At 35.0% G+C, this 106,322-nt stretch overlaps 1 protein-coding gene and 1 pseudogene across 1 annotated transcript; one reads left to right on the top strand and one right to left on the bottom strand.

Moving 5' to 3' along the window:
* The first annotated feature begins 12,700 nt into the window (after positions 1-12,700).
* LOC129903605 (uncharacterized) lies at positions 12,701-15,140 on the top strand (annotated as a pseudogene).
* A 5,387-nt stretch (positions 15,141-20,527) lies between these two features.
* LOC129902790 (protein PIR) lies at positions 20,528-81,029 on the bottom strand. Its single transcript, XM_055978196.1, has 30 exons — positions 80,840-81,029; positions 80,657-80,729; positions 80,221-80,285; positions 80,061-80,138; positions 61,119-61,238; positions 60,955-61,025; positions 59,918-60,010; positions 58,758-58,827; positions 58,599-58,663; positions 55,667-55,862; positions 55,362-55,513; positions 54,462-54,555; positions 51,666-51,881; positions 51,303-51,514; positions 49,925-50,072; positions 48,736-48,904; positions 48,425-48,501; positions 47,936-48,106; positions 47,494-47,570; positions 47,311-47,413; positions 42,787-42,906; positions 42,528-42,671; positions 40,388-40,537; positions 38,150-38,293; positions 37,827-37,914; positions 37,016-37,146; positions 32,303-32,510; positions 27,730-27,902; positions 27,092-27,298; positions 20,528-20,937 (listed from the first exon to the last, which is right to left on the bottom strand). The coding sequence occupies exons 1-30, from the start codon at positions 80,891-80,893 to the stop codon at positions 20,743-20,745; spliced, it is 3,864 nt and encodes a 1,287-aa protein (XP_055834171.1). The 5' UTR covers positions 80,894-81,029; the 3' UTR covers positions 20,528-20,742.
* Positions 81,030-106,322: the final 25,293 nt, after the last annotated feature.

Below are 106,322 nucleotides of genomic sequence, written 5' to 3'. Positions count from 1 at the left end.
CATGGAAGTGAGATTGGATACTCAAGTTATCCCTAAGAGAGATGGATTTAAATATTTGACATCTCTGATCCAAGCACTACTAAAAAATTGGTAAAAAACGACGAAAATAATAGTGATGGACTGCATCGCTCAAAAAAGCAACGGAATTTGAGATGCAGTCCGTCGCTTTTTTTTGTAAAAAATAATATTTTTTTTATAAATAGTGACGGACAGGGACTATATGTCCGTCGCTATTTTTGGCGGATTTTTTAAATATATTAAAAAATTAATTATAAAATAAAAATAATGACGGAGTCCATCGCTTTTAATTGAAAATAATTAAATATAATTTAAATATTGAATCTCCGTCCGTCGTATTTTATTATATTTTATTTATCATTTTTTTAAAAATAAGCGACGAATAGCGTCTCTTAGTCCGTCGCTTATTTGGTCAAAAGGCGGTCAACTATTTTAAAAAAACGACGGACAGGGCGACACTATCCGTCGCCCCATCTGCAATATTTCAAAATAGCTAGCCCGACTTTTTTCTCATTCTGCTCCCTCTCTCTCTCTCTCTCTCTCTCTCTAAACCCTCCCCCTTCTCTCTGAAAATCCCACCCCAACCCCCTCGTCGCCGGTCGTCGCTGCCGCCGCCACGCCCTCCCCCATCGCCGTTGTTGTCGCCGCCCCTCCCCTCCGTCAACCTCTCTCTCTCCGTATTGTTAATAAGGTTAGTTAGTTTTAGGGTTTTAATTTTGAAAAAAATATTAATTTATTGATTCGTTAGTTAATTTATTTTATTTAATTTGTTTAATGTATGTTATTAACATAGTTAATTTGTATATGTGATTTTGAATTGGTGAATGTCAAAAATTAGATTTTAGGTCTTTTCTTTGAGTTGGGATTTTTTTTTGAATTAAATTATGAATTACATATTTTTTGGACTTGGAATTTAAGTGTTGTTGATATTCAAATGTTATGTTAAGTTGGTTAGTTCTTGAAGTGAGAATGTGAATAAAAATTTTAGGGCCTTAGTTTGAATTATGGTTTTTTTTAATTAGATTGTGAATTGGGTATTGTGCTAGTTGGACTTGAAGTGTTTTTGAAGATAAAATTACGGTTAGAACATGAACTAATTAGAAATTAGAATTTAGGATTTTTTATGTTTGGAAGATATTCAAGTTAGAAAAAATTTGGGTTGAATGTTTTTTGATGTTTGGAAGATATTCAAGTTATGAACTTACTTTAGGATTTTTGAACTTAGAATATTTTTTTGGTTTGTATAAATTGTGAACTTTAGACTTTGAAACTAATTAGGACTTAGATACTTGAATTTTAGGATACTTGAATATAATATAGAACTTGACCTTAGAACTTGAATTTTGAAACTTGAACTTAGAACTTTGAACTTGAATTTTTTGTTGACTTTAGAAATCTTGTTGAATTGTAGTACTTATGAACAAATTAAGCTAATTAGAGTTAGACCATATTCATAGTCATGAACTTAAACTTTAGGAATTTTGGAAGTGGAACTTTAAAATTTTTAGGTTTGTATATGTTTGAATTCTTTAAGCTTTAGAAGTAACTAGAACTTAGACTTTAAAACTAATTAATTAGAACTTTATGTTGTCATGAACTTGAACTTTAGTTAGATACTTGAATACTCCTATTTTAGAACTTTAATTTGTATATACTTGAAACATGTAATTTTGTTCTTATTTAACTTAGAACATCTGACTTGAATTAATTAGAACTTGAATTATTTATAATTTGAACTTAATTATAAGTTGAATTAATTATAAGTTGAACTTAATTATTATATGAATTAATTAATTATAAGTTGATCTTAATTATTATATGAATTAATTAATTATAACTTGAATTAATCATAACTTGAATTTAACTAAAATATGAATTAATTAATTATAACTTGAATTAATCATAACTTGAATTTAACTAAAATATGAATTAATTAATTATAACTTGAATTAATCATAACTTGAATTTAACTAAAATATGAATTAATTAATTATAACTTGAATTAATCATAACTTGAATTTAACTAAAATATGAATTAATTAATTATAACTTGAATTAATCATAACTTGAACTTAACTAATATATGAATTAATTAATTATAACTTGAATTAATCATAACTTGAACTTAATTATTATATGAATTAATTAATTATAACTTGAATTAACTAGAATTTCAACTTAATTATAAATTGAAATAATCATAACTTGAATTTAATTATTATATGAATTAATTAATTATAACTTGAATTGATTAGAATTTGTAGTCTCGATGAATTGTAGTCATTATGAACTAATTAATTAAGCTTGAATATATGTAATTTTGTAGATGGATCATCGTTTGTGGATGTATAACATGCATTATGAAGTTGGTGGTGGTTTGAAACTTGAATTTATTGACGGTGTAAGAAGTTTTATCGATGGATGTATAACATGCATTCAGGAGATTATTGAAGTAACATATTCAGGTTGGCCTAAAAAAGATAGTATTGTTTTGGTGTAAGTGGTTTGACTCATCACACAGAGGCACAAGGGTGGACCAACAACATAATATAATTGAAGTTAAGCACACCAGACAATACATAAGTTATGATCCTTTCATCATTGCCCAAAATGCTAAGCAAGTCTATTACGCTCCATATCCATTGCGTAGAGATAAGGCTGATTGGTGGGTTGGTATTAAGACAAAGCCTGTGGGAAGAATTGAAATTGAGAATGTATTAGATATGGCGTACCAAAATGATGTTGCACTTATTCAACGACAAGTTGATGTTGAGTTGAAAACCACACTAAAACATCCTCAACACATAGTAGAAGAGGTTTCCGATGATGAACTTATAATGTCAAATGTTGAGGAAGAAGTAAACGAGGAATATGAATCATTTGAGGAGGAGGAATGGATTGACAATGAATATGAAATATCTGAGGAGGATGAATGGAAAGATGACGAAAATGAAACAAGTGAGGAGGAATAGAGTGGTAGATTATCACTAGTATGTAAGTTATTTATTTCTCTAACCCTAAATTTAATCAACTATGTGGTTTTTATATATTGTATTGTTACTTTACATGCAGATGTCATCTGGTGATGGTGATAGATCCTGGGATCATCTTGGTGTTAGCCATTCTGGTAGAAGTAAAAAGAAGTCTAGGAGACTTGTTGATCCTGAGGATATCCCAGGACATATTTCTTCAGCGTCGGAGATGCACCACCGCTGAGCTAGTCCTAGTACACATATTCATGTTGTGTCTTTTGAGACTATAGATCCTTTAGTTTACCATAGTCAGTTCCGCCGACCACGTGACACTTTTTCTTCTTCACAGGTCAGATATACTTTATATGATCAGACCTACCAACTACCCACAGAGGTTATTGCTCGACCCCCGAGAGTATTATGTTCTACTACTCCATCTTCCGGATTTCAGTCTCCTCACATATCTAATCTGAGACTTAGAGATTCTAGTGTTGAGACTGACACTCCCACAGCATCACCTACACCTTCTTCTGTTGCTAGAATAGAGGCATTACATGATGTGTCTGAGTTAGCTCGTGGGCAGAGGGACAGACTTAGGAGAGTCATGATTGAGCCTGATGGATCCTCGTAAGTTTAATATTTTATTTATTTATTTATTATTGCTAGATTAATAACTTATTGATGATATAATTACATGTTTATTATGTGTCTTGCAGGTGACATCCTTCGAAGGATGCTGCTAGGGCTCTTTAAGAGAGTGTTAGGAGGCTATATACTGAGCCATATCACCCTTGGCGAGAGATTCCAAATAGTATTCGCCAGGCAATGTTTAATGAATTCAAGGTATATATATGTTTAAATCTAGTTTTTTAATTTATGTTTAATATTTTTACTATACTTTACTTAACTAATTATTTCACGTTATTCATTTTTTTCAGACTTTATGTACCTGGGAGCCAAGGTACAATATGGTCATTGCGACCACTTTTGAAAGAAAAGCGAGCGACAGACTGTCTAGCTGGATAAAGAAAGCTAGGGAGGATCGGGCACCTTCGAGTTGGATGCTGCCTCATATATTTGAAGAATTATGCCGATATTGAGATATCGAATAATTCAAGGCTTTGTCCGATTAAGGAAAAAAAGTAAGAGCCAGCCTAAAGGGTGGCTCGTTGCACACCGGAGGTGCAAAGAGTGTTGGTACGATTCAGAGGGAGATGGTAAGGTTTCTAAATTTTAAGTTTAAATTCATTTTCTGAAATAAATTATTTCACAAAATATTATTTCATTAATTGTATTTTTATTTATAAGAAAAAGAATTGGGACGCACTCCCTATCGCCATGAAGTCTTTAAAAAGACTCATGTAAAGAAAAAGACTAATGAGTCGGATCCGGATGAGTGGGTAGAGGAAAGGGCCGAACGAGCCTATGTAAGTTATTTAAGATATATTATAATATATTTTGATTCTAAGTTTTATTTTTAATATATATATATATATATATATATATATATATATATATTTATATATATATATACACACATATATAGTTTGATTATAACTTTTATTTTCTAATATGCAGTAAGATTATGAGCGGCACGTACGTGAGATGGGAGATTCGATTCAGCTAACGCCTGAATAGTCCACTCAAATTTGGACAGAAAAAGTGGTTGGAGGCAGCCACAAGGGCCGAATATATGGAATGGGCTCTAGAAATAATGTACGACGACTCCAATCAAGTTTAGAAGGTATTGGATCATCGCGTCAAGCCGTGGCCATTGACGGGGTTCAGATAGCTGCAATGTCTCAGCAAATTGCAGAACTTACATGTGCATTGACAGAATCAGAGAAAAGAAGGATCGAAGATCAAAAAAGTATGAATGAACAAGTTGAGCAAATTAAAGAACAAGTACTCAACCTCGCCCGTCAACCTCCGCCCCATTATTCAAGAGGTTCTTAGGGTTTCCTATGTTTGTTTATGAACATTTTGAATTTTTTTTGTTAACTTTGAAACAGTTTAAATCGTTTTAAATTATGATTTTATTCATTTTAAGTGTTTAATTACGTTTGTTATTATGTATTTTGCGAATTTTATTTGTTATTATTTGTGTTTGAATGGGCTGAATTGAATACAATTGAATTAAATTTTGAGTGCAGGTGGACAGCAAAAACTGCAGGTTTCTGCTGTCAAAAGTGTTGCAGAAAAAGCGACGGACAGGGTCCTTTAGTCTATCGCTTTTCTGGTTTTTTATTTTTATATTTTTCCAGAAAAGCGATGGACAGGGTCCTTTATTCCGTCGCTTTGCTGGTTTTTTATTTTTATATTTTTCCAGAAAAGCGACAGACTAAAGGACACTGTCCATCTTCTGTAAAAATTTCAGATAAACAAAGCGACGGACGGAGACTAAATGTCCGTCGCCTTTTATTAAATAATTTCTTTTTTTAAAAAAATAAAAAGACGGAGTCCGTCGTGTTTTATATATATTGTTTAATTAAAAAAATTAGGAGCGACGCAGTCCATCGCTTTTTACGACCCTATCCGTCGCTCCTTCAAAAGCATCAAGCAAAAAAGCGACGGAACTGACTGCGTCGCTTTTCCGTCGAGTTTGACAAAAAAAGTGACTCAGTCTGTCGCTTTTTTGCTTCATTTTTTGGCAGTTTTTTAGTAGTGAAGGATATGAGGAATCGATGATGATGTCACACATCGTATTGGTGCAAAATGTGAAGTGAAGGCTTGCATCAAAAGTCTTGTGTGACAAGAAGGTACCACTAAAACTTAATGGTAAGTTCTATAGAGTGGTGGTTAGAGTGACTTTGTTGTATAAGCCAGAGTGTTGACAATTCAAGAACTCACATGTTTAGTGGCGGAAATGAGAATGTTGAGATGGATTGCAGGTATAGTAGAAGCGATAGGATTAGGAATAAGGTTATCCAAGACAAAGTGGGAGTGACCTCTATTATGGACAGATGAGGAAGGAGAGACTGAGATGATTTAGACATGTGGAGAGAAGCAATGCAGATACCCCAATTAGGAGGAGTGAGAAGTTAGATATAATGGGGTCGAGGAGAGGCAGAGGTAGACTGAAGAAATATTGGAGAGAGGTGATTAAATAGGATATGACACATCTTCAATTTATCAAGGACATGACCTTAGTTAAGAGGGTATAAAGGTTGCGGATAAGGATAAAATTTTAGTAGAAAGTTGAGAGTTGTCTTATTACTAGCATGTTCATGTCTTTGGCTGGGTCGGAGTATAGAGTTTCATGTCAGTCGTAGTATTAGCTTATTCATGTAGTCTTTGACTTTTGATATCTGATTTTATCTGTAGTTTATTGTGTTTAAGTGACCACACATTGTTATTGTTGTTGTTACCCTTCCTTGCATATATGCTCCGCACTGCTTTGTTATTGGCTGTCATACATGTTTTTCTTTAACTACTACTTTGATTTGCTTGAGCCAAAGGTTTTTCAGAAACAGTTTCTCTACTTTGGAGAGGTAATGGTAAGACGTGCATACACTCTATCTTTCTCAAACTCTACTTTGTGGGATTTTACTAGGTATGTTGTTGTATACTAAACACAAGAAATAAGTAAAAAACAATCACCAATTGTCCTTAAACATATTATCCAAGACAATCTGTTGTGTGAAAAACATTTTTCTTCCTACCAAACACACCCTTTTTAGTTGACATGATTCCATAAGAGCTAATTGTTATATCATGTTTAATAATTGGTCCCCCATTTAACCAAGAACAATATCTTAAACATTTAACGTGAACAAGTCTTTTCATCCTTTGTAGTTGTGGACGTTGATAATGTTGGTAGTTGATGTATTTTTCTAACTTCACAACAAAAGTCTTGTTGGCTACTCTCCAAGTCCCGCAGGTAAAAGAATGAACATACATGGGAGAAATTTTGGGTGTTTAAAATAAGTTCAAGACATTAGAAGATTGCACACCAAACTTGTTAAGTCAAAAATCAATTTCCTAACAGAGAAACTTCCAATTGGGAAAAAAAAATATTGTTGTAAATGACTCAAACAAATTAAAGTTGTAGCTGGATATTATTTTATTTTATTTTATTTTTTTTGGGTGGTGGAGGAGAGTACTCAATTATTTATAGAAAGAGGGTCAAGTATAAAGTTAGGTGGAATGTAATAACTTTGTGCAAACACAACTCGTGTATGTGTCTAACATTTATTGTGCTCTCTTATTGTTAAAAAATTAAATATAAACAATGAAAGTCACAGTTGATCATCTTGCCTAACTCTTCAACAAATTATCTAAGTAAGTGTTATTGGAATTGGTATTGGTTTCGTTCATGGGATGATTGATTAATGATACCACAACACGCTTGTGTGGATCTAATTAAGGTAGCAAGTATTTATATAACGTCTATTATCACTAGGCTGCTATTTAAATTTTAATCAGGATATAGTATCCTGGAGTTTTGAAGTGAAAAATTGAACTTTAGGACAACATGTCACACAGAATTTTAAACTGAAAAGAAATGATCTTAAAGGACATTAAGACCTCATTTGTTTGCACTTAATGAAAATCTTCATTTTTATCATTCACATTTTAATTATTAAGTTCATTTATTTTTTATATTTGAATTTTAATCATAAAGTGCGTTTATTTTTTCGATGTTGTAACCACTTAATGGATCTGAATAGATCTAAATGAGCAAGATCTGTAACAAAGTGTTAATGTTATTAAGATGTCCATTAAAGAATTTCTATAAAGATGACAAATCACCAGTTCCATCCATGCATCGCTATCGCTATCGCTATCGCTATCGTCATCACTCATCATTATCAACTACCTTCGCTGCTCATCATTATCAATTACCATCACCCACCACCCACAACTATCACCACCACCAATCAGTTGTGGCACAACCAAGAAATTCAAAATCGTAATGACAACTATCCTAACCTACTGGTAGATAATCCTTCACCTAAATCAACAACATATAATAATGCGGAAGAAGTAAAAAAAATAGCGGAAGATAAATCTCAATCCAAACTTTCATAAATAGAAAATAAGTGTGGAATTTAATCAAGTAAGTGTTAAACTAGTTTCACCAGTACAAGAGCATATAATTGAATACAATCATCTCAAAAACTATAACTCTATCTGAAATAGTAAGGACAAGAAAGTAAAAATAAAGAGAGTCTGGCATCACTCTGAATGCCAAGTAACTCATCAAAGCTCCCGAAAAAAGTATCGTCTCAAACAGAATTTCAATGGGGTCGATTAGTGCTAGGATATTCATAAAAAATAAGCTAACATGTATACTCAATAGGTATCATAGGACGATCGAGCAAGAGTTAGAAAACTATATCATAAAAGATCTTTGAATCAGTGCTCTCACATAATGCACGCCACATAACCATTAGATCCCAGCTTAAACCATTTGTATGCTCAAGAACATCTCATACAATCACTGGTTACCTCGACCCAGGCTCTAGATGGGATCGGGGTTGAGAGTCGAATCTCGAGTTGGGATCAGGATCGATAGTCAAGTCCCTGATTGAGATTGGGTTTCAGGTCGAGATTGTGATTCAAATTCAAAATAGAGGTTGGATTTGGGATCGAGAGTTGGGTCCTGGGTCTCGGGTCGAAGTCGGGTGATAAGGTTGAAAGAGTGTTTTGGAAAATATAATAACAACAACATAACCAATATAATCCCACAAGTATTATTTAAGGAGGTAGTGTGTACGCAGATCTTATCCCACAAGATAGATTTTATAAAATATATATCTTAATTTATGTAGATAAGTCATTTTCCTTAAATTAAAGAAAAATAAGACCATTTGAAAAACATTTTTCAAAATATTTAGCCAATCAACTAAAAAAAATTAAAAAATATTTCCTTCGTACCAAAAACCTCCCTAAACCAACACTTATTTTCAACTAATGGTAATATAGTCTAGTGCTAATAATCATAATGGTGAAGACTCGTGATATTTTTTTTTTTATCATAGCCAAAGTCCAACTTTGGTTTTGGGTTGGGGAGGGGGTTTAAGGCACTACCTCAGTCTTTGCATAATAAAAATAATGGTAAAGGGTCAAAATACTATTAAACTACGTGAAATAAATAAAAATATTATTTGTTTATAATTTAATCTAGAAATATTCATATCGTCAATACTTTGGTCTAAAATGTCCTTATCGTTGATAGTTTGGTAAAAAAAAATGTCCTACTGTTACTAAATGGGTCAAAAATGTTTTTTTTTTCAAATAAATATATTATTATTTTTCTTTTTAAACACATCTTGTTCCTAATAAAAATATTACTTTTAAATAACTCTATTTTAAAAAAAAATAATTCACTAATAAAAATGTCGAAAATATTTTTTTCTTCTTAATCTCATTTTATCAATTAAAATAGAATAATTCCATGCACCGTTTTAACATATATATATGTGTGTGTCTATATATATATATATATATATATATATATATATATATATATATATATATATATATTATAATAATAAAATAAGAAATATATTAATATTTTAATTTTTTTGAATTGAAGATAAACATTTTCTAATAAAAGAAATATTGTTAGGAAAAGAATATATTTAAAAAGAAAATAAATAATATATTTATTTGGAAAAAGGATATTTTGATCCATTAAGTAATAATAAGGATATTTTTGGACCAAAATATTAACGGCAAGAACATTTTTAAATCAAACTATAAACGAAGTATATTTTTTATAAAAATAATAAGAACATGGAGGAGAATATAGACCTTTGGCTACAGACCCAAATGAAGAATGATGGACTTCATTCTAATATAAAATTGAATACCAAGGATTACACTAGGATGGTATGTATTTTCTTTCTACAACTTTTTTGGCCTCCAATTATAGTAATTCTTGAGGTGAAAATGTATAACTGCAGAAGTGAATAACGTCCATTTGGAATGGAAATAATTATATCTGAGGGACCCATGTGCCCTTTGGAAACTGGTTGGACTACATAATCGTACCTTCTTTCAATAGGTACGTTAGTTTTACATTTTTTTTATAGCAAAGTTTTATGTGGATAAATTCATGTTCAAAATGTTTAGGTACTTAAAACAATACATAGAAAATAGTGAAACTTTAAAAAATAGCAGAGAGTTCGAAAAATAATTAGACTTCTTAGCTGCAGTTTACCTAATTATGTAATTTCAATTGATATGTCAATTTTTATTTGTATATCTCGCTGTATTATATAAATTAAATTTTTTCATTTATATATCTCACTATTATATAAATTAGGGTTTCAAAGAGACTGCATATACAAATACAAATTTATTTTAGAGATTTATATATGAGCCCCTAAATTCATTTTGTATACAAATACAAACCTTTAGAAATTTGTATATGAGCCCCCATATTTGTAGAATAACAAATTTTATTAAACTGTAGCCACAATTTATAATTATATGAAACTATAATTATATTAAATAATACACTAATAATATTTATCTATTCATGTAATGTTTCCTAAAAAATATTACAAGTAGGAAATATTTTTGTCTGAACACATTTAAAATTTATGTCAAACAAAATCGATCAAAATCTATTATAGTTGTTGATTCTTGACCAGACGTTAGAAAACGACAAAAACAAGTCAAGGCATATCATAATGTATCTGTGGTTAGTACACTCCAGCTTTAGCCACTTCAGTCTTGTGAACGAAAAAGCTGTTTTACCCTAAATGGTTAACCTTTGTCTGAAGAAAAAGAAAGAAATATTGACATGTATTCAAAGATACTTACCATGAAAACTGTTGTTACGAAAATGAAAGTAGAACAAGTTATTTGTTGTGGTCCATTGCAAGGTATAAAACTTTGAGTCTCATATTGGTATTGCAAGTGTGTTGATATGGAATTTATATGGTCTTGGGCTCATCAAGTCTCTATAGCTAGATTTTAGGGTATAATTCAGGATAAATTTCATTTATATACAGAAAAATAAAAAGCTTATCAAAAAAACTAGTCTATTTTCCTTTATTGGAAAAATAACCCAAAGGGGTCATGAACTCAACAGAGCTTAGCCCAAGGTCATTAGTCCATTGTTGCTTTCTAAAAAACTTTCAAAGTTAATTCTTTTTTTTAAAAAAAATGTTTTTTTTTTGTTTTTTTTCTGCGTTTTTTAAATAATTTTTTTTTCCTTTTTTTTTCTAAACTTTTTCATATATCAATATATTTATAAAGGGTTTAAAAACAAGTATATACAATGTACAAATAATTATGTAGTGTATATGTAATGTAATTATGTGTTTGCTGTTGAATTAAATAAGAAAAGACTGTTTTTCGGGCTTAGGGAAATTGAGTTAATTACAGGCTTAAATTGTGTTAGTGATGGTTGCTTTGTTAATATTCCAGATTCTCCTTGTCGGTTGTTGGGCAATTATTTTCCTGAACAATTCACTGTTCAAAAGAATCATCTACACGAGTTGTTTTTAGCAAAAAAAAATTCATAGATGATGATTCTGTTATTTCACTAGTTGTTTTGTTCTTTATTAATGATTTTTTGTTCTCATATGAGAACAATGAGTAACAAATTAGTAATAGAGATTTCTACCTTGTGAAAAATGGACAATTCAATTCTTACCCGTGGGGTTTAGATGTCTACAAGAAGTTACTTGATATTGTGAGGCACAAGCTTAATTCAACCAATCAGTACTATAGATTAGGTGGATTGCCTCTTGCCCTTCAAATTTAGATTTTTGAGTGTTGTTCTAGAGTCAATGAAGATTTAGCTATTTGAATTTCTGATTTTACTCCAAGAATTTTGAGGTGGAAAATAGTTGTTGAAAGTCCTTGGCAAAAGCATATTGAAAATGACATCTTCATGCTTACGAAACACAAGGTATCTGTACAAAGTTGCAAGTGAAGATGAGGTATCTAAATTCATAAAGAAAGCCACGTGATTACCATTCTGAAATCTTGAAATTGAAGCCGAAAGGATCAAAGCATAGTCTAGATATGTTGACCAGAGAGGTTATAGAGTCGAGAAAAGAACTTGTAAAGGTATAAGCTAACTTGGCTTTAGACTTTATCTTTTTCAAAACTGTTATTCTAATACTTGTATTATATTTGATTATATACTAGGCGAATGAAAATCAGAAAGCTCTTCAAGAGAAGATAGACTTACAATCTATTCAAATGAAAGAATTTGTGATGAATTCCAACAAATAATTATTGAAGTATATTTCTTTGTTGTTTGCTAAGAGAAACGTCAACAGTTCTTTTACTCAAAAAGCTAGAGAATCATCTAACAAAGAGGCTGGCGAGACATTTTCGGATGGATTAGACTTTAATGGAGGTTCTTTTATGTTGTTAATACATCTATAATATCTTGGTTTGCTTTCTGGCAGAGAGTTAACTAGTAGTTTATTTATTGTTTAGATTTTTTACTTATCTAAGTTGTAGTTTAAGTTTGATTTTTTATTCGCATGTTTTTCTCGTAATATATTTTAATTACACACATAATATTTTTTCCTTGTGTTGATGAATCAATACATGTATCAAGAGGGTATGACGTTTAAGTTGTGGAATCAAATCAACATGAAAAATCTCAAGTGTTTAAAGTTTTGGTTAAATTTGCTGCTGTTGAAAATTCTAAAAGCAAAATTGGTAATGATGGATTTAATACAAATGTAATACATATTTCATATACTTTCATTCAACTTTTTTTTAAAGTGTTCATGTTATGTACATATGAAGATGTTGCAGGAATTGCTATTGAAAAAGTTTTATCTGAGGTTGCTGTTGATATAAATGGTATTAATTTTATTTTGAAAGTTCAAATAAACTTCTTCTCCAGGTGATCTCTAATTACTCTATCTGCTCCTCCCTTACTGCATTACTAAAATATTTATTTTGTATATAGGTGAAGAGGCTGCTGATCTTAATGCAGTTGAGGTGCAACCTAATAGTAGTGTAACTAACAGAGGTGAACTAGATAGTGGTGCGTCTACTGATGCCGATGCGGCAAAGAATTATCAAAAAACTCCTCAAACACTTGATGACTTCATATTTTGTGTTGAAGATTTTTCCCAGATCCGTAAGGCAGAAGCATCATATCTAATAAAGAAGGCCACTATTGAGGAAAACAAAAAGAAAAAGGAAGCCACTGTTGATGAAAATAAAAAGAAAGGGACACTAAAAAAACGTGGAAGAAAAAAAATTCAGGAAAGACAATTAAATCTCCTTATATACAGCATTTTGAATCTGGAGGGACTTTATGTGTAACAAGTCAAATATTTGAGATAAAATATCCCTTTTCACTTGTAATCGGAATAGATGATGAATCTGATTTGATAGATTCATTCATTTTGTGACTTTATACGGGTACAAAAAAGGTAATTTGTTTATGTTTGTTATTTTATATGTCAAAAATTTTCTTTAGTTTAAATGAGTTAACTGACTGAAAATTTCATTTCTTTTATGTTTTAAAGGGGAAAGAAACCTTATTCAAATGTTGTTGATGTCCTCAAACCAACATTTGAATTAGGTGTTTGCAATGTACAAGCAAAAGAATGGTTTTTTCAAATCGGCACATTCTGGACAAGCATGGAGTGATGAGGTTAGTTATGTAAATTCCAGTTGAACACCCTCATTTTTCTAAATCAACTTCTTCTCTCATTTTTCTTTAACGATTCATATCCATGGCGATTATTGCTACTTACTAGGGAGGCTTTTAGTATTTTTAATACATCTATAATATATTTATAATACATTTTTTATTTGATTTTGGAAAGAACTCCAGTTACGTAAACTCTAGTTGAACACTCTCATGTTTCTGAATGAACTTTGTCTTCCATTTTTCTTTCACAAATCATATGCATGATGATTATTACTACTTACTATGGAGACTTTTATATATTTTGTAAACTTTAGCTGAACAGACTTATCCATGTTCAAAAGTTCAAGGCTTATATAACTGATTCTGTTCAAAGTCAAGACCTCGTGGAAGAGAACACATTTGCTGAATAAGAAAAGAATAGAGTTAGTTAGAAACTCATGATTCTGCTGCTAATGAATAAGACAGATAATAAAACATCAACAAAATAAGCTATATCTCAACTCTCCTGACTGTAAATATTCTTGAGTTCCTGCAAAAATAAAACTATTTTAGGATGCCTTACAGGAACATATTCAAAAAGCAAATAAAAACTAAATTAAGAGGAGACTATGCAACATCATAAAATAAAATAAAGCTTTCCTCCAAAACCTGCCAAAGAAATAGGGAGTTAAAAGTCATCAAAATAGGTAAGCTTTAATGAGCTCACTGAATTGACACTTGCTACAGATTTGAAGTCTTATCCGACACTTGACGTCATTTTTTATTATATTAAAAAGAAAGGGAAGTATGAAATCAGCAATAATATTCGGTTTAGAACTACTGATTGTCTATTCAAGACAAAGATTGCTCAATCTTATTTTCAACTTTATGAAGCTCATAAAAATAAGAAGAAATTTAGAATCAAAGCTTCTGATGCTATTGGTGAGTATATATGTGGACGTCGTTTGTTGGCAAGCACCCCATGGAACAAAGTTGATTATGTTCTTTTTCCAATAAACATTAAAGAGGGTTATCATTGAATTTTTGTTGTGTTTGATATAGTTGAAAGGTGTTTGAAGTTGTATGATTCATTTCCGACTTAGGGGGGGGGGGCAAATTATCTGGTTCAAAATATTGTTGGTATGATTTCATCGATTTTACCATACTACTTGAGTGTAGTCAAGTTCTATAATAAGCGTCCTGAATTGAAGACATCACCTAAATACAATGAAAAAATTGAGTTTGAATTCATTGAATCTAAGTTCATAACTGAAGGGATTTCTAGACAACAAGAAGATTCACTGTACGTTTAATTGTTTATCAAATAGATACTATATTTTTTTATTAGTCTTATTAAACTCAATAGTATTTTTATAATGATTTTATATTTTAAATTTTGTAGGGACTGTGAAGTTTTTGTAGCTGCATTTGCAGAGTTAGTGAGCAATGGTCAGGATATTACAAATCAACAACTAAGTGCAGACAGTCTCTGAAAGAGGTTTGGGACTCTACTATGGAAATATGCAGTGAAGAAGCAAAAGAGTAACCTTCAAAGTGAAGACGAAAGATCACATAAATAAAGAATTTTTGTTATATTAGTTAATATGTCTATGAAAACTATACTGTCTAAAAATAGGTTTATAGTTGGTGTATTAGTTAGGTTTTGAAGATTGTTTTGTTCTATCTTTTTTAAGGTGATTTTTGTTCATGTAAAATACACTTTTAATATAGTTTTTTTTTCATATAATTTTTTTTATATAATGTAATACATAGCTAAATTAATGTTAAAGTATTGCAATAGTGTTATCAAATTGAAATCTGCATTATGAATTAATGTTGTGTTGAAAACGCCTTAAATGTTCTATGGACCACAAAAATGAAACTTGAAGTAAAAATGAATTAAACTTGAATGAAAAATGAATTACATACAAATTAAAGTTGAATTAGAAGAGAATTAGACACGAATAAAAAGTGTAGCTAATGAAAAAATCTTTAGTGATCTATAGACCATAATAATAAATTAAATTTGAACTAAAAAATGAATTCTTGTAGCAAAATAATGACCTAAAACAAACAGAGTTTATTCTTTATTTCAAATGTCATTCTTTATTCTTAATCCAAAGGCCTAACATTCTTGTAAGTCTTTCTGTTGTGACCTTGTTGTCCACAATTACTACATGTTAGTTTTGATTTTTTGAATCCATCTTCTCTTAATTGCGCGTGTCTTTTATATTTTGGCCTTCCGGGAGGTCTCTTTCCAAGTGGTGGAAGTACAACCTCTTCATAAACGTGTGTTCGTATATTCCAGGTGCTTTCATCTGGGAGGGGATTCAAGTGAAACTAGTATGTCAACAATAAATTTTCTTTTGTGTGGTAATCAGAGTAATATTTTTCATAACCAGTGTGTTTTGTTGTTAAAATAGCCAAAGCATGTGGACATGAAAGCTCATCCAATTAAAATATTCCACATGTGCATGTACGTTATTGAAGACATACCGTGAATCGTGTAATACCATCAAGTACTTTATACACATATTCATTTGTCTCCCAAATCTATGAAAAATAAAAAGAAATATAAGCAAGAGAGATGTTAGATGTGAATCAGAAGAAAAAATATTAGCAATTTTTTTTTACAGATACCATATTCTTAATTTCTTCGATGCAGTTTTGTTACGTTGGAGAATTTTTTCATACTTTTTCCAAAGGTAAAATTCTTAAAATGCTGCCTTTGACCTGTTATTGTTATTCTATTTTTGAACAAGTTGTCTCATGAATTCTAGGAGGTGCAAGATTATAAGAACTTTGGCATATCTTGTTCTTGAATTGACTGATTCTGCAATGTTGGATGTCATCATCCAAGTCCTATTTACCTGAGCATGAACACATGACCATTTATTGAATCTAATGTTCAGCAAGTAGTTTTAATCCTCTTGTCTATCTTCTCAACAATTGCCATATGTTGATTAACCTCTACTATGGTGTATGTTTTTTTCATAGAATAAAACAATTACATTACATTTTGCTGACTCTTTCTGAAGTTTTTCATTATGTTTTGCAACAAGTGTCATATACACTTGAAATGAGATATTTTATCATAGACTATTGAAATTACCTTAATAATTCTTGCATGTCTATCCGAAATGATACACATCTATGATCTTTGATCAAATGCCTCTCTGAATTATTAAAAAAATCACCTCCAAGATGCATCTTTCTCTAAATCAACAATGGCATAAGCAAGCAGCAGTATACTCCCTGGATCAGGTATAATGTTTAATACATTTTTAATACATTTTTGTTTCATGCATAATACACTTTTAATAAATAGTTCAGACTTTTAATACAAATTAAAATTTCATTTATAGAAACATTAGTATTGTATTCGAAAAGTCTCACCTGTTGTATCTAAGGTATTAGCTATTAGCATTGTCCCTTTGTATGCTCCTTTTAGAAAAGTTCCATCAACAACTACAATTGGTCTACAATACTCCCACCCTTTTATCGATGTAAACAGAGCTACAAATACATATAGGAAATAGTCATTCTCTGATTTGTGGAATCTTATATAAGAACCAGGGTAAGTTGCCTCTAGTATGTGAAAGTAACTTGACAACTTTGCATATGATTGAGCTGGATCACTGCGGACTAATTCAAGAGCTTTTTCTTTAGCTCTCCAAGCTTGCATATATGTGAGCCGCACACCATATTTCTGTAACATATCATTTTGTATATCTCTTGGTGTATAGTTGGCATCTGGATCAATACATTTGGCAATAATAATACTCCTAACAACTGTCTTGGTTGCTTTTCTTTCTGATAATGAATCATGTTGCAACAAACATGTGTGTTCGCTTTTAAAATCTCTAATAGTTAACATTTGAGATTTATTCACGCTTGAAGCACGTAAATTCCAATTGCAGTTTTCTCTGAGGTATTGTATTGAATAGTTGTTGATTTTTTTATTAATATACAATTAATAATATAAACTAACTTGAATTTGAGTCTTACCATGTTGAGCTTGATCTCAATGTCTTGAATTCGAAGTGTTTAAGAATGGAATGTCTTTTTAGTGCCCTGGTAAGGACATACTTATTTTTGTAAACTTGATCTTTCTCAAAAAAAGATTGATTGGGGTTAATAATGATGTCTGGTTGTATTTCTTCTAACTCATCAACTTCCTCACATGATCTAAAGCCAATTAACTCTAGCGCATCACCGATACGACTAAATGTATTAGAAAAGAACGAATTTTGTGTAATCCTCATATCTTTTGAAGTGTCTGAACATAATAGTAGAATTAGGGTGGAATCACTCTCCAAGTTGATCGATTCAGTTGATATGACACATAAAGGGTATTTTGGCATATCTCTATGTTCCTTTTTGATTTCAACATACACGTTTACCCTCATATTGTTATGAATTTGAATTGGAGGAGACCTTTCATCAATCTTATAGCTGATTTCAACTTGTTGATGCGTCTATTGACAATTGAGCAACAATCACAGAAACGAGGCTAGAAAATGTTGAATCGGTATTTATCAATACACCATCTGCCAAGTAATTAATATATTTGTTTCTAGAATCTCACCGACCATTGAAGTAAAACAGCACAGCCAGATTAGCCATGTTTTTCTCCTACATAGTTTTTTTGTTGAATTAGAAGAAAATTAGAGAATTAAACACGAATAAAACATATAGCTAATAAAATCAGCCTTCAGTGATATGTAGGCCACAAAAATGAATTAAACTAAAGCAAAAATTGTATTACACACACATTAAACTTGAATTAAAAGAGAATTAGACACGAATAAAACCTGTATCTAATTAAAACCAGCCTTTAGTGATCTGTAGGTCAAAAAAAGAATTAAACTTGAACAACAAATGTATTACACACACATTAAACTTGAATTAGAAGAGAATTAGAGACGAATGAAACATGTAGCTTATAAAACCAGGCTTTAGTGAACTGTAGGCCACAAAAATAAATTAAACTTTAACAACAAATGTATTACACACATATTACAGTTGAATTAGAAGAGAATTAAACACGAATAAAACATGTAGCTAATAAAACCAGCCTTCAGTGATCTGTAGGCTACAAAACTGAATTAAACTTGAACAAACAAATGTATTACACACACATTAAACTTGAATTAGAAGAGAATTAGATACGAATGAAACATGTATCTAATGAAACCAGTCTTCAGTGATTTGTAGGCCACAAAAATGAATTAAACTTGAACAACAAAGGTATTACACACACATTAGACTTGAATTAAAAGAGAATTAGAGACGAATGAAATATGTAGCTAATAAAATCAGGCTTTAGTGAACTGTAGGCCACAAAAATGAATTAAACTTTAACAACAAATGTATTACACACACATTAAAGTTGAATTAGAAGAGAATTAGACACGAATGAAATATGTAGCTAATGAAACCAGCCTTAAGTGATCTGTAAGCCACAAAAATGAATTAAACTTGAACAACAAATGTATTACACACACATTAAACTTGAATTAGAAGAGAATTAGAGACAAAAAAACATGTAGCTAATAAAATCAACCTTCAATAATCTGTAGGCCACAAAAATGAATTAAACTTGAACAAAAAATGTATTACACACACATTAAACTTAAATTAGAAGAGAATTAGATATGAATAAAATTTGTATCTAATGAAACAAGCCTTCAGTGATCTGTGGCCACAAAAAATGAATTAAACTCGAACAAAAACTGTATTACACAAACATTAAACAAGTAATCGTGATAAACGTAGAAGGAGAAATAAACTTTCATATTGAATCATAACTGAATACAATCGTGTATCGCTAATGAATTATGCATGCAATCTAATTCAAACCTTCAACCAATTAAACCTTTAACCATTCAAATATTTAAGTAATCACAGATCTCTACTCAGAAATCACAATTCTTCAACTGATTCAAATCTGCATTCACCTAAATTTTGCAATTCTTCTGCAATAACCACCGAATACACATAACTGAATTCCAAAATTGGAGTATTAATGTTGTAGAAAGTCGTGGTTGAGAAGCTAGGACGGTAAGTATTGCCTTAATTTTGGAGAAAATTGTGGGTGAGAAGATTGGAGAGAATATTGGTATAGCAAATTTGGAGAGAAACAGGGGAAGAGAAAATCGCGGGTGAGAGTTTTATAAGAGTAAAGACCGTACTTAATTTAATTCAAACAATTTGCTATATATGATTAAAATAATTATGTTGCTATGTGGTAAATATTTCTTGAATATCGTACATTTAGGTGATTTACCCAACAAATATTATAAGTTGTCAACTGATGTAATTTTCCCTAAAATTCTCCCTAAATTGTATCATATATCAAAGCTACCAACTACCATCTATGCCCATCGTGCCACGGATGGTGACACTTTCTGCTGGAGCTAGCAATGTGTCTAGCGCGCAGCCATGTCTGCCTCAAAATAGCTACCTATTTGCGATAAAATGAAAGCTACCCTGTGTGAAGTCATCAAGGACAATGGATGTGGAGCATGGTGGTTTGATCGCATGCTATGGGACTTGAGTGATGCGGATTCTATAGCATTCTCCCTGGATTGTATCATTATTACCGAAAGCATGATATATAATGGTCGATGACATAATGTACTGCCACACTGACAGACTACGTGAAGAACAAATAAAAAGTTCAAAAAAATAAAATTTGTTTAGACAACAATTTATAGAAAATCAAGCCAATTGTCATTTGCGCATTCACGCACTTCGGGAATTCACTCATCTTTTGTGCAATTTTCCTGACATTAAAACACCAAAAGAATCATTGGCTCATCAAATTATCCATCAAGCTGTGGAGAACATCAGTGACATTAACCATCGAAAGAGAAGCAAGGGCCAGATTGACGAATCGGGTGGTCACTTGCATACTCTGATCTTTCTCCATTATCTATTGATTGGATCATTAGATGAAGTTCAGTTCTTAATTGAATTAGCTTTATTTACCATTCTGCTGCCTCAACATGTATTTCAATGAACTCATTTTACTTAATTTTACAATATCTATATCTATACCATCACAGAACAAGTAGCATCTTCATTCTCAGAGCAATAAGTACAGGAATATACATATATTACATGCACAATAACAAGGGTCGTACATGCAAGCTCCTGCAATGAAAATGGAAGCAGACCTCAGGCACCTTTCTGTGGCAATGTTTCAAAAGCGGACACAGTATTCTCAAATTTTATCCGATGCAACGGTGCCCCACTTTGTTTGATGGCACAAGCCTGTTTATCTTCCAATGGACAGCGTGCTTTCAACATTGAAAACACGTGATTGTTTAGCCTCCTTGCTTTCTTCATAGCTTCCAGCAAACCTTCAATCCCCTAAAGATAGAAAGTAATGTTGGATGTCAAATATATGAAATTCAACTTATCAAACTGAGAGTAAACAATAGTGATAAAGAGAACTGATGAGGATGTGAAATGTCCATTAGTTGTTGAAATAAGTAATATGAATTAGTTGGCTAGAGATTTACATATGTGAGGTCTAAAGAAGCATTAGTTTTAGAAACCCCCTAATTCGTCTTAAAAGACAGATTATTAAGTATTGGGATGAATCAGGCAAATAGAGTGGAATACATATAGAAGATTCATATGCCTAGCCACTACTAGTTCAGGATTAAAGTGTTGTTGTCATTGTTGTTTATAGATCATACATAAAACAGCTTCCAGAAGCATAACTGCACCCCTTTAACAAACACATGATATCTTTCTTAAGATCTTTTGATTCTGCTTAATCTCATTTGTTAGGTTTACCAACCTTCCTATAGTGATTGCTTAAAATATATCCAGATCACAGCCAAGGTCCTGGGACTGTTGAGTTATACAGTGGTTTCATATGAGTTGTGTAGGACTTCGAAAAGGGTTTATCAAGACCTTGGCTATTATACCAATTTCTCTTAGGTTTAGAGTTGTATGCTCTGATATTTTCACAAGATATCAAAGCACACAGATTCTAGGTTCAAGTCTTGCTACCATCAATCAACACAAATAATTCTTTTGGATATGTGACCAGTCCCATCTTACCGAGTAGGCTTGAGTCATGGTTGTTGTACTCATCTTAAAGCTCGTATTGTTAGAGATGAGAGACTTTATTTAATTGATTTTAGGCTTGCAACATGCCCCTCACGTGTTGGTTCAACTCTTTTTCATGGCCAACTATGTGAAAATTCTTTCTTTAATGGCGACCATGAGACTTGAACCCAGAACCCTGTCTGCTCTAATAACATGGGATGATTTTATCTAAAAACTTAAAATGTTGAGTGGAAACAATTTATATTTATCTTAGGTGTGCAACAATTTTTCTACATGTTTGGCCTGAAAAAAGAAACAAGTCTGACCTAAAATGAATAAACAAAAGATTGTCCCCTATCTAACAGTTAGCTAATCACGCAAGTCAACATAGGATCTGAGTTAATCTTTCCTGAGCTCATTTTCACTCATAAGTTCAAATTAAAGTTCATATGTGAATCTCAAAATCAGCACATGCGAGAGGATGTTGAGTTATGTAGTTATTACACATGAGTCATATAAGGGCTTCCCAAAATGCACACACATAAGTTGACTTGTGGACTCCATAATCCGGTTACACATACGAACATGTGTTGAGTCATTAAGTTATCATACATGAGCTATGTAAGGTTTCCAGGCAGTGTTATCAAAGGCGAAAAACGCAAAAAAGCTTTAAGGTTTGTTGGGGCTTTAAGCAAAAGTGCAAATAAAGTGTGGGCTTTAATGAAAAAAAGCACAAAGGGACAAAAAATTACCAATATATATGTTTAGTCCAAGACTAATAATCATAAACATGAATGACAAATATATGACCAAAGAAATTGAAAAATAACTATGATAAAGTGAAATATCGATTGTTTAGTGTCATTTCTTCAGAAGAGGCTCATTGGCAAGGAAAAGTTTGCCTTAGAACCTTGATGACGACACTGAAGCGCACATAAAGCGAGGCGAAGCGCTCAACACGTTTTGAGCCTCACTTCAAGGCTTAAGCGCGCCTTTGACTACACTGTTTCCAGGTCAATTTATAAATATCTTTGACTAGTTCATCCACTTCCTTGAGGTTTTGAATTTAAAATTTAATTTATTGACATGGCCCAAGTTCAAGTCTTGCCGCCAAGCACCACCAGAAATATTTCTGCATGTTTGGCGCTAAAGAAAAAATCAGGTCAACACATAAGAACCCGTGTTGCAGACCTAAATAATAAATAAAGTTGTCCCTCTAACAATTTGAGCTTTTGGATGAAGAGGATAATATTACAAGAAAGGTGAGGGGCAAGCTTTATTTCAGAGTCATGTATAGGAGACAGTAAGCTCTATTAGCTACTGATACTCTAATTTAGAAGTATATTTTATTCCCATATTTTGTCTTATTCTTTCTTTGCTAATGCAGCACGGCAAGATCCCAGCAGGTTGGAAAAGATAAGGTACTAGCAGCAAAGTTGTAACAACCCGACCTTTAATTATAAGTTTTAACACTCAATTTTAAGATTTGAGATTTTGAACAAGCCAATATAACCATTTGAGACTTGTTTGAGGGGTTCGGGTTAGGACTTGAGGCTCGGGTGGGTTTTGAAACCAAAAATCACAAAATGGGCCGTGATAAGGTGGTATCAAGGCTCTAGGTTCACCATTCTTATGAGTCGTGACCAATGTCTAATAGAGTCTTGCAGATCTGTATGGAGATGTGTGTATTTCTAGAGCTATGAAACATCTTAGAAAATTCCCTTTCTTCCTAATCATCGCTTTGTTTCGCTCTCTCATAGATGGTGAGGGCACGTTCATCTGTGGCTGGTGAGTGGGAGCCTATACCTGAGGTCAGTGCCATTACTAGAGGTAGAGATGGAGGCAGGGGACGAGCTGGGGCTCAGACCAGGGCTCATACAGTGATACCTGCCAGAGCTGAGCAGCAGATGTTGCTCAAGACCGTGCTAGAGCTACTTCGGTTGATCCACTAGTTCACAAGGATGAGCCAATTCCAACAATACGGATAGGGCCAACTCAAGTCCATGAGGGTTTCATTTTTATGCTCGTGCTAGGGGAGATTTTGATTCGAAATATGAGATTCTTCAAGAGTATGGCATAGACTGTGGTTATACCTGTGAATCCAGATGGTTCTGAGATCCCAGGGGAATTTGGGGATCGAACTGAACTTGAAATCTAATTATAGATTTGAACTCGTGGTGTTATGGGTGGACTCAGGTTTTGCGTTTTGGTTGACTTTGATTTAGCTAAAGATTGCAATATGGATATCATTGAACTCATTCACCCCATAGAGTATTCTTTTGAATAGATCGAGCTCATGTGATCGATTCGAGGCTAAGAAAGGCGATTCAAAAGGGCTAGATGCATTGTTTAAATTTTAAGAACAAGTTGTTTGTTTACAAAAATACCCTTCACTATATTTAGTTTGTTTATATTTTCTTTGCAAGCTTTAGTTATTCATTCTTAAAAATAAAGCTTCCATCTTATTTAGCTTAAATATTTTTGTGTGTGCTTTCTCACGATGGTACTGTATGTATTTAAAAATAAATTTTCATCATATTTAGCTTAAAAATAGAACTTCTATCTTAAGTTTGTTAAAGTAAAAAGAGGATTTATTATTTATATCACTTCATTTAAGAACATATCACTCTTAAATTATAAAATATTAAAGTTATCTTCAATAAATTAATATATATAATACAAGCTTTCAAGTGACCAAAAGAATTTATAATTAAAAATGTATAATTCAGTAGTAGAGAAATCAAAATTTAATAAACTTATTTATTAGTCAAATAAAATCATAAATAAAAATTATATTTATATAGTGTAATTTTTTAATAGAAAAATATGAAGAATTATAATAAAAACAAGGAGTAGTGAAGGTTGTGAATGTTATTATATATGGTATTAAAAATAATGTGAATATACATGAATGTGAAAAATGAGGTATAAAAAGGATTTAAAGGGATATAATTGTCATATTACCTATTTTATAATGGGATAAGTTATTCCGGGATTACTATACCAACCAAGGGAAAGGATAACTTATCCTGGTACTAATTATTAATCCCGGGATAAGTTATATCCCAAACATGCCAACCAAACAACAAATTGAGTGACACTATAATTTTATCTCAGGACTATTTGATGTTATCCTTCACACCAAACGACCTCTAAATATTTCAAGCCAACCCTTACCACTATTTTGTTGGGGAGACCAATGATATTTACCGGGTACACATGGTTTATTATACTCTTGGTACATTTGCTGCACGTTTTGTGAAGGTACTGATCCCTGTGCTAGTGGAGTATGAGGCCAACCTTAGGAGCTGTTTGGAGACTATCATGGTGAGTTGTTGCTTCACAGCACCTTGGAGTTACCTTCCTTTTTATTGCTTTGCTATTGATTCCTTTTTTGATAAGGTGAATAATTTTATTAACAAATGGGGAAAAAGCCCCATGTGCAAGCGGTATACCAAAAGAAGAGAACCTATGTCCAAATATGGTTCTCAACAAAAGAGATCTGATCCTCTATGCAAATAGGGACCTTGTAAGTACACCAACAAGAAACTAGAGACAAAATACTACTCGGCAATTTTACAAAATCTTGCTCCACCCCTTCAAATGCCCTCCAATTTCTCTCTCCAAATGACCCACATTATTGTTAAAGGGGCAACACTCCAGCCCTTGAGCTTCTCTTCCCCCTCCTATGAGTCCAACTCTGTAAAGCCTCCTTCAGTATTCCCGGTATCACCCATTGCATCCTAAACAACTTGAGGCCACCCTCCATCACCGATTAGCCACATTGCAATGCAATGGGTGAGGATCAACATTTTTGCCTGCACTCCTCCACATAAAGCTCCAACTAACATAGGTGATCTCCTCTTCCTCAGATTTTCCGTTTTTAAGATCCCCGCCTTGCAACCAAACATACAAAGAAACGCACCTGTCTTGGAGCTCTAGAGATCCAAATAGAGTCATGAGGGAACTTTCCCCTCTCACTAGTAATCTCTTACAATAAGAGCTAATAGTGAATAATCCAACTCCACTCTCTCACCAGCTCCATACATCCAATAAATTATTAGGAGCGGCTAGTCCATGCAAGAACTAAATCAGATTGTGAAATTCTTCCATCTCCCAATTCCTTCTGAATCTTAATTTTTGGTGAATAACCCCCTCGTGAGACCCACAAATTTGTTGGACTGTCTTCTCTTTGGCAAGATACACGATATATATTAGGGAAGACTTCTCTCAACTCGTTCTGCCCACACCACTTATGAGCCCAGAATCTAATCCTGCTTTCGTTCCCAACCTTAAAGGACATATGTTCGCAAAAATCTGCCCACCCTTCATAATACTCCTCCACAAACCACACCCCAACGGAGTTATAATGTTTCTAGTCCTCCATTCTCTTTCCATAGTACCATACTTTTCCGCTAACACCCCCCTGCAAAAAGCATTCTCCACCCCAAATCTCCATATTCACTTCCCTAATATAGCTTTATTGAACACCTTGAGTTTTTTCACACCGAGTCCTACCCATTCCTTTGGAGAAGTGACAACTTCCCAATTCACGAGATGATGCTTCCTAGTGCCTTCAGATGTGTCCCATAAAACGTTATGCTGAAGACTTTCCAACCTTTCAGTTTCTTTGCCAGGGGCCTGCAATAGTGACATGAAATACATGGGAATGTTGGACAAAGTACTTTTGATCACTGGATTCCACACTGCAAGGTCTTTGCTAGAAGCACCCAAAGGTAGACCCAGATAAGAAATAGGTAGAATACCCACCTTGCAATTCAGCACTTGTGCTATCTCCTCAATATTATTCACTACTCCCACCGGACTGTTTCCTTTGGCCGAACAATATCGTATTTTGAGAATAATTGTATTTACTCTTTTAGATGCTCATGACTTGTACCACCATTTCTTGGGGGGGGGGGGGGGGGAGGTTATGTTTATTTCCTCACATTTGACTTTATAGCTCTGCTTTGGTTAAATATCTGCTTTCAAGCTTATTACTGTTAGGTGTCATCATGGCTTAGGCAAAATGGATCGTGACAAAAGCATGATGCAGAAAACCCAATTTAAATGTCTTTCAGCATATCACCTAAAAGCACAACTCCCAGTTCCAATGCAAGATAGCAGCCAAAAAGCATAAGACAGAAAACACAATATGTGTTCCCGCTACACCTTTTCTATTCACTCGGTTTTGGGGTCATTATCATTATGAAGGAGAGATGGCTATATGAAATGAGAAAAGTTGGTGTTTATATATATTAACAGTGAGTGGAATGATTATGCTCCAAGTAAGCTGTCACAACAAAAAAATTAATCGACACGATTTCCAATAGTTTTTATTGAATTAAACATAAGCCATCATGAAGAGGAGAACATGCAGTAGAGTTTTAATCCTTACATGTGCAGTTCCACATATTCAAAATAACACAAAACATTATTTATTTGGTTGATTTGCAAATCATACCTGGAGGAAACTAGGATTCTTCTGGGTTGGTGATATTGCTACAGACTCCACCTCAGCAACATTGAGGACTTGATGAGAAAAATCAAACAATTCAAAATGCAATTGTTGGCCAAGAAGGTAGATTATTGTACATCCACCCCAGGCAACTGAATCACCCAACATTTCATTAGTGTTAGATTGTAGCTGAACAGATTCCTCCAGGTATTCCTATGGTTGACAAAAAAATCAGATCAACAGTTTACACCAAAGATAATTCCACTATCTCTGACTATCAGATTACTAAACAAGGTTATATAACATAAGAACACAATTCTTCTGACACTCTACTGCAACACTAAACACTTGACTCTCTTATAGACGAAAGTAGGAAAAAGGTCAAACAAAAGGGAGGTACTCTTTTCTCAATCAGAAAAGTTACAGGTATTAAGTTGTAATAAGTTGCAGGGATTCTGCATAAACCATGACAGTCCTACTGATAGGTCTTGCTGATGTATTATCAGGTAAATTTGTAACCAAAGACCAACATGATGTGTGCACAACAATTTGATATACTGAAGATATCATTAGTGTTCAAAACCAATTAAAAGTGCAACAAAATTTTATAAAATAAATGAAGCAAATGAACTATTGTATCTTACGATTTGAAGTCCACTGAAAATCCGGTAGAAGTCTTTTGAAGTAGTAATATCAATAAATCCCGTCTTTGGGGCTGCACTCCATTTACTGCAGTATTTATCTAATGCAGCACTTGTAAAAGCAAGGGCATATTCCAACACACTTCCAGTGTTAATATTGGCTTTGTACAACAAATCTGAAACAAAATGGAAAGTGGAAATGCTTTAAATGATACAAGAATAAAGCTGAAGAATTCGAGAAAGAAGAGAAGGTTTCTTTATATTTTTACATCCCATGAGAAGGGGTAGTTATACAATAAATCCTATAACTAATTATGGAAAGACAATATCCATTCTACTATAATTATGCTAGAAATAAAGTTCTGCTAGAATCATGCTAGTCAATTAACCTCTCCCCTTAATCACTCGGGTCATTTGGTTGTTGATTAGAGATGAGTTGCTCATGTATTATAACTAGGATAACTTTTGGAATAATACAGTGTTTAGAATAAGTTATACAACTTTTGGTTGGTGTTTTCTATTTTCCACATAAAACATTGCATTGCTAATACAGTGTTTGGCTCATGCTTTTCTTTTTCTCATAACTAATACATGTATACGTGATGAGGAAATTTTGTATTATTTAAAGCAAGGTAGAAGATGAAATAAGTATAGAGCCCTCAATATAGGCTAGGCTCATTGGGCCGGCCCAGTACAAACCGTGATTTGATGTGGTTGGACTATAATTTTTGGAGCCCATTTAAGAACGAAACTTTTTAGCTTGGCCCAAGTAAATTCATTGGCCCGCGAGGTGGACTGGGCCGGCCCATTGGACAAATACAACAACAACAACAAGCCCAGTATAGTCCCACCATGTGGGGTCTGGGGAGGGTAGAGTGTACGCAGACCTAACCCCCACCTTGAAAGGTATGGCGATTGTTTTCGAAAGACCCTCGGCTTTAGAGAGAAGAACAAGAGAGGAGAAACAAGAAAAACAAGACATAGGTCAGTAGAGCCAAGCATATCGAAAACAATATAAAAATATGAGAAATGAGAGCGAGAAAGTCAGGGTAGGAAAGACCGAAAAGAAAGGAGCATTAACTACTATAGATAAATAGGATACCCAAAGTAAACCGGACCAACAAATACAAGCAGTAATCAAATGTTAATAAACAAATGAGCAAAACTACGACTACTATGGAGAAAAGATAAGCCACCTAGCCCACTATCTTAGTCTGAGTCCTCCACAGCCTCCTATCTAAGGTCATGTCCTCGGTGAGCTGCAACTGTGTTATATCATGTCTAATCACCTCTTCCCAATACTTCTTCGGCCTCCCTTTGCCCCTCCTGAAACCGTCCATAGCCAACCTCTCGCACCTCCGCACTGGAGCATCTGTGTCTCTCCTCTTCACATGCCCAAACCATCTCAGTCTCGCTTCCCGCATCTTGTCCTCCATTGATGCCACTCCCACCTTGTCTCGGATATCTTCATTCCTAATTCTATCCATCCTAGTGTGCCCACACATCCACCGCAGCATTCGCATTTCCGCAACTTTCATCTTCTGGACATGAAGTTTCTTGATTGACCAACACTCCACCCCGTACAATAGAGTCGGTCTAACCACCACTTTGTAGAACTTGCCTTTGAGTTTTGATGGTACTTTCTTGTCACACAGCACTCCGGAGGCGAGCCTCCATTTCATCCACCCTGCACCAATACGGTGTGCAGCATCATCGTCGATATCCCCATCTTCCTGTATAATAGACCCAAGATACTTGAAGCCTCTTTTCTTTTGAATGGCCTGGGTACCAAGCCTCACTTCCCCATCAGCCTCACGTGGCAGGCCACTAAACCTGCACTCCAAGTATTCTGTCTTGGTCCTACTCAATTTAAATCTTTTAGACTCCAACGTCTGTCTCCAGCCCTCCAGCTTGTCTCTAGTCTTCTTCCTGTGTATTTCCTATTTCTAACACGGTATCAAAGAAGACAAAGGCCCTAGGTTCGAGTCTCACCACTACCATTATCAAAATAAATTCAATGTGTTTGGGACAGGAAAAAAGAATTAGGCTCGCACGTGAAGGATCATGTTAAAGACAAAATTAAGTCCATAAAAGTATGCTATCTCTAACAACTTAAGCTTTTAGATGAGATGGTTACACACTTCAACATAGTTAATGGTCTCCATCACAATATCATTTCCTTTTGCAGTCTTCTAGGAAATCCATATTACATGTTGCCAAATCCCGTTAGTGACAAATAAAGGATGGAAAAAGTCGGGATATGGACATTTTGTCTTGCGTTGCAGCCATGCCATACTATTCCCTTACTATGTTTTTCATCCTATCATGGTGATACCGAGAAAACTATCCTAAACCTCTGTTATATTGCTTGGATGTAAAGAGACCCCCAAGAGATGAATAATGGATCACATTAACTAGTTGCCACATCCATATCCATCCTTACTCCCTATCCATCGCGAAGCTATCGCCCGGTTCAACCAACCGTCCGTCCTGGTGCTGCTCTGTGCTTGCCGGTATCTTTCGTTCTTCCGGCCAAGACCAATTCTGCCTAAGGTCATGATCGAGTCATGACGAGCTAGACTGATGACGTTCATCCTTGACCTTCTTTCCGAGAAAGCATTTGCGAACGACATAATACAAATAGGTGAGACACGGGACAGAGTTAATGGTAGGTTGGAGGTTCAGAGACAAACTTTGGAATCCAAAGGGTTCAAGTTGAGCAGAACCAAAACAGAATATATGGAGTGCAAATTCAATGTTGCATTGGATAAAGCAGACGCAGAAGTGAGGCTTACTACACAGATTATTCCAAAGAGAGAGTTTTAAGTATCTTGAGTCCGTAATCCAAAAAAGTGGGGACATCAATGATGATGATGTCACGCATCGCATTGGGGCGGCATGGATGAAATGGAGGCTTGCCTCTGGAGTCTTGTGTGATAATAAGGTACAACTTAAACTTAAAGGTAAGTTCTATAGAGTGATGGTTAGACCGTCTTTGTTGTATGAGGTGGAGTGTTGGCCACATGTCTAGAAAATGTACATTGCAGAGATGAGAATGTTGAGATGGATCTATAGGAATACTAGGTGAGACAAGATTAGGAATGGGGTTATATGAGAGAAGGTGGAAGTGGCCTCTATGGTGGATAAGATGAGGGAAGCGAGACTGAGATGATTTGGACATGTGAAGAGGAGATGCATAGACACCCCAATGAGGAGGTGTGAGAGGCTAGTTGTAGGGATACGCGGACAGGTAGAGGTAGGCTGAAAAAGTATTGGGGAGAGGTGATTAGAAAGGACATGGCGCAGCTTCATATTACCAAGGACATCACTCTAGCTAGGAAAGAGTGGAGGCCGCACATTAGGATAGAAGGTTAGTAGGGGTAGAGTGTTGTCTTCCCTTGCTTTTGTTATCTATCGTCGTATGTTGTGTATCGTGTTTCGATTATCACACTATTTTGTTGCTGGTATTGTTTCTTTCTTGTAGGTTTTATACTGCTTTTCGTATTAACTGTTATGCTTTCTTCCTCTTTTCCTTGGGTTTGATACACTTGAGCCGAGGGTCCTTCGACAACAACCTCTCTACCTCCACGAGGTAGTGGTAAGGTTTGCGCACACTCTATCCTCCCTAGACCCCACTTAGGAGAATTTCACTGGGTATGTTGTTGTATTTCCCCTTCCTTATCTCTGTCATAATTGTCAATTAGCTCATTCACCTAATCAGGTTGTAGAGAGGTGATGGAAGTGCATTAACACTGTTATTCAAATTTATTTGACAAAGCATCAGCTGCCAGATCGTTGGTAGCTCAAAACTAGCAAGTCAAACAATTATACTATAAAACATTTGTAATCCTCTGCTCCTTGTGAAACTTGAATGCATCAAAATCTTCTACTCATTAAATTCTGTAAAAAATTGGAAGTGACAAAAGATACAATACAAGGGAGTATATCTTTACTACTATAGAGTTTGCCACTCGACAATATGAATTTGATATTTTACTTAGAGACACTTATTCGCCACGAGAACCAATCCAGTTTTCTCCTTTAATCTTAAAAGCAAAAGGCTTCATAACTAGTGAAGCATGGCAATGGAAATGATACCAAAATATTAATAAAGACAAGGTATGGCAAGTTTGTAGTATCTTTCAGGGTCCATATCTAATAAGCAAGTTTCCATTGTTTGGCTCCCACTTATCTAATAAGCCTTTTAAAAAGTTCAAACATTCTCGGACGTAATATTAAAATAGAGAAACATGGACAGTGAGTATTCATATAGATGACCCCAACTTGTTTGGGATTAAGGCGTCATTGTTGTTGTTGATTCTCGAACGCATATATACTAGAGCTTTCCTGTGCATTAAATTAAACTACTCTTTTACAAGAGGAAAAGGAGGACACAGTAAGCATCATGGTACTATGCATCTCATAGTGACATAGTCCTATGGAAACGTGCCAGAGAGACTTGGACCATGAAAGCTTCCTATAATATCAGACTTAAGATGCCATAACAATTTGTTTAACATGTATGGAATTATATTGACAAGTTCATTAAAAGGCTGGATATTGAACGGGTACCTACCGGCAGCTTCTGCTTGTCTCGATATAGTGTGAAATGATGTTGGATTTGTGCAGTTAGGATTGGACATGGTTGCAGTAGTTGCAGATTTAAACAGAGTGACCATAGGGCTATCTCCCCCTTCTTGAGAGTGCAATATTTGCCCATCAGCACCAGGAATCAAGCCCAACCAAGGAGCAGTTTGCATAAAATGGCGGGTATCGACTTCTCTCTGTTAAATGAATAATACAATAGATATTAAAAATTCCTCTTTGTGGAATATTGTGTCACTATCACAACAATAAATACAATTCATGCTCATGCAAAATAAGTTAACTGAAAAGAACCCTAACATCATTGTAATTCAATGGTCCAAGATCAATTTACTTCATTACACAGAAGGAAATAAATGGAGGACATGATGTCAAAGAAAATGAAAAAGGGCAATGATGGGAAACAGATATTTAGGCATTCCATTTCCTTTTTGCAGGAAACCCCTTAGGACACACAGGACGAGATCAATTATTGGAGAAACTTCTGCCTTCAGGAGATTGCAAGCACAAGGTGGAAAGAAATAATCAGTGAGAAATATAAACCAGAGGGTTTTTGTACTACTAAGACAATGACTATCACATATGGGGTGGATGTATGGAGAAACACTAGAGGGTTATGGAAAAGTTTGTGCGCAACATTGGGTTCAAAGTAGGAGATGGCAGTGTTTTGGACGGCGAAAGGCGACAAAAGGCGGCAAGGGTGGCGAGGCACTCACCTTTTTGAAGTGCGACGCCAATTAATACCAAAAAATTAAAACATTTAATTGGAAATATAAATAATCATAATCTCAATAGCAATAACATATTAGCAAATATTTCACTTCAAAAACTGAAAATAGATTGTACATACTAAAAGTTTAGAACTTGAAAGAGAAAAAAAAGAACAAAAGTCAAAACAATGAGAAAAAAAGAGGTAGAAGTAACTCTGAAGTCCGAAGAAAAAGAAACAGACGAAGATTTGAAGAAGAAAAGAAGAAATACATATAAGTTGGACTTAGGAGTTGCCGAAAAAGTTTGGTTGATTGCCGGAGAAGTCTAGTCGAGTCGACTGGTTGGAGTCTCAGTCGCAGTCTAAGAGTGCAACTATGCAAATTTGAAAAAAAACATACCCTAAAATAACCTTTTAACTTTTAAAACCCTAAATTGGTCACCTTTTTATAGAAAATACAAATGTTGACACCTTTCTTGCCTTTGTCGCCTCTCGCCTTTGTCGCCATGGCGTCACCTTTTGAAGATTGCCTCGCCACATAGCTAATAGGCGATGAAGGGTCGCCTCGCCTCGCGCCATTGGCGACGAGGCGATCGCCTTCCATAACACGGGGAGATGGACGGAAATAGTTTTTTGGAATAATAATTGGATAGGGCATGCTGCTTCGAAAGAGCAATTTCCACATCTTTATACACTTAGAATGTTTGGTATGGAGTAAATGTTTCCAATTTTCCAACGTTTGGTTGGTCAAAATGTTTTGTAATACATTTTCTCTGGGAAAACAAGTTCCATAAGTGACATTTTATGCTTATTGTCCCCTCCCACCTCCTGAACACCCCATCAAACCCCACCCAATTTTCCAACGTTTGGTTGGTCAAAATGTTTTGTAATACATTTTCTCTGGGAAAACAAGTTCCATAAGTGACATTTTATGCTTATTGTCCCCTCCCACCTCCTGAACACCCCATCAAACCCCACCCCCCTACCACTCCAACCTCGTCCCCATCCACACCAACTCCTCCCTAGTGTTTTCCTGGATGATATATAAATGCTCTTGGGATAATATTTAATGATTACTTACCAAACAGATCACTTAATTTGTAGGAAAACATTTTCTGTCATACCAAACACACCCTTAGTTTGTTGCCCGAGTCCAATTTGGCATCTGTTAGAATGAATGAGGATTGAAATTTTAACTTCCGGAGGCACTCAAATTACTGGGAGTTGGAGAGATTTGCTGAGTTTTTAATGGTCCTGGAACCTTTTCAAGGCCTGGTACACAGTCAGGAAAGATTATTTCGGAAAGCTCACAGTAAAGGTGTTTTCACAGTAAATTCATCTTATGTTTCTATAAATTCTAGTGATCAGCAGGGTAAATGTTTGGCCTTGGAACAAGTCTGGAAAACAAGTGCTCCCTACAAAATGGTGCTTTTCATGGCTGATGGCCATAAATGCTTGCTTAACCAGGATAGTTTACAAAGAAAAGAGATCCAAATCAGAAAGTGTGAATCACCTTTTTATTTACATCATCACGGTACTGATCTACTTAGGCAGATATTACTCAAAATGGAGGGACTCAAATGCGCCATGCTAGAGGCACTGGTGACCTACCGAAGTGCGGGAATATCAGAGGAGGAGACAACAGGCAAAAGAAATGGTGGTACACCATTCTAGCATGCATGTGGTGGATTGTTTGAAGGGAGGGAAGTGCTAGATGCTTTGAAGAAAGAGGCAACTACATTCAGAAGATCAAAATGAACAGTTTATGTTTGTTTTTATATTGGTATAAACAGTACTTTTTAAGTGATGCTGAAGCAGTGATCGAATTGAAAGACTTGTTAAAATCACCAGGAATATACTTTGGTTTATTATCTGTAAATACTTTTGGCAGCACTTTCTAGGTGCTATATTAACAAAACACTTGCCATTTCTTTAATAAAATAAGTTTTCACATATTTGTAAAGATAAAGAACTTTTGTCCAGATATTCATCAAAATTTTCATTTTTAATCTTCTGTTTAGCTATTATTCCTTATCCATATATTTTACAAATAAAGATTGAGTTTCAAAGAAAAGCGATTCAGTTGTGTTACAAGTGCTTCTTATGTGGTAATAAACCTGAGTGTGAATCGCCTTTTTTTGCATCATCGCCCTACTGATCAAATATGGAGCTATTCCTCAACATGTTGGGACTCATATTCGTTATGTAAAGAGACCCTGCTGATCTACTAAAGTGCTGGAATATCAGAGGGAGAGACAATAGGCAAAAGAAATAGTGGTATACCATTCCAGTGCATATGGTGGATTGTTTGGAGAGAGAGAAATGTAAGAATGAACTGTTTACCTTTTATTGTTTTTGTTTTTGTTGTTGTTGTTTAGGGAGGGTGGGGGCTGGGGGTAAACAGACATTTTAAGTGATACTGAAATACTATAGAATTGAAAGACTCCCATGTACTTTTGATTTATAACCTGTAAATACTTTTGACAGCACTTTCTTGGTGTTGTATTGACAATACACTTACCATTTCTAATATGAAAAGAGGTTTTCACATTTATTGTAAAGATGGAGAACTTTTGTCCTGATATTCATCAAAATTTTCATCTTTTAATACAATTTTTGTTTAGATTATTCCTTATCCATATTTATTACAAATGAAAGATTTAGGTTCAGATCAATGATAACATACAAATAGAAGGGAAGAAACGAACTTTAGGAATAAGAAAATAATTTAACAACGAAAAGAAAAGAAATTCAAAAGAAGTTATTGAATCTTTGGGGATAATGATACTATAAGGGGAGGGGGGAAAGGGAATGACATTTTTTAAGAGAAGGCAAATTGCCAATTGGTTGGTGACAACCACAACATTGGGAAAAGGGAGAAAGTCATAACACGGGATCCTTAGGGGACTAGGAGGACAGCTCTGGAGTATGTGAGAGAGAAGAGCAACACATTTGTTGAGGGCGAGAGCCACAACTTGGTCACGGAAGGTTTTGGAACCAGGGGAAGTCAAAAAGGTGAGAAATAGCGTAAAATCCTGTAACACACCTTACTTTCGGGCTAGGATTGATTTCACTTAAGGTGGGTAATTAGTCTCAAACCATGGCGAATTTGGATGTGCCCAGGTATAAAAGTCAAAATCCTAGCATGAACTAGTCGTGATTAGACAAAATAGGACGTGGCTCACGTGCAGCTTACCGAGGACATGACCCTAGATAGGAGGATATGGAGGACGAGGATTAGGGAAGAAGGTTAGTAGGTAGTCAAACGCTGTCTAGTTTCCCTTCTCAATATTGTTTTTATTATTCTTCTAATGTGTTATTCTTCGAATTTATTGTACCTGTTGTTTTCTTTTCTTAGGTTATCGAAGTATTTACTATTTTTTGTTGTTACTGTTCTCTCTCCATTATGTTTCAGAATGACTGGTTCACTACTGTGTTTCCTTTGTGTACTTGATTTTGTCTTTATCTGAGCCGAGGGTCTATCGAAAACAATCTCGCTACCTTCATAAGGTAGGGGTAAGACTGTGTACACACCACCCTACCCATCCAAGACCCCACTTGTCGGATTACACTGGGTATGTTGTTGTTGTATAGTAGTCTTCTAAAACCTAATAACATCTTCACTTAATTTCCAGACTTCAATACCTTGGCAGATCAGTAATCCATCATTTATCCTGACTCAAACATGTAAGCTTATTTATCCTGCATTGACCCTTAACCTTATCACTTATTTGGCTAACCAACTACCTGTTACATTGTCCGAGAGGATAATTTACTTATTGATCCTGCCATGTCTTCAATAGCAATAATAGAATTGTCAAAGAGGGTATAAGGAAAAACAAAGGTAACAAGGCTATACTAAATATATTAGTTTGAAGAGTGTCAGATCAACATGTGCAGTCGGTACATTAATCAATACTGCAATTTGTCAGCTATCCATGTAATGTTTTAGAATGAGAAGCTCAGGAAGATTACCAATACAATATCAAGAAGTCCCATCCAGTACAATACGCTACCAATCTCCTTGATTCCACAAAGGACTTCAGCTTTGAGTTCAGACTTTGAATGCCAGCAGCTAAGATGGTCCTTGGCAAGCCTCATGCAGCCTAAGCATCCGCAAAAAACAATCACATTACCTTTAGATCCCGAACAACAATAACCATTTAACAAGGGGGAAAATCAGAGATTATAAAATGATATTATATTTTTTGGGATGAATTTAATTATTTGTTGATGTGATTGAAAATGACTCACATATATGATGCATACAAAAAATGTAGAAAATTCCATACAACATGATTCTCCAAAAGACAGCATTTCTATTTAAGTTTTTTAATATTTCCCCCAATATTCGATTTTTCATTCATCCAATAATCGAGTTCGAAGAACAGTGATTACGGGCTAACCCAAAACTCTGGGATAGTACACAAACAGTCTCACACAGAGAGATGGCACCTTGTCTGAAGAAATGCAAGGCATGTGATGTTGCTCCTTAGCACTTGTGTGAACCATATGGAGAGAAAGAAATAGGAAAGTTTTGATGGAATAGAGAAGGATTTTGTACACTTGAGGAATAGCCTCTTGTGCCTTATTTCCTTTTGGGGCACCCACGAGGTTCCATAGGTATAGAAGATCGGGTGCTGTTCGTTGAAAACCATATCACTTTATAAGTTTTTCTGCTTTTGTGTATGCTTCTTGTATAGTCCTTTGTTAATAAAGCATATTACTTGATGTAAAAAAGATCCCTTTGGAGGTCACACTTTGCTACATAATGTGACAAACTAACCTGATATACCACCATCAAATGGAAGTAACCCTATAGACTTTGGCAAAGCTTCTTGAAGTCCAGTAATCATTGGTTCAACGGTAGTAATCTGGACGAGAATTTGGAATGCATAAGAAATTGAAACAGAGGCTGTAATGATAATATGCCACAAATTGCAGACGGATGAATCTACAAATATTATAATTTATATGATCTCAAAGTCAGCAGGATGATTATCAAATAAAGAAAAAATCATGATAAATCAGTGGTTATGGTACAGACATGAATACTTAATAATATTGCAGGACAGCATCGGAAAAGGTAATTGTCAAAAATCTGTTTACCTTGTTCGATATATTGTCCAAAAGGGCTCGGATAAGCCAAGGAAGTGACCTAGATCCCAAGAGCTTGACTAGAGATAACATGTGAGGCACACCAAAAAACCCACAGTATAATCGAGCAAAGCTCTGGTAAGCAGAATTCAGATCCTACAGCAAGAACAATAAACAAGGGAAGGATTATTACACTATAAAATGGTCTAAAAAGTAATTGTATCCAATCTATTCAAGATACTCTGAAAATATGATTATATAACAATATATCCAGTGAAATCTTACAAGTGGGGTCTGGGGAGGATAGGATGAACACACACCTTACCTCTACTTTGGCGGGGTAGAGAGGTTATTTCTGATAGATCCCCGCTCAAAAGAAATGTAACCGACACAGTAAAGTAAGAAAAAAAAGAGACCAACTAAATAGCAATGTACAAAACAAGTGTAGCAACAAAATAGCAATGTACAAAATAAGCGTAGAAACTACGTGATACCTAAATCATACTACTAGAAATACGACAACACTTGACTACCTACTAACCTTACATGCTAATCCTCGACCTCCATACCTTTCTATCTAAGATTATGTCCTCAGTCAGCTGAAGTTGTGTCATGTTCTGTCTAATCAGCTCCCCCTGTTCTTCTTCAGCCTACCTCTACCTCTCCCACCTCTTGCTACAGCCAACCTCTCACACCTCCTCACTTGCACATATCCTTGCACCTCCTCTTCACACGTCGAAACCATCTCAGTCTTGTTTCCCTTATCTTGTCCGTTACAGAGGCCACTCCCACCTTGTCATGTATACTTATTTCTTAATAATATCTCTCCTAGCATATTCACACATCCATCTAAACATCCTTATCTCCGCTACCTTCATCTTCTGAACGTGGACATTTTTGACTGGCCAGCACTATGTCCCACACAATAGTGCAGACCTAACCACCACTCTATATAACTTACCTTTAAGCATCGACGACACATTCTTATGGCACAGTATTCCAGAGACAAGTCTCCATTTCAACCACCCAGCTCCAATACAGTATGCAACCTCATCGTCTATCACCCTTGTCTCCTTAATTATGGACCTAAGATACTTGAAGCTCTCTCGAGTATGACCAACACAAATATGACCAAAAAGTTATTTGCATAGCCCATATGAGAATAAACTTAAAGAGGAAAAAAGTTGAGGGTAAGATGTCAAGCACAGGAAAGGAGTTCATGTTGACCAGGAGTCGTGGTAGGAAAAAAAGGTGCGAGGCTTGGACAGTTGCTTCACTAGCACTTATGTGGGTATCTGGAGAGAGAAATAGGAGAGCTTTCGAAGGGGTAGAGATGAATTTTGTGAATTTGAGTAACCTCTTATCCCCTTATTTGTTTTAGGTACACCCATGATATTCCTTGTTGTATAAAGGATTGGATATCTTTCATAGAAACCATATGTTTTTGTAGGTTTCTTTGGTAAGCTACTTGTATATGGGTGAGTTTGGGGCAAGAATTAATGAGCTCATTTACCTTATCAAAAAAAAATGAACCAGAGAGAGTGACAGCAAATTAGAGGCTTTCGGAAACTTGAAGTACTTCAAATTTCACATTTATTGCTACACTCGCATACAACTCTCGAACTAGAATAAGAATCCTTACAAATACATAACTGAATGCAAGTGTAATTACAAAAGCTATACCTTAGTACAACTAGTTGGTATCTTTTACATAGATCATTTGCTGCTATTGCATTCTGTCTCTAGTTAGTGTCATTGATTCAGACAGATTATAGGTTTTGTGAAACAACTTCATACTATGTGAATTTAGATATAACTCATCTCCTTTTAGCACATTCAAGTATCACAATGTCGCAACTCACACCTATACCGAGGCATGTGGAGAAACACTTAGGACGTCACTAAACAGTTGGCCTTTTCTTTTTCCTCTATGTGTTCTACTTGCGCCCTCATTTGATCAGTTTTAAGCTCATTTTCTCAAATTGCATTAGTAAGATTCAGATATCATTTCTTCAGCTCAAAAGCAACATTCATAATATTCAACTGAGAATACAATGAACAACTGCAGGAAAAAGAATAAGAGAATAGTTGCAACTGAAAATGTTACTTATTCAAAAAAAAAGAATAGTTGCAACTGATGAAACCTATATTATAGCAGCCTGAATATGGTAACAGAAGAAAACACCATTTAAAGAGTAATAATGTAATAGAAAATTAAATCAGGAAAGTGTCAAGGAAATAGTTTCTTACAGGAGTTCCACAGTAGAAGTTTGGCTTTGCATAAGGAACCGAAGGCTTCTGGATAGGAACAGGGGGCACTCGTGATGATCGGACAAAACGCTGAGTAGTATTGCAGAGGATGAAATTTGGCAAGAAGTCATTTTGCATTTCTGTCCAAATCTAGAGCACATCAAGAGCATAATAAGTATCTTGATTACATCAATGAGATGTTCCGACATTGAGGACTTTCTTATCAGGACTCTTAATTAAATTAGAAAGGTTAACAGGAAAACAATTTGTCCAGGGTGAGTATAAAATTCAGGAAACAAATTAGCACATATCGGGAAATAAAATTTGAGAGTATCCAATAATCCACGTATGCAGGTTGATCGCTCAAGTATCCTGCAGAAATGAAGACAACCAAGGATGATCTACTGTACTGATGATAAAACTAGCATTGTTCTAATGCACATCACATTAATCTTGGTCTGTAAACCCTTTTTCACTTGATCAAACAAGATGCAGCACTTCCTTTCCGATGAGATTGCAGACCTTGCAGTAACCAAAACGATAGGCTATATTTCTGCATCTGTGCCCTAGTAGGCATTGTTTTTCCCCTTATTCACATATGGAACCTACTGTAAATCAGTTCCTCGTTATTTACTTTTTTCTTTTGCATCTTTTTCTGTTTTCACCTTTTTTCTTTTCTTTGAGGAGGGGGAGGGGGGGGGGACTATTTTAAGTTTTTTAGTTTGAACTCTTGGCTTAGCCTTTGATATTTCACAAATATTACTTTAGGAAAAAGTTCAGCATACTCAAGAAGTTACAGAGGATCTGATATGAAGCTGAGTGCAAAATTTCACACCTAGAAAGTAGAACTAAATATTAGAGTAGCTGACATACTGCAAAATAAGGGTGGCTGACATACAGCAAATCAGAAACATGTCACTGCTCAAGAAAAAATGATTTGAAAACACAAGGTTATGCTAGTGTGCAGGAAGAGTTCTTTTGAGTTTCCTGTTTTAAGTTTTCCTGCTCAACGAAAACAAGAAAGGTGAAGAAACCCTTTGCCAGTCTAGGAGATAGAAATCAATCAACAACTATGCTTCTCTAGGAGAGGAAAATTTTGAAAAACCTACCTCAATTTAATTTCTTTGCTCAAAAGAGCCGATTGCAGAAGACAATGATACTACTATATAAAACAGAAATGCTGAGTTCAAACACAATTTGTGTTTCACGCCCCTTTCTGCTAAATTCGTCAATCACGTTTGCTAGTTCACTGTTGTCTAGTTCACCTTATTACACCGTGAAAGCCTTACATACCCAATCATTTACTGTAAATGTACTCGTCACTTGCTTGAATTGAATGAGAAACTGCTATTTTTTGTAGCCCAGTAGCACTCTGTCACCCCAATCCTATCCATACCCACACAGAAAGTGCATCAACCATTAATCCCACCACTCCCAAGCACCTCTTCCCTAATCAAAATCACCAATAATACCCAAGGAGAAGGCAACTTTAGACTCTTGTGATCATATCTTTTCTTCCTTTTTTTTCCAAAAGGAAAAACCAACATTTCAGAAGGTACAATTTTTAATATTATGCAGATACAAGAAGTCGATAGGATGCTATTTCCTTAGTTCTTTTCACATGTAGCTAGTGTAATAAGATACATTTTGGGGGGTTCTACTACTTATTCATTGCACTCTCTGGATGCTATTCTTTAATAAAATTTTCATTAATATTTTTTACAAGTTATGCAGAAATTATAAATATGAGCGGAAACCAGAAAGAAGAACTTACAAAAGAAACAAAATTGGGTAAGTAACTAATTTGCACCAGTTATCATTAAGGTTTCAGAAGGCATGGTATCAAAATTAGGTCCAACACTAATTCTTCAAATCATAACTACTGCAAGTGTGTCACTCTTTTCATTGGTTGTATAAGAAATACGTATGGGAAATCAGTGAAGTTCAAAACTATGTGATATACATATATATTATTCACAACCAGCTAGAATTGTGGGGCTTAGAATATAGTAATTAAAGCCATAAATCACCAGAATCACGAAGATATGTTAAGATGGAGCAGAAGATTAAACAGAGATAGGTAAATATGAGTATCTATCATACTGAATTTCACACAGGATTGAGAGAGACATTGACAAACCTGCGAAGCAAGTCGACTAGAATAAGAAACAAGGGATACATTCTCCTGCATCTCGTTCAACATTAGATTGAAAGAATCTATTGTAAGGTCTTTCGAGAGTAATTCATGAGTAAGTTGCAAGATGTCCAGCAACATTTCCAGTTCCTGATAAATATACAAAGAGAGAGAGAGAGAGAGAGGGACAGTGTTAATATTTTCAATTAAGAGATAAAGAAATATTCAGATTGGGTTAATCCCGAAGATATGTGAGAGTATTTACCACAATAGCACATAAATCCTGTGATTCAAAGCGATCAAACAAAAATTCAAGATTATCTCTGAACATCTTGTTCATCCTATCAGCAATCAAACTTCTCAAGTTGATGGTCCTACCTAGAAGCTGCATGTTACAAAAATTCTAGTTAGAAATGAACACCATAGGAATGAACATAATGTAGGTAAACCAAGATTCTCATTTACAAGTCCGACTTTAGAACATAAATAAAAGCATGATGTAGAAAGGGAGACCGAGTAACAAATGACCTGGTATCTATGTAAAAAGCAACAATTGGTCAAAATGGATGCATCTCCTTTAATGCAACATCTATGCTTTTAAGAGGTCATTGTATCCATGTCAGTGGTTTTTTGGACATAAGGCATGACATATATAAATAACCTTGTCTTCTTCCGCTTCCACTCTCCCCACCCCCACAAAGGTAAACATGATGTTAATTGTGTTAGAAACTGTTAGAATCCTAGAAATATTCTATAGCATATGTGTAAATATATTAGGTAGCTTCATTTACTCATATTATAATTAGGTATTGACTAGTATTGATTTCCTTTCCTTTTCAGGACATGTAAACAACTATTTAAACCCCAATAGCTTGTGGAAACAATCAAGTTGAGTTCTCTCTCAAACTCTTGTTTTCTCACATGATATCAAAGCAGAACCCATCTCACCCGATGTTGGGCCCCCAAATTAAATTTTCCTACGCACCAGATGTCCAGCTCTGGGCGTGAAGTGGGGTGATGGGTAATCTACTTATAAGGCTTAGGCAATCCTCCTCCTTTTGAGGTTTGAGCTAGCTTTTGGACTGTGAGTTAGGTACAAGACCTAATTTTACATGGTATTAGAGCTTTCTTTAGTGAGAAAACAAGAATAAAATAAGAGAACAAAATTGCTAAGCATTTTTCCAGTAAAACCTCCATTGTTCTGCAATTCTGATACTCTCCAAGGGCACTGTGCATATACCAGTACCACCATTACAATCGAAATCATCGTGTGTGGTGTTTTCCAGTCACATTTCCGGCAGATTCCTTTTTTCAGTAGGTTCGCCACAACATCCCGACCCCACCCATTTAATTTTTTTTAGATTTTGACCACTATCTGGCGGTCAAATCTAATTTTCTGGTAAGACAACAATCAGTTTTCAATTTTCCAAATCTATTCTTCAAGTTCTTTTCCCGACCTTTGTTTTGGACACTAATAGATCTGTTTCCACATCTCTCGAATTTGATATGTTTAGCACTAAATCTTTGGGCTCCAGCAACCCAAACCATGGCATCACCACAAAACTTTGATAGGTAGTGTGAACTATTTATCTTGGTCCTCTTTTGTTCAGTTATGGTGCAACGGACAAGGTGTTAAGGAACACTTGGTTACACAGGCTAAGGATATTACCGAAAAAGATAGGGGCGAATGGGATAAGATTGATGCTCAATTGTGAACTCTGTTAATCTTTTTTTTTTTGAGATATTAGATTGTTATGGAAATCTATTGATTCGTAGTTGATGTCCTTGTTCCCACCATTCCAAACTTGCTTCTTAGTTTGGGAAAAGGCTCATGGGCTATACACAAATGACATATCCCGCCTTTATAATGTGATTTCTCGGTTGCCTATCCTTAAAAAGTAGGAATCAGATATGTTGACCTATCTTGGACAGGCTCATGCGGTTATGGAAGAATTTTAATGTCAGCCACTCCAAGTGTTGAAAAGCAATTGCAGCAGAGCCAGAAGATGTTTTTAGTTGTTACACTTGCTAGACTTCCATCCGATCTTGACTCAGTGCGTGATCAAATTTTGGCTAGCTCTACTGCTTTTGTTGTGGATGACATGTTTGCTCGATTGTTACGACTAGTTGCACCACCTACGTCGTCTAGTCATCTGGTACCACCTGCAGATTCTTCTGTTCTAGCATCCAGACTGGAAAATGACATGGAGGCAGTATGGGAAGCAACGACCAAGATGCGGCGATTGTAACAAATTGGGCCATACCCATGATGTGTGCTTCTCTCTCCATGGTAAACCAAAGAATGTTCATGTTGCTCAAACTGAATCCACGGGTAATCCAACCAATCAGCTGTTCCATTTCTTTAATCTCTCCAAATTTTAACTCCTTCAGTAGTTGCTTGATCCATATGAGTTCATATGCAGCCATTACCATACCTTGATATTTTGTTGTTGTACTTGATCTAGCAACTACATTTTGTTTCTTGCTTTTCCAAGACACCAAATTTTCCCCAACTATAACAAACTATCCAGAAGTGGATCGAATGTTGGAGGGTGATCCTGCACAATCTATATTTGTATATCAACACCCACACGCTGTCGACACGGGTGCGGGGTAGGGATTTTGAAGAGTCCATGTAACATTATTCCTTCGTAAAGTCATCATTTCCCTGCAACAGATTTTATGTATCGAAGAATGTGAATAACTTCATTTCAATGACCGTCACAAGGTGAATCCAAGAACTGACTTACAACACCAATCAGGAAGGCAATGTTAGGTCGAGTCACAGTGAGATAATTTAATTTTCCTACTAGCCTCTTACATTTTCCAGGATAACTAAGAGGCTCCCCTTCATAGTATAAAAAGTCTACAATTTGTCATCCACATCTCTTCAAGAATATCAAGTGCATACTTCCACTATGAAATGACAGTTTTTTATTTGGATTGAGCAACCTCAATGCCAAAGAAGTACCCCAATCGACCAAGATCCTTAGTCTAAAAGTGTTGAGATGGTGAGATTTCAACTTGGTAATTCCATCTTCATCTTTATCAAAGAAAATTATGTCATCGATGTAAGCCACCAAGCACATGCACAAACCTAGAGCAAAGTGACAATTGAGCGCAAAATGGTCAGCTTCTCTTTGGACCATGCTAAATTTTCCGAACCGTGCTGTAAGATGCTACTTCAGACCACAAAGTGATTTCGGTAGTGTACAACACATTACTAGACTCCAACTAAGCAACAAAATCTGAGGATGCTCCATATATACCTGAATAACATATCTGGCAAGGACGGAACAAGGACATCAACTTGGAATCAATTGATTGCCACTACATAATTGAGTGTCAACCTTCTCCCACTGTGCTCGGGTCTTTTCATCACCTCACTAACCTTTTTTGTTAAATGATCTTGAACACTTTGACCCTTGCACCACAACTCAACCGAGGAAGCCAAGTTAAATAGTTTGAACTTCTCATTAAGGGTTCCGAAGTAATCAAAGTACTTGAATTTCCAATTCTCAGATTTTTGGAGCCAAAAATATCAACCCCGAAGGAAATGAATTGAAGAGAGATCACTAGCTGAAATTTCCGATGACTATTTTACATTAAAAAAACCCTGGTGGATAGGGTCGGAAACAACATACTGGAAACCTTCAAAGTATATGAAAGTTGCAGAAATCTTCCCAGATGCAAGAAAACAGACTTTAAACTTGCCAGGACTGTGACAGATCTGAATCTGGTTGTTGGAACTTGTCAGAACAAGTATGGGTCAGAGAGGAATAAGTAGGTGACTACTGTAACAGAAGAGTGAATGGAAATACGTCGGAAGACTGCTCACGCGCTTGGTGTGTGGAGCTGGAGATCTTCGTTGCCGGTGCTTGAACAGTCAGATGTCGGAGGGGCTTATTAAGTTTGCTCGCCTGAGTTTTCCGGACCTCGTGGTAGTGTTGATTTTCGCACAACACTCCCAAAACAAGAGATGACGCAAATCAACCCTAACATTTGCCGGAAGTTGAAACATGTTGACCTGTTTAACTGAGTTTTCTTTTCTGGATGTTTCTCACCAATGCTCTGATGCCATGTGAAGTGGAAGAAAAAAAGAGAGAACTGGGCTTTGATTATTCCTTAAGGGTTTACATGTCCTAAGAAGCAAAGTAAACCAATACTTAATTGCAATTGAAGTAAATTAAGCCACCTGTTATATTTACATATACTCTAAAATATTCACAAAGATTCTAACAAGATCCATGATTTATTTTGGTCTATGTTTGTAGAACCTTTCTTTTTCTTTATTTCTTTTTTTTCCCCTTTTTTCTTTGATAAGTGGGTTGTGGAACCTTTGCAAGATACAATATTATATTTTTTTTGACAATAATACTGTTAGATACAATACTTTTTTTTTCTTTGAGATACAATATCATTATCCTTTTTTTCCTTTTATTGAAAAGATTTAGTCAAATTATTAAAGCAACAACATATTTTCCATGTCCTTAATTTGCCACACTAATTTTGTTTTGGTAAAACAATTCTTGTCAAGACAAGTCACTTGTATTGAACAGTGTCTGTTACGCAAAACATATCCAAACCTCCCAATGCACACCAGTCGGGATATTTTCACAATATTTGAAGAATGGAAGCAAATGTAAATTTGGAAAACTCCATAAACCAGAGAAAACGAGGTTGCTTGAATACTAGTTGAACCCCCTACCACTGGACATATAAAATCAGGAGATGACCTGGTAAAACACATAAGTTCATTACAAGATACAGAATCTAAGTTGATATGTACCTTCACTCTAGTCGTTTTTAAAAGAGCTACGAATCTCATTGGCTGGACTGCAAACTTTTCACCAATGTCTATGGCAAAGAGAAATGATGGATCAAGTAGCTCACTGCAGAATAGGAGATCCTCAACTTCTTATAGACCATCTTATTCAGTAAAAATTAAACAAAAGGTAAAGAAAGGAGGTACCTGGCTGCCCAACTTTTGTAGTATGTAAAAATAGTTTCACACAACTTCAAGACAAATATATCAAAGCAATTGTCCACCTAGAGAAAATATGGAAAACAAAAGGTTCTGTAATAGCCTTTAATTCACATAGGGAAGATAGTGCTTTCTATTGAGTCTGCTAAACTAGACTTCCTAAAGATTAATTGATAGTACAATATCTTAAACAAAACGCATTTTAAGTATGATGTGAGCATATACTCCAGGGTGACAATAATGCCTGATATTCAAAATAATAGAAATCCTTGTTTCATAAGATGTAAGCACGAATGTTGTTCACAGCATAAGAATCTGCTGAATATAGAGATTGCATGTACATATGTGAAGTTGGGAAGATGGAGAGACAATGACCTAAAGAGTTTCCCTGGATCAACAATATTAATATGCGAATGTAACGTTTTGTTACCTCAGCTTCGATTTCATCATATAGAAAACGTTGCTTGAGGATCACTAATGCTTGCTGAGCAGCATCATTATAGATGTCAAATGACATCAAGGCACTCTCCAGAAGGCCAACAATTGGAGATTCGATCACATGATCCACCAGCATCCATGGAAGGGAGCATTCAATGGGGAACTGTAAATAGAAATGGATAAAATTTCTTGAAATAGCCATGACAGCTTAAGAAGAACTAGGCAAAGCCTTTTCAGTACAAATCTTTGTATTATTTTTTTTTTGTTTTGGACACAACTTTTAAGATGTTAAGAAGATTCAGGGAGCATCCTGATGTCAACTCACAAGAAAGGAATAAATGGATACTGATATGTATCAAGAAAGGAGCCTTTACTTGTGAAGTTGAAATCCATAGATATACACCAACACCAAAACTTCTAGCAAATAAGAATTTAACTACGCAAAAGAAGAAGATCATCAAACAAGTTCGCACTTATATACCTGTATAACACGAGAAGACTCCAGATAGAATTCTCTAAACCATAAGAAACCAAGATCTGTCAAAGTTCCTAGGGTAGCTGCAGGTAGTGCATGGAATTGGATTATGCTACGGAAGATATATTACAAAATAAACACTGTTATATGCTCAAAATAGTGTTAGAGGAGTCAGGAGGAGAAACATAAAGCAGTGGCATATGAAGGCCAGAGAGATAAATCACCAAAAGTTGTACACCTAACTTGCACATTAATGAAAAAGATCATGAATGTTTGTCTGCCTTTAAGGAGATAAGTAACATAGTATCAATAGATACCTGTGTAGTCTAATACATGTAAGAAAAAACCAAGCTTGTAGAAGAATGTCTCCAGCTGTTTCAAGTCATTGATAGGTATTTCAGAACCACTATTTCCAAAAATACCACCAGGCTTCCGCATGTTGCCACCGGAAACCACCTCATATATGAGGAACTGCAAGCAATGGACCTGACAAAAGGGAGAAGTCAAGCATTGATAAGAGTAACATACAGTATACCCAATATCCAAGGTAGACGCATTTGATGTTTTTCTCTTTTTGATATAATCACTTTCATCAGTATCAGTTTGCTAGTTACTATCAATTTGGCAACAGCTTATAGAGGAAAAAAAGCACCACTACATGGAGAGATTCAAAGTTTACTTATATCTTGAGAAAAAATGATTAATATAGCACTGAAAAAAATATTTTTAGGACATACCATGGATGTGAAACTCTAAATTCATATTAATCAAACAACAACAACAACAACAACCCAGTGAAATCCCACAACGTGGGGTCTGGGGAGGGTAGAGTGTACGCAGACCTTACTCCTACCAAGGTAGGACGGCTGTTTCCGAGAGACCCTCGGCTCAAAAAAGACATAAAAAGGGGATCAGATAAGATTAAGAAATTCAAAGCGCTATAGAAAAATAAATAACGAAGGCATCACATATAAAATAGAGTAATCACAAGTACTGAAAGTAATAAATAGTAACAGAAATAGCAGAAATGAGAGCACAAGGAATTGTAATGTGCTAATGCGCCTACGAATAGGGAAGAATAACGAGACTATGTAATAATCGTGATAATTAATCAAAGAATACCGAAATAATTTATAATCATGACCAGTAGAATTATACATCTTGTGCCTTACAGAATAAAGATATTAGATAAGTAAAGGAACTCCCACCCACCACTACTTAGATCATGACAATGCATGTATAAGGACAATGAAGCTTATAAAGAGAGATAGTAGTAAACTTTCACTTTGGTCACTTAAGTCTCTTGTGTAAGATGTCTCCAGTATTCAGATGAGATAAGAAACCACAAATTATTAAAGGACACTTCCACCCAGAGCGATATTTTGAGTTAATAAGAATATAGATACATTATTTATGCTTTTCATGTATTTTAACAATAATGAGAATTTGCACTTTAAGTGTACAACATTGAAATCCCAAATCATCAGAAAATGTAAGTAAGGAAACCTGAGCAGATGTTGGTGCTACTGGCCTTGGATAAAAGAAAGTCCCTCTGCTTTCTTCACCACTATGCGGATATGACTGCATTTCAGCCTCTGGCTTACTAGTATTCGCCATCCAATCTGCTGAAAGTGTTCTCATATCAGAGAGAATCCTGACAACAATGCAAAAATGTGGAGCATTTAGAGACTAGAAGGATCATAATTAGACCCAAATCCAAGTATCCAAATCAGTTATGTAAGACAACAAAGCATTATAATTTAAAAGAACTATTACGTATGCCGGGTCTGATATTCGAGAGACTACCTCTTTGGCTTCATATAAAAAATTAAATGTTCCTCAAATGCTAAAGCATTTGCATAATCCAGAGGCATGGAATACCCAACACAAACAAAGCATACAAAGACCAAAAAGGACCGAGAACAAAATTTCTAATCCCACAAACCCCATGTGGTCTTCTTACCCATTAGTAACCAAAATCACTTGTAAAATATAATCTTAGCCACCCTACAAGGTACAATTATATTTTTTTAATCCTTTTTTATGTTTTTCAATGACTGACCCTAGCTTCAAGTTTGTGCAGTTCTTCCACCACTCTGGCTTACCTTTTTATGTTAATTTCACCCTTCAACTAACGTGTGTAGCTCCCTTGCTTTCCCATCATTTTCCCCAATACATCCCCAAAAACTATGCAAAAACTGTTACTTGCTGCCTTTTTGAATCTAACAATTGATGTGTTTCTTTGCTTGGTTGTGTCTGTTTCATCACTTCAAAGTGGAATTGTATGCCTCTGCATGTTCAGCATAAATTACTCGATTTCAAATTGTTATCCCAAAAAACCTTTTTTAGTCTTCTTCAAGGTCAACATCAGAATGTTATTCCTTACCGAGTTTCATCACTCTAAATTGTCTCTTCACCTTCAAGAGTAGCTTTCATAGAGATTAACTGGAGTTCTACGGAATACTGCAATTTATCATTCAATTATTAATTGGAGACTAACTGTGTCCTTTCTTTGATTTTCTCATTAACGAAATATTTTTTGCTCATCCCAGAATAAGTTATAAGATATAACTATGTACGAAAAAAAAGGTTACAAGAAAATAATTTCGCTTGAACTTCAGAATAAGATCTGATTATACCCTCCCCAGACCCCACTTGTGGGATATATAGGGAATTTTTTTGTTGAACTTTGGGAATAAAATGTTGCTTTATAGACAAGCTGATCACTAAAGAAAATCTCTATCCTAGTCCAGTCGAAACATGCATGCAACGCTTGACCAGGATGAACATACTTAAGAGTTTTTCATTGACGTAATAAGAGAAAAGAGAACAGTAAGAAAAACTTTCAAAAACAAAAAAAAAAAAAAGAGAAAACGGTTTCCACCTAGAAAGGTCTTTCTTTTTCCGAAAGGTAGTCCGCAACATTGTCGCCAGCGTATTTTGTACAAAATCTTGCACCTCTGCATGGATTGTCTCCCACAAGGCATCGGTCACTGAAGTGTCCACCTTTTGCATCATTGACCCAATACTCTTGATGTAGCTCACAAGTTCAACCAGAGCCTTCCTTTCTTCAGCACTATAATTGTACCGTACCACCTTCATTTCAATTTAAGAATATTAACAGATATCATGTCAGATGCATTATAAAGGAAGTAGCTCTCTTCAATTTTATTTTTCTGTGTTGGGGGGGGGGGGGGGGGGGAAGAGAAGGAGAGGAAAATCAGCTACATAAAAATTATAATGAAACCTTTTCATAGTCGGAAAATGCTGCAGGCATGTCATGTGACTCTATTGGAACAGGATCCTTGCATGGACGAGAAAATTTCCAAGCACATTGTTCCCAAACTCGTGCCGTCCATCTGCTTAAGAGTTGAAAACCTTCAACAACGATGTCATAAGTATTTCCTTTGACTTCCTTAACCCACTCACCATCCACACCATCAATTGATTTTAGCAAGACAAGCTGCAAAGAAAGTCGAGAAATAATATGATCAGGGACATTCACTAATGAGGAGTTATATGCAACATAGCCTGGGTATTCACAAAATACTAGTTTACTGAATTTTCGTTTTTCATATCTTCGGCAAAAAAGTAACTCGAAAACGGAGCTTAGTTAGATTTCCTGGTTCAAGTTTTTAGGTAAATTCTTCTAGCAGAAATTAGTTTTTTTATAACCCGGAATCTCTGAGAGCCAACGGTGCACTTTGAAACTCAGTGGAAAATGGTTGCATCCCTCCTCTAATTCTCAAAATGTGCCCGCCCCTCTACCCTTCTCCTCTTAAATAAGAGGCTTTTGTTTGCGGCAGGGTTCAAACCCGTGACATGCGCCTAACCCACACATCATGGATTACGCTCTTACCACTAGACTAAAGCCTTGAGTGTCAGAAATTAGTTTCTTTTTCAGTTACAGTTCTTAGCAAACTAAAATTCTCCCTAAAAAACTTTTTTTCCAATTGCCACTAGTGTTTTGTACAACTTCCTTATCCCATCCCCATGTTCTGCCTCTTCCCCTGCCCAAATACCAGAATACAACTACTATGCATCAGTCTCAAACAAGTTGGGACTGTTTACCCCAACACCATCATAAAAGAACAAAAAGAAGAATGTTGACAGCCAGAACACTGTTCCAGACATATTTTAAAAGTAAAGGAAAGAAATACAACAACAACAACCCAGTGAAATCCCACAACGTGGGGTCTGGGGAGGGTAAAGTGTACGCAGACCTTACTCCTACCAAGGTAGGACGGCTGTTTCCGAGAGACCTCGGCTCAAAAGTAGCATAAAAAGAGGTCAGATAAGGTTAAAAAGTTCAAAGCGTTATGGGAAAGCAAATAACGAATAACACAAATAACGAAAGCGACACAGATAAAATAGAGTAATCAAAGTACAGAAAGTAATAGAAAGATAATAACAGAAGTCAGAGCACAAGAAATTATAGTGTGCTAATGCGCCTACTAATACGGAAGAATAACGAGACTATGTACTAGCCTTCTACCCTAATATGGGTCCTCCACACCCTCCTATCTAAGGTCAAGTCCTCGGTAAGCTATAACTGCGCCATGTCCTGTCTAATCACCCCTCCCCAATATAAAGGAAAGAAATAAAAGATAAGAAAAAGGATAAGAAGTGACAGTTGGTTGTCATGCCATGCCAATGCTAAAGAATAGATCACTTTTTTTACTTCCATATTTCTCTACTTTTCCTCCATATATTTATCACAACTAAATCCATCGATGTGAATTCAACAAATTTCTGTATCTCCCAATCTGTCCTTAAAAATTAGTTTTAACTTGAAATTTAGATTCAATAGTCCCTGCTGTAGCAATGAATTCCTCATATTAATTTGTAAGGAAAATTCATATTTGAAGTACAGGACTGATCAATAGGCTACACAAAAAATTAAATTAAATTAAGAAGTTCAGTAAATTCTAAAATTAACATGCCCATCATACATCTCTAAGCTAAAGATCTCTGTTACATGGATGTTCCATTTCTCTTGATGTACTCCTGACGGACGATGGAACATGAGTATGGGTGCTTCATGCTAATGTCTTAAAATAGAGCAAAAACTGGTACAAAAAAAAAGGTGTGTACCCTTACAGACACCTGTGTTGATGCGTACCTGTAAACAAGTCTATGTAACATTGCTGGAAAATACTTTTATTTTATACGTTGAAATCAATCTTGTTAAGTGTGAATCTTAATTATTTTTTTATTTTATTGAGATTTTAACTGTGAATCTATTTTGTAGCATCAAAAGTCAGATATGTAATGTATAATTATCATAATATTCAAACTCTTCTTAGTTACTCCGTTTCAATTTGTTAGCCTTAATTTCCTTTTTAGTCCATTTCAAAAAGAATGTCTCTTTCCTTATTGGCAACTTTGTAATTCTAACTTTTCACTTGACATGTTTAAGACCACAAGATTAAAGGACATTTTGACACATTCTACATATATTTAGTTTAGGACCATAAGATTCAAAAGACTTCTGTAGTTTAGGACCATAAGATTCAAAAGACTTTTGTACTTGCTTAAATTCCATGCTAAGTCAAAACTAAACAAACAAATTGAAATGGAGGAAGTATAAAATAGTTTTAAATTCCTAACTCGAAATAGTTAAAACAAAGATAATGACGTTTTGACATGCTAATTACTAGAATCTCAGAGTAACCACAATTAACTTTTAGGTATAACCAAAACCAACGATGTGGCCACACATGGTGTAAAAGGTGAAAAAGATATCCGTTTTCTCAAAGCCTCAAATATAAATAATATAATTTTTGATGACTAAGAAAATTCTATCAACCAAAGGAGAAAATCAGGTATCTTAAGAGGTTATCATCTGTGGACTTCAAAACACTTTACACATAACTATCAACAAAATTCACCCAGTCTTTCATAACATTGTTAATCAGCCTTGATCAAAATATTGCTATCCATATGTGTGCACTTGACTTGTTATCAACTCTAGTGAACCATTATATATATATATATATATATATATATATATAGAGAGAGAGAGAGAGAGAGACAGAGTCACCTGACTAATGGCTGAAGCAAAACGAACAGTGAAGTCATCATGATCAGCACGGATCGCCCCAATATGGTTGACAATCAGATATTGCCTCTGATAAGTAAATGGCGTTAAGAAATTACTTAAGGTAATCCCTCAAAAAAATTCTAGTGGATAGTACAAGAAGTTTATTAGACAAAACAGAAGAAACAGAAGGAAAGTATATTTAGATATAACTTATAAGCTAAAATACAAATTGAACTCCTATATATAACATGTACTTTCCAAAGACCTAAAGCATTTAACTCAGAATAAAACTGAATGTGAACTGCCTAATATTTTACAAAGTAAATTGTAATACTTGCATATCTAGTAAAAACATTTTAAAAATGGCCAACTGTATTTTAGTACTAAAAAAGAAATAATATCTTCATTTGAAGGCCAAATAAGTTTCATGGATTCAAACTACTATGAAAAGAGAGAGAGAGAGAGAGAGAGAGAGAGAGAGGAGGGGGGAGCTTCAAGAAATGAGTACAATGTGAAACCACTTTAAACTAGGATAATATTCTCCTTGGCTGTGGAACTTCAAAGTGATAATGTCCATAGAGAAAAGTAATAATTTGGGACTGTTGGTGAAGAGGAGAGGGAAAAGTTAAAATAAAAAGAAGGAACCAGACATTGTAAGCCTTCTTTAACTATTTCCTACAAAAAAACATTAGATTTTCGGTTGATAAGATTCAACTGGAATACGAAAAGGAAAATACAGGCGCTAAAGTTCTATTCTGTTTCAAGAGAATCTGTTTACAAGTTATCAGCAGTAATAAGAAGTAAATTTCGGAAAACCAAATCTGACTCACATGAACCCAAAATTGAACAGCATCAAAAGCAACAAAGGAAGATTAAAGGTCAGAAACAGAGAAAGGATATTCTTGTGCCTCACGCAGTGGCAGCTCATGAGGTGCTGGAAGAGTGAGAAGGCGAGTTTGTGCAGAAAATTTAGGGAAGTATGTTGATAACTCTTTTAAAATCGCAGCAGGAGACAGGTGAAGATCTGGGAAAGCAGGTACCACAGGATCATTCTGCATAAAGAGAAAGGTAATAAAAGACATTTTCCAGGGTCTCGAAAGTATGCAGTATTAAAGTTTATATCATAATAAGAAACCGAACATGAAAAAAAGATAACTGCACTCAAAGGTTCAGTTCAAAATTTGCACAAGAACAAATGAACATACCTTAAATATGCTAATAAGTCTGTTGATTTTCACCCTTTTGTACAATGATTCACTATCTTTCTCTGATGATGCTGCTAGGACAACAAGGACAGGCAAAACACGAAGAAGTGTGTGCCTCTCCGGAAATAGAAGTGCAAAATTCAACTCCAACGACTCGACTATGAAGACAATGAGAACTTGAAGAATGTCTTCAACACTATAAAAAGTCAAGGAGCTCAGGGAAAAGCAATGCACAGAAAATGAGTATATAAATTTCACATACATGAAGAAAAAAAAAATTACCACCAAAGTAAATGACATTTCAACAAAAAAAAAAATTGCAAAGAGCAGAAATTAGCGGTCAGATGACAGACATCCTGAAAGCAATGGACATTTGCTGGCTTATTTAAGAAGTGTCGCTTTTCCATCATTTGTGCTATACTCAATCAAAGTGGTTTAGTATTAAAAGGTACTTCAGACACTTGAAATGCAAGGCTAAAAGAACTTACCAGTGATATCAAGGTTGGAATGTTGATTACCTTTCTAACATAAGATCCTCTCAAATGGATTCTATTCAGTCCCAATGTTTAAACCAATCTAGCAGGACATCCCAAGTTGGCTACATCACAAACTGGTTATTGATCCTACTTTTACATCAGGTGCTCTCTCTAAGCATTTTATTTTTTTGATCAGTAAATGAATTTTCATACATAAACATGGGCTGACCGTATACAAGGGGTATACCAAAAGGTAAAGAATCTACAAAAAGATATGATTCTATACAAACTCCACCCAATCTTCTATACAACAAGGAACTCTATGGGTGCACCAAAAGAATATGAGGGACCGGAGACTACTCAACTCAGTAAAAACTCGACTCCACCCCTCCATGTTTTGCCTTCAGCACCTTCTTCCAAAGGGTTTGATCCTCCTGTGACTACATCCATAGCCATTTCATAAGCATACTTACATTGTGGGTCGTGAGGTCTTTGATTCCCAGGCCACCTTGGGACTTTGGTTGTGTTATTGGTTTCCATTTTACCAAATGAAATTTTTGAGTTTTATTGCTTTCTCCCCAAAAAATCCTTTCAACTTTGTTTTGATAATTGTGGTGTCCGGGCCAGCTTTATGCTCACCTCGACTAATTCCACGGGATATCTGCCACCTGCCACCTTCCACCAACAACAGGTACTAGATAACTCTGTCCACCGATGTTAGGACAAAAAATTCCTTTTAACTGTATCTATCAGTTTCAACACAAGCATGGGATAAGGAATAGGGACAGAATATAGGTGAGTAGACTATCTATCAGTTTCAACAACTTAACTTTGTCTAGAAACCCATCAACTTGTAGCCACATGTTCTCAAATTTGAACTTTGAAGTGAGGAGATTATTTCTCAATCTCCATTTTCTAGCATTATGGGTTTATGATCTGAGAACATTTGGGAGAACATCTGTTTAACCTTCCTAAAGGTGTTGCTCCATTCATTATCTATTAGGAACCTGACTATTCTTGATACTTGTAGTGTGTTTTCACCCCTAGACTAGGTAAAGGCTGCACCTTGTAAAGGCATGTCTATAAGGCACTGATCTTCAATTGTTTCTGAGAAGCCTCTGCCTTTGATCTTCTGGTGCAGTTTAACCACGCGGCTCTCATATCTGCAAACATTAAAATCACCCCCCATCACCCACTGATCATTCCATAGTCCTCTGATTATGGCGAGTTCATCCCAAAGTTTCTCTCTCTCGGGATTATTGTGAAGGCCATAAACCCCAGTGGAACACCACCTAAAATTCTCCTGGACACTTTCCAGCATATAACAAATTGTGTAGGATCCGTGTTGCACTCCTATACAGCTCCAACTTCTCTTGTCCCATAGTATTATCTCCCCACCACTACTGCCACTAGATTGTAATTCAGCCCAACCAATCCATCTAGTTCCAAACACCTGTTGCGAAAAGCTAGATATCCATTCCTTAATTTTGGTATCTTGAAGGCATACAGTATCTCCCACCTGCAATAAGCTAGATGTCCATTCCTCAATTTTGGCTTTTTTGAAGGAATACTATATCAGCTTTTCACTTGCGGATAAAAGATTTCAGAGTTTCCTTTTTATTGCTTTCATTTAACCCCGCACATTCCAAATGAGCATCTGTAGCTTCATTTAGAATAAGATTTGAAAACCCTACCCCTTCAGTGCTATCACCCCCTCTTTCAGAGTTTCACCCCATCATAATTGACCAAGAATTTTAAATTTCTCCAACTTTATATCCTTATTTGATCTCTTTTTTCTTTGTTTGTTTGCATGCTGATTTTTTTGCCGTAGTTGTAGCTGCCTCCTTTGCTTCATACGCTAGATAATGACCAGAAATTCATGCTCGAAGCGAGACATGCTGACACCGAAAAACTTACATGCCTTTATCATTAAACATTTTGGTCCACCTCGAAGGCACTATCACATGGGTTTTGAATTGTGTGAGAGTTCGAACCTACTTGATTCCATGGGAGAGAGACATACTAGAGTGAGAAGAGCAGTCGGAGTTAGGTTGACTAACCAGTGGTCTCTCTGGTGCTGGAATCACACTTCTGAAAAGTGTTCGCAACACAATTTCAAGGTCCGCCTCATCATCTGCATCGGAATGGTCATTGCATTTAGTCTCAGCTGAGAGAATTGCTGGAGAGGCACTGATTTTGTGCAGGGAATTAATTTCATCAGATAGCGGGTCGGGTCTAGCATCCGATATAAGAATGGTAAATCAGTAGGCACAAGGATCTAAATTTAAAAAGGCCCACCAATAACATGAGATTTATCATGACAGATCTTAAGGGTCATGAACAGTAAAACACATGCATCCAGTCATAAATACATACATATGCAACAAAATTCACTCAATGCAGCAACATGGTGGATTCACATTCCTCTGGGTAGATAACCTTCATTTGAAGGATACTTGTTCACCCGGAACATCTCAACATGCAAGTTTAACAAAATAGCCCACCTCGTGCTCAAGAAGATCTGCAAGTATGTATCAATTCATGTTCAGCACACACAAATACGTGCAAGTTAACATGATTCAAAAACTTAACGTACACAAGAAGTAGATATGTACCTGTAAATCATCCAACTCCTCCCTCATTGAATCTGTATCTTGCCACTGCACACTAACTTGTGTGAATGTCCTGGCATATTGGATATGACAAACAAATGAAACACTTTCAAATAGGAAGTTCTATTAAATGGATGGTTGCATTGAAATTCCTGGCATTGGAAAAAGTACAAAAAAGAGGGGAAAAGGATAACAACCATATAACAGATTTCTTTAAGCCACTCCATTCAATCGATCAACTAAGCTTAATCCCTAACTAGTCTGGTGGACTATATTAATCCTCTGCATTTATTGCGCTCTATTCAGGCTCATTTCATTCCAAATTTAGGCTACTTCAATGTAAACATAAAATTTGTTGATTGATACTTCATGAGATCCTAAATTATTTCTCTAATGCAAGCACCCAGAACAAACAAACAATTAAATAAGATTTTGTGAGACCTTTGGCTTTTACCATTTCTTCTTGGCCATTGTTCTCTCTTTTGCACCGTGAGGGGACCACCAAGATTTGGCCCCTTCATCCTGGTAGACTGGCAGTTCAAAGTTCAAAACCAGGATCTTGCCTTTTCCACACCCTTTGATAATCTGGGGAGGGGGGTGTTGGGGTTACCTCTAATTTTTGGTGGTTACACAATTTTTTAGATGCCACAACAGATCCTATGTTTTCAAGACCTCTTTCAAATTGAAAACTCAGAACAAATATTTGGCGCAAAGAGTGACCACACAGTATACACTGAACAAGAATATACAACACCTTAGAAGATATTACCCCACAAATATGCTACTAAGAGAGTTTCAATAAAATACGCAAATAAGAAATTCTTGGTCGTAATCAACTTACAGAAGACCTGCTCATGAAGTAACACCAAGCATGAGGTTGTCGTGAAAATGAAAGAACTTTTATCATCAGTTACATTGATTTTCTTTTAAATGATCACTTTGTTCAAATACTTCCCTTGTTCTTTTTTTTTTTTTTTACAAACTGGCTACTTAATACTTACCTTGTTTTTTGATTAACAAACGCTACCAAAACTGATAAAAGCATTCTATTTTTAAGTAATCAATTTATAACATGTTAAGCCTTTGTGCAATCGATTGTCCTAACAGCACGGATGGAAAAGTTGAGCACTCATGAAATACAAACAACTAAGACACATATTTACCTTTTGTACCAAGAGAAGTCATTAGGTATACTAGCTTTTGCATTTTTAAGATGATCAAGCTGGATCAGAACATCAAGTAATTTCAGCATGCACCTGCAATAAATTCATTTGAAATTTATGCCTCAATGATCAGTGAGAAGTTAGTGATTCAAGGGCATTATGGAAAACCAAGAAAATACACCAAACATATGCTCAATAAAACAGAACAGATAAACTAAATGAACTAGTAAAGGTGCAAGTTCATTTTCACACTAAAACCTCAGCTGTTCTCAACTGTATGCCTTTTCATCTTCCTTTTTTTTGAGAAATCAGGTGGTGCGGCATATTTGAAAGGAGAATTCATCAAGTGATTTCGATCTGTGCAAATAACTGGTGTCTACTTGCATCACAGAGATTAATCAAACAATACTGCAAGACAAAACATCATCTCCAAAAGAGAAAACACATATTGGTTTTTTAGGTCAAATCTATCTAGAGAGGAATTGACTGCCTCACCTAATTTTAAGTCTCAAGTGATAAGCTATGTGTCATCAGATCAAATTTTCAGCAGCCGGACCAAGTACTCCATTTTGTAAATCTCGACTTATCCAAATTTGTCTTTGACACCTATCTAAATTTTTGAAAATAAATTCTGCTATGTAAATAAAGCAGTTTCCAATTGTGCTAATAAAGAAGAGACCTCTAACAGAAAATTGACATGTTTCCGAAGATCTTTTTTTCAGATTTGGTAAACCTTAATCCCCACGCAAAAAAAGCTGTACCCAGGATAGTGGTTTATTTCTACTTTGCTACATTGGTGACTCAAACCCCCAATCTCATGATTGGAGGTGGAGGGCCACTTTCCCTCCTGTCAACATTTTCCAAGATTATACACACCCTAAAAGAAGCAATAATCATCAAGGATGTGAATACGAAATAGTAGCATGTAATCATTACCCATTAATAAAGAATCACAATTCAGAATAAAGAGAATAGACTAATCTATTTTAGAAGTATAAGAGAACAGACTAATGAAAAGATAAAACACGTGTACAGACCAAAGATGAGTTACTGTGGGACCATTAATACGACGCTCAGGTCTGGAAAAACGTTGCATGTCAGCTGCCAGCTGCATTGAGACGGATCGAGCAGAAAAGCTTGGGTGAGAAGAAATCTCTATCATTAGTATAGATTATAGATTAACAGAATAGCCAGTTAAAACCTTTGATGCAGCGGATGCTTGCCATCTCTGAATTTCACGCAGACGGCTCATTTCCAAATCCAAAACTTGATAAGTTTCGAGATACAGGTCAGCCTGACTTTGCTTCATAGAATCTGGAAGCTGCAATACTTACAAGTTTTTTAAAAGAAAAAGTAGGAGAGTGGCAAAAAGATGGTGCAAACATCAAATAAATATGTACAAGGAAGAAAGATTAACAACTTCAATCTGCCATTAATTTGTCTAAATAATTGAACAAGAAACTTTATCTCTCAGAAAAATTAGCTTTCAGCACTAGTTCTCTTGCTGGGGCTTCATATACCCATCTAACTACACAATATACATCCAAACAAAGTAAAAAGGAAATGCAAAACTAGATAAATTACATTTTTTGATAACTGAGAAATCTCTGAGGACCAACTAGCACACGGTTCGAAATTTGATGTATAATGGGCTCACCCCTCTACCCTTCTGCACTTAAATACCTGTTTTTTCCTCATAGCAGAACTCAAACTCTTGAGATGCGCCTAATTGACAGTTTGAGTCATCAAGAGATAAACTCTTACCACTGAACCAAAGCCCGGGAGTAGATGAAATACTTAATATCACGACAACAATATAGCTCAATAGTTTTTTTTTTGAGAATTAGTACTGTTGTATTCTTCAGCATTAGGATGCTGGCCACCATCAAAAACATGTTACAGGGGAGTGAGATTCAAATCATAATTTTACAAAGTACCTAGGAAATCAACCAATTCCTCTATTTCCTCTACAGTTTTGTTTACACCAAAAAGATAAGGTTACCAGGCAGTTCCACTTCACATCATGAATGGACCTGATCTTTTCTTCAAAGCACCTTCCACTTCTCTCCTTCCAAATTGTCCACCATATGCATGAAAGTATTATCCTCCACCATTTTTTCTAACTCTTGCTTCCCCCGCTTCTAATCCAACAGCTCATCAGATCAGTTGTATGCTCTGGCATTGTCCATATTGTCTTTGTGAGACTGAAAAACAGATCCCACATTTGTGCAGTGAACTTACAGTGTAGGAACAGGTGATTATTTGTCTCTCCTGTTTCATCGCACAAAAAACACCTAGTCACCACTACTCTCCCCTTCTTTTACAGTACTTCATGAGTAAGGCATGCCTTCTTAACTACTAGCCAAGTAAAGCATCTTACCATCGCAGGAGCTATAATCTTCCATACATTCTTCCATATCCTTAGCTCTTCCTCCTACATAACACTATTCTCCCTCTTGTACAAATTTTTAATAGAGAAACTTTCTTCTGTAGTGTCTCCACCTTAGCTTGCCAGGTTCCATTGTGGTTCTAGCAAAAAATTTCACTTCATTTAGCAAACTAGCCACCCTTTGCACTTCTCCATCATTTCGGTGTCTTCTGAAATTGAGATTCCAGCCATGGTTAGACCAACATTCAGCAATATTTATCTCTTGATTCCTGCATAACATCATGAGATCTGAGAATCTATCCTGCAGTGGAGCTTCACCTAACCAATTGTCCTTCCAAAACCTGGTTCTAAGGCCATTGCCCACCCTAATCCTAGAGTTCTCCGGCAACTTTGGTCATAGTGCTCTAATTGTCCTCCAAACACCCACCCCATATGTAGTATTTACCTCATTTGAGCACCACGGGTTGGTTTGCATACTTACGGATAATTGCTTGCTTCCAAAAAGAGGACTCTTCTTCACAAAATCTCCAAAGCCACTTCATCAAAAGGCTGCTGTTTTGGGTCTTCAAATTCCTTATTCCCAATCCTCCTTGGTCTTTGCTAGATAGAGTCACTTCCCATTTTACTAGACTATAACCCCCTCCTTCTTTATTCCCTTTCCACAAAAAAATCCCTTCTTAATATGTTCAGTTTTTTCACCACACTGGCCGGGTTGAGAAACAAAGACATCACATAGGTGGGCAAGGAATCCAACACTAAATTAATCAGTGTGACCTTCCCCCTAAAGATGAGCACTGTGACTACCATTGGGCTAGTCTCCTTTCAGACTTCTCTATAATTCTATCTCATATCTCTAGCTCTTTGAACTTCCAGCCTAAAGGCATGCCTAAGTACTCAGTGGGCAGAGTATCCACACCACATGCAAGCACACTTGCAAGAGACTGAATGTTTGTGACCTCTTCGATAGGGAAAATGCTGCTTTTCCTCCAATTCACCTTTAGACCAAAGATAGCTTCAAAAACCACCAGCATGGCTCTAATATAGCTAACCTGCTCCACTACAGATTCACAAGAAATGATTGTGTCATCTGCATATAGCAGATGACATATAAGTTCACAAATGGCCTCATAAGGGCTGGTCTTGGTATTTTGTCCCCATAAAAAAGTCTTACAAAATAGCCTCCATTCATTTAATGAAAATTCATTGAACAAAATTACCCTCCAAACCTAGCAAAATAAAGGAAGTTTGTATTTTGATAACTACAAAAATAGCCTCATTCTGTTTTCTTACGTTTTTTTCCTTCTTTTTTTTCTTTCTTTTTTCTTACGTTTTTTTCTTCAGAAACTTACCTAAATATACCATATTTAGAAAATATTTACCATTTATAGCTATATAATTTTAATACACTTTTGATACATAGTGCAGATTTTCTACCAAAATAAGCCTAATACATTTTAAAACACTTGTAATAAATCTATATTGCATGCAAAATTTGCTTTTGTAGATAGTGTAATACATCTATATTACATGCATGATTCGTTTTTAATACATAGTGTAGTTTTTTTCATCAAACCAAGTATAATACATTTTAATACATTTATAGTACATAGTACAGTGGCTATAGATGGTAAATATTTTTTTAAAATATGATATATCTAGGTAATAAATAAAAATATATGTTTAAAAGCAGTAAATATTTTTATAAGAAGTACTCAAAAGGGAATTATCCCTTTTTTCTTTTCCTTCTTTTTTTCTTACGTTTTTTTTCCTTCTATTTTTTTCTTTCTTTCTTTTTTGTCTTTTTTTCTTTCTTTTTTGGTTGCTTATCTTTATTTTTTCTTTCTTTTCATTTTTCTTTCTTTCTTTCTTTCTTCAATTATGGAACTAAAAAAAACTATCTATTTTATACTCTCTTTTTTTAACTTGGTAACTTGTATTATATCACATAACAGTATATGGGTTGTACAGAAACCTTATATACAAGTGTACTCCTGATTTCACTTCTCTATGTCTAAATTGAGTCTAGCACATCAATAATAGACACAGTGTCATTTGAGTATAACTGATTACACCAAAAAACTAAAAGTAAATTGCAGTTTAGTTTAACTTTCTGCACATTGCTCTCTATGCTCTCAAAACATCTTGAGTTCCTCTCTTTCCAAACAGCCCACCACCCCGGGGTAATTCTCCATCTACCTCTATCCTTAGCATGTACTCTTGCTTCCTCCCAGCATAGTAGTGTGTAAAATCCCGGAAGTTGAAAAGTCGGAAAACGAGGAACAAAAGATGAATTCCCGAAAATCACAGCTTTTTGGCATTAGGTGATGACGACGAGGGTCATCACGGACCGTATTGCTCACCACGACCGTGGTTAAGATCCAGGAGTTCAGGCCCTGCAGGGATGGGACCACGACAGGGACCATGGGTCGTGGTGAACACCACGAGCCGTGGTGCCCTCCGTGGTGACCCCTCCCCTGAGACCCTCTGAAACTTTTGCAAGGCCAGGACCACAATCGAACCACCACGGGACATATTGCCCTTCACGGATCGTGATGGGTTCTGTGGTGATCACTACTGCAGACCCTCATGTCAGGTCTCTCACCACGACCCTCACACGGGTCGTGGTGACCTTCACGAACCGTTATGGTCCCCGTGAAAGGGGGCCTCTAGATTTCCTTTTAACCAAGTTCAAGGCACTGACCACCACCACCACCACGGGCCTTGGTGATGTTCACGGACCGTAGTGGGTCCTCCGTGGAGTCCCAGTTCTCAATTTTAATAAAGGTTATTTTAGTCTTTCTCCTACATCTCACTAATGAATATGGACGGGTTTAGGAACTAAATTCCTAACTATTAACTACCCTAAAGTCTTCTAACCCTAGCATTCTCTCCATAATAACAAAAATCATAAAACCTTCTCTCCTAAGTTTTCTCTCAAGGTCTTCTTCTCTCTCAAGCAATTCAAAAGGATTCTTCAAGATATTCTCTATAATTTAGGGCTCATCAAGGTCAAGGTATGTGAGACTTCATCCATGGTTACCTTTCACCCATGAAATCCCAAAGATTTCTCTCAATTCTCATATGATTTCTTCAATTAAAAGCCCTAATTTCATGATTTGCATTGGGTATTCTCAATTATGATATTCTTCAATATTATTAGCCTAACTATGCATAATTCACATCATATTGCATGATTTCAAGTTGAATTTCAATGACCCATGTTATATACTAGTTTCACATATAATTTATGAGATATGATCATGATTTTTAAATTATATACTACGAAAGCTTTATGCTATGAATTAAAGATGTTTTATGCAAAGAAGTTTATGAGTAATGTTTTTAATGATGTTTCAAGCAAGTTTATGAGAAAGGGTGACTTGAGATCCTTGAAGGTGACTCAAGACTCTAATGAAAGAGTGAATTAAGATCCTTGATGAACAAGGTGACTTAAGACTAACGATAATTGTTTTTATAAAAAGGATTTGTAATGATGGAAGGCCTACACCCACATTACATGAATCACATGATAATGAGCTATTCCTATGAACAAGTTTATGAATTTTGATTATGAAAGGCTTATGATTATTACAAGTATGAATTATGATTATGACATGATATGTATTCCGTGGGATGATTTACTTAGCACCAAGTGGACTTTGAGGTGGGGGCTCGACCTAAGCCCTAGTAGCAACCTCTAGTCTCTTAAACTACGTTGCCACCGTAGGTTTGCCAATATGGCCTACCTAGTGGATCCACATATAGCACATGGTGATAATAATTGGACAGAGACAACAGACTCCACCTTGGCAAGTAGCTCTCCCCTTCTCGATGTGGGGATCATCAGATTCTATGTAATAGCTCGCGTGGTCTTAATGTCGGTTACGACTCCCACATATGTAAGTTTTATGATGATTGTGAGATTCTTTTGATGCACTGACCAATGAGATAAATGTTGCTGATGTTTTCATGTTTACTCATGCTTTTAAAGATATTGGACTTGCATCCCATGATTCATATTGATTATGTTCTATGTTTATTGTTCATGCATATTCTCACATACTTAGTGCATTCCATGTACTAATGCATATTTCTTGCCTACACATTGTATCATAATGTAAGGTCCAGCGATCACGTTCATCCTCCTCCCGCTCGTGGCTAGAGTTGTTATTAGCTCCTTATTGTTGGTGAGTCCTCACAGTTTGAGGACGTGACACTTATTTCCTATCTTGACAGTTGTTACTTCATTTCGCTTATGTGTGCGCTAGGAGCTTGTCTTATGCCCCCATCGAGTTATTAGAGGCATGTTAGATAGTTGGGAGTATGTTGTCTCTTGTTTCCGCATTTTGAGACTTATGATCTATTTGAGATTTAGCTTCCGTATCTTGATTTAGCTTTAATGCTTAATTACCTCATGTATGCTCATGAATGTTATGCTAAGAGGCTTGGTTGGGGTCCTTCGGGATTCTAATCACCGTGTTACGACTAGGCCCTAGGTCGGGTCGTGACATAATGCCTCAGCCACCTTCTTAGGCCTTGTCTAGGAGATGCCTTTGAGGCTTACGAATATTCTCCACAGCTGATGGGTGAACATGCAATGTAAAAACAGATGGTTAACAGATTCAGATGTTTCACCACACAGGAAACACCTGGAACACAAGGTTATCCCCCTCTTCATAACATTGTCTTGTGTAAGGGCTGCTTCCTTAGCCATTAACCAGACAAAACAGGAGACTTTGTGAGGAATTCTGCTTTTCCATATTTGCTTCCAAGGCCATCTTGAGCACTGTTGATCTGTCTGATCCATCAACTTGTAGGCTTTGTTGACTTTGAACACTCCCTTGTCATCACCTGTCCACCAATAATCTATCCTCTCCTGTCTGTAGTCCAGTGAAGGTGTCCATTGTTTAAAAATTCAGCAACTCTCACTACTTCCCAGTCATTAAGCTGCCTTCTGAAAGTGAAATTCCATCCTTGTGGTGACCATAAATCTGCTGTAGTGCTTTGTTGAAACATAATTAGGTTGTAGATGTCAGGAAAGAGATCTTCCATTTTACCTTCTCATGCCAAATGTCCTTTCAAAATCTGGTCTTGCTCCCATCCATTACTTTTGTCTTTTGAGTTACTTTTTACTTCATTCCACAAGCTTCTGATGGACCTCCTGAGGCTAACCCCATAAGGAGTGGTTACTTCTTTAGTTATCCAGTTGTCTTTTTCATCATATTTAGCACCAATTACTTTCCTCCATAGTATCTGGTTGCTGTTTGCATACTTCCACAACCACTTCATACTAAAAGCCTTACTTTGCAATTTCAGATTCTCTATTCTCAGCCCTCCATTTTTCTTGCTTGTCATGACTTCCTCTCATTTAACCAAATGGAAGCTTTTCTTCTCTTTGTTGCCCTGCCACAAAAAATTCCTCCTGATACTATCCGACCTCTTAATGAAACCCCCCCACCCCCCTCTTTGATAAGTATTGAAACTTTCACTAGGCCAATTTCTTCTCACACTTCTCAATCACACTATTCCATAAGTCTATGGACTTGGATTTGGCCCCCAAAGGCATTCCCAAGTATGTAGCAGGCAGAACTCCTATTTCACCACCCAGAATTGATGCTAAACAACTCATGTTATTTATTACTTCATTAATAGGATACATCACACTCTTCCTCAAATTGATATCCAAACCAGAAATACCTTCAAATAAGACCAGAATCACTCTTAGATACTTCAGTTGTTCCTCCTCAACATCACAAAAAATAAGGGTATCATCTGCATATTGCAAGTGTGTCACTTCTAATCTCCCAGCACCTTCTCTGGCCACATCAAAGCCCCTTAACCACCCTCTCAAGTTAGCAGTTTTATCATGTTGTTTAAACCCTCCATAGTGATCAAGAACAAAAAAAGTGACAAGGGATCACCTTGTCTGAGACCTCTTTGGGTTTGAAGAAACATGCAGGGTTCCCATTGATGAGTACTGAGAATCTAAAAGTTGATATGCAAAACTTTATCCAGTTCAACAACTTCTGCCCAGAACCCATCAGATTCAGCATCTTCACCAAGTATTTACAGTTAACATGGTCATAAGCTTTCTCCATATCCAACTTACATAGGACACCTGGCTTCTTTTGGTCATTTCTGGAGTCCACTGCTTCATTTGCAATCAGAACTGCATACATTATCTGTCTCCCTTTAACAAAGGCCATTTGTTCTGAGTCTACCAGCTTGTCCACCACCCCTTTCAGCCTTTCAGTCAGAACTTTGGAGATCAGTTTGAAGATGCTACCAATTAGACTAATAGGCCTAAAGTCCCTCAACTCCTTGGCACCTTTCTTTTTGGGTATAAGAGCTATAAAAGTTGCATTGAAAATCTTCTCAAAAACTTCATGTTTATAGAAGTTTTGAAAGGTGTCCATGATGTCTTGCTTTACCACATCTCAACATGTAATAAAAAACCCCATATTAAAACCATCAGGACCTGCTGCTTTGTCAACTGCACACTACTTCAAACATCTCAACACCACTTTCCTCAAAGTTGCTTTGCAGTGCCTAATTATCTTCTTCTGTTAAGACAGGACATGGCACATTTAGGTACTCAGGTCTCCACTGGGATAATTCCTTATACAACCTTTTATGATATTCAACAATTTCCCCTTTAATTCTGCTTGGTTCTTGATTCAATTCTCCCTGTATCATAAGCTGATCAATGTTCTTGTATCTCCTATGTGCATCTGCTATCTTGTGAAAGAATTTAGTATCCTTATCACTTCCTTCAGACATAGGACCCTTGATTTTTGTCTCCGGAGATCTCCTCCTTTTTGATCAACTTCTCATATTTCATCATCAATTCAGATTTTTTGGCAGACTTCTCATTAGTAAGGATTCTGTCTTCCCTCTCAGCTTCTAGCTCAACCAGCTGTTCAATCAATTTCTTCCTTCTGTACACCCAAATTTCCCTCTTCCCCATTCCTCCATTCTTTAAGTTTAGTCTTCAGGGCTTTTAGTTTGCAGGCCAATCTATAGTCAGGTTTTCCTAAGTTTGGGGGCGGAACCGGGAGCTACCGGTACTGGCACCGGTCCATCCAGGTCCGTTATCGGTTCTGTACCAGTCCGATATGCTCCGGTTGGGTAACGGGTGGGGGGGGTCCGGGATAGGGAACGAGACGGGGGGAGAAATATACCGAATCATCCCGGTCCGGTTTGTGCCGGTGCCCGTCCGGTTCGGTCCGGAACTGGGGCGAGATTTTTTGAAGAAAAAATTATTTTTAAAAAAAATTAAGGGGTAGCCATTGGGAACAGCTAGTGGGGCCCACCCAACGGCTATTTCAGCCAAAACACCCCCTACCCCCAAACTTATTTTGATATCCTAAAGTTATTAAAAATACATTTAGGTCCTATTTTTTTAACTATAAAAACCCCTGACCCCTTCATTATTTATTCATACTAATTTTCTCTAATATTCTACTCTCTCAACTCTCAACTCTCTCAAGTGTTCTACTCTCAATTTTGTTAATTTGATTAGCTTGAAAATTTTGGTGGATTATTTGGAGCATCTTCAACCATCAAGTTTCATCTAACAATTTTCAGCTTTTACGCAGACATTCGCTACATTCGTTCCAACTTTCATCTCTTTAGTCTTTACTAGTTTACTTATTTATTTGTTTGCATTTAATTTTCGTACTATATTTAATTTGCCTAATTCTAAAATTTTAATATGAATTCCGGTGATAAAAATATTGCAAAAAAAGGTTAAAAAATTAATTTTTGGTACTGTTGCTAATGCATCAACCAGAAAAAATAAATTCGGTGGTAGTTCTTCTAAATCTAAAACTAGACGACCACAATTACGAATTAATACAGATGATTATACGCATGTCGATGAAACTTGTTTTGATATTGATAATAATACTCAATTAGACCATGAATATTTAGAAAGAAGGTTTGGTAATTTTAATGAATGCTTTTGATGATGATCAAACTAAGCCACTTACGGCTACTAGTCCCGCAACTAAACTCCCCACTCCCGCTCTCGCTCCCCCTGTACATCCTACTAGGGCTAAGCCTAAGCATGAACGTAAAAAAACCTATTGTGTGGCAATTTATGACTCAAAGTGAGGATAAAACTCAAGCAATTTGTAATAAATGTAAACATGTTATGAACCATAGAACTGCGGGAAAGGGGGTGGTACAGGACATTTAAGAAATCATTTGATGGGTTGTTGTAAAAGAGAATTTGTGGAAGCTAGCGCGATAGTTGTCGCAATAAAAAATGGTACTCCCCTTCCTTATGCATCTGTAGGAGTAGGGGGCTCTAACATGGTCCAATCGCAATTAAACCCTTCTAATGTTTCTGGCCCTAGTACACATCGGTCATATAGTAGAGAAAAAGATCTTAAAGAATTAGCTGAAATGATTGTTGTTACTGGCTTGCCTTAAAGTTTTGGTGAAAATCCCGATTTTATTCATTATATTAAATTAGAGTATAATCCATCTTTTAATGGTTTTTCAAGCAACATGATTAAAAAGCCATTTTTGATTATCAAGGTCAACATTTTCATTATCTTCGTTGTTTATTTTATTATAATACTTGTAAAATAGCTATCACTTCTGATATGGGTCGTAGTGTTAATGGTAATGATTATTTCACAATTACTGGCCATTAGATTGATGAAAAATGGAGCATGCAAAAATGAATTTTAGGTTATAAAGTTGTGAAATGCAAAAAACCGGTAGTTACATAACTCAAACTATTGTAGGATTTACAGAATTTTATGGAATAACTAATAAAATAATTAGTGTCACCCTAGATAATGCTTCTAATAATACATCTGTTGTTGATATACTAAAACCGGTACTTTACCATGTTTATAATGATGGTTTTCATATTAGGAATGTTGCACACATATATAATTTAATTGTAAGAGATGGTATAGCAATGTATAATAATGGTTGTATAAAATGTGAAACTGCATGTCATTTTATTTTTAAATGTAAAGTAAAATCTACACATAAAGATTTTGAAAAGCGGTGTCATGAATTTAATCTTCCACCTAGAAAATTTGAAAAACAATTTCTACTAGATGGAATTCTTTACATGAAATGCTTAGAGTAGCTTATGAATATAGAAAGCCTTTGCAAATGGTTTGGATTGCTCATAATTCAGATATGGATTATAAACTTAAAAGTGATTGGGATGACGTAAAAGAACTTATAGAATTTTTAAAAGTTTTTTTCTTAGCTATAAAACAAATATCTTAACTTTATTAACCAGCTATTTGTTCAATTTTACCAAAATATTTGTGCAATTTTCACTAAAAAAATTTATTTCAGAAATAATCAAAAAATTTAAAAATTTCGTTTAAGGCAATGAATGAAAAAAATTTTAAAATATTTTTTTCCTATTCCTCAAATTTATTTAACTGCTTGTTTATTAAATCCAACATACAAAAAAGTAGGTGCATCACTAATGGTTGAAAAAAATTATTTAAATTTAGATATTCAAGATGACGAAAAACCTAGTTTGGCAATAGTTAAAAATAGCATAAAAACTAAAGCTACAAAATTATATGACTTGTATAATTCTAGTAGATTAAATGAAGTAGTATGTCCTGAAGAACCCGAAACATCTAGGTGTAAATATTATGAATATAATATTGATAATATGTTAGAAAGTTATCTTGGTTTTACTTCTAACGAAAAAAATGATTTTGATGAATATCTTAATAAGGGAACGGAAAGCATTAAGGATGCACAAGGCAAACCTGACCTTTTGGATTGGTGGAAGAATCGCGGCAAGGCATTTCCAAAACATCAACGGGTGGTTCGAGATGTTTTAGCTATTCAAGCATCTTCAGTAGCTTCGGAGGGAGCTTTTAGAGCAGCCAAATTTCAAATAGGAGAGCATAGGCATTCGTTCGCATCAGACAGCTTGGAGATATTGGTATTGTTTAGGGATTGGATCAATGTCAAGCGAAGGAATTATGGAAGTCTAAGTTTACCTACCCAATTTGAATATGATGTAGATAATATTTTGATAGATTCTAGTGAAAACGACATGGATCCATTGGAGGAACAAGCACTACAACCACTTCCGGATCATGTTACCAAATAAATGTTAGAAGATTTAAGACTAGACTATTTTCAAGGCTACAAATATTAGTATGATAATTCGACGTCTAATTAAAATAGAACCCTTCCTAAAAGGTGGCTATGAGATTAGGTCCTCTTCTAATATTTGTAAATTGTAATACAAATTGTACTACTTAATTTTTTATGAATAAAATCATAGGTTATTCGCCTTAATTTTTTTGAATTATTGCCATCAATTTAATTCAAGTCTTTTTTATGTATTTCAATTTTCAAATGCTTCAAACTATAAAAGTTTGAAAATTTTAAATTCAAACTTAAGTAAGTAAGTTAGTAATAGTTTGTAAATTTTAAGTTTGAAAATTTTAAATTCAAACTTAAGTCTTAAGTAAGTAAATTAGTAATAGTTTGTAAATTTAAAATTTGAACTTTTAACACTTAAGTTTCAATTTTAAACTTTAAAAATTTGAAATTTAATCTTTAAAAGTTTAATATTTAAACTTTTAAAAAAATCTAATTTATTAAGTTATACTTTTGAAAAAAATATAAAATAAATTATATATTTTGGAATTTTTTTCAATCATAAACATTAAGTTAATTTAATTAAATTTAAAAAAAAATAACACAGAAACCCAAAATCCGGTCCGGTATAGAGACGACCACTATAAATTTTACCAGTATGCCCGGTACCAATACCGATCCGATTTCGGACGAAACCACCACATTCAAGACCGGTTCTGTTCCAATCCGATTCCGGAGGATTCCGGTCCGATTGTACCGGTTTCGGTCCCGTTGCCAGCGTTAGGTTTCCTAGTGAAATTGAAAGAAGACCACCATTCTCTGACTTTGTCAATGAAACCCTCAAATTCTAACCACCAATTTTCGAATTTGAAGTAGCTTTTTCTCCTTTCCCAAGATCCCCCTAATATAGCTATAGGGATATGATCTAAACTCAACCTCTAAAGTGGAATTTGTTCCAAATTCTGAAACTTGTCATCCCATTCCTTTGAAATTAATATTCTGTCAATCCTAGAGGTTGCTTCATGTTGGTTCCCTTTGAACTAGGGGTGGACATAAATACCGAAAAATCGAACCGAACTAATTCGGTTTTCGGTGTCGGCTCTTCGGTGTTTCGGTCCAGTGTCGGTTCTTTTTTTCAAAAACTTCGGTTCTTCAGTTCGGTGTTCAGTGTTAGGATCACAATTCAACGGTAATCAAACAACCGAAGTTTTATTAAATAAATATAAAATAATATTTAAAATTTTATTACTTATATATTTTGACCCAATTCCACAATGTATTACTTTATGTTGTTAGTTTTTACTTTGAAGTGTGAACAACTAATTGGTATTCTTACTTATTAGTTAATGGCTATTTGGGCAATGAAGCGTGAACAACAACTAATATAAGTTATAACTTAAAAGACAAAATGTGAACGGTGAACTACCTTTTGTCCTTTTTATTTTTCATTTGCACTGAAAAATCATTTTAAAAATACCGAAATAAGCCGAATTGAAGTTTAAAAAACTTGAACCGAACCGATCTAGTTTGGTTCGAAATAAGGTGCATACTTTTTCAAAACCGAACACCGAAGAACCGAACCGAACTTTAGCAAAACCGAACCGAACGCCCACCCCTACTTTGAACCAAGTATATGTGGCATCCTCAAGTTTCAAGTCAACTAGATTCATGTCTTCAATAAAATTAGAGAATTCCTTCATATACCCGTTGTTCTTACTGTACAATTCTTCTCAGATATGTACCTTGTTACATTAAAATCACCACAAATAGCCCATGGTCTTTCCATCAGTCCACTAACTGCGCTCACCTTTTCCCACAGTATTCTTCTTTCCTTGTAACAGTTGGAAGCATACACTCTTGTGATGTGGCATTTACATGTGATGGAGTATGCCCCTATTTCTAAGATTTCCCCCTTTCAGGCTCTCTCATCCCACAACATCAAGATCCCCCCCCTCTGAAGTCTTCTGCTTTCAGTCACCCCTATTGCTTCCCCTCCATTGTATGGACTCCTTTTTAAGAAGCTTTAACTTATTAGCTAAAATATAGGAGGGTCTGCCACTATTGGGAAAAGAGCTCCACCAATCTTTGACTTTGTCTTTAAAGCCCTCCACTTCTAGCCAACAATTTTCAAATTTAAAATAAGATTTCTTGAAATTACAGTCCCCACAATTGAGGAGGATTAGATTGTGATCAGATTCTAGCCTTGGGAGTAAAGTTTGTCTGGCCTGAAGAAAAACATCCTCCCAGTCTGCTGAATTCAGAAACCTATCAATCCTAGAAGCACATCCTCCAAATAAAGGAGGATCTACCAATTCCAGATTATTTATGCATCCATTAATTAGCCGATAATTCTTTAAGCAAATTCTTCACATCTCCCTCCAGCTTGGTCTCTCTGAGAACGTAAATATTTGTTCCCCATTGATGCACAAGCTGCTTCACCAATTTCCTCTTATCTACCCTATTCAATCCCATTATATTCCATTAGATAATTTTGGTTCTCATTGATCACCGATTGATGGTCTCCTCCCCTTCCTCAACTCACTTCTTGGTTCCCCATTCTTGTATTTGACATCAAAAATTAGATCCCTAACCTCTTTAGGAACATGTTGGTTGTCATTGTTACCCACTATAGGGACCCCCTCCTTTGGTCAAGCTTTTTAAAATAACTCCTCTGCATCCTTTTTCAATCCATCTAACATGGCCCCAAACTGTTTGCTCAGCTTGATGATGTCCTCTTGCACCTAAATCGCGGCATCACACCCAACTTCCTTTATACATTCACTTGAGTCAGATTGGCGTTGGCTCCTCCAGTGTAATAATTTGATTCTGCCAAGCTTCCCCGTTTTCTCTCCATTCTCTTCTTCTTCAGTCCTGTTAAAATCTGAGTTTGAGTTTTCTAAATTTTTTACCACCTCCACCACATTCTTCGCCTCCCTTTTCTGCATTTGCTTATCCGAGTTCCTTGTATTAGCAAACTCTCTGCTCTCATCTCCGTAGCTGAAGTTGGAGAAAAATTTCTCCCATTTGATATTTCCCAGAGATGTGTTCATTCTTTCTGTAAAAGGCTCAGCACCAAAGGAGTTTTAACACTTATTCCTTTGGGCCTACTTAAACTTAGGCCCATTCCTTTTAAATTAGAGAATGACCCAAGTTCATTTATATGAGAATGCCCACTAATTGTCTTCCCAAGTTCATTTAAAAGAATGCCTACCAGTTGTCTTCCGTTTCCACAATTTTTAAAATTGTTGTCACTTGCCACATGTGCATCCCTTGTAACTCCTGTGTAAAAAACAGTCTCTTTCTCGAAATCTGCTAGGTTCTCCATAGTAATTTTTTTCCTCCTCAAACTTTTTTGTTATCTCAGACATCCGACTCTAGTCCTTTTTGTTGTTTATGTACGACGAGATGTCACACATCTATTGTTTGGTAACCCCAACTTTTTTGTACTATAACTCCACTCGCCATCTTCAACATCAATAAATGCCGGAATATTTTCCAATGGGCCCTTAACTATGATAGTCTCCTCCTCTTTATCCAGCCAGCCGCTACATTTGTCACCTATCTCTTTTATCACCCCTGTGGACCAAAGACGTAGTGGCAGTCCAAGGACTCTAATCCAGCACCAGTGAAATCTGGTACTAAGTAGGTACGCCCCTACCAAAGGCAACCACCACTTGAGATTGACTCTTTTCCCTTGCTTCTTCATTCCCCCCTCAAGATATGCTCTGCATCTTTCTCATTCTAAAATTCGAATAGTAATTATATACCACTCATATCAAAGACTTGGATGTTGTGAACCCCAATCCAAGTCTGATATACCCATTTTCATACATTATTTCGAGTAGGAATTCATCACATTCTGAGAACTTCTCATTTAACACCTTTCAAAAGCAAATTCTCAAAATGTGACGGCCCTGCTCCTCTAGCCTCCTCCCTCTTCCTTGGGATATCTCCCTGAGACCACCTAGGTTTGCACAGAGCTTCTTTAAAGCTCCTTTCTTCTCTTGTCCTTTTGGTATTCAATGCTTCTTGAATGACCCCCCATTAACGAAGCTTTCCATTTTGAATGCCATAGTTGACCAACCCTCGTTAAAAGCATTTGTTGGCATAATAATTACTACTCTAGATTCCCCTGTGACAGCAATAATTGAAATATAACGGCCAAACTTATTAAATTTCATGGAACAGAACAAGGATGTCGCCTTATCTCTATATTTTCAAGTATTGTACACCCTTCCCTTGAGGCTGGATGCCTCTCTGAATCTCCATGACACCCAGACAATGGCTTCTCTGCTTAAATACAATCTTCTGATATGTAGCCTTGATCTCTCAACCCAATCATACCAAAACTCCCTTGAGAATGACATCTTCGTAATGTAGGACTTTTCCCCAAATCTAAATTAAATACGATTGTCCATGAATGACAAAAGGCTTTGAGGAAAGAAGAAAAACAATGTTAACAATCCGGTAGTCAAATAGCACCGAAATGTGATGGCTATAAGGGTTTTCCGGTGATCAGAAGGACCACCAGAAGGGGATGAGAGAGGAGGTAATAGTCTCAAATCTAAAAATCTCGGGAGTAGTGCCTTGGAGCATTCTCTCCTCTGAATAGTTTTAAAAGCGCAAAAAAAATTGAGAAGGTTCATGAGGCTTAAAGCAAAAGACGTAATGTGAAATGGTTGCTACGATGTGAAGTGCACAAGTTACAGAAAAGCATATTATACCAACATATATGAATTTATTACAATAATATAAATTACGATTAGAACAACTAATTTTAGAATTCAATATACAATAATTTAAATATTAATCTAACTCTTTAAAGTTGAGATTCAAGGAACTGATTGATCCTTGTTGGGATAACTATGTGCATCATGTTTGAAGCACACAATTTTCTTAATGGGTACTGTTAGAAGCAAACACTTCTCTAGAGCGAATATCTTCACCCATGAAGCGATAATCTCTCCTTCCACATCGCTTTAAGTGACAACACAATGACTTTTAATAGCAGTTATATAGCTTATCATCACATTGAAGAAGTGGTTACATATCCATGTAGACTTGAACCAATTTAACAAACTCTAATACATTCAAGAATCGGTATATGGAATTTTATGAATTTGAAAGGAATTGTATGTTTGTTTCCTTTCTAGTTAAGGTCTGAAGTCATCAAACAAGAACGCAGCTACTATTGGAGTCCATTAAATGGCTTGCATTTCTTACTGAAGTCTACTAGCAAAGAGATACCTGTCTAGATCTCCTTATACATGAACCCGAGGTAGCACGATGGGTGCACTTTGGTTTAAAGCAAAGCTACATTTATGAGCTTTATGCTACATGTGTTGATTAGTAGAGAATTTTGCAGTCCTTCATTCATCTGATTTAGTTTAGTGACCTTAGTGAAGCTTTTTTAATAAGATCAAGCTCTATTAATAGACAACCAAGATGATATAGGAAATACAAGAAACAAGTAAACTCTAACCATCAGAGTATCAAGTGACCCATTCTAACAAACTTAAGAAGTTCATGTACTGATCCAGACTATTTAGTATATTACTATCACACTGAAAATATAAATTATGCAAACAAGTATTCTTAATTTTAGAAATGTGCATCCTTTTTCTTCAAAGTAAGGCTTGTTCCTTTCCAGCCATATAGTCCAGAAAATGCATATTGGAGTTTGTTCCCCAATTCTGCTTCAAGTTTTTAGGCATCCTTTCACTTGGCCAGCATTCCAGTAAACTTCGATCTTCAGAGGCATTACCCATGAAGTTTCAATCACATTAAGAAGCAGCTCCCGACATTCTCAGGATACTCTACAGTGCAATAAAGAATGCTCCACTGATTCCTGATCTTCTTCACACATTTAGCATTTACTACTAAAAACAAAACACTGTTCTGTAAATTATTCTGAGTTAGACAAGCTTCCCAAGTGGCAATCCATCCACAACAAGCTACTTATACAATAGCTTTAGTTTTCCAGATAATGTCAATTAGATACCCCCTGATATGCAAGTTTTAGCAGCAGATTGTAGCAATTTTTGACATAGAACATTCTATCCTTGTTATTCACCCAGAACAATCCATTCACCTTATTCTGAATAACTGAGATTGACTCCAGTTTTTGTATAAGTTAGAGAAAAAACCTCCAGCTCCCAGTCATGTAAATTCCTCTGGAATTCTAATTGTCATCCTGAGGTTGAATGAAAATCAGCTACATAGCCTCCTTAAGCACAAAGCATCTAAATAGGTGTGGAAATCTGCTTCTCAAACTCCCCCTTCCCTGCTCATCTATGTGGAACTTTGCCTCCAACCACTCATCTTTCTATAAATATCATCTATAAGCCTTTTCAAATTTCTTTACCACCCCTAATGTATCTCCACGGCCATTTAAATAGCAAGCTTTTGTTATGAAATTTCAAATTCCTCACTCCCAGGCTGAAAGCCACTTGACTGTAAGGATGTAAGGGAAGGGGCTGAAAGCCACTTGATTGTGACCTTTCTTATCATTTATTACCACTTGCCACCTTACTAAATGGATCTTCGTTTTATCAGCATTACCACCCCATCAAAACTAAGGTATAATAGAATTCTTCTTATCTATTGTTGTAGACATAGAAAACAGAGACATTGTATACGTTCGCATTCCATCAAGCACACTATTAATTAGGATAAGTCTTCACCCAAAAGACAGATGTCGTTTCTTCTAAGGGGTTAACTTATCTGTACATCTATATATTTATTTTGAAACAAACTTATTTGTACATCTATCAGTTACTCATAGCCAAATACTTTTGTCTTTCTTCTTCATCCCTAATGAAAAACCCAAATATACTGCAGGAAACTTGTTCATTTCACACACCAAAATATCAACTAATTCCTCAATGCAACATTCTGCATTAATGCTAAATATACTGCTTTTAGACAGATTTTCAGCTCAGAAATTGCTTGAAAACTTAACAAAACTCCTCTTAAGTCTTGGAAGTAATAACTGATCTTTTTCTGCCTAACGTAAAGTATCATTTGCATAGAGAATAAGTGCAAGTACCATTTCTTCCTCTCTATTCTTACCAATGCATAGGCCCTTAAACCATCCCAAACTCTCTGACTTTTTGAATGTTAAGTTTGGGATCTCCATCACCAAGACAAAGAGATAGAGGATAAAGGATCACCCTGCCTTAAACCCCTTCCAGTCTTGAAGAAACCTTACGGATCACGATCTATCAATATGGAAAATCTGACTGCGGAAATGCAGAATCTGACCCACTCTGTCCACTTATCACTAAACATTTGTTAGCCTCAAGACATCTAGCAAACAAGACCAGCTGACATGGTCATATGCCTTGGGCGCAGTTATGAGGAAATTATACTAGTCGATTAACAAGGTTATGCTCTTTGTTCTAGCTAAACTTTAAAGAAAGAATTGAGGTTGCTCATCGTTTCTGCTCTCACAAAGCTGCCACAAATATATAGATATACAAAAATATTGGGATAAACTACAAACCACCACCACCACATATTATCATCATTTTCACCAACCAAAAACAAAAAGCAGAGAAGCAAAGAAGAAGATCCTGATAATGTAAGACCTTATCTCATTAAGAAATGAAAACCTTTTCCTGTAAGAAGCTGAAATTCTTCACTAACCTGAGGAAGCGCTTTAACACAACTTCTATATGTGTAGACTACGGAACCCATTTCCTTCCCTTCTTGTATAAGTGTGTTCTGCAAACAATTTCAGCATTACATCAAGGAAAAGGAATGCAATTTCAGCAGCAGAATACTGATACAATTTCTTAACACATACCAGCTGGTTAATAGCTTTAGTGTCTTCCGATAAAGACAGCCTATATGCAGCCACGTCACTGTACTCTGCCAAAATCATTTTGAAACGTTAAAAAAAAAGTAAAAAGGAATCACTTTATTTAGGATAATACTTGAGGCAATTTGATTTCATGGGTAGGCTATAATTCCAGAAAGGACGGCCTACAAGGAACATTCACAAGGAATCGCTTGAAATTAATAATACTAACAATACAATATTGAATGCAATCTTATTTATCAAAACAAATACTGAAGGCAAATTCATTTATGCTTACAACCAGAAAGGAAGATGAAGCAATGACTTAAGTAAAACACAATAATTAGAATAAGAACATTACTAACTACAATAACAATAATTAGGGGGGAAAATACTGAATCAATACTGAAGACCTAAAAGAGATGTAAAAACGATGTGTTACCGATTGGACTAACAGTTGCACCTCCTTCAGCTGAAACCCAAAACCCTGGGCCTTGTACTTCTGGTTGATCATCCTAAAATTTTAACCACAAAAAAAGAAATTTAGCCGCAAACGCTTACTAAATAAAATTGAGTTCCCAACTATGAATCTAATATTCAAAACAGTGATAATAGACATCATTACCTCTAGAGAAAATGTGGATAGTGCAGCAATAGCTTCTTCAATCGGAACAGCCATTTGATGTTGTAATTAGCAGAAAAGATACTGCATTTGTCAGGGGGGAGACTGGACAAGTTTACCAGCTCTCTCTCTCTCTCTCTCTCTCTCTCTCTCTCTCTCTCTCTCTCTCTCTCTCTCTCTCTCTCTCTCTCTCTCTTTAGTCTTGTTGGATCTGGCAGGAGAATTACGGTTATTGAAGAAGTAGAAACGACAGTATAATAAATAGTAAAAAAGGTAACTATTGATAATTTTATTTAATATATATTGATTGGGGAGTATTTTTAAGTTAAATTATATTACTCATCGTATTAGAATCATTATACTGACATTTATATAATTTACTAGATACAAGAATTCGTGCTAGCATGGATCCAATGCATGTTATTTTTTATCTTAATTTATATAACACAAATGAATTTGGAGAGTCATCTTAATTTTTAAATATTTTAAGTTATTAGTTATTTTGATTCATGTTGTCATTTTCAAATAATATATGTCACTTCTTCTATCTCAATTTATGCGGCACTAGTAAAATTTTGAGAGTCAATCAAATATTTATATGTCTTTTAAATATATTAGGTTGTTAATTATTATGTTGTTTATAGTAGGTTGTTAATTATTGTGATGTATAGTATTTTTTACACAATTTTCAAATAATATATGTTATTTCATCTTTCCTAATTTATGCAGTACTAATAGATAAGAAATTATTATATAAAAAGGCTAAAACAAATCCATTTTAAGAAATGTTTAATGAGTAACATATTTGATCTCACTTTTGGGAAATGAAAAGTACATGTTTTTTTCAAAAAAAATAATAATATTTATTTTAGAAAGTTAAGATGTTTAACCATGCTTTAGAAGGAAAAACAGATAGGAATTACTTACGTCAAGAAGAAAATAGCTCTAAGCCTTGAAAAGGTATCTGATTGAGTATGGAAAGTTATGATGAAGCCTTGTAAAGGTCACCCTAGGTGTTCTCGCTCGCCTTTCTCCTCCCTCTACTAATCTCGCTCACCTCTCTCCTTCTTCTAATAACTAGTTTTTTTTTATACAAATTAATTATATCATTTGTACTCGTGATATAATAGTGATCAGATTTGCAAATCAATTGTATCTCGCTCGCCTCTCTCCACATGTAATAACGAATCGTAATTAAGCAAACTATAACTATAAATCTCTAATTAAGCCCAATCTACAGTCATTTTTAAAAGAAAAAACTACCTCATTAGATATACATTCATACCATATATACTAATTTCACCTATACTTTCAAATAATTACGTATCTTACTACTAATTAAAAGTTTTCTATCATATATTGAGGAAGGTACACCTAAATACATATATTGTACCAAGTACACTAAAATAGCGCGAGAGAAATGAGTGAGATAGTCATGTATCTCAAATACATGTAAATCTTACTAGATACATGTATTCCTATGTATTTTGTATAACCCTAAAAGTTGGAAAGTCGAACAAAAGAAAAAAAATCTCAAAAATTTTACAGCTTTTAACATTTTATGAGGTCCTTCACGGACGTAATAGGCTCCACGGTCCGTGGAAGGCCTCCGTAAAGGGGAGCTGGAGAAGAAGGAAATGAGCAGGGTCCCAAAGAGGGGTCCACAAACCGTGGAAAGTTTCACGAACCGTGTAATGGTCCATGAGCTCGTCTCCATAAGGGACCCAAAGAAGTTGGCCTTCACGGCCATTGTACGAACCGTAAGAAAGTACACAGACCGTAGAAAGGTCCATGTGAGAAAGGCTTCATGACTTTGGAGAGGATCTACTGTTATGTCGGAAAAAGACGGTTTAAAATTAATTTCAACTTTATAGAGAAAAAATCAATTTTTAGAAAAGAAGAGTCGCCACTTAAATTTTTAAAGAAATTAAGAAAACTTAATTTAAAAGACCCTAACAGATTTAAGTCTTAAAAATTCGGAGAAAAGGGTACAAAATTCTTATTTCCACTTTGAGAAGGTGTTAAGCATTCAATGTGGCCGCTAACGCGTTATTTGACGATTTGATAAATTATTTGACTAACTTTTGAAAATATTAATTTAAAAGGAAACGAAGACTTTAAAATTATTTTTAGAAAAAATGATCAAACTTAAACATTGAAAATAATATACATGTATATATATAAAAAAGTAAAAGTTTATCAAATGACTAAGTGAAGGTAGAAAATCATTTAAAGAGTAAATTAACATGAATTGGTTTATCTTTAGGGGAATCTAATTAAGTTAAAACAAATGAAAATTAATATCTAAGCAAGCCTAAATAACATAAATAAATAAATTATTATAACTCGAATCAATATAAATAAACAATAAATAACACATGAAAATACGATCCGACACTTATTTTTTGTACGTCTGGACTAAGTTGTTGGGCCATCTGCGTTTTGGGCCTTAAGCACAATTCCACTGTATATCGCATCTGTATATACATTGTATATCGAACTGTATATATATTGTATACAGTATATACAACATTCTACTGTATATTGAACTGTATATCACTTGTTTGATCCCTGTTTATGCTATATATCACTGTATATCAGACTTTATATACACTGTATATCACTATATACAACATTATTTTCATGCATATCAGACTATATAGATACTGTATATCAGTGTATACGACACTGTTTCCCACCTGTATTCCATGTATACAGCCCAATATCAATATTCAAACCATGAATATTAGCTTCCTTTCCATGTATCAACTCTCCAGCAATTTGAGCAAGATGATGGGAGACTCAAAACTCAACAATATGCAAGGATGGAGTCCAAAGATAGACTCGAATCGATATCACATGCACCAAAATAAAATTACATAAGCATCTACTTATTTTAAGCTAAATCAAAGAATATTTCATTATATGTTAAGGTATCAAATTGATGGGCATCTTAGAGGTGACTAACAACATATATTATATGTAGACAAAGAAAAAGAAAGAAAAAAATATATTCAAGTAACTAAAGACACGAAATTAATATATACGTTATACTAACTCAAATTTTAAAGAAAGAATTAAATCAATTAGGCCATGAAAGTTCTAACTAGATAATAACTTAAGCATATTTTTATCATCTAAATCATGTTAAAAGAAGAAATTGAAACCATGAAAATCTATATTGTTAAAGAAAACTACTTGAAAAAATAATGAACAAAACTAAGTGTTTTCATGAAATAATCTTAATACATCCTAGCTAATTAATCCTAACAATGCTAACTATAAGATATTTCTATCATTAATCTAATTATTCTTAATACATGTTAAAAAAAGACTATGAATCAACTAAATATAAAACATGAAATAATTAAATAAAATAAAGTTGAAAAAAGATTATTTTTTTCCAGTTAGCGAGACTGGAGACGACGAGCGGAAGACGACTTCACCACCACCCAAGAGCTTGACGGAACTCTAATCCACAAAAAGAAAAATTAAAAAATTTGATTCGAACCTTCATGGGTTCGATGTTATAAGAACTCTGTTCTTAGCCTAAATTTCGACTTCAATCTCCTATTTTCCTCGAAGAAAAATATAAATTGAAAGTTAAAATTTTTTACAACTTTTAGGCTGGGGACAAGAGTCCAAGATCCTAGCCAAGTAAGAAATTTTTTTAACTTTGGAATGACTAAAAAACCTCTCACTTCTTCCTTCTTCTTAATGAGAATATGAGCCTTTATATAAGATTCAAAAACCCCAAATCCCTCAAGGATTTTCGATGTGGGAGATTGCGATTTTTTTTCTAAGAAAAAAACTAAAAATTTCAAAAATACAAACTATAATTAAACTAACCTAACTAATATTGTATTTAGTTAAAAATAAAATCTTTTTGAGATGATTTTCAAATAACCACATAAATAGTAATCAAAGATATAGTTATATAGAAATATGTATATTATACTAAAATTTATAAAAAGATAAAAATAGTTAAGAATAACATGAAAATATCTTTGCTTTTTATAAAAGCTAATTATTTAAAAAATATTCGAAATTCAAAGAAACTCAATAGCTAATTTGCGTTGTAGAGGATCAAAATTGGGTGCCAACACCTACTTCACGACAAGGTCTACGATCTGTAATGCTTAAGACGGGCCATAAGGACAACCGTAGAAGGCAACCCTTCAGGAGACCAATAACCATCCAAGTCTACGAGCCCCTTTCACGGACTGCGAAGGGTTACATGATCCGTGGGAGCGTCCGTATAAAGGGTCATTTAATTATTATTTTAAGGGCAATATGGACTTTTTCCCGACTCTTTTATACTAAGACTTGGACATTTTTTGTGTATTTTTCTATACTAATAACTACTCAAAATCCTTCATTAACTTCTCACTCCTCTCCCAATCAAAATCTTCTCTCTGAAGGATTCTCTCTAAGGCTTCTTCTTCAAGATAAGTAGGGTTCAAGCTCCAAGTTCAAGGTTCTTCAATCTCCAATGCATTAGGGCTTTAATAGCTAAGATATGTGAGAATTCACCAATGGATTCCTTTCATCTATTGGGTCCCAAAGGAACTCAATTCTCCTAATTCAATTTCGCCCAATTTCAAAGGGTTTCATGTCAATTCTTCATGAGTCTTCTCTATATTGATTCAATTGATATATTTTTCACTTTATTATACAGGATTTCACATCACTACATGATTTTAAATTGATTTCATATAAATTCATGCATTAAATTAATGATTTTCATTATGAACCGTGAATTTATGATCATGAACTTATGAAGGATTAATTTATGAATGAGTTATGAACAGTTATAAATTATGTTTCAAGTATGTTTTCATGTTTGAATGAATGAATTGTGAAAAGTTTTCTTACCATATGAAGAAATCATGATTTAGATGCTAAGAAAGGCAAGTGTTTATATGAACAAAGTTATGAAATCATAATTGAATGAGCTATTCTTATAATGTATTTTATGAATGTAGATTGGTGCATGGTTGTCTTTCCTAATGTTAATGATTACATATTCCGTTGGGATTAACTTAGCACCAAGAGAACTTTGTGGTAGAGACTTGGTAAGGGAGTCTCTAGTAGCAACCCTAGTCCCAAACTACGTTGCCCCCGTAGGTTTGCTTTAATTGGCCTAACTAGTGGAACCACATATAACACATGATTATGACTATGATATGGATTCTACTTGGAAAGTAGTCTCTTTCTTCTCGATGTGGAAGTTACATCGGATTTCATGTTATAGCTAACATGGTAAATGTCGATTATGGTTAATATCCCACAAATGACTATATTTTCTTATAAGCTCTCAATTGATGTTTTTATGATGCATTGACCTTATTAAACGTTTTCATATTCTTACTTCATGCTTTTCAAGTTATTTGGTCATGCATCACATGTTCATGCCCGTTATTCATGTCATGCATGTTTCTTACATACTCAGTACATATCATGTACTAACGCATACGTTTGCCTACATTGTCTCATAATGTAGGGTTTGACTCTCATCCTCCCGCATGTGGCTAGATGGGTGCTAACGCATATGTTTGCCACTTGGTGAGTCCTCAAGTTTCAAGGGCGTATCCATGATGGTTCTTTTATGTCTTTCGTTATGACTCTTATTTTTTATGTTTTGGTGAGTTAGGGCTTGTCCTATGCTCATCTAAAGTTAGTAGATGCATGTCTAGACTTTATGAGTAAGTTTAGTTTATTTTGACCATTATTGTTGAATCCTCTTATATAGAGATTCTATGTTTTGAGACTATTTCCGTATTTCTAGTTTATCAACTATTTCATGTTTTGAATTGTCATGTTATGTATGCTAAGAGGCTTGGTTGGAGTCCTTCAGGATTCTAATCGTCATTTCACGCCTAGGGCCTAACTTAGATTGTGACATATCTGGTGTGATTCACATGTATCTGGGGTACTAGATATATAGGAGAGTGGCAAGCGAGATGAAAGGGAGGCGAGCAAAATTTGCCTATATATCTTAGATACTTGCGAATCCACTTGGATACAATGTATCTGGGATAAATTACACCTAATTTTGACCACGTGTATTCCGAGATACATGTATCTGGATGTATTTGGACGCAACAAAATTTAAATCTGGCAAAATTCACAATATTGCAAACTGAAATGTATCTAATTAATTAGTTTTTAAACTATTGGATCTACGTAAGTTTCCCTCTTTGAAAGTTGCTCAATTCAGTACTCCATAGCCTATACAGTATTTCGTTCACACATTAAAACTCAGCATAATATTTGGTCTACCCCATATAATAAATTCCCTGTTATTAATATTTATATAGCTTATTTAGGATTTATCTATTATTTTATAGTAGAATAAAATGTGTGATAAATATAATATATTAGCAATACCTAAATAAGCTTATCCGGTAAGAGGAATGTTTTTAAAATTGTTAATCCTTGTATAATAATTTTTATATTATTATACATCACTTACTATTCATATTTTTTTACTGCATAATATTGTAACTTTCACATAACTAGATTCGTAAATCAAATAACACTAAACGTGTAATTTCCCTGCATTATGACTACAGATATTACGACTTTATAGGTAATTTCTACGAGATTAGTTAGTGTCAAAATATTTATTAAAAATTTGTTAGAATCTGAGATTTTCACAATAAACATGAAGTTAAAAAAATAATGTAGACCTTTACAAAAGGTCAATTAGAGCGTTGAACAAAAATTTAAAATATCCTAATACTTATCTTCCAATAATCTAATATCATAAAATTCTAGTAAGTTGAAAACATATAAGAGATGGAGGGAGTTCAAACAATACAAATAAAAATAAACCTTATAGTATGAAATTAGATGTGCCTGAAAGTCACAACACTCAAGGTTCAAATATTTATAATAAATACAATTTGAATTTCAAAAGTATGTATAAATGTACGTATAAATTATGAAAAGCTTAATAACTTATAAAATAGCATAAGTCCGGTAAAGTACTAATATAGATAGCAATGAGATGATTGGAATCTCTGTATTAATTCTATTGAAAATATCACCCCTAAAAAAAATAGACATGCGGAAAAAAAAAGGCAAAGATCTATAGATACATACATATAAATTACTTAGTAGGTTCATATATTTTTGGGGAAGTCATAATTCAAAAGTTATTATTTTAATCAAAATAGAGGGGGCAGCACATTGTCTTCCCTTTGAAGACTAACTCCATTGAGATACCTTTAAACTGAAGAGAAACCTCAAACCCACCATTCGGTAGGAAAGAAAAATATTATTAATTATTTCAAAAACAATAAGTAGATTTTGTATTTATCTTTTTGTACTCGATAAATAAGTAAAAAATATTATATCTCTGACAAATACTACTATAAATGTGGGTTAGGGTTAGGGGTGTAATATTGGTGCGGAGAGGATAAATACAATCAATGTATAATATCACTTACGAAACTTATTTTCTTTATTTTCACTAAGAAAATCACTTTTTCAGTCTCAAAATACTTAATTTTTCAAAAAAAAATTAACCAATCGAATACAAAACAATTGATTTTTTTTTTCACCATACTGAACACACCCTACTTTAATTGCCAATCTTCCTAAACCACTCAGGCAAAATCGGGAGAAGTTCACAAATGGTTGTGAAATAGGATGATATTAAATTTTTGGATTCAATTTACCGGGAGAAGTTCACATATAGTTGTGAAATACGTTGATATTAAATTTTTGGATTCAATAAGTAGAGTTTGAAAAAAGGAAAAATTACTAGGAAAAACATTTTTTAATAAATAATTACTGATTTTAGCGATACTTTTTATTTATTACCATTTATAGCAGTATATAGCAATATTATGATATATCTGCCATGTATTAAAAATAAATTATGCATGCAATATAAATGTATTATAAGTGTTTTAAAATATATTATACTTGTTTGGTAAGAAATTAACACAATGTATTATAAGTGTATTAAAGTATGTGATAAATATATTATCTATGAATAAAACTTCTATTATATGAGTTTTATAAATTATTCTCGCTAATATGTATTAAAAATGTATTATAATTGTATTATAAGAGTTCAGTGAAAAAAATATTATTGTTATAAATGATAAATATTTTCTTAATGTAGTATATTTATGAAAATTTCCCTTGATAAAATTAGTCTTCATTAAGTTTAATAAAAAATAGTTGGACAAAATTACCTACCAAAAAAAGAAAGGAACTGCACGCACGAAGCATGTTGCACTTAAAAGAGGGGGAAAAGATAAAAATGACCCTGAAGAAAAATTGTCGGAGTCCATCCACGGACCGTAGATCCCTGTTCGTAGAAATCAGGCCATAATTCCGAGTTTCAAAAGATTAATTCTATGAGACCCATCTACAGTCCGTAGATCATTCTACGAGTCATATAGTGTGTCCGTAAGAATCAGAGAATTTCTGAGTTTCTGAAATTTCAGGACTTTGGATTACGAGACCTATTTACAACCCATAAATGTTTCTACGATCCGTAAACCAAGATCGTCCTGTCCAAGTACAATTTTCAAATTTCTGAAGTTGATCTACGATTCTGATTTACGACTCGTAAAATGATTTACAGCCCATAGACCTGGCTCGTAAATCTCAGGCCAATATTTCTATTTTTGGTCTCATCTACGGATTCCATTTAAGTTTGTGGTTCCTTTTACTCTCTATAGATGGTGTTCGTAAAAGTCAATTTTCTACAGACTTTAATTTTTCCTTAGCTTTTTCTGACCTGATCTGAGTTGGAGATTTCTGAGGTGTTACACTTTGTCCAACTCAGCATCTTAATGCCACATATGTTTAGTCAATGGTCAAAGGGGTTTAAAAATTCTTTTTTGATAGAATTTAAATGTTCAGTTGGTAAAGTCGTAAGTAGAAGGATCCAGTTGATAATTTGAGTCATGTATAAGGGTCTCCGTGTCATTCAATCTATAATTAGGTGTAATTTAATAAGGGGGAGTAATTATATTTTTCAAGTTTAGTGGAGCGAGAATTGTTGGTTTAGTATGTAAGTAGTAAAAATTTCACAAATCTCATAGTGTTAAGAGCTAATTACATCCTATCTGTTACAATCCAAAAATCGAGTGTGATGACACTCGTCTTAAACCATCGAGACGAGTCAGTCTAAAATCCAATGAAAATAAAATGCAGAAATAAGTAAGATAATACAAGGCATAACTTAGCAAAATGGATAAATATACTCAAAATCCTCAAAGATTGATTATCACGTATACAAGCCGCTAATTTATTACAAAGATTCAAAAAAAAATACAATCTCAAATGTCTTGGTCTCAAAAATAGGACTAAAATATAGTAAAAGTAAGAGGTGTCTACAGAGGGATGCAATAGCTACCTCAACAACTCCAAATGATTGTCACGACCCAATCCCGTAGGTCACGAATCGTGCCCGAGTTGGATATCCATACGTACCCTTAGCCACAATTAGCATATTAGCAGAATAAATAAATGTAGAAATCAAATGAGGTTGCTAAAGAGCACACGAAAGCAGATGTAGCACACGAAGGCCGTTAAGGCCATCACGGAAAATAAAAGCCCAAAACACATATACAAAACCCACAAAACATATACAAAACCCACAACACAAATCTACATAACTCTACAGAACAATAGCCTAATCATATAATGGGACAAGGCCCCGTTGTACCCATGACCAACGTGTATAAATATTCTACAGAAACGTTAGTACCAAATAGGGGCTCCGGATAAAGGAGAACTGTCAAACAACAAAGTGGATGTCCTAAGCAAGCGGATCGGCAAATTGAGTATCTGTACCTGCGGACATGTAATGAACCCCCCGAAGAAAGGGGGTTAGTAAGGAAAATGTATCGAATATGTAAAGCATGGACTGTAATAAATAAAGTCATAACCTGAATAAAATGTGCAAAAAAGAAATGAGCGAAATATCTAGAATATCAAAATGCTTATCACAGCCCCCGATAATGCATGCGAAAAAATATATGTCATATGCGCCCCCATTACGGGACTCGGTGAACAAAACATGGTCGCCATTTTGTCACTGGCGCCATAGCAAACATACTCCAGAGTAAGAAATATCTCTGTAACAAATCATATCATATCAAATGGCCATATCCTATCATATCCTCAAACATCAGCATATGTGTACATGGCACAACATACACCACAACTCATGTACATGTTATACCTTCCCCCTCACATCGGGGCACAACGAACAATGCAGAGAAGTACGCGTGATAACATGTCCTGGCCCGGGCTCAGTGGAGGAAGCATTGAGGCATCCACGAGTGGAGTAGTGAGAAACTAAATACAATATAAAATACAAAACATTTACAGAGACTCGATAGCATAACTCCGATGACAAATCATATAAGAGGAATTGAGCGGTAATCATAGTGTATGTCTTTCAGATGTCACGATGGTCTATGTCAAAATAGTTTCTCTGAACTCATTTTTATATTTCAAAATATATTATGGGACTCAAGGAAATAATTAAAACAACTATCGTTTTGATAGTTGGAAAAGTAACAAAGAATTTTCTTTGAATTCTACTCAAGAAATAAGTCAATGGAATAATAAAGGGAAATTCGAGGATAATGGGCCCACCTCGACCAAATGAGGTGACGTACACAAATTACGTGTGTTAAACTTCATGAAGTTACTTATAAGAGTTCTAAGATAGTCGGGTCCTTTTTGTGCAAGTCCTAGTTGTTTAGACAATTTTTTCCCAACTATTCATAAATATTTAGTTCAATTTTTTTGAATGAAAAAGGGGCAAGTTTAGATGCAGATTTCGAAGAGTAGAGTCGTCTCTGAGGCTCGTATCCAAACCTGTTACACCTAGGACATGCCAAGAGAAGGAAAGATAAAGCTTTACATACCTTATTGGCCTTTTGCGCTTGTCTCAATTCAAATCCTGTTTTCCTTCAAATCTATAATTGGTCACATTTACCAAATATTAACTATAAGGCTTTAAGAATTCAATCCCAACCAATACTTGTCTACAGAAATTTGGGCAGCATCTCCTCTATACATACAATATCTCCGAGATTTCAACTCGGCAAAAATGTCAACAACCATACTAACAACAATACAAATAACATCAACAATCGATTTGAAACGTATCGTAACATAAATTGTCTACATAGTGCAACAACTTCCAATCCAATTTTTCACTTTCAAATTAATATCAACATTTTTGTGTTTGTATACTAATTTAAGATCGTTCAAATGTAGACCAAGAACATTCCAAGGAATCTATACAATATTCACCAATTCCATATTTCACCCGAAATCTCTATATATGCAACAAAACTATCACGATGCATTTTCTACTTTCAAATTCATAGTCGACAACAACAATCCCCACTCTAACAATTTCATTTTCATAATATCGTAAATCATACTAAGATGACATAAGTTGCTACAATTAATTTCAATGCTGACTTAAACCATTTAACCTTCCTTTACATTATAAGGATCACAACAACACAACTGACATACTAAACAAAATTAATTCATTTCCATCTCATCACCCTACACCACACGACCCTACTCCCCCTTTCCAACTTCACCAAATTCATTCAACTTCCATTTCCAATATAAAGTCCACAACAACTACAACGAGAATACTACATAAAATTTAATTCATCTTGCCTATACAACAACACATATACACAGCCATACACATATGCAAATCCACCATGCAAACTTCCATATTTTCATAAATTCTACCATTTCTACATACTACAACGTAAACAAGCCTTCATAACATAATAAAAAGAAATTAATTCTTACATTTTTCTCCTAACTTCTCCACTCGACTAAGGTGTTAAATCGATGAAATAAGCATTCTATCTTCCGAAATAACTACACTACGTTATAGAGGACCCTTTAATTAGTGGAAATACTAGAAGAAAATAATTTTTGGAACAAGATTTCAAGGGCCAAAATTTCCTAGGCCATGGCCGAATTTCCCCCTTTTTTTCCTTTGGTTTTTCTCCTTTCTCAATTTGTCTTGAAAGTTCCATGATTTATGATTAAGTGGCCCTTTTATCCATTTATCACATGGATAAATTACATGAGCTTGGGTCTTTTTTTTGGACCATGGGCCACTCCTTATGGTTGGGCCTCTCTTGTTATTTTTTTTAAAGTTCCAAGCCCAATCACTTAGTCCATATTTTTTTTTGGGTAATTCATGAAACTATTTTTTTTGAAATTTAAATCTTTGCCCTTAGCCTTTTCCAATATTTTCACATTCCAAAATTTTCATAACCAACTTATGTATCAAGCAAGATCAAAACATGGCATTATCCTTAACTTGTTACTATTATCCCAAAATGTCCAAATATACAAAATACGGGTTATAACAATGATAGCCTCGAATATGAATAGTGATAGAAAGAAAAAATACACTGGTCCGGGCTCACAACATACACAAGTGTAGAAGCATGGAATGAGTATCAAACAACATAGTACTTAGCAAGCGGACTACTAACACTAAATAAGGCTAAATAGAACACAAGTGCTCCTATCATACCAACCAAACCTCCTCAACTACAACCTGCATAAAAATAATCCCAACCTAGCAGTTCGTATATTAGTTAGCACATAAGTCAAGAATAGCTCATCAACAGCGTCACCAGTTAAATCATATCAATATCAAGTATATCAATCACATGAACACCAAGGGGTAAACACAAGTTCACAGATGACAAATGATGTGCGATGCAATGCAATGTGATGTCATATATAGTGATGCATGTCTGTCCTAATGATACACATCCACTGACTAGCAGGCCGTAACTCATGGGGGTATCACATGGTCCATGTATCTACCAGAACCATTTCTCTTCGACTTAATCATCAATCGTCAGAACCATTTTCCTTCGGCATCGTCGGAACTATTAACATTCGGCATAATCATCAATCAAGTCTAATCCCATTATTACATAACCAATGCAAATACAAAATATTCACATGAATACGAGAATATGATAATTATAATAACAACATGCAATTTATATCAAGATAGTCATGTCACATTTCCACTAATGTATCAAGATCATCATTACAACAATCATATCAATATAAGTCATCAAATTGCCATTTTATTATCCCTATTCATCATTATTAAGATCAATCAAAGTGAGCAAGTAAACCGAACCAATTCTCATTATTTCCCAACATATATAACAAGGAGAACAAGATTCTACAAGCTTTAACGAAGGTTTAAAAGTTTATTTGTCTCAATTCAAGCACAAACTACTCTGACACTTGGGTCTTCCCCTTTTTTCAAGTATTTGGATCCACAAAATCTATTCAAATATGAATTCCCAATAACAATACGAGCACAATAATATTCAAATCACCAATTTTGAAAATCGGGTTGAAATTGACCCAAAAATCTAATTTTAGAAATGAAGGGTAAATCTATAAATTTTTACACGAAAATATTCTCTAAAGTCTTTGACTTTCAACGGTGAAACCATTTTGAAAATGAAGTTGAAATCAGTCCATAATCATCAATTTTACTAAAATTCATGTTCTTGAGAAAACCCTTATACCCGAATTTAAAATCCCGACTCAAATTTGAAATATTTCTTGAAAAATATCTTACCCATGCTTAGAAAAGTTCAAATATAAAATTTTATCGAAAATAAAGTTAAAATCGACCTTCAAAACCTCAATATATCAAATTTTAACTTTATCAAAAAATTCCAAATTATACGCGATTAATATGATGAAAATAATTAGTGAATCAACAAGTTATTGCCAAAATCAGTTTACCCATAACAAAAGGATCATAAATATACCCTTTTCAATAAAAACGGAGTCCAAATAGATAAAACCCTAAATTTCTCCAAGAAATTTACAGGTAGAGAAAGAAAATTAGATGAAGAAATCATGAAAAAATGTCAAATTGAGGATCAAATATTAACCCCCATATTAAATCGAGAATAAAGCCGCAATAATTACTCCATTTTGAACTCTAGGGCTCCTAATATGCTCAAAATACTAAATAAACACAATCTTAAGTTTATATAGCTGTACAACAATATTTTGCACCAGAAACAAGCAACTTAATTTTTCACTAAAAGGGTCGTAACTTCTTCATATGGTAGCAAAATGATCCGATTCTTTTTTTTAAATATCTTAAATAATGATATGGACTTGCTCGTATAATCAAAACTCAATTTTGTACTCATTTGCCTAGTCAAAGATTCTTTATTTTCTACAAATAATTATTCATATTTTGCGATAAAAAATAAATCTCGGCTTAGCAAAAATGCACCAAAATTTGTAGATCAGTCCTATAATTCCTTCTCAAAATTTTGGAAGTTTTGAAATAATTTTTTGATCCTTAAAACTAATAATGAACTTTTTAGTTGGCACAATTTGCTGAAATAGTGACAAAGCACCCAAAAAGCTTAGAAACTCATTGAAAACTCGTCTAGAACCTTCGAACACAAATCAAATATGCTACTAGCTTGAAAATGATATTTCGAACTCAAAAAAACCATGAGAAAACCAAAATAGATTCATTTTAGTTCGATGATGATCAAATTCATTTTAACTTAAGAATCTCCAAATTTCCAAATAATGACATGAAACTCATCCAATAGCTTCGAGAATTGAACCAAACCTTCGACTAGACTAAATATACTATTCAGATTTAGTGGAATCATCAAAACTCAAAAATAACCTTTCTAAGCTCAAACGTTGACTAAATTAAACTTTAGCTTTAACTTTTTCCGCATCTCATCAAATGACTTAAAATCAAACCAAAATCTTTGGAACCCAAACCAATAGTCCATATCGGAGCTAAAGGAATTCTCAGAATTTCATTCTAAACTTCCATAACCAAATGTTGACTTTGGTCAACTGTCGTATCCTTTCAACTTTAAAACACCAAAACTCTTTTAAAACTCATCTAAATACCTCAAGATCTGAGCCAATAGTCCCAATAGTCATGCTCCGAAGCTGATGGAACTAACTGAATTTTAATTTGCTTGTTCGAATTTCGAATGCTAACCAAAGCCAAACTTTAGCCTAAATTCACTTAAATTTCCAATTTAAGGGCTCAACTCCATATATCGACTCCAAAACTTAAAACAACAATACTGCTAGACTAAATTCCACATTGCGAAGCTGATGAAACTGACAAAATTTTATTTTGAGACTCGTAGCTTTGGTTTTTACCAAAAATCACTTTTAACAATTTAAAGTCTCTAAAACTTAAAAAACTTCTAAGAATTACAACTTTTTGATAAAATTTCAAAATCTATTTCGCAAGCTGACCAAACATGACTCGGAGAACCTATTAAGAGGGGTAAAATGATTTTTTTAAGAGAATTTCTAAAAAAATAATCTTCAGGGTCATTACATTATCCCTACCATTTTTCAAATTATGAAAATGCCTTAAAATCAGTGAATCTCGGATACATCACAGGCAATCCAGATACATAACCTTTGATATATTACCTTTTCGACTGTTATGCTTAAAAAGGAAAAAAAATTAAAATCAGATTCCAATCCCATAAATTACGTAATCACGTTGTTATCACTTGTAATCAATCCCTCACAAAGCGTAAGAACTTTTAATTTTGATTTCAAATTGTCATAAAATTTGAGAAGATACATGAATATCTCAATTTTGCTAAGACAATAAAAAATCTGGAAAATTGAAATGAGGTGTAGACGATACATAAGTGATGTAATTGTTGTTAGAGAAAAAATTTCATCTGTGAATCTCAAATCAACCATTGCAGCTGAATTGAAGATTGATGAATTGAGGGAAACAAAAGAGATGTGATATATCGTAGAAGGTAATTTATCTGCAATGATTATTAGAGATGGCATGTGAGTAAAATTGTACGTCGAAGTGAAGAAACCTGCTTCTGAATATCCAATATATCCACTCTGCATCCATACAACAAACAAAAAGGCTGAAGAGATACATTGCTTTGATGCAACGTCTGCTATCAATCGATTATTGATTTGTATTTTTCAAGATTGATAGATTAATCATGATGTATTATTATTTATGTATTTTGTATAAATTGATAATTATTGTATTTCTACTAGATATATTAAATAACTAATTATTTCCCGTAAGCTATTTGATTTGAGATCAATATATTATTGTGTGATAGGTTTTATGTATCAGATACATGTAGTATGAAATCGTATTTATGTATTATAGCAAAAAAATGAGTATGATACATTACTATTTATGCATCTTATTATGTTTGAGAAATATTGTAGCTTATAAGTGATACATTATACATGTAATTGTTCCCAATAACATTTTTTTGTGGGTGATACATATCATAGTGGTGGTTTGATATGTATTTGATACATATAATAAAGTGTTAAACAAATTGTGCAGCTATGTCTTAAAATGCTACTTAGAGGACTGTTCTTGGAGTATGAAAGTATCCTTATACAATTACTTCTTCTTCACCTCTGCATGTTTGTATCTGTTATGTACTTTGTTACTTTCAATTTTGATAAATTACATGAATTACGAATTTTTGATTCAACCACAGTAGGAGCATGTGAATACTTTTATGCATCTTCGACAAAGACAATGGCACAAGATGTTGCATCAAAACAATGTATTATACATAGTGAAATAGACAAATTTGATATTTTTATGCATCACATACATACCAATAAATTTGATACACATTGCTTTAGTTATAAAATAATAGGGTTTATGTATCAAGAATATGATTTGGTAATGTGTACATATACATAAACTTTTAAGTTGAATAAAATTGCAGATACATAGCAACAATTGATTCATAATAAAATAGGAAATTATAGTATTCATGCATCAAATGCATATATAATGAACCTGATACAAACTAAGTGATGTTTCAATAAAATAGAGTTATGTATCAAAACTGTAATTTTGAAAACGATACATTGTACATAATAGGGGTGTAATGTAGTGTCAGGTTCAACTTTCCCCCTTTTTGGAAGCTTTTTGTAATATCCATATTCTTGAGATTTTTTTTTTCTGTGGGGCGATTTTGAGTCAATTTTTGGAGAGTCTTCAGTGGGTAAGTTCCATTCTATTCCTAAATCAATTCCTATCACTTTTTATATCTTAAACCATTGAAAAATCAAGATTTTAAATGGGGTTTTGGGGGATTTTTCTTCCTTATTTCTGGTTTGAAGATTTAATGAGTTCTAACTTATTTTTTGGCCATTGTTACGGGGTTTTTAACTACAAACTCCCCTTGATGGGTAGAACATGTTTTAAAAATAAAATTCCAGAATTTCCCTTATTATTTTCGAAGTAGTTTTTGAACGATTTTATCCCTAACATTTAAACCTAGCTATATGGATATCATTAGGCACCTTTTGATAAAATATTGTCATTCTTGATAGTGGATAATTATTTTGAAGTCACTATTTGTGAGTTGAGCTCTGATTAGAGCATTCGTGCAAAGTTTCGACATTTGAGGTAGGTTTGGCTATCGTTCTTTGAGACTGAGATTGGATAATTAATCATTCATATATTATAGACTTTGGGATGAGATTGTAGTATGATTTGAGTCTATTAATTTCATTATGATGCCTGTGTGGGGCCTTATTTATATTGTGATGCCCGTGTGGGGGCTTGTTTGTGTTGTGTAGCCTGTGTGGCCCCTTAATTGCTATCTTATTTTCTTTGGAAGCATGTGATTAATGAATTACCTGTGGGAGAGGCTTGAGGAGACTATTTGACTTTTAATGCCCGCCTAAGGGGTTGAATGGGTTTTTTGAGCACACTTGAGTATTGAAACATTTTGGAAAATGGGTGAACATTTATTTCAATGTGTTTCCATCTCATTACTATCTATTGAGGGTAAATATCATGTTTATATTGAGTTTTGAGAAATTTGAACCTTGTGTTATATGTTGAGTTGAATATTACCTCCATGCCATATGTGTTGTGATGCATTCATCCTCATTCATTATGTCACTGATCTTGAGAAGTTAAGAACTTTGGAAATTAATTTTGAGAAAGAAAATGTGGCACCTTTTTATATATCCTTGACCAAGTGCTAGGTGACAAGTTGATGAGATATTGTGATTGTGATTTAATATATGGACTGTGAGTCCCTAATGGGTCTTTTTTTGGAAGCCTTAGCTCAACAGGTTTAAATGATAAGTTATGCGGTGACCATGATTCCACCGCACCACCATATTATTGCTGTATCAAATTATATTGCATCGTATAGCTTTTTTGCACTAGTTAATATATCTGATTAATTATGATATCAAACTGTTCTTATGTGTTTATTATAATCGCGCCGTTCATAGGCTTGATTAATTCGTTATACTCAGTTGGTCAAACTTGCGAAGGATATAAGGATTGTACTCATCCCTACTTATGTGTCCTCTTTTGATGAAAATCTTAGTCAGGGTACTTTGCGTGGCAGCTGATTGTTCTAGCGTATTTTGCACTTCAGATTAGTGGTGAGATTTTGGGAGCTGGATCGCCATTAGTCTATCTTTCATTTTGTAGTCTTTAGTATTATTCGGAGACTTATGATATATTTCAGATTTGAATCTTGTATTAGATGCTCTTTACCTTATAACACAAAGTTTTGAGATATTTTTATTGTTATCCTTCTTTTTGTGGCCTGACTTTTTTTTTTTTGGAGTCTCGTATGAGTTTTTTATTTTTAGGCTTATATATCAGTTAGATGTTAGGATGTGTTCCATTATTACCTCAGATTTTGGGTCATAACAAATTGGTATCATAGCGCTAGGTTACCGGTCTCATAAGTTAAAGAGCAAAGTGTCTAGTAGAGTCATGCCAATCGGTACGTAGACGTCCGTACTTATCTTGAGAGGCCACATGATATTTATTAGAAGAAATTCATTGTTTTGATTTGTTTCGTATGATTTATTTATATCAAGTGTTAGTTACCTCTAATCTATTCTTTCTGTGCATATGATGAGGATTAGAGTAGAGTCACCGAGGGTGAGGCTGCACCTGATGCCCGAGCCCCAGTTCTGATTTGAGGTAAAAGATGTGGTGGAGTTAAGGGTTGAGGGCAAGTGAGAAGAGCAACACGTGCTTGTTGACGAGCTAGAGAGCCATCACCTGAGCCTATGTATGAGCATGAGGATGAATTTGAGCAGCAACCTAAGGAGCAGAGGCCTGCCCAGCCTCTTACAGTCGTAGATAGCGCTCCAATACTTCAATAACTACTAGTTCGATTATTGGCTAGATTGGATGGTGCTCTACTCCTGGTATTCTTCCAGGTACTTTAGGTACTCCTATTATAGATTATTAGCTATATTATGATGTATTTACAATTCAAACCATGTATTAAATGTTCTTTACACTTATGACATCAAGTTTTGTGATATTTTTGCTGTTATCCTCCTCTTTGTGGTGTGATTTTTCTTTTGAGAGTCTCGTATGAGTTTTTTACTTTTAGGCTTATGGATCAGTTGGATGTTAGGATGTATGCCATCATGACTTTGGATTTTGGATCATGATAAATTAATAGCAGAACGATAGGTTACAAGTCTCATTAGTTAAAGAACAGAGTGTTTAGTAGAGTCTTGCGGATCAGTATGTAGACATCCGTACTTATTTTTGAGAGGCTATATGATACTTATTAGAACAAATTCCTCCTTTTGATTCCTTTAGTTAGATTTGGATACCTCTAATTTATTCCTTTTACGCAGATGATGAGGACTAGAGCTAGAGTCACCGAGGGTGAGGCTGTACCTGCTGCTTGAGCCCAAATCCTGGGTGAGGTAGAGAACGTGGTGAAGTAGGGGTTGAGGTCAAGCGAAAGGAGAAGTACTTGTTCGTGGACGATCTAGAAAGCCATCACTTGAGCCTATGTATGAGTATGAGGATGACTTTAAGTTGCAGACTAAATAGTAGAGGCCAACCCAGCCTCCTGAGGTCTCCGATAATGCTCTGATACTTCAGGAGCTACTGGTTCGATTATTGGCTACATGGGATAGTTCTCCTACTCCTGGTGCTCTTCCAGGTACTTTAGGATCTCATATTAGAGTTGGCGCTACACCACCATTTCAGGGGCCTAATATGGGATTTTAGATTTCTAGTTCTTCTTCAATGCCTTCTATAGTTCTATTGCACCTCCGAGATTCGTAGCTTTGATAGTTTCTACTAGTGTTTCCATGTCAGTGTCTGAGCAAAAGATTTTTAAAAGGTTTGTTCGATTGGCGCCTCCCAAATTTGATAATATGGCTGAAGAGAAGGTCTATGACTTTTTCATTGAGTGTCAGGATAGGTTGTTCAACCTAATATTCTAGGGTTACATATAGTACATTACACTTCATATCAATTTGTAGAAGTGGATAAGAAGTGGTGGAGCTCGGTTCTTGCTTGTAGACCTACTAGTTCTCCTATGATGAGTTGGGAGCAGTTTACTAAAGTGTTTCTTGAGAGGTTTGTGCCTTCTAGCCTTCGTGATCAGCTCCGAGATGAGTTTGACAAATTAGAGCATGGATTCCCATCAGTATCTGAGTAGAGGCTCACTTTCATAAGTTGTCTTATTATGCTATTTGAGTATTCCCACCGAGTTTAAACAGATCCGTAATTTGGTAAAGGGGTTCATCGATTATCTTTAGGAGGATACATCCTCTCTTGTGTTGTCGGGTGGTACATTTTAGAGTATTATTAATCATGGCAAGATGACTAAGAGTATCCGACAACTAGACAAGGCGGGGCCATGAGGTTCCTCTAGTAGGGTCAGCTCAACTATCATTCCTCTAGAGGCAGGTAGTATTTGGTTCCAGGCACCTAGGGTTACTAGAGAAGACCTGTAAAGGCAAAAATTCAGGGCATAAATGGTATAGATGGATCTAGATAGGGTCAGGCTAGATGCAGTTGTTCTGAAAGCTCCAGAGGGCGTGTTGACACTTCTGGTTTTTCTCTGAGGGGATCAGGTCCTCGAGGTTGCTATGTGGTGATGAGTGTGGGCATAAGGCAAGGGATTACCCAAATGTGTTCCTTCTATTATTCAGCTTGGGAAACCGACTATTCATTTTACACTTTCCCAATTGTTTAAGGTGCTTCATAGAGTGCTATAGGTGGCACCTGGGGTGCCAAGAGTGGAGCTTGAGGTGGTGCTCGTGGTGGTTCACAAGCTAGTGGTGACAGTCAATTATGTTATGTTATACCGGGTAGATCTGAGGTAGAGGCTTCTGATATGGTCATTACAGGTTATGTTCTGGTTTTCCATCTTTTTCTTTATTATTATTTGATCCAGGGTCTACCTACTCTTATGTGTCGACTTATTTTGATATGGGTATTGATTATGTGTGTGAGCCTCTTGCTGGGCCTATTACTATTTCTACCTCGGTAAGTAAATCTTTAGTGGTGGATCGAGTATATCGGGGGTGTGTCATGATATTTTTGGATAGAGAGATCCGAGAAAACTTAATTTTATTAGACATGATTGATTTTGATGTGATATAGGGTATGAACTGATTATCTCCCTATCATGCTAGTTTAGATTGTTATGCTAAGACCATGACGTTAGATTACCTCAGTTTCCTTGCTTGATGTGGAAGGGTAATTTGAGTTCGTATCCTAAGGGTGTGATATTTTATATTCGATCTCTCCATATGATGGATAAAGATTTCTTGTCTTATTTGTCTTATGTACATGATCTTAGAAAAGAGTCATATTCTTTAGAGACCACGAGGGTGGTAAGAGAGTTTATAGATGTGTTTTCTACAGACTTGTCATTTGTTTCTCTTAACCGTGTCATTAATTTTGTGATTGATTTGGAGCCGAGAACCAAGCCTATCTCTATTTTTCCTTATCAGATGGCTATGACAAAATTAAAGGAGTTGAAAGAACAATTGGAAGATTTGTTAAATAAGGAATTTATTTGACCTAGTGCATCGCTATGGGGTGCACCGATCATATTTATGAAAAAGAAGGATGGTGCTATGAGGATGTGTATTGACTATCGACAATTGAAAAAAGTCACCATCAAGAACAAGTATCCTTTTGTAGCACCTCGTGTTATTCAAGCCTAGACTGAATTCGAGGACCATGAGAAAAACATTGAGAAACAGAAATGACCAAGTGGACCACGAGTGTCATCTACGATTCGTAGAGAGTTTTATAAGTTAGAGATGACTCGTAGGTCCTTCCAACACTTAGGGAAATTTTGAGTCCTGAAGACTATTCCTACGACACAACCTTATGACCCATATGGATGTCGATGACTCATAGAAATGAGTCATAAACTTGTTTTCTAGTTTCTTAAACATTTAGGCCTAAGTACTTAGTTTACGATATAATAGGACAAATTGTCAAGTTGTTTACGACTCGTAGAAACAATCTGTAGAGAAACTTTAGAGAATCAAGTTTTTAGGTTTTTTGAGAAGTTGTAGGACAAATGGGTTCTATGACTCTTTCTTCTTTTTATGACTTGTAGACCTGAGTCATAGAACCCTTGCCTTTTTTCTATCCCAGTCCTATGTATGGACTCCCACGACTCGTTAAAGACCCTACGACTCGTAGGGACGACTAGTAGACGGCTAGAGAAGGTTTTAATGAGGGGTATTCTCATCTTTTCACACCCTTCCCTGATCAAAACCTTGACATTTTTGGGACTAGTTTGAGTCCCTTATCTGTACCCTATACACTTATGCCCTCAATACACTTAGAATATTTAAGAGCAAAGATTGGGGAGGAGAAACACCTAGGGTTCAAGGTTTTAAGCAAAGCCTTTAAGTTTCAATCGTTCCTTCAATTTCCAGGTATGTAAGGCTACCCATAACATGAAAATAGTTCATCTACGTGCCTTATATATCCAGTTATTCGAGTTTAGTTGAGTTTCGAGGATCCATGAATGGAGTTCTTGAGTTAAGGATAATCCCTATTGATATTGTATATAATATTTCCTTGTGTTCTTGCATATATTACCATATTCCTTGATGATTTATTTGAATTGAGTCTTGTTGAGAGTGGGGATTCTGTGTTTGCATTCACATGAACCCTAATTGAGATTTTAATTATATTCTATGTATTGAAGGTGCTTGTATAAGAATGATTTATGAACATTTCGTGTTAATTTTGTTATGCACTATTTTGAGTCTAAAGAATAGTTATTTTCTCCTTTGATTGAAAAAGAGTTGTGCATGCGGTGAATTTGAGAAACTTCTTCACTATTGTTTTATATGAGCCTTTTTAGTATAAACGAGTTGAACATTTCTACATTAAAATATTTATTTTGAGGTTGAGTTAAAGAGTTAAATTATGTTGATACAGAAGGGCAAGGTTATTGCATATGCTTCTAGACAACTTAAGATTCATGAGAGGATCTACCCAACTCACGAACTTGAGTTGGCAGCCGTAGTGTCTGCTCTCAATATTTGGCATCATTATCTTTATGGAGTGCATATTGATGTGTTCACAGACCATAAAAGCCTACAATATGTTTTTACTCAGAAATAGCTAAACCTGAGGTAGAGGAGATGACTTGAGCAACTCAAGGATTATGAGCCCATTAGGATGGGATTATAAGTTAGTCAAACCAACTTATAAGTCCTTTTTAGCTTATTGTGGTATTTGGCTACTAATTTAAAATGTTAAATTTAAGCCATAAAGTTTTTAAAGTCACCCAAAAATGAAAAGTTAAAAATCCTAACTGTTTTTGGAGGGCTGAAAGCCTTTTTCTTTGATAATGAAAATTACTTTTATATCTATTATATTTTATTTTAATTTCTAAAGTACCTTTTCAGCCATAAAATTCAGACCAAAGTATTTTTATCCAAACACTCAATTGCTTATTTATAAAAATAACTTTCAGTACTTGAAAGTTCTAAAAGCACTTCATACATAAAAGTTACTTTTTTAAGCTTATCCAAATGGGCTCTATAATATGAACATTCTCTACTACCCAGGTAAAGCTAATATTGTTACTGATGCTCTTAGCAGGTTATTTATGGAGAGAATTGCTAATGTGGAAGAGGAAAAAAAGAGTTGTCTAAAGAGCTGCATAGGCTAGCACGTTTGGTAATTCAGCTTATTGACTCTAGTGATGGTGGTACCATTATTTGGAATGGGGCTGAATCATCTTTTGTTGCAGAGGTGAAACAGAAGCAAGGCCAAGATCCCATTTTCCTCTAATTGAAAGATGATGTTCACAAGCAGAAGGTAATGACTTTTGCTAAGTGTTGATGACATACGAGAAAGAATTATGGCATAGGCCCATAGATTTAGGTGTTCCATCTATCCAGGTTCTACAAAAATAACCACGACTTGAGGGAGGTCTAGTGGTTGAATGGTATAAAAAGAGACATAGCCGAGTTTGTATCCAAGTGCCCAAATTTCCAACAAGTCAAGGTTGAGCATCAAAGGCCTTGTGGTGTAGCTCTGAATATAAAGTTCCAGAATGGAAGTAGGAAATGATTAACATGAATTTTATTACAGGTTTACCTCTATTTTGTAGACAACATGATTCTATTTGAGTGATTATGGATAGAATGACCAAATTAACCCACTTCTTGCCCGTTAAGACTACAAACCCAACAAAAGATTATGCAAGGGTTATATTTGAGAGAAGTTAGATTGCATGGAGTTCCCTTTTCAATCATCTCAAACAAAGGTACCCAATTCACATCGTAGTTTTGGAAGTCCTTCTAGAAAGGTTTGAGTTTGAAGGAGACTCCTAGTATCGCTTTTAATCCTTAGACATATGATTAGGCAGCGCGTACTCTTCAAAATCTCGAGGATATGTTATGAGCTTGTTTTATCGACATCAAATGTAATTGGGATGACCATTTTCCACTTATTGAGTTTGCTTACAATAATAACTTACATTCGAGCATTCAAATGGCTCCATATGAGGCTTTTTATCGGAGGAGGTATATATCACCAATTGGTTGGTTTGAAGTTGGTAAAGCTATGTTTGTTGGACCAGAATTTGTTCATCAAGCAATGAAAAAAGTAAAGATTATCCAAGAGAGATTAAAGACTGAGAAAAGCCATAAGAAATCCTACACTGATATTATGAGGAGTGACTTGGAATTTGAGGTAAATTATTGGTTGTACCTAAAAGTTTCACCCATGATAAGAGTTAGGAGATTTGTAAAGAAAGGGAAACTTAGTCCCCGCTATATTGGTCCTTATCAGATTATGAAAAGGGTTGGTAATGTAGCTTATAAATTGGAGTTGCCACTAGATTTAACAACGATTCACCCAACATTTCACATCTCTATGCTTAAAAAGTATTTGTGAGGTCCTTCTCTTATTATTCTGATTGAGATCATTGGGGTAAAGGAGAGTTTGACTTATGAGGAGATCCTAGTTTAGATTCTTGATCGTCAGATTCACAAATTGAGAACCAAGGAGGTAGCATCCGTCAAAGTTCTATGGAGAAATCAATTTGCTGAAAAAGCTATATGAGAAGCTAAAGAGGATATGAAGGCTAGATACCCGCATCTATTC

This window comes from Solanum dulcamara, chromosome 9 (assembly GCF_947179165.1).
Source record: "Solanum dulcamara chromosome 9, daSolDulc1.2, whole genome shotgun sequence".
In the NCBI taxonomy this organism is placed as follows: domain Eukaryota; kingdom Viridiplantae; phylum Streptophyta; class Magnoliopsida; order Solanales; family Solanaceae; genus Solanum; species Solanum dulcamara.
This window is presented reverse-complemented; position numbering and strand designations above follow the sequence as displayed.

Bases quoted from the DNA above. Each gene is read 5' to 3' on its own strand.
- LOC129902790 (XM_055978196.1), bottom strand. From the start codon at position 80,893: ATGGCTGTTCCGATTGAAGAAGCTATTGCTGCACTATCCACATTTTCT. The intron at 80,139-80,220 runs GTATGTGTTAAG...AATTGTTTGCAG, and splicing joins CTAAAGCTATTAACCAGCTG to AACACACTTATACAAGAAGG. The intron at 51,515-51,665 runs GTTTCATTATAA...ATTGAAATGAAG, and splicing joins CATTTTCCGACTATGAAAAG to GTGGTACGGTACAATTATAG.